The 144,179-nt window shown below is 37.7% G+C and overlaps 9 protein-coding genes and 1 pseudogene across 23 annotated transcripts in view; 2 read left to right on the forward strand and 8 right to left on the reverse strand.

Annotated features, from left to right (window-relative positions):
* Window positions 1–2,918: 2,918 nt before the first annotated feature.
* Window positions 2,919–4,911, reverse strand: dio3b (iodothyronine deiodinase 3b). 2 transcript variants are annotated; one of them, XM_058378550.1, is made up of 2 exons: window positions 4,691–4,897; window positions 2,919–4,524 (listed from the first exon to the last, which is right to left on the reverse strand). In XM_058378550.1, exon 2 carries the CDS (start codon window positions 4,375–4,377, stop codon window positions 3,535–3,537), a length of 843 nt encoding a protein of 280 aa, XP_058234533.1. In that variant the 5' UTR covers window positions 4,378–4,524; window positions 4,691–4,897; the 3' UTR covers window positions 2,919–3,534. The 2 variants fall into 2 exon arrangements, with proteins under 2 accessions (XP_058234533.1, XP_058234532.1); XM_058378549.1 differs by having other exon boundaries at window positions 2,919–4,911.
* A 33,631-nt stretch (window positions 4,912–38,542) lies between these two features.
* Window positions 38,543–52,672, forward strand: slc25a29 (solute carrier family 25 member 29). 2 transcript variants are annotated; one of them, XM_058379746.1, is made up of 5 exons: window positions 38,543–38,934; window positions 42,988–43,218; window positions 49,651–49,694; window positions 49,947–50,030; window positions 50,289–52,672. In XM_058379746.1, the coding sequence occupies exons 2-5, from the start codon at window positions 43,191–43,193 to the stop codon at window positions 51,054–51,056; spliced, it is 924 nt and encodes a 307-aa protein (XP_058235729.1). In that variant the 5' UTR covers window positions 38,543–38,934; window positions 42,988–43,190; the 3' UTR covers window positions 51,057–52,672. The 2 variants fall into 2 exon arrangements, with proteins under 2 accessions (XP_058235729.1, XP_058235728.1); XM_058379745.1 differs by lacking the exon at window positions 42,988–43,218.
* A 601-nt stretch (window positions 52,673–53,273) lies between these two features.
* Window positions 53,274–59,603, reverse strand: myh6 (myosin, heavy chain 6, cardiac muscle, alpha). The gene has a single exon (XM_058379733.1). It carries the CDS (start codon window positions 59,601–59,603, stop codon window positions 53,799–53,801), a length of 5,805 nt encoding a protein of 1,934 aa, XP_058235716.1. The 3' UTR covers window positions 53,274–53,798.
* Window positions 59,604–60,323: 720 nt separating this feature from the next.
* On the reverse strand, window positions 60,324–73,383 carry pak6b (p21 protein (Cdc42/Rac)-activated kinase 6b). Of its 8 annotated transcripts, none has more exons than XM_058379738.1 (11): window positions 73,227–73,383; window positions 72,373–72,474; window positions 68,753–68,843; window positions 67,189–67,404; window positions 64,850–65,482; window positions 64,244–64,711; window positions 63,919–64,052; window positions 62,896–63,022; window positions 62,603–62,728; window positions 62,001–62,135; window positions 60,324–61,639 (listed from the first exon to the last, which is right to left on the reverse strand). In XM_058379738.1, the coding sequence occupies exons 4-11, from the start codon at window positions 67,393–67,395 to the stop codon at window positions 61,472–61,474; spliced, it is 1,998 nt and encodes a 665-aa protein (XP_058235721.1). In that variant the 5' UTR covers window positions 67,396–67,404; window positions 68,753–68,843; window positions 72,373–72,474; window positions 73,227–73,383; the 3' UTR covers window positions 60,324–61,471. The 8 variants fall into 8 exon arrangements, with proteins under 8 accessions (XP_058235721.1, XP_058235720.1, XP_058235718.1 ...); XM_058379737.1 differs by having other exon boundaries at window positions 72,362–72,474; XM_058379735.1 differs by having other exon boundaries at window positions 72,308–72,474.
* A 715-nt stretch (window positions 73,384–74,098) lies between these two features.
* Window positions 74,099–84,451, reverse strand: bub1ba (BUB1 mitotic checkpoint serine/threonine kinase Ba). 2 transcript variants are annotated; one of them, XM_058379743.1, is made up of 16 exons: window positions 84,193–84,451; window positions 82,667–82,848; window positions 81,983–82,083; window positions 80,866–80,987; window positions 80,740–80,774; window positions 78,889–78,988; window positions 78,532–78,619; window positions 78,137–78,387; window positions 77,378–77,532; window positions 76,855–76,983; window positions 76,688–76,773; window positions 75,806–75,964; window positions 75,550–75,686; window positions 74,836–74,980; window positions 74,589–74,725; window positions 74,099–74,466 (listed from the first exon to the last, which is right to left on the reverse strand). In XM_058379743.1, exons 1-16 carry the CDS (start codon window positions 84,228–84,230, stop codon window positions 74,322–74,324), a joined length of 2,010 nt encoding a protein of 669 aa, XP_058235726.1. In that variant the 5' UTR covers window positions 84,231–84,451; the 3' UTR covers window positions 74,099–74,321. The 2 variants fall into 2 exon arrangements, with proteins under 2 accessions (XP_058235726.1, XP_058235725.1); XM_058379742.1 differs by having other exon boundaries at window positions 76,855–76,986.
* A 1,798-nt stretch (window positions 84,452–86,249) lies between these two features.
* LOC131345569 (apolipoprotein B-100-like) lies at window positions 86,250–95,234 on the reverse strand (annotated as a pseudogene).
* A 1,916-nt stretch (window positions 95,235–97,150) lies between these two features.
* apobb.1 (apolipoprotein Bb, tandem duplicate 1) lies at window positions 97,151–112,606 on the reverse strand. 2 transcript variants are annotated; one of them, XM_058379142.1, is made up of 28 exons: window positions 112,493–112,606; window positions 112,236–112,265; window positions 111,907–112,010; window positions 111,676–111,821; window positions 111,333–111,480; window positions 111,094–111,246; window positions 110,871–110,995; window positions 110,703–110,788; window positions 110,166–110,613; window positions 109,957–110,071; window positions 109,716–109,862; window positions 109,416–109,627; window positions 109,068–109,263; window positions 108,798–108,974; window positions 108,446–108,649; window positions 107,812–107,979; window positions 107,512–107,717; window positions 107,111–107,290; window positions 106,872–106,981; window positions 106,563–106,764; window positions 106,278–106,450; window positions 105,965–106,128; window positions 105,360–105,463; window positions 104,839–105,212; window positions 99,013–104,724; window positions 98,678–98,783; window positions 98,377–98,563; window positions 97,151–98,296 (listed from the first exon to the last, which is right to left on the reverse strand). In XM_058379142.1, exons 1-28 carry the CDS (start codon window positions 112,545–112,547, stop codon window positions 97,343–97,345), a joined length of 10,986 nt encoding a protein of 3,661 aa, XP_058235125.1. In that variant the 5' UTR covers window positions 112,548–112,606; the 3' UTR covers window positions 97,151–97,342. The 2 variants fall into 2 exon arrangements, with proteins under 2 accessions (XP_058235125.1, XP_058235124.1); XM_058379141.1 differs by having other exon boundaries at window positions 110,166–110,616.
* Window positions 112,607–123,085: 10,479 nt separating this feature from the next.
* On the forward strand, window positions 123,086–129,495 carry hpcal1 (hippocalcin-like 1). Its single transcript, XM_058379174.1, has 4 exons — window positions 123,086–123,359; window positions 126,581–127,029; window positions 127,592–127,697; window positions 128,574–129,495. Exons 2-4 carry the CDS (start codon window positions 126,652–126,654, stop codon window positions 128,663–128,665), a joined length of 576 nt encoding a protein of 191 aa, XP_058235157.1. The 5' UTR covers window positions 123,086–123,359; window positions 126,581–126,651; the 3' UTR covers window positions 128,666–129,495.
* A 153-nt stretch (window positions 129,496–129,648) lies between these two features.
* pdia6 (protein disulfide isomerase family A, member 6) lies at window positions 129,649–135,271 on the reverse strand. The gene is made up of 13 exons (XM_058379173.1): window positions 135,115–135,271; window positions 134,022–134,166; window positions 133,800–133,857; window positions 133,522–133,648; window positions 132,761–132,867; window positions 132,538–132,674; window positions 132,283–132,397; window positions 132,009–132,149; window positions 131,782–131,866; window positions 131,387–131,459; window positions 130,988–131,146; window positions 130,794–130,890; window positions 129,649–130,464 (listed from the first exon to the last, which is right to left on the reverse strand). Exons 1-13 carry the CDS (start codon window positions 135,128–135,130, stop codon window positions 130,396–130,398), a joined length of 1,329 nt encoding a protein of 442 aa, XP_058235156.1. The 5' UTR covers window positions 135,131–135,271; the 3' UTR covers window positions 129,649–130,395.
* Window positions 135,272–139,739: 4,468 nt separating this feature from the next.
* Window positions 139,740–144,179, reverse strand: part of otofa (otoferlin a) — a 57,724-nt gene continuing 53,284 nt past the window's right edge. For 2 of the 4 annotated variants that reach the window (XM_058378555.1, XM_058378554.1), the window contains exons 43-47: window positions 142,918–143,159; window positions 142,582–142,760; window positions 142,349–142,449; window positions 141,803–142,004; window positions 140,814–140,951 (exon numbers count right to left, since the gene is read on the reverse strand). In XM_058378555.1, the coding sequence (XP_058234538.1) occupies window positions 141,824–142,004; window positions 142,349–142,449; window positions 142,582–142,760; window positions 142,918–143,159 (703 nt within the window). In that variant the 3' untranslated portion in view covers window positions 140,814–140,951; window positions 141,803–141,823. Of the gene's footprint in view, window positions 140,952–141,802; window positions 142,005–142,348; window positions 142,450–142,581; window positions 142,761–142,917; window positions 143,160–144,179 lie in introns of all 4 variants that reach the window. The other 2 variants (XM_058378556.1, XM_058378553.1) reach the window with 1 other exon arrangement.

Below are 144,179 nucleotides of genomic sequence, written 5' to 3' on the forward strand. Positions count from 1 at the left end.
ACAGTGAAGGCCACAGAAGAACATTAAACTCATGTCATATTCATAAAACCAGATTAAGATGACTTTTTCTCTGTGACATGATGCAGTATCATTGCTTAAGGTTGGCATGAAAAGATGGGTACATTGTGACCAGAAAGGGGTGCACATTATCAGCAACAATACTCAAACAGGTTGTAGCAGTCAAGCGACAATTGATTGGTATGAACCAATCAAAGTGTGTCAAGAAAGCATTCCCTACACCATTACACCACCTCCACCAGCCTGGACTTTTAAAGGCAGGTTGGGTCCATAGACTCATGCTGTCAGTGCCAAATTCTGACCCTACCATCTGTGTGTCTCAGCAGAAATCAAGATTAATCAAACAAGGCTGCGTTTTTTTTTTCCAGTCTTCAGCTGTCCAGTTTTGGTGAGCCTGTGCCAACTGCAGCTTCCTGTTCTTGGCTGACAGAAGTGGAACCCAACTTGGTCTTCTGCTGTTGTACCCAATTCACCTCAAAGTCTGATATGGTATGCATTCTAAGATGCATTTCTGCTCACCACGAAGGTACAAAATGGTTATCTGAGTTACTGTAGCCTTTCTGAACCAGTCTGGTCATTCTCTGTTGACCTCTCTCATCAACAGAAGGTTTCCATCAGCAGAACTTCCACTCACTGGATGTATTTTCTTTATTGCATCATTCGAAGTGAACGTTCTGAGCAATGCACTGCTGCCACACCACTGGCTGGTTAGATGATTGTATGAATGAGGTGTACAGGTTTTCCTTATAAAGAGTTTTAAGAATCACATTTCTGCATGTGTCTACCTTTTTCATTCAACATTATTTGATATTATGTTAATTATGTGTGGAAAGCTAACTGTATACTGGTATGTTTATCCATAAGAAAAGCAGCTGGCTAAAGCTTGTTACAAATTTACAGTTTCTAAATTGTTCTAAAACTGTAGGTTTTAGGTCATTGTGAATTTGCTTTGTTGTAGAATTGCAAGAAGGTCCTGGGTTCGAGTCCCGGGTTCAAACAGGCAGGGGCCTTTCTGTTTGGAGTTTGCATGTTCTCCGCCCATGCCTGCGTGGGTTTACTCTGGGTACTCCAGTTTCCTCCCACGGTCCAAAAACATGTACATCAGGTTGACTGATAATTCTAAATTGCCCATAGGAGTGAGTGTGAGTGTGTGTGGTTGTCTGTCTATATGTGGCCCTGCGATGGACTGGCGACCTGTCCAGGGTGTACCCCTGCCTTTCACCCTATGTGCGCTGGGATAGGCTCCAGCAGACCCCCGTGACCCTAATTAGGTATAAGCGGGTATAGAAAATGGATGGATGGATGGATGGATGGATGTAGAATTTCACAATGCTTGGGCGAAATAGGAAAACATTTGATTTGTTGTAGGAAGGACAGAGAGAATCCCTTTTGTATTCAGAATATTGTGTCGCTTCACAAAACTTTAGACTTAGCTGTAGGTATGTGAAATTCAATGTAGCAACCTTGAATAATATAGAAATGACTTCTAAGAAGCTCAAAGAGCCATGGGCATTTCAACTTTTTGTTGGGCACACTGTAAAGTGAACAAAATCTTATATGGAATACAGAAGAGGGCCAGCAAATATGTTTTGTAATTCCTATGCCCTGTCATTTAGTGATCTGGGAAGAAGGTTCTTGAAGTGCATGAACAGTGACAGACCTAACAGAACTGTCCCACTCCCTGTGTAGTAGTGTGGCTTCAGCCTGTACACTGCAGCATCTTCACAGCAAGCAGCCAGGCTGATCACGCTGCTCCCTGAGAAAAGGCTGAAGGGAATACACATTGATAACACTGCACACAGATTAAAGGGCTACTCACCCAGCACTGAATACATTAAACCAAGCAGCACGGAAGGCTGCCACGTGGGACCCAATCACATTGCCTGCTGCTTGATTCACAGAGAGAGAGAGAGAGAGAGAGAGAGAGAGAGAGAGAGAGAGAGAAAGAAAGAGAGAGAGAGACTTTTCAATCAAAGGGCATTTCTTAGGTTTGATTATTGCACATGGATTAAAGCACACTGCATTTTAAAAATGTATCTGACAAATGAACAAAAGACAGGGAAGAATATGCAATGTTATCATATTTATAGCTATAAATACTAGACTATGTGTGTACATTCAAATGAGTTGCTTAAACTGTGCATTCTAGACAAAGTAATTTTTTAGGAAAACCAGCAGTGAGGACACTTTTTGTAATAAGCAGTATTTGTAAATATCTCAGTGTTTATAATCTGAAATAGTTCACAGTTCTTATGCTGGTTATATAAATTCCTCAAATGTAATTACATATTCTTGTGGATGACGTAGGTTTGGCATCTGACCTCCTCAAGCTAAAAAAAAAAAAAGCCCTGAAAGCAACAGTCATGTGGGAAATTAAGACATTGTGATTCACTGTCCTCTCTCAAATTACAAAACAAATACTGGACAAGACAAAAACTTACCAATAGAGCCATTCAGCTCAAACAGGTTGGGAAGTAAAATCTATGATACATTCTGAATTTTAAGTCAGTGAGTTTGTCTTTCTTGTTTATATGAGCCCAGTTTCCAACAAAGATGAATGGTGTGAAGAGATTATTCATTAGGGCTAGATTATTCATGTATTTATATGTGTATTTTATCATTTTTATATATTGTTTTATATATTGTGTTTTGATAGCTTAGTTGTAGTTCTTAAGTACAACGTGCATCTATTCATTTTTAAGATGGTTCAAAGCAGAAAACGGTTTCATTCATTTAACATGCCCCATGATTAAGCCTATGACCCCAAAACAACAACAAAAGATAAAGTACAGCAAACTTAGATGGCATCACATGTAATAGGCTAATATAAACATTAATAATAATAATAATAATAATAATAATAATAATAATAATAATAATAATAATAATAATAGCATCAGTCTGTGTTCTATTATTTATTTAAAAAATATTTGTTCAATAAAATATACACATTTTACAAAACAATGTTTGGCAATTACAGTAAAGGCCGTTCTTCTGTTGCCAAGTACTCAAGTGTCAGAATACATCAGAACTGGTTTTCTGGATCAAATCCTTTTAAAAACCGAACTTCATGACAACACCAGAATACAGTGAAACAGTCCGACGGCCACACACACACACACACACACACACACACACAAAGACGACATGCAAACAAACAAACAAACAAACATAAAAGAATAATTAATATCATTAAAAGTGAAAAGCGTAAAACACCGGCTTAACACAAAACGATTAAAGGGCAAAAACAGTTACAATTATCATGCGGTTTGCATCACTGAACAAAACACACACACACACACACACACACACACAACTCTTCCAAGATGCGCGTTGGAATACAGAAGTTAACGTGTGTAGTGTTGCTTCCAGTTCATAGCAGCTTCCAGGACACCCGTTTTCTTGGTTCTTCATGGCACACACAGTGACTGGCATCTAATTATTATTATAATTTTTTTATTTTTTTATTTTTAGATTTTTTTTTAATTATTATTATTATCATTATCATCTTATCATCTAGACCTGAACCACTACCGGTTTGGCGCCTTCGAGCTCTTGGCGATATTGCTCGAGCCAGTTCTTCAGTTCAGAAATGCGGTAGCCCTCGGGTCCCCTGCCTCCCTGATACACCACCTTCTCGTCCTTGAGTACGTAGAGGCGCTCGAAGTAGGCTCCGTACGCCCTGTTGGACGAGTTGTCCATGGTGTCCACCACCACGACGCTGCCGGGTACTATGGCGTTCATGAGACGCGCCGCTCGGATCCGGTCCTTTATACACCGGTGGCGCGGGATCTGGTACGGAGCGTCCGTGCTCACCCAGCCGTCGGAGGGATGCGCCTCCTCGATGTATACGAGCAACGAGTCGGCGATGTCGGCGTACTGGTCAGCGACGCGCCGGAACGCGGCCAAGCGCGTCATGAACGGCGGTCATGAGCAGCTGCCGAAGTTAAGGATGAGCGGTCTCGCGCCGCGGGCGTAGTCCAGTATACGCGCGCGTTTCCGTTCGCCGAGCGGCATAACCTCGCTGTTAGGCGCCGCCAGCCCCAGGTGCGCTGCCTTACAGAAGTCCAACTTCTGGCTGTACCACACAGCGCGCAGTGAGTCCAGCGTGAACATCCGGTTCGAGTCTGACACGGTCACCGGCGGGTCGTCGGGAGTCGAGCCCTCCTGTTCGCGCATCTTCACCAGCACCTTCCTCCGGATGCAGACAAAGTCAAGAAGCCAAAGCAACACCGCGGCCAACAGAAAGCGCGGCAGCAGCATCAGGGACACGAGCGCGTTTTTGAGTGCATTCACAAAGTCCTGCACGTCCGGCATCCTCCGAGCGGGTGCGCACACAGAACTGTCACCTCCCTCCATCTGTCTTCCTTCCTTGAGCCTCCTGTGCCGAGTTCGCCGCTTTTTATAGGACTTGTAAGGATTTGAATATGGAAAAAAGCCTCCACGCCTCCACGCCCGTGCCGCCTCCTCACATGGAGGGGGATTACCTCCCGGCACCTCGGCCGCCTGGATGTGAGAAAGAGAACGGTAGAGAAAGAGAAAGAAAAGGAGGGGGGGGGGATGCGTTTGGAGCATTTATTCAACCACATTATGCTGTCATATGGAATTCAGTGCACTATACTATAACAAATTAGTTGAAAAAAAAATTTCAGACGTGAATTTCATCCCTTACCCTTCCTTTGCGACGTCATATCCACATTTGCCTTCTAAATAAACGAGTCGATCCGAGGAGCAGTGGCGAAGCTCCACAGCGCACTGAAGAGTCTGCTAGTGACGGCTGAACACATCAGAGAGGGGCTTATTAAAGCAGAGCGCGTGGCGAAATGGGAAACGAATGAAGCTCCCAAGTGGGTCATTCAAGTTTGATCAGACTGGTGAAGTTCTTGGAAGACAAGCTTATGGCAAATTTATTATTTATTCATCAGACAGCCAAACAAGAGACACTGCACTGACCAGAAGAAGTTCTTACATCATGCTTTTCGCAAAAAAAACCGTACAGGTCTGTTTGGGGTTTATTCTGCTTTACTCCAACTCAAGCCTGGAAATGTGCCACCAGACGGCGCTCGCGCTCCCCAAATGATCTCTGCGGGAGTGAGAGAGACAATGAGTTTCATAAAGATCAGTCACGGTATCATCCTTTATTTTCGTTTTGACGTATTCGACTTCAGATATGACATAGTATTATACTCTTTATTAACGTTTTGACTAGCTATTCTCTGTATGATTCACTACATTCCCATATTAAATAAACTGCACTAGAAAAAAAAATGCAAAAATATATACAACACTATACTTTGAATTGACCTTTTTTGAATCTATAACATTTCTACTTGCAGTCACAGTGATTGTTAATGTATTGTGTTTTAGTTTTATTTGAATAACTCTTCCTATTTAATCTTATTTCCCCCCCCCCCCTTCTTCTATTTTTCTTGTGTAAGTTCTGGAATTTGATAATGTAGTTGTTAATTTGGTCCATGACAAAACACCTAATAACTATAAGAAATTAACAAAAAATAAATAAATAAATAATAACGTGTACTCATTGAATAGAATGAATTTCTTTATTTTTGCTGTAACATCAAGTCAGCCAAGGAAATTCGCTAACTAAAATACACTGGAAAATACACTCCTAACCCTGTTACCTCCAATAAACTCTGCTATGAGTTTGGCACGCAATCACAGGTCACACAAGGACAGCTGAGAATGGGAAAACAGCCCAGATTCAGCTTCAGCAACAGTTATCTAGCACGTAGAAATCGTGTCAATAGTGTTTTGAGCACACATGTTCTTCGTGGATCCTTTTGCTCCAGCCCACCTAAGCTTGAGTTATGTTTTTGGCTGTCATCTGCACGTACAAGCGTCTTATGGTCCAAAAATGCCCATACAGCTCTCACCTTCAGTTTACTAAGCTTGTAGTTACTAAGCAACCTTCATCTATGCCCACTTTGGATTATACTGTTATCAAGGCCAGCGTTTAGCACTGCAGGATTTTTCCTCTACAACTATGCACACTGTGTGTGCAGATGGTGTGTAGATAGATAGATTATTATAAATTAAATAACATTTATAGTATAGATCTGATGTTCCCATTCATTGTTTTATATCGTTTTTTCCATTAAAAGGTTTGTCTCTACTGAAGTAGAATTACTGTGTTATACCGAGACCACTGAATAGGCTGAGAATAAGGCCATTTCTGCTGTGACCTTACTACAAACATTATTTTGGGTGGAATGAATGAAGCGGTACCCCTGCAAAACCTTGGCACTGGTTCACTACTCACTACTAGCACAGTGGCATCTGCCAATAAAAGAGGAGTTCAACCTGCAACAAAAACTAAACACTAGTGAGCACTAAAACATCCTAATCTGAAATGCTCAAATTCCCTCTTATTCGCTGTTGAAAATATTTATGGAAAAGTCTATATTGCTTTCATTAACTCACATAGTCTTCTCACTTACAACTCTTTACCTTGAATTGCAGTGGTACTTACATAAGCACTTCACTACTTTATTTTACTAAATGAGAATGACACTAGCTTTTTTGCTTATATTCTACCTGTTTACATATATATATTTTATTTGACTATTATAAATAGGTTTAAATTGTGTCAAGCACTTCAAAGATATTAACTAATTGCACTGCAGGTTTTCTGTTGTTTGCAGGTTTTCTGTGTCACCTTGGATAAGAACAAATTCTGTTCTTTGTGTAAATGCTATACTGACAGGATGTGTAATATATTGGTCAGTGTTAATTTTGTGTAATGAAGAAATCCTCACAGTTGTGCAGAAGGGCCCTACATTAATTATGCATTTCATTTGCATAATCCTTTTTGATCCAGACATCCCAAAGCACCAGGAAGCACTAGCACAAAGCCATGCTCACTCACCTCAGCATGGTGTCACACTCACTGTAGCTGAATGGAATTTCAAAGTCATGTCATGGCAGTGGACAGAACTACAGCACAGTGCTGATTAATGAAATATGAGGGAGTTGGTGAGGAAAAAAAAAAGTGCTAGTATGAACTGCGGTCATCAGATCGTTTCACAAGATGAGAGTTTTTGTGTTCACTTTCAACTTGACGAAAAAAAGGGGAACACTGACCCGGAATGATACTGATGCAATCACAAAAAAAAGGAGCAAGAAAGATTTTTTTGGTTCCCATGAATATAAGGACATTATGAAAAGGTGTAGTCAGGTCCAAGCAAATCACGTTCTTTTGTTTTCATTTTGAAAAATGATTGTGTGTGTGTGTCTGTCTCAGCACAGTGACATCTTTGTAATAATGTACGATTTGATTCCACAGCAATGCTTTAGTGGTAGAAATGTAAGGTTAAATAACATTACTTATAGCAAATGGGTTCCTGTCTGCTTTTATGCTTTTTAAAAAAAATAAAAATAAATAACAGTACAATACATTTGGTAAGTTTGCTATTTAATCTGACAATATGATATATATTTTATTGCTTCTGTTTATTATATAATGGTCAATCATATGTGTTTATTATTTAATCTTTCATGGAAAGATCACTGATGAACATTCTTATTATTGCTGTGGTGTTTTATTTCCCATTTGATATCTCTGGAGATATATGTTTCTAATAATTTGACCGACTTAACCTTACTGTCTGCATGGTTGTTGGTTTCTATGGGGTGAAAAACACATAATTTTTTTTTTCTTAGGAAAATCAGTCATATTTTCTTTGTATTTTGAGCTCCAGGTTGTTCTCACTACACCATGAAGCCAGATGAGCCCCTTCTCTCTCCTGTAGGCAGACTGATTGCCGTTGCTAATGAGGCCTATAAAGATTGTTTTGTCTTAAAGTTCTATCAGCTTGATGGTAAGGGATGGTATTCCGGGAATACTATCAAAGCAAGGATACCCCATCCAGAACAGGGCATTACACACACAAGCTCCTTCATAGCTAAAGGCAATTTAGAGTAGTCAATCCACCTATCAAGGTGGGGGTAAGAAAGCTACTCAGGCATTTAGGGAGAACATATGAAACTGCACATAACACAAGTTTAGGAATAAACCTACACATAGGAAGAAAGCGCTGGAGCCTGAGGAAGCTCTGTTCTTAATTATTACAGATAAAATTATTCCGTAAGCTGTATTTAGATAATAGCTGGAAAAAAGTGGGCTAAAAATGAATAGTGTACGTCTATAAAACTCTACGTGTTCATATTTTCACCTTGACATTTTGTTTATGTTTATTTGTATTTGAATGGATATATTATTTATTATTAGATTAGATTAGATTATTTCTCTATTTCCTGCTATTGCAAGAAATATGCAGAGAAAAAATGTTATCTAAAATACACAGAAAATACACTGCTAACCCTGTTACCTCCAATAAACTCTGCTAAGAGTTTGGCACGGAGTCACAGGTCACATGAGGACAGCGAATTGTATGAAATGGGACAGCACTGTGCTTGAGCTCACAAAAAAATACCATTTATTACCACCTGCTTTTGTGCTAAGAAAGGACTCTTTGTGGTGGTAGTGTAATTTTGGCCCAAAGTGCGCTTGAAAATTTCACTGTGCCAGCTGAATTTGAATATCATACCCCCTATTGCGCCAAACACCAACATCAATGCAGGCAATTTCAGTTTTGACCAAGAATAACGCTTAAATCAATAAAGGAAAAAATTGTTTTGAGCCCAAAGAAGCAACATGCTTTATAGTACACAGCTGATCTTGAAAATAAAGTTGCTTATTCGCTTCAGCAAATAACCTTGGATTTATGTTTGGCTAGAATAAAGATAAAGAGTCACAACACACAAAGTGAGAAGTCAGGAGCTGTCAGAAAGCCCACATATTCATATGGTCAGAATTACACAGAGTTGGCAGTGTTACATACTCATTCTATTGCACTATGTATGATGTACCTTAAACAAAAGAACACTGTTATTCAAGTGTTAACTGGAAACTGAGCAGACCTAAAATACCCTATGAGAATATGTCCAGTCTGTGTGGTGTGTGTGCAATACATGTGCTCTGTGAGTCAGAAAGATTCCCGAACATAGGCTGCACTCTGTTTCCCCATGAGGCACTAAAGTGATTTTGCAACTTTCAACATCTAAAACGTACTTTGAGTCACAGCTAGCGATTAATACCTTACAGCAGTGTCACAGTGTGAATGTATGCCTTTGCGCAAGTGTCTTTAATTGTGACTGTGCTACATCTCTATTAGCCAGGCAAAAACCTGTAGTCAGCAGTGCTAAATTAACTTATTAGTACTTTCTTATGAATCATTGTTAATATGAACAGAATGTTCAAAGACACAGACAGGCAGGGTTTAACCGGGAATAATCATTTTAGCCTCATTTTGGTATCGTGCGTATATCATTTAGAAAAAGAAAGAAAAAAAAAAACAACCCAATATTTTGGACAGTATACAGAGTTTTATAGTATATTTTCTAGCTAACTGCAATTTAGACAAAAGGCTGCAGTAATTCTAATCAGTAAACTTGCATTAAGCATATTCAGCTGGAAATAATGCAGATATTGTGTAAATCAACACACTCAGTTGATCGAGTCAGAGAACACAACACAAGACTGAACAAATGGTGCAGGTATTCTAGCTAAATTTGTGCCTCGTGTTTCAATCTGTAACTGTTTGACTCTTACATTTGAAACCTTTCTCAGTGATGTATGCAAAATACACACATTCCTTTAGGCACTGAAATAAATCAGAATTAAATCCGGTCAGAACAGATTCTATACATTTATTCATTTGATTTCTCATTAACAATATTTGGAATGGCTTACAAAAGTGCTTTTATAGTGTCCGTATAATTATATATCAGCCATTCAACCATTATTGATCTTCATACAGTCTTTATTTCCATACATACATACATACATACATACAAAGATACATTTTAAATTCTGATAATTACCTTTTTAAGTAGCAAAAAAAATGCTATTTGATAGCATACATATACATATAGATATTAGCTGATGATTAGCTAATGATCACCTAATTTTAATTATTAGCTGTCAATCACCTAAATAATTTATTCATCTTTTCAGATGTGTTCACCTTTACCATGCTTAGTGTTCGGCAACAAGCTAGTAATGGACCCTCTGGGGCAAGACTCACACCGCCCCACGCACCAGGGAGGAGCAGAGAACAGGCTGATTGTGTGGTGCCTTGTAAGTGGTAATTTGCATGTTTTGCAAATTGCGAGTAATGATGTCATATAATGCCTCGGTATGCGTGTCATGCAAAGCGGAACTGAACATGCATGCCTTCATGAAAGCATGTCAGAATGTGGAATGCAATATTCTGTAAAGCAACAGCAGAAGAACCAAATAGACATAGCAACAGCTTGTTAATAATATGATAACTCAAATCAAATCAGTGATGAGTTTAATGAGTTCAGTCTAGATTTAACCGAGTAAAAGAATGTAAAAAAAAAAAAAAAATTGACCTAAAGCCAAAAGAATTGATCTAAACTGTAAAACGACTGATCTAATGCCAATACTGTGATAAACTTCTTTAGAAATAAACGTACTTTACACTGTTCACAGTGTGGGTGGCCAGGCTGATCTGATCACTCGCTAGAATGGGGAGATAAATGGTAGAAAGTGGGATACTGGAGTGGATCATTTCTGTACAGCAGAAAAGTATATTAAAATCAGTATATAAAACTTATTTCTTATTAACCTTATGGGGTTCATTTTCTAGAGTCTATAATATCAGTAAACTGTGATAGACTCATGACTTAATGGAGTGTGAGAGGAGATTGTTTTAGTACAGCAACAAAAGCAGTCCAGCAAGGTGTCTTCATTTTACATAAATGAAAACATTGTGCTGCTGTTGTAGAATTCCTGTTAACAATTACTTCTCGTTTCATCCTGAAATCCTCCTTGTTTTGCATCTTGAAGTCACAATCAGGGATCAAATGTTATCTGAAATTATGTTTGCTTTGATTCTTTCAAGGCTTTTTTTAAAAAAAAAAAAAACAAACCCCAAAAAAAACCCCAATCTGTCTTCATTCTTGTAGTTTTTACAAACACAGGACATGATCCAATGAAACTGAACATGACGGTAAGTGCAAAAAGATGTAAGCTGTAACGTATGGAAGGAATAACCTGCAAAAGTGCAGCATCTCAAATTCACTATCAACTATATTACCCCCCAAAAAATTCTTTTGAAGTTTCTCCATAATTCAAACGTCACCATGTTCATGGCTTGAATTTAAAGGAATAAATTTGTCTGATGCTCAGAATACAATAGCAAACATCAAACATTCTTTTTACATGTTTCAAATTAATGGTGACTTCAATGTAAATCTCTCCTGCAAAGCCAAAAGGGCATTTGAGGCCACAGTTTGATGTACATTCCTGGGAATGCTCCAGGCCTCTGCTAAACTGTTACAGCACAGTGCACTGCATCCTCTGAAAAATAGGGGCATTTGAGGCCACAGAGCATTTTCCTTTTTTTCCCCTTTCCTTTTTATCAGAAAGCAGGCGCTCCTAAATCTGTGTGGCTACACACAAACACACACATTTTGATAAACATGTTGATGCTTTTTTAGAGGCACAACATAGGCACAGGGCCAAAAGGGCAGATAATGGGAAATATGGACAATTAATGATCCTGGATAAAACATCGTCACACATACAAAGAACGGTCATAAAAACTCTGCACTAAAAACGATCAAAATTTAATGTAAAGTGTGAGAAGGAACCTGGGTATTCGATGATTTAATTAGTTTTTATTAAGCCAATAAAAATACACAACCCATCTTAGCTGGAATTCACTGGTGGAGTTGTTCTCTCCTGACAGATAGAATTAATCTCTGTTCAGTTTGTTATGACTGTGCATGTGGTGGGATTTTTTGTTGTTGTTGTTTTTTTAAGGAGAGTGACAAAGACATTGACTGTAACCCACATATTTCTCTACAGGAAATAGCTATCCTGAAGAAAGAGGGGAAAAAAACCCCCACACTTGAATCAAGTCCAGTCCTGTCCCATTACAGGAACGCCTTTGTTTTAATGCAAAGTCAATCATCATTATCTTTTCATTACACCACAACTTCTGTATGCCTGGAAATTTGACCCATTTGCCTAATTTCATGGAGTTCTATGAGCAAGGTAAAATCGATAAATAAAAAATATAAAGAACCTAAAATGATTTGACATAGACATAGAGCTTCTCCGGGAATTCACCTGAGCGTTCCAGTTAAATCATTAGCTAGGTAAAGAGTGTTGTAGTGCAGGTTAAACATGTCAATAAAATCTCTGAACAGGGATTCAGATAAGATTATTTCAAAATCAATGTAAATATCTAATATTTTAATATATAATGTAATATTTTACTTTTACTTTTTCTCTTTTTTTAATATTTATTTTAATTTTAAATTCAAAATGAATTTGCCTTCGCTTTCAGTTGTTTCACTTTCAACTTGAGCAGAGATATTGCAAGCTCCAAAAGGAAATTATTTTATTGATTTAGCTTTGTCACTTTATTGTCTTGGTATATATAGTACCTATGTATAAATCTGTATAGAGACGCTATTGAAACTTTACTTTATCATCAAAATTGATCTGAAATATCAAAAGACAGATGCCTATTCTCTGCTGTGTTTCTATTCTATTTCTATTTTAAAAACAGGTAAATCAAGGGTGAAAAATTATGCTGCTAGATTTTATTCATCTATAGCAAGGGAGTAGAATGGAAGAGAGATGCTTCCCTTTTCCCCCCAGTGTTATCAGCCGTGTAAACTCTCCAGTATGTACAGAATTATGGATCTGTTGAAAATGTTGAGATTTAAAACAAGTACATTGTGGTGCACTGAAAGCCACTCAGAAGAAGAAAGAAAGGTTAAGTGGGCCGTTATGATGCGGCTACACTTTATATTAGCATATTATAGTGCAATATGATTGAGATATTCTGCAATCAAAATTGACCCATAAACAAATTAAATTAGGCCCTGGGCTAACAAGCTAAGCCTAAGTCATGTGGTGTTAAAAGCTGCATTATAAAGCTGGTTAATAATCAATCATCAAATCATTTTTGCACCTAAGTAAATTTTGTAAACTTTGTGTCTATAAAATGTCTCTCAGAAAACCTGACACTAGGTTCAGCCAGCACTGAAGATCGCAATAAGGTGGTTCTAGTGTCGCATGATGTAAAATAATGGTCGAGCAAACAATTATTGCATATGTGGCTCTTCATGTTTCAGATGAGGATGGAGCATGTCATTTCAGACACTTCTGTACCTAGATCTATGCTGGAGATATTTTCTCTACGCTTAAAGGACTTAATTTGTCTCCCATTTGTAGAATGTTCCCACAATATAAAAAGATAACTACCGGCATTCTTCCTGATACAGACAAGAGTGAGACATTCTCAAAATGGAATTTGCTTTCACAGCGATAATGAAAAGAAAATTGTGTTTGTCTTTATTGGTAATTATTTTTATTTCAGTAACAACATATTGTTAGGGGGCAGTCTGTAACAGTGTTTATGAAAACACGCACACACACACACACACACACACACACACACACTACAAAACAACACATATTTAAAGTTTTACACTAGATATCCCAGTAGGGTATCTTTACCTTACTTTCACTATGAATATTGAATGTTCACACTTCACACTTCTCTGGAACAGCAGGGGAAGTCTACCAGAAAGCTTTCCTATCAGCAAGACTTCCTGTAAGTATTTTTTTTAAGAACTTTTAAAGATGCCTATAAACCGACTATACTCACTCACTTTATGGTTTATACCAATTCCCCACACATAACTCAGGACCATAATATACATCATCAAACACTACTACTGTGTATTATGTTTCTTGGATAGATTTAGTGTCTTCTGTAAAGTTTAATGTATAGCTTTCTACACTGTATTTGTTGTTTCTACTAAATTTGTGGCGCTCTGTCTCTCTGTTTCTTTTCCTCTTGTCTGTCCCTGTTTCATAATAACTGTGGCACCGAACTGTATTTCATTCTTAACACCATGTCTGTGAAAGATGTGAAGAATGACAATGGCTTGTCTGGACCAGGGTACTTTATATAACAACACTGTCCAAGAGTAATCAGGTTTTTATTATGGTGGGGTGTAAATATTTGCTCACCTCAACCTTGCCTAGATTTATAAAACAGGCTCGTTGTAATCCTTGTAAATTGAACTCTCTGCTACTTTGAGTAAAAAGTCTAGCATAAATGAAATGAAACCAAATAACAACGCAGTTTCTTCAGTGTTACCTTGTTTTTATCTGTGTTTTACCTTTTGTTACCAGCCAGTGAACATTGTCAGTTCCCTGTCTATTTTGTCTTTCAAATTTTTTCCTCTTTCTCTCTTTTTCTTGTGAAGGATGACACAATACTGAAATTCACAGTAAATTATTATAGCGCAGTACTCAAACACTCTGATTCTCTCTGTTCCAGATTCAGTTTTCCTGATGAACGATGGCACCCTTTACGTTCTAAATGCATAATTCCTTTTGTCGCTGATTAGTAGATATATTAAATATTTTAATATGACAAACTTCAAAGTCAAATCAGCAAAAAATACAGCATGAGTACTTGAATAAAGTATTACTTTCATTCACGTATTTAGAGGGAAGATAGAATGATGACGAAGGTAAAATAAGGCAAGCATACATTTTACGTGACTTTAGTCTGTGTTATTTATTTCAACGTTTCTGCATTATGTAATTCTGTGTATTGTTTTCTCAGTGCCACATCTCAGTCAAAGTTGAAGCTATGCTGATCAAGGTATTTATGTAAGAAATGTGGACCTGTGATGACTGGATGAAGATCTCCTTTCTAGGCCATGAAAAAACTGCCGATTCCTAAAACATTGGGCTATTTGAGAAAGATTGTGACCAGGAATTAGACATTTTCCCGATGAACTGACAGTTGTGTTTTATCTGTGGTGATTATCTCCCCTAAGAATCAACTGTGCAGGGCTAGCCTTTGCATTGGAAGTTGCATCTCTCTCTTTAGCCAGCTTCTGGTTGCTGTTTACTGCGGCTTCTGTGGCAATAAACACTGAAAAATGAAGTGTCTGAATGCTGCAAATTCATTTTCAACATGAACATCATACAAAACAAAAAGCTGTGATAGCTGTGATAGCCTAAAAGCATGAGTGCATGGAGGATTCCCCATGCACTTGGGAGTGTGTAGCTTCTTCTCAGCAAAAGCACAGGCTTCTCATGGCAGATAATCTGTGGAAGTGAGACAATCAAATCCAAAGCTCTCAAAGCTGCTATATTTGACCGTATAAATCACTCAAAGCAGAAAACATCCTGGAGTAGACCGTGATAAGATTGGGAAACAAAGCAGAGATAAATTAGGATAGCTCACAGAGAAAATAAAAACAGGCTCAGTAGCATCAGTAAATCACTACAGTAACATGTACTGAAAGCTTGTGTTATATATGGGACATGTGCCATTGTGGATAGGTGAGGTTGATTAGAATTCTGGTGCTGGTCATTTGAGGAGGGGTCATGTGACGCAGTTTGTCATTTATTGTTGCGTTTATTGTTGCACTGAGAATAATTAAAGTATTATTCTCAAAGCATACTCATCTATGTTTTAATTTATTGATTCCTTTATTATGAATTTAGTTCACTGTTGATTATTCGTTTTTTATGTGCTAAATCTAATTTTTAGCACCCTGTGAGTCTCTTCTGTTAAGATAGGGTGGATAAACTGTATTACAAAGGAAGCATGACAGGTTTCATCTAATGCAGCCATTCTGGCTACAACCCAATAAGTAGCAGCTCAAGCAGTAAGGATTGAGACTTGGGAAAAGAAGAGGTCAAACAAGGCCAGCCTGGTATTTAGAAGTCTGGCTTAGAAAGCTTTGGGGACAGTGTATTTACATGCTTAGATTTAGAGCAGCATAGTGAGTTAAGAACTATACAGTGAGTTAGTATGGTTTGTACATATAATTCACCTTTTGAGCAAATTTAAAAGCAGATGGTGACCTGATTTTCACTTTGCTTCAAAAATTCATCACACATGTTGGATAGCAGATGATAAATATTAGCCAGTGAACCCAGATCTTTTACTCCAGTTCTTTTTCTTGCTGTTGAACGTTGAATGTTTCCAACAATGTTAAATCATTTTGTCTTCAAGATGATCATATAACATGTGTTTTCAGAGGTTTTCGAAAGCACAAAAAGTATGAATGTGGCATCTTTATTTGTATAACGTATAAACTTTCTGTATAAAATCTGACATTTTAGGTAAACCTTTCAGAGTAGAAATATATTGAAAGGAATTGTCCAAGCTTCGGAATCCAATGGGAAAAATGAGATTGTAAAAAAAGAAGTCAGAGGGTGTGATGATGACTGATAGAGACAGAAGAATGCAAGTCTGCAATCCTGCACACTCTTAATTGGATGGCTAAAAAGAGACATTCCAAATACCTTTTACCACTTCTAAAAACTCCAATATAGGTAATGTGGCAGATTAGCAAATTCTTGGTAAGGAAGGTTAAGTCTAATAGTCTAATGGTGATTATTTTGAAAGGAACAGATTCCTGGAATACTATATCCCCTTTCTATGCATCTTGAGGATCTAAACAAGGCTAGCCCTAGTTTTGTATGGAAGGTTAGGTATCCTAAAATGAGATTAGACAGTTGTGACGCCAGAGCTCACACTAGCAGACTAAACATGCTCCTCACATGACTGCCGCCCAGGTGCTGAAAGGACAGCGCTATTTCAGTACCCCAAATGTTGTGGAAAGTGAGAAGGCACATGGCTATAAGGTGGGGAGACAGAAGTACCCACACCTGGCAGCCAATCAGAGTGGCAACAAGTATTCACCCTCCATCAGAAGCAGGGAGATTATAAAGGGTACAGCACACACTGCAAGGTGAGCAAGTTGCTTCAGCAGCAAAAAGTGACACATTCTTCCATATTTTTTCCAGAGCTAGCACTTTCTCCTGCATATCTATGTTCATCCTGCTGCAGCTGTGAAATGTTACAGTGGTGGAGAATGTGGGCATGAGCATGAAACCATCCCACAATTCCAAGATGGACCTCATATTATGAACAGTAGGCAGTGACCAAGGACTGGCACCGACCCTACACATTACAACAGAAACTCTTGGCCCTCAAGAAACTCTCCCTCTGCACTGCATTACTCCTCTCCCCAAACCCTGCCACAATGCCTAGCAACATCTCACAAAGCTGAGTAGCAAGGATGATATTGAGGTGTATATCCAGACCTTTGAGAGAGTAGCTCTCCAGGAAGAATGCAACAAAGTAGACTGGGCCCTCATACTTGGTCCCTTTCTCCTGGGGAGGCACTTATTAAGTGCTTGCCACAGAGGAGGCCCCTGACTATGAGATATTGTAGAGTGGGATCCTGGTGCTCTGTGGCAGACTTTCACCACTGGACCTACCACCCTGGATTCAACCCTATCTGAGGAGAGCTAGGAGGTGGCTCCAAGCCAAGAAGCACATGACCACAGAATTTGTTGAGAGACTGCTTCCTGTGAGCTCTGCCACTGGAGAAGTGTGAAGCCAGGACCCCCAGAGAGATGATGGAAGCCCTCAAATGTGCCCTGGTCACCTTGGAAATAGGAATGAGAGAACTGCAAGAAAAGCAGCCAGACTCATGCCACATTCAGCCTTTTCACCACCTAGAACTGGATAACCATAGGTAGAGAAACAACGTGAGCTGCCACACTTATGGACCAACACTGGGAGCAGCTCTCCCTGTTCTGCTTCATTATTGAATATGTCTAAGAAATGCAACAGTGGCTCGACCAATTGGCCCCAAAAGTTTAGCAGCATATATGGAAGTGGCAAAAGAGAACAATAATGAGTGTATAACCAACCAGCCCAGCCCAGAGAGTTCCAATCAGGTGATCAAGTGCTCCTCCTTGTGCCAAATGCTGCCTGCAAGTTTCTATCCTGCTGGCAGAGCCCATACATGGTCCTTGAGGCGGTTGGCCCTGTGGACTACCTCCAACAGCAGCCCAGTAAACATATGACACCCAACTCTATCATATTAATTTGCAAAATGGTTGAGCTAGTGCTAATGGTGTCTGCATTTGCTAGTACTTCCACAGATACCACTGAGCGTATCTTGCTCTGGTGACATCTCACACTCATGCAAAATAAAGAGCTGACAGAGCTGTTGGACCAGATTACAAATGTTTTCCCCTCCACCCCAGGACTGATGCATCTGGTCCACCATGAGGTCATAACCCCCCAAGGAGTAGTGGTCATACAGCAGCTCTACCTGGTCCTGTACACCCACCATCAGGCTACTGAGAAGGATATCATCCATGCTCCAGGACTGGATAATGGAGGAGTCGTCTAGCCTCTGGTTCAGCCCAATTGTGTGAAGCCTGAGGGCAGCCTGTGGCTCTGCAACTTCTGGAAGCTCAACCAGTTGTTGGAGTTTGACATCTACTCCCTGCCCCTAGTGGTGGACCTGGTGGAGCAGCTGGATAGAGCCTGGTTCATATCCAAAACTCAAAAAGGTTATTGGCATGTGGCCCTAGCACCAGAAGTGAAACTCTCCTTTTGCCTGCACATAGCTCCTGCAACATTCAAGCTGTCCAGCTGACTGGGGCACAGCACCTGGGGTACCACATCAGCCAGGGCCTGTTGAAACCACTGTAGAACAAGATCTGGGCAGTCATGGAGCACCCCTGTCCCACTGCCAAGAAACAGGTACGTTCCTTTCTAGGGTTGGCAGTGGACTACAGACGATTTGTCTCTAATTCTTCCTCTTTAGTCACCTTCCTCTCAGATCTTATCAATGAAGGACAGCTGGGTGCAGTGGATCAACACAGAGTAGGTGTTCCAGAACCTCAACCAGTGGCTCACCATTTCCATTATTCTCCAGAACCCTGACTTCAACCTTCCTTTCACAGTCCACGCTCACATCTTGGAGACAGGACTAGGTACCATCCTATCCCAGACCTTAATGAAACCTGAATGGGAGGATCACCCTGTTCTCTAAGTGAGCTGCAAGCTGAACTCTGTAAATAAAAGATCACTTTCCTCACTACGTCTGCCTCCTGTACCTGCTGCAGCTGTGAGTCACTACACAGTCTATGTAACAAATTTTTGGCTCCAAAAGTAATTTTTGATAAAAGAATTCTGGTATATTCGTACCACTGTCTGACTCAGCAGGGGTCTGTGTTACAGCAACCTTCACTGTGGAGAATTTCTTAGCCTTGCATTAGGCTGGTCAACAATATTATGATGTTGATTACATTGTGACAAATATCTATGACTATCATGTCAGAAGACATGCATTAAAATGATATACATAGTTTAGTAATAGTATGCTTAGCAATGCTGAGATGATGTAAACATTTATTTGTAATTTCTGCTCAGTGAGAAGGAAAAATCATTCTAGAATTTAAGGAAAGGGCTTTCAAAAGTTCCCTGGAATTAGAAAGGATATTTGGGGTGTCCCTTTCATTGACAGTGACCTTGACGTAGTGAAGGGACACATATGCTATGATGAAAATCAAGGATTTGTCTGTGGTGAGATTAATGCTCTGTGTACAGATACCCTTGATGAATGGATCTGAGAGGAGAGATCAAAGACCTGAAAACCTCCATAAAAACTAGTAAATAAATAAATGAATAAATCTTGCTTGGATTGGAGTACCTGGGACCTACCTGTGAAACAAGGCCTGGGAGTGGAGTCCGCCGCAGATCATACTCTGGTGAAAATGATTATCTGGATGGGTCCTTCCAGCGTTTCCAGAGGAGATAAGCCTCAGGGATACTTGGAGGGGCATGACTGCATAATTTCACTGCAGAAGATGGCAATAACAAACGTTCTTTGAACACATCCAGTTGAAGAAGGAGTAATGCTTACAGAAGGCTCTCCTTATTCAAATCATGAGGTATTAGAGAGCCAGAATGGCATGGGTGGACTTTTGAGAAACCTGAGAAAGAAGCTTGGAGGTAGCCTTAATGATGTTCTGGTAAAATGCCCAAGGAAGGGGAAATGAGATCATGTGCAAGCCATACTAAGAAAGTGCCTGGGAATATTGACCTCTACTGGATATAATGTTGAGGAACACTTCTCTCCCTTAGAAAACAGTGCTGTGGTGGTTTGCAGTCTATCCTTGAAATTACTATGGTGGTTAGAAACCTTCATAGTGGTAAGGCGGATGGATGGGTGGATGAGATATGGCTGAAGATATTAAAGGCACTAAACATAGTTTGGGATTGTGAAGTTAACACATCTCTTCAATGCTGCATGGAGATCTAGGGCAGTGACTTGGGACTGCCAAACTGGGATGATGGTGCCTGTTTATTTAAAAAATGGGGGGCCAGTAGGTGGTTGAATTATAGAGAAAATGCATTCCTTAATCTCCTCTGAAAATTTTATGCCAGTGTTTATGCCAGTGAGAATAATCTCTTTTTTATACATGAACCTAGGATCAAAAGTTCTGCCGGTCCCTTGTCTGTGGAATAATGGACCAGTCCCTTACTTTTCCACAGCATTCCAAGGGGTCATGGGATCATGCTAATCCAGTCTACATGTGTTTTGTGGATTTGGCGAAGGCTTATGATTGTGTGCCTCCCTTCAGAGACCTTGCCGAAGGAGTTTAAGTATCTTGGGATCTTATTCAGGAGTGCTGGAAAAAGAGAATGTGAGATTGACTAACACATCAGGCCAGTGGTAGTAGTATTTGTTACTGGACCAGTGGTTGTGGTTGTGAAACAGAAAAAAATCTTATGTTTACCCATCAATCTATGTCTGTATCCTCACCTATTTTCACAAACTCTGGCTATATGCACCATGATCTGGGAGATACCTGGAGTAGTGCTGTTGCTCCTAAGAATTTAGAGGAGACATCTGAGGTGATTTGGGCACTTTACAATGATCCCACTAGTGTTGGCACTAGCACCATGTACCACTGGACATAGACCCTGCAACAGATATACTAGAGAGATTTTATGTAACAGTGGGCTTGAGAGCAGAAATCTGTAGCTAGGGATAGAGGAAGAATCTACCCTGAACTTCTGAGCCTATTGACACTGCCAATCCCTCCAGGAAAAGCAGAGTTAAACAATGAATGAATGAATGAACAAATATGTGGGTGTGCCAAAATGATAGCATTATATGATCCTTCTTAAAATAATAGTGAGAATGTGACAAATGCGCATTCATGTTCTAGCTCATAAAATTTGCTCTCCTCTTTCCTAAGCCAATTCAGTGCCTCTCTCCAATGTTCAGAATGTCTTACATAGTGATTTTGTGGATTAGCCACCAACTAGAAATTTTACTGAATGACAGAAATATTCTGGAAGCACAAATATTCTGTCTTTTGCTTTCACAAGTAATAAGACGGTTATGCAACGCATACTGAGTTACTTGGCCACAGGCCAAATCAAGCTTCAGAAGAGATACTGTGAATGTCTAATTAGTATGCATATGTTTTAGCTAAAGAAGACTGGATAAAAGTGTTGCATATTTTTAAATGAACATTTAGCAATAATATCCTTTGGCTCATGATATTAAAACAAACACATGTGACCTAATATATAGGTGTATTTGGTGTTTTCAGTTATTCCATTTGAAGAGGTCATAGTAAAGATATAGTACATGTATAAAGTGGTTGCAACAGAGTAATCATGTCGTAAAATGTAACTTGCTTGATTTAGCTGTGTTTAACATATTGGTGAATATGAAATATAAATATAAAAAAGTGATCTACCACTTCGCTATCAGGTGCTGTGCTTCCGCTGCAGTGAAAGGGTTATGGTTTCCCATAAGGGCACAGTGCCCAAACATGCCACAGGAATTCCCTCTTGAAGCATAGCCAAAATGTCAAGTCTAATGGAGGAGTAATACCCTCCCCAGCCTCCCCCTTGTTTTCAATCCTGAGAGCATGTGAGGCCAGAAGTGGACTCAGGTCAAGCAAACTGTTTGTGTTTTGAATGTTAGGACATACCGGGTCACCAGTTTTGACCTTTTGTGCAGCATCTGCTTATGTGGAGGTAGTGAGTGTGTGTTCTTTAATATTATTGTAAGAATATAAATATGGCTGTATGTATAATTAAGCGTAATACAATTTGGCAGTACATGTTTTTGTTGCTCTTTCACAGTATATTTGGCAAGGATCTCTGTGCGCATTGACAAAGCTTGAATCCCTGCCATGTTTTTACCTTCTGAGAGCAAACTTAGAAGTGTTTAAACATTAAGCAATACATGAACAGAGTGAATGACATCTACTTGCATTACACTCTCACATTACGTCATGTCAAGTGAAAAAGAAAACATAATTAAGCCTAAATATAATACTGTGGTGTAGAACCAGCTTCACTTTAAAAACCTTTTAAAAATCTTTTTTCGTTACTTATCCTTTCATGAATAAATTTAACATTCAGAAAAGGTCTGTGTAAAAAGCACAGAAAAAAACCTGTTTGCTTAAGTAAGGCAAAGTCCATTAACACTTTAGTATCTATGGTGAAATATGGGTTCAGGGGGCAATCTAGGGCAATGAACAAGCCTGGGGTTCACACAGAACATTCACGCACATGTACAGGTTGAACAGATAACCTCATTTACTCTCTCAATGATTAAGCACTTGTTCACCCAACTCTGGTGTGTGCAATGTGTATAGCTTCCTGCTCCAAACAAGACACTTTATCTGAAGGTAGACTTTAAAACACATTATCAAGGTGTAAACTGATGGTGCCTAAAACTCATGACAGTGAAGTGCTTATCTTATATGCAATATTTAAAGGAGTTCAGAGATAAGAGTGCACTTATCAGACTGATGAACAGGACATATGTCGAGATTATACAAATTATTTAGTTATAGTTTATTATGACCTTTCATGAATTAATTAAGAAAAATCATTTCAGTTCAACATCCATGTTTGGTGACTTGGAAAAAAATTGATATTCATAATTGGGCTTCTGTAAGTCCTACCTACATATTATGAGGTCACACTGTGAACAAAATGGGTAACAATGTCAAGATAAAATGCAAATTGCTGTGTGTATATATATATATATATATATATATATATATATATATATATATACACAGCAATTTATATATATATTTACATATTTATATATATATGTATTATATATATCTATATATATAATTTTCTAATACAGTGGTAATATATATATAGATAGATATAGATATATATCTATCTATATATATATTACCACTGTATTAGAAAATTACATAACTGTAATGACCTCGTCATTGCATGTTTTTTTTTTTATTAGATGGTTTACACAGTGTGAGATGGCAGAGAGGCTTTGATTGCCCAAGTATTTGGAGCTGCTCTATAAACCCTTGTCTCTGACAGGCTCATTCCAGGTCTCCTGGGCAGAGCAGCAGTACAGTATCCTCCCCATTTAAGGATGGTTACATAATATCAAAGGATTTACACAGGCATTCATGCTGCGGTTGTAATACAGGACCTTGCTTCACCACAGCCAGCCACTACAGGTAGTTTAGAGCAGCACCCAAATGAGATGATCATTATTACACAGTTACAGAGCCATATTACCCCACAACATCAAGTTGTAATGCTCATCCTGTTTTAAAACTTTAGAATATGAAGTTAAATGAAGTCACACCATCTTACACTGTCAACCACTACATTTTACTACATCACAATACTACAACGGTTATTCTGCAGCTGTAATAACATGCGCTGGAACAGAATCCATAGATACTATAACATACTTACTTCCTTTGTAGTAACACATAAAAAGTCATTGTTCATTTGAATGTCAGAGACCCAAGAGGAAATAACTATGAAAATGATATATCAACAGTTGTGAAACTGATTTATCATCAAAATATACCCACCAACACAAGTTTCAGAGCCATGTAATGACTTGGGAGCAGAGGGAAAGATAAATTTAAATGTATGGTCTTAGAAGTTGTATGATGTATGTCTGGAATGTGGCCTTGTGCTCTTGAAAACTCATAAAGAGCAGAAAACTGAGAGCAGTCAACACCAGCACAATAAAATCAGTGGTAAACTGCTAGAAGATTTAATGTGGCATTTGTTTCACATAAACTATAGAAATTCAACACTGCTGATTTGACCTTATGTATATGAATGTCAGTCCATGAAAGCTAATGTCCTTCATTCCAATCCTAAAAGATCAAGCCAAGTAGAAAAGAAAAAGCAGGCGAAGGTTTTTATGTGTAGAAGCTAGAAAGCAAACCTCTTTTTTAATAGAAACTTGCTTAGTGTTAACAGGAGTGTAATCTCCAACACAGAAAATTAGAGGGCCATAAATTAAAGTTGAAAGCTCAGTGGAAAAATGTGGAGGTTGTTGGAAAGGCACAAATTAATTCGAGTGTTTACAAACAACACAAATTTTACGTGTTAACTTGATGTGCACAATAACACCTGCAGAAACAGAGTGGTCTGTTCAGGCACATGTGATTGTGAAATACATATGTTGTTCTGTACGGCACTTTGTTTTATCCAGTTAAATCTGGCTCTCTTAATACTCTCACAAAGTCTGCTGTGTGCGGCTGGACGCCAGGCAGCAGGATCCCAAATTGCATATTTCTTTTTTGACTGACTTCCCAGAGCTCCCTGTGGTTTTACTGCTTTTTGTTCTCTTTCTAGGAATCATATCCATGTACTGGAAATTCTCGGCAACACCATACGTTTATCAGTAAATTATTAAATACTCAAATAACGATTAAGTACTCAATTTTCTGTAGTTTTTTAGCTTATTCATTAATAAAAAACAGAGTAGTATATACGATGTATACAATATATAAATATATCAAAAATATAGGAAAAGCTGCTGAATGCTTTTGCACAGATGTTTATCTGCTAAATCCTTTTTTTAAATGAGTTCACAGTAACACATTAGTGGTTAATCAAAAACTATAAAAAGAGGCATTAATCACTGTGTATATAGGAAATGTAGGAAGCACAGAGCCAGGGGGGGGGGGGGGAAGACATATTACAACAGTTTAACATCTTGGTGTGGACACTTGTTGTAGCTTGTTAATGAAATAGTGTTATTATCCTACATTGTATAATATATGATTTGTTATTAGTTGTTAGTGTTGTGATCTGTATTTACTCAGTGACATTCATTTAATTAAAAGCATATGCAAATTGCCATTGTGGAAAACAAATCATCCATAAATTAGCCCCTTGGGTACTACTATGAGGCTTTGCAGATTTACAGCTGTCTGCTAAGGACATTAGATAGTAAGTCATTTCTAAGCAAAACATTCCATGTGGTGTGCTCTTGAATTTCACATGCATGTAACAGCTAATCCGTTGTTAGTTTAACACTATGTTATGCATTAAGAAAAAGGAATCAGTATGACAGCTATAGCAATGCTATTCAACTGTTGAAAACTTTTAACCTTGTATTATTTCATTATGAAATGTAAAATATTTGATTGATATCATCAAACCTGTGTGTGGTATAAATATACAGCAGGGATGTATATTTAATGAATACAAATGAATTATTGCGACTGAACAGTTAATGTGTTTTGAATAAGTACAAATACATATTATATATATACAAATATACAAATAAATATATATATATATATATATATATATATATATATATAGATAGATAGATAGATAGATAGATAGATAGATAGATAGATAGATAGATAGATAGATAGATAGATAGATAGATACACTACCAGTCAAAAGTTCTCAAAATCTTCTAATTCCATGGTCTTTCCTGAGGTTTATTTCTTTCTACATTGTAAAACAATGCTGAAGGCGGCCGAAATACACAATAATGTCCTTTGAACAGTTGATATTGAGATATGTCTGCTACTGATGCTCTGTAAAGCCTTCATAATGGCTCTAATCTGAGGTGTTGTTAATTGGTGATTTCTGAGGCTGGTAACTCTAAATGAACTTCTCCTCTGCAGCAGAGGTAAGTTTTGGTCTTGCTTTACTGGGATGGTCTTCATGTGAGCCAGTTTCATCATGGTGCTTGATGGGTTTTGTGAATGCACTTGACAATACTGTTCTTGCAAGAACTATTCCAGAACACCTGACCTTCGTGTCTTAAAATAACAACTGACTGTTTTTTGTTGTCATTACATATGGATTACTGAAGTCCATGTGTGTTATTTCATAGTTTTGAAATCTCCAGTATTGTTCAAGAATGTAGAAAATACATCCCTAAACAAAAAACATTGAATTAAAAGGTGTGTCCAAACTTTTGACTGGTAGTGTATATATATATATATATATATATATATATATATATATATATATATATATATATATATATATATATATATATATATATATATATATATATCCTGTATATATTTGTTTCATTTATCCAACCCACAAATGAGGGAATAGAACAGCATTTCTAGGACTTTGTGTGTTGTTAGTAAAATGCCTGTTCTCCTAAGAAAAAACAACAGAAAATCCAACTAAACACACAAAAGCTAAAACACTCTAATTACAACTGTCAAAATGCTTACAGGATAAATCTTCTTGCGTGCTACAGCAGGGCTGTTGACAGTGCTACCGTGACAGTGGTACCAGGTCAAATCAGGACAACACAGTTCCTCCTGGGGCAGTGGTCAGAAAGGACTAAGCATGCAAAGCATCCGGCACAAATGTTTTAAGTCAGTAACACTTTTTGTAGGGATTGCCCTCTATCTCGTCTTACCAGAGCAGTCAGGCGCTAATCTAAATAAAACCTCTTCTCAGTCACGTACATTGCACTGTGGAGATTGTAAAACACACAAGGTTTATTGAGCCCCTGAAACTCTATGGCTGACAATGGTTGCTCTTGGATCAAGCTAGAGTAACTGGAGCAGAGTGGCTTTTGAAGCATTCACTGTGTCGTTTTCAGCAACTATGAAGAGCACAACATTCCTGGAGGTAAATGAAATGAAGGGGTTCTGCTGTCATGGATCAGACCTCTCCATGGTAAAGCACCATGCTCACTGACCCCATTTCCTCAAAGCTGGGTTAATTTTTTGACACAGCTCCACTGAAGTCATTTGGACAGTGACCTGAAATGACTCAAAACCAAACTGTGTCAAAAAAAGGTGACAAAAATATCCATTAAATATGCTTTGGTTTGCTATGGTAAACAAGGGTAAACTAGGGTTAGGTATTATGAGCTTTGTCATTGCTAATAAGATTCAGGTCATCAAAATACGAGGTGCATTCTTAGAGGGATAACAACAGTAAAACAACAGCAAGTTAAGCTTAGTCCACCCACTGCCATTTGTACAAATGTTAACCATATTCTTATGAAGTCAGTTATAGCTGTAGCTGCTATTTATATACACTGTAGTGTATCATTACGTATGGCTTAGAATAGGTTGTTTAAATGAACATCTTCATGTAAGCTTGTGTGTACTATACGCTCTGAGGTCTAGGATCATATCAATGTATAATTAGTGTATAGAATTAACACTCCTTTCTAGGCCACTAGTGCAAAGTAAATGTAGTTAATAGGCAGAGCTTTAGATCATGTGTTTGTTGGGTATTACCCTAAGAGCACATACCTTACAGGTCTCATCCATAAAAGATGCTGAAATTAGGTTACACATGATCAAAGGTGGCCTCAATGAACTCTTAATACAAAGGAGCTCATGAGCACTATACATTCAGAGAAGATTAAAGGACGAAAAGCACATTTCAACCTTTTCACTTAAACTGTTTGGAATATATATGTGCTTTATGCATTGAGATGGTCAAGAGAAGATCAACTTTAACTGAAGCAAATTCTGTCATGTTTATTTGTACATATTTGGGCTTTTCTTAAAGTTCTCAAATAGGTCAAGCTCCTCACTGTGTCTTCTATGTCCTAAATAATTTTCTTTGCTTGTTTTTTGGTAAGTTATTAAAAAGTGATTCATAAATAAATGTATACATGGGTGTTAACTTTACTATTGTGATCTGTCTTAGTAATAAATTTATGACTGATTATTTTTGTGAATTTACACAGAATGTAATTACCTCTTCCAGACCAGTTCAGGACCGATGCTAGGCATGATTGCAGTCTAATTTTAGCTTGATGAGGCAAACAATAACAAGTTCACAATTCTGATTTCTTTAAACCCCATTTTTTTCCCATTCCCTTGCAAATTCTCAGCAGCTAGCTAGCTTATTATAATTATGACCAAAATAAGTGAAGTCTAGCATCCTCCGAAACTACCTAACTAACTGCTGCTCATCCTACATCATAGGAAACTGAACACACTTGGAGGCAGTGCCCTATTTCATATACACACGCTCACAGATGACTATGATTGGCTAGTGTTGATTTGATTGACAGAAGATTGGTTAATGCCATTCTTCCTATTGAGACAGCATGAACAATTAGCGTTTTCTGGATGCATGGCCATGGATGGCTGTGTTGTTATCAGTGATAAAATGAGTTAATGGGTTTCAGCTTATTAGTCTGGTTTCTTGCTCCAATGCTTAAATTGCTGGTGATCAATTTCAACATTGCCAACAGTCTATTATGAGATAATTGTTAACTGATGGGTATGAGTTTGGCATGGCACAAAAGGAGAAAATGGAACATCCACCCGTGGCTTGATTTGCATGTGACGTCATTCATCTAGGAACTAATAATTAACTGTTAAAGGCCTTTGACAAGCCCCCAGAGAAGAGCCATGGCATTTTGAAGCAGAAACATAAAAGCAGGTTTGAAGAAATAAGCCTGACAAAGAAATTCTTTGTTCTACAATATGTACATTTCTGTTTAGCAGTTAGCAGATGATGAACATATTTAAGTGAGGTTTTATTAAAGCCACAAATGCAGATAATATTGATCAGAGTACTCTGATGATGGCATATTTTTTGAAGCTAAGATACGATTGCAGTACTCAATAACAAGCTGTGGTTTAAACCCTGGAGCTATGTTGCACCAACACATCCTGATGCAACACTGTGCCACCTTATTGGAAATTAGTTAAAAATTAGGCACACGTATTGCCAAGCTCTACATTAAAACAGATTATGTGCTTTGTAGTAAACATAACAGACATTAGGTACTGTGATAAAATGTGGGGCATGATGGTACAGGTAGTGTTATCATTTCACAGCTGCAGTGTCTTTGGTTAGATTGTTCTTGTGTTTGCATTGGAATTTCATACAGGTTCTCTGGTTTTTACTCACCTCCCTAAAAATATTTCCATTAGGTCAATTGTACAACTCCAAGGTTGCCAAGTTGTTAATTTGTGAATTGTGAATGTAAAGAAAGAATTGTATCCTGGAAATCTCTTCTGCTCACTGAAAGGCCTGATAAAACAAAAAGACAAAAATGAAGAAGAAATAGAAACCACTATCCTAACCCCACATATTTTAAGTTAACATTTTTAAGAAATGTTTAAATTAATAATATGCTGTCTAGTTTTTCACATATTTGAGAAAAAAGCTATGGGACTCTATTGTAAACTGGCATCTTGTATTAAATTATTTGTTAGATTTTAAAGGTTGTCTCCTCATGGACCATATGAATTCTTTCTGTGTTTTTTTTTTTTTTCACTCAAATCCTTCACCAAATATTACTTACACCATAAAGCCACATCAACATATGTCTTAATCTTTATAGGGCTCTGTCCATGTTGGAGACCCTCTCTGTGTCCTTAGCCCTAACCTGCTGTTAAAGTGACGGAAGTGTTGACATTTTACCTTGACCCTATACATGTGACCCTGCACATAAACTCATGTTTACTTTTTCTGTGTGTGCCAAAGTTCTTTCATGTTAACAACGTGTGCACATTTGCTTTCCTGTTTTGCTGTCACCCCAGGTGACTATCATTTAACTCACATAGTGTTCTTGTGAGCCTTTATGGGGTTGTTGTCTTGGGGTAGGTGGAAATGGTGTAAGATGTGCTGTACCAAAATGTACTACGATTAAATCTGCATTTGTGTTTTTGTGCAATCAGGCACAGAGTTAATAATAGTACAGGGACTAAAATTAGGGGAGCTGAATGGAGTAACTTTGTTAGCTGGCCAGAACAACATAGAACAACACAGATAGGTTGCTCCATGTAATAGTCACAGTTCATACCTGACCTGATAACAGGCAACCTTCACTTGAAAACAACTTGACCTGATATAAGTATTGAAAGAACACTTTATCACAATATTTGGACTATACTGCTGTGGTGTGTTTTCAATAAGGCACTGACAAATCAACATGGTGAAGGGCAAAGGGGAGGAAACACACACAAAAACACACTGTTTCTTTGAAGAAAAAAACATTTGTTTCCAGTTTGATATCCTATGGCAATATCTTCATAAATATAAGCATAAATGATAAACGATATGTGGAATGCTAATTAGCTGAGAACAGGAAAGCAGACAGTGATATACTTTTCCTGTGTATAAAACAAATTTTTAGCAATCAATATTACTAGATTGCTAGCCAAGAAGCTATGAAAGTGTAACGCAGAATTGAAAACAACATGTCCTCTAAGTAACAAAGGCATAGCTGACACTCCAGTCTTCCAGTGGACCAAACTGAATTCACTGTACACCAACTGTACATCAGTTATCATATGTTAAGCAAATCCATGCTGTTACGTAGGCATAAAATGCAAATGAATTGAAATATAACAAGTTAGCTGTGAAGGACATATTAAAGGGTCAATTCATTTTTAGGAAGTTGGTTGTAGCTTTTATTTTTATTTTTAACTGTAGGAGGATGTTGCATTTTTAATTTTTGTTGTAAACATAATTTACAACGGATACCATTAACTCAAGGACAATTCTTTTGTGTTCGGCAAAGTTATTCAGAATGCAAGATGTCACTAGACTACCCAGCGCTTTGTATATTCGTCACATGGCATGTGCCGGATTGTTTTTTCCTTTCTTTGTCGCTTTTAATTCCGGAGAAGAAAAGTGGAGATGTAACAGTCCTTGGTTAAAAAATACAAACCTAGCCTTGAAGCTTCAAATTAGAATTGGTTACGGCCCCCCCCCCGTCTCTTTCCACATAGGCATGTGGGGTGAATGACTCACCAACCTTTAAAGCTCAGAGAACATCCATTTTCACATTTGCTTATTTATTTACATTTTTGTTAATGTTTCACACACTTTATTGGTTGCCCTTGGTGACACGTAAGACTAGAGATTGTGCAGATTGACATGTAAGTGCCTTATGGGGTTTGTCAATATCTTTAGCGTCACGTTTCCAGCATTCGATGACTAAACTACGATAAGTGGTGGGCAAAATAACATGAGAAATTTGAACTAAACCGTGGTTATAAAGACTGCTACCAAGGTATGTCATTAAGTTGACTTACAACTAAAGTGCGTCAATTAGCAGAGTCAGCACCTTTTTCAAAGCAATAATAATGTCATGAAAAGGCCAAAGAGTCAAAATAGAGAAACATAAAAGGAAAGGCAATATTTTTATCCAATGTTAAAGGGAAGAGGTGCAGTGATTACAAATTAAGCCTCACAAATGAGGACAGATGGCCACTTAACAGGATAGTGGCTAAATACCACTAAACCAAAGCCTTAAAAATGACAACTCTGTGTGATTCAGTCTCAGATGTTTGAATGACGTGAATGTCACAAAGCTAGAATTTAGGACAACTGCACCATTTGTGATTTTCTTGTATCCAGGTAACCTGAGCCCCTAAGCACTGCACCTAAAGTATGTCATCTTTCACATTTTTTCCCTACATCTTGACATATCTGCATTTGGTCATGGATAAATGACACCTTTATCTGTTGGAAGTGCTTCCAAGAAATTCATATTTTGGTGTCAGTGAAGCTGATGATCATTCCGCATGGTTGTGAAAGGGCCACAGGATGTGGAACACAATTTTTTACACGTCCAGTGGCACTCTGTGGTGTAAACGCTTTTCTCTTATTAAGTTGGACCACGAGTTCTGTCACGTTTCATACACATAAGATGAGGGTTGTTTTTTTTTTTTTTGTCCCAGACTGTTGGTGGTCTCAGGTGACAGAAGAACCAGAACTTTACGTTGGTAGTGTTTACATCCTTAATGGATTTAATGCATTTCTGCACAATTCCTTGAATAAGCAGAAGAAAATGAGCTGTTGACCCTGGTACAAATGTGGATCTGTGGACAGGTCAAGCCTCACAAAACAGAACTGATGGTTAGTGATAGTTTCTGACTCTCTGACGACGCTGACTGCAGAATGACTCATTCCACTCTGTTTCAACACTCACTTCTGTTTTTGTTTTCTGATGTTATCTCTCTCTTCAGCTGGCAAGGAATCATGCACACTCAATAAAATGATTGTTGTTTCACCTCAAGCTGAGGTCAACCTGAGCTGGACATTGTTGATTGGCATCTGGTAGGAAGTGGAGTATTGCACCATGTCCAGGACCACATCCAATGCATTCCTGCCATAGAAAGAGGAAAACAATATGTTCTTTTTAAGATGTATTGAAAGAACACATTCTGGAAGGGGTTGAGACTGAGGGAATACTAATTCAGCTGTGTTGTAATGTACATGGAAATTGAAAGACTCGTTCCCATGCTGTACCGAGCACTCTGATTCCATCTTATTCAGGTCTGTGGTTTGTGTCACAGCAACCCTAGTTGAACCCAGTCTGACAGTACAGGCTTGTCACATGGAGTCGTGGCTCAGGAGGTACAGGAGCAAGGAGGGCACAGAAGGACAAGCAGCATGTGCCTTGCTCAGCATGGTATCTCTCTGCTATGGGCAAAATGCCTGAGCTCTCCTGCTGAGTCCATGCTGCCCCCCACTGAGAGGATGGAGGCAGTGGAGAGACCAAAATTTAATAAATAAATAAATTAAATTAAATAAATAAATAAATAATGAATAGCATGAATAAAATGAATGAATAAATAAAAAAATAATTAAAGAATGAATGCTGGATCATGAGCTGTATTTATCTAATAAAAATGCTGACACCCTAAATTATTATGTGTCATTTAAATTATTTTGTGGTCCACGTTAAAATAGCCAAAATTAGTTGAGTTTTTGTTTAGAGACTTTCATACGTGGATAGACTACATAGGTAATTAATTTCTTGAATTAACTATTACTTATTTAATAACGTATCTTTCCATTACAACACTCTGAACATTAAAACGCAAAATTACGCATGGTTAAAATGTAGTGATTAAAGACATTAATAATCACATTTAACACTAGTTTGAGTTTAGATAAATTTGTGTAATCTATAGATCTATGAATCCTCACAGACACAGTGTGCATATTCCCCAATAAAGCATCTGCTTTCCATTTGTGTCTGTGTATATTCATATATTCGCTCAGTGAAATGAAAGATGCGCCATGCCATGGAATGGGTGCTTAAGCAGTCCGAACATTATTTATTTCTTATTTTTGCTCCTCTTCTGAGTCACTGCTTTGAGTGGCAGCTGAAAGATCAGGTAAGGCGACTGGAAATTACCATCTGCCACCAGCAGGGTGCATAAAAAAAAAGACCAAAATAGATCCACTCACAAGCTTCTGCTGAAGAGACAGAGAATTATTTCTGTCATAATGTATTTGTTTTGAGAAGTAGGCTAAGTCACATCCTTGATGTTTGAGCTGGTGTAGAAACCAGACCCTGTAAGGGGATTTTATATTCATATATATATATGTATTATGCTTTTTTTAAAAGTAGTGAGACACAGACATATAGACAATGGACTTGCAAGTCTTTAAAGCTTCCTTTAACATCTTTAGATAATTGCCCACTTTATAAAGGTGAAATACATTAAGGCTTGATTTATGGAAAATGAACAAAAAAAAAAAAATCAAGCCTGTTCGATGTGACTCTGTAATTCTACCCTTTTATAAAGACCCAGATGTCTCTTTGTGTTATAATTCTGATAATCTTGTTTGAAGTGAAAGCGTATTTTACATGACCCACTTGCCATATATTTTTGCTCAAATGGGTTTCCTTCAAAAGGAAACATCTCTGTGTATGGATGCACCAAGTTATTGCATTTAGAAGCAATACTATATTAAATTGCTTTGTAAAAACTGTAGACATGTATTGCATTTTACAGGGGTAGGATTTATTTACATGATATTATGGCATACTGCTGATGAAGTCTCTAATTCAATTAGTCAGAAGGTTTTGATTAATGCCATGTTCAGATGGCTCCCAACCTTCTACAGTATTCCCTTTAATATAAGCTGTGGCCTCAGTCAGATCATCATCATGTATCTTCTACCAAATTGCCCTATCATCTTTAGAAGATTAAGATCTGTATCCACATAACTCAACCTCAAATGTGCCTAAAACCTGATATTAATTCATGACAAAATATATCCTATTGCTTTCTTTTAAACAACAAACAAAAACAATGTCTAACCAATTAAATATTATGATACAGACCATAAGGCCATAAACTAGCCCTAAAGTGGTAACATTGACTAGATCCTGCAGAACACAAGAAAATGGTCAATAGTTAACAAGAGTCAGGTGAGCTCAACTCTTTTCTGTATTACAGGGTGCTATATTGCAGTATGCTTGTACCAAAATCTGAAAACTGAGGCTTTACTAAGTATTTATCCAGAATTTACCCCTAGAGAAACCTCTATGAAACCTATGTCTTTGTATTATATAAACATACAGGTCTGTAGACAGTGTCACTCAGATAAAACCGTTCAGGGGTCACAGATTAGCTGATGGAAACTGAATTCTGATGGAAATCCATGCACCATAATATTTTAGTTATTTTAGTAAATCATGGCCATTATCTCCTTAGGACTCTTCCAGCTGGCAAACTATTACTGCTCCCAGTTCCTCAATGCCAAAGGTTGTACCCTGCCATAGATTTTGTTTTGGGTCTGAACCCCAAGGCTTGACAACTACTCTATTGGTTGTGGACTGAATTTCTAAATCCCTGTGACTTATTCTTTTTCCTGCTTTGCTGACCCAGTTTCCACATCTCAATCCCCAAGCCCATAGTATCCAGCCAAATGGTCTAAGCACCTCCTAGTGTGACACCATCTCTTGACAGAGAATGCTTATGATGTCCTGCACTTATCAGAGATGTGCACACATGCTGTCCTGATCAACCAGCTCCATGACCCAAGGCTTGCCCAGGAGAATCTCATTCAGGTCCTGTAGTGAGCTCTTCAGGGATGAGTGAAGGGTGGGTGAGTTTACTCTCTGATTTCCTACTTGGTCTAGTTGGTTTGACATTTGCTTTATTCCTGATTACACACACTACCTGTCCTAGTTTATACTGTTTATGAATGGACAGACTTTCTGCTTGGCCCCTTTTTTTCAATAATAGTCCCTATGGCTTCTTAACTTGGATGGTTTTCATAAAAGCTTGCACCTGCCTGTCCACCAGTCATGAAATGAAGAGGGCATTGTTCTGCACCCAGCAGTATATAATACTATATAAAGTGCACATTCAAATATATGTTATCTTTCTGAGGCAAGTAATTCAATGGGACTTACAATGCAACCTCTCAAAAGTCTAACAATTAATGGATTATTAAAAAATTCTTATTTAACATAGAACAATGCAAATTTGTTGGTGTAGTTACCTTGTAGGTCAGGTATTTGTTTAGCATTTACTGCTATGTCAGGACTTTGAAGGTAATGTTTTTCACAATAGGAAAAGTCTTTAGAGCAGAGGACTTTGCACATTGCATTTTATCAGTAACATGTTAAACTGTATTTTTTGCCTAATCAGTGTTAAAATAGAGAAAAAAGAAACATTGGGGAATGACTGTTTATAGATTTTATAACATGGTAACATAGATTTACATTCCACAACATTAAATCTAACTATAAATGGTTAAAAACCCGGTTCTTTAATACATAACTAATTGTAATTATTGGCAAATTGCTGTGGCAAACTGTTGTCTCAGCTTCAGATGGTAGAATTGGATCATCACGCTGATGATCTTTTAAAATATTTTTTTAACTGTATCTTAGATTTGTTTTAGCAGAATCCTAGCAGCTCAGACAGGTGACTTGAATGGTCATGTGTCTGCCACAGGGGGGAGGCACAGCCTAAATGATCACACAGATTCTCACATCAGGATTTACCTTTCAACAACAATGAAAATGAAACCCTTAGAATTATATTTTTACATCCCAAATGTAAAAATATAGGAAGTATAATTCAAATATAATTAAAAAAAAACATAAGGAGTTTTGTAAACATATAATGTAGGCAAATAATAAACTTTTTTATTTTTTTTTAAACATGAGGATTTGTATTTTGGAACATGGGGACTTATATCTAGGATTGTAGACAGCAGGGGATTTAGCTGGTCAGGCAGCCAGGGCCCATTCATCCAAACACCCCCACCTGACCCCCACCTGGGATCTAGTATAGAATTATATTCCTTTAACAGTCTTGGGCTAAGCTGTATTTGTAGCTACAAGATAGTTTGTGGGATTTGCCTCTAGCCATCATGTAGGAGGGGGCTTGACCTTCTTTGTCTTTGCATGCATCAGGGGTTTAATTGTAATGTGGGCAGTTACAGGAAGTCAGCAGCATCTTGATAAGGCAGTCAGTCATAATAAATATATTACTCTCAACCAGGTGTAATCCGACTGTCCCACCAAATTCCTCAGCACATAATTATAATCATGCTTTCATGTACAGGAAGTGAAAATGATAGGAACGTGAATTAGGACACATGCTAGAAAAGTATATGCATCTGTCTGCCAAAAACCTCAACTGGGTAAGATGTTTGAGTTGGCCATTGATCTCCAGAGTGCTGCGACTGTGTTATCTCCAGTGCAGAAGATTTCTGCATGGCCCACATGCAGTAGGACTTTTAATCCTACTAAATCCATTCCCCCATCTTGTGACAGCAGCTTGAGCAATATTCAAGGAGGAGTAAATATCGCATTAATGTATAAGTAATGTCCATAAATATCTGATTGTCCATAAATATCTGATATTTAAAATTTATATATGCTGAATCATTTCAGAATTTCACACTTCTTCTTTTAAGAAGTGAAGGCGTCACAGATTTGGCCTTGAGGCTAGACTCTAACATTTTTGATGGTAATAATTCAACTTAATTTAAAAAACAAAAAAACAAAACAAAAAAACTTAGGCTAAAAGGTAAGGTTTTAGACTGTATATAGGCTTTCTATAAAAAAGCTTATATTAGTATCCTGGTATCTATGTTGAGGTCATGTTGAATACTGAAGTACACATAAGCATGCAACCGATAAATAAACTTCTTAGATAAATCATGTTAATTAAGCTGTCCCAACGACAGAAAAAAAACAGCAGTTATTTTTTGGGTAAAGTATACATGAACGCTATGGGCGTAGCATGGAGGAGGCTACTGAACACTGCTTTAAAGCTGTTGTTCCTATATGAGGAGAACAACAATAACATATTTCTTAGACAATAAAAGAAGTGCATTTAAACCATTCCTCCATTTCCTCTCACCTCCCAGAAACATTCTGTAAGTAGACTGGCTATTCTAACCAATCTATTTTTTATAAATAATAACAATAATAATAATAATAATAATAATAATAATAATAATAATAATAATAATAATAAAACTTTAAATCAATATTCTTTGTCGCAATAATCTTAATAAAAAAGAGTTGAACTGGATGAAAAAATATGGCAAATAGTTGAGAGGACTTTTCTCTTGACCCTGCTGCTAAAAAGGGCCTTGATGAAGAAACTTCCTGTTTGCCATGTGACTTTATGGGGGTTTCAGTAAAAGAGTTGCGCACACTGGGTATTATATGGCTTAAATGTATAATTATTATTACTTAAAATAAATTCATAATGATAAATAATAAATGTTTTCACCCTTAAATATCTAAAATATATAGTATAAAAATGAACCTGGATACTTTATATATTTTTTTATTACTGCATGTGCCATACAATAAAAACGTTATTGGTATTTTAATTTTTTTATTTTTTTTTTAATATTAATTACAAATTTTGTTCGTAATTTTATTTTGATTTTTTGGGACCACAACCATTAGAACCATTATTTTGTTTAATATTCTGTGCATTTACGATGGCACTCTCATTTGGCTGATGCATTTATCCAGAGCTATTTACAGTTGAGACAGTATAAAAAAAAGAAATAAATAATTCGTGGGATGTAGTAGCTCAGTGGTGGGCCCTTGAGCAAGGCCCTTAACACTCAATTGCTCTGTTGTATAAAAATTTGATAAAATGGAAGTTGCTCAGGGTAAGGGTGTCTGCCAAATGTAATATAATATAAAACTAAACATCTAGGCATAAATAAATAACCATTTCTCCAACACAGCATGGTTGTATTTGTCCTGTCTACTTACCTGTATATGTATTGTTCATTTTGCACTTTCTTTAATACTCTGTGTACCTTATTACTGTGTTGTTAATGCGTTGCCATTTCACTGCAGTGCATATTTGTAGAGGAATGTCGATGTGACTTGACTGTCATGACTCTATAGTTAGGTCGATTTGAAACACACCCGAAGAGACTGATGCAACCCAGGAAAGTCGAGGCACGACCACAAGAGGGGGCGTGTCCGGTGGGATTGTTTTTCAACCGGACGTCGCCATTGGCCGAACTGGGCTTTATCGCGCGTGACGTCATAGCACACCTCCCGGTCTGACAGCTAGGCTGAAACCCAAGTAGACAACCGGCAGGCAGGGAGAGACTGAGAGGCGGATTTTTCCACTACAACACAGGAGTCAGTCAAACACACAGTAGTTTGAAGTCTTTTAGCTTTCTTACTGATCATTTTATTACCCAGATCTTTCATATCACTTAGGAAAAAAAAATCTCTATTTAAATTCCGTGGTCTGAGACAGGGATCTACATTACAGCTAGAAAGATATACTTAGCGCGCTAACCTCCAGCTAGTTTCTATCCTCTGTAATTATTATTTTCTGGTAAATAACTTTAAAAATATATATATATATATTTAAAATTAAACACGTTCAGGCTGTCAACGTGTGAAGACTGGTTTGAGGAACAATGATGGACTTCGTTGCTGGTTGCCTGGGAGGTAGGTGGAAAGCTGGTGAACTAGCTCGCGCCATAAAATGACTTCCTTGTCACAATTCAGCGCGTGCTTAACTAGTGAGCACGCGAGCTCGTTTTCGAGGCTAATTAACAGGTTAGCTACAGTTAATCTCGTTAAAATCACACACACAGGCATGAACATAGTCATACCAGGGGAGTTTGGCTTATCTGTTCTATTTTAACTCGTTTATTTATGTCAGCCACGTGCTGTTTTATATCATCATCATCATAGTAATAAAACTCCAAGCAGCATTTTCGTGATGCCAAGAACCCAGACTCTCCCAGCTGCTATTATTAATATTATCGCCTAAGCAATTACAGGAAAGCAGAGCTATAACTTTAGGAAAAAGTTATTCAGTAGTAATTTGTACTTTCTCACATGATGTGTATGTTCTGACCACTGACAGTTCTGACCGTAGGAGAAAAGCTCTAGATGAGCAAATTGGCAGCAGGATGGCATTGCTGCTGCAGATGATTCTATAGCTGTGACATGTGGTGTAAGGTGCCAAGATGCTGTGAGCCAAATCCGGTGAAGCTTGGACACAATGCGAAGGAGCAGTGGCAATAATGGCAGATGTCAGCATTTGTAGTATTTATTGTAACTTTTGGGCAACATTGTTGCTGAGCTACAGCTTCACTTCCTGTTTGATGACTTTGCTGTCAGATTTGTTCACTGATAATGGCCAAACTATTAGTATTCGAAATCCTTTTCATAACTTTTATTGTGCAGGTTGGTCTGAAAATGATTGCTAGATTTAGTGTTAATTGGATATAATCTCTCGGAGAAGTAGTGGAAAAAATTTCTTTGTGACAAAATCCAAGATGGTCAACAGGAAGTACACGTGAATATCAGATGATGTTGGTGTGTTTTCACTTCAGCATACTCCAGGGAATTGTCAATTTATAAATATAACTAAGAGGTTGTTATAGTTCATCTACAGTTCATGTAACTTTATAGGATGAGTAGAAAGCGGATGATGTTGGTCAGATGATGTTGGTGTGTTTTCACTTCAGCATGCTCCAGAGAATTATAGGAAAATGTCAATTTATAAATATTACTAAGAGGTTGTTATAGTTCATCTACAGTTCATGTAACTTTATAGGATGAGTAGAAAGCATGGCACTTAGAGGTTTGGCATTTATTTGGTCCGGAAGAGGCATTCTTTCATTTTCTATTGCTGTGCGAAGGTATTGCATGAGTGTCTATATTGAACTAGTGCCACCCAAAGGAGGATGAGGTTCCCTTCTGAGCCTGGTTCCTCATAAGTTTTCTTCCTCATATTATCTCAGGGAGTTTTTCCTCATCACCGTTGCCTCAGGCTTGCTAATTAGGGATAAAACAGTAACTTAACTTTAAACTTTATCATTTTTTCTTCTCTGTTTCTATACGTCGGTAAAGCTGCTTTGAGACAATATCAGTTGTTAAAAGTGCTATACAAAAGAATTGAATTGAATTGAAGTCATTGTGTCCTGTTTAGTGGCTTTGCTGTCAGGCCCATTCGTGGCGAAAGGTTCAGAGTATTCAGAATTCTTTTGATAACTCTTGCGAGGATTATTCTGAAATGGACATGCCAGATGTCTACAACATTTGTAGGAGGATTATTGAAAAACTCCTCCAAGATGATGGAAATTCTAATTTAAGCATAAATTAACATGATAGGGGTGTTAAAAATGCTCTGAACTCTCTAGGATCCAAGGAATCCAGGGAGGTCTAGTTTTTACACATGATTCAAAGTTCTGATTATAAACATACTTCTAAATTATGCCCACATTTGACCTATATAGTGGTGCTAGATTGTTGGCCCCAAATTAGGTCAGGCTAGACAGACCGTCTCATTCAAATTTCACAATCTTTTACAAGACGGTTTAATGGGCTGGCATAGACAGAAGAAAAAGACAATGAAGAAGAGGTAGAATAACAATAGGTTATTTATTTTGGCCCTTAATAGTAGAATTGTAAGAGTCTTGTGTTACCCAAGAACACTGTATGCGGATACACGGAGTAACAGTCACAGTAAACCTAGCATATAGTAATACTGAAATCACATGCTGCTGATAAGGTTTTTTTTCCTTCCCATATTTGATTCTTTGACTGATCCAGTTTTGCGGTGTTTGCTGATTGGTGTAGAGACTGCTTGGGAGGTCAGTTTTGGAGAGCACGAGCAATCATAACAGCTTGTATGTGTATGTATAATACACCTGTTCCCATGAGGCCAGGTGTTTGAAAACTTGCACTCAAAATGTTTTGCCTTTTAATAGATTTTATACATTTTTACCTGATTATTTTGGTGCCATTCAAATAAACATATTTAACTATAACACATTGGCAGATCTGAGGTAGGCACAGGCTCCCTGTGACCTGAGTATAGATCGGATAAGCGGTACAGATATTGCCAGATTTTATTTAGGCCTTAATGAACTCAAGACGTTTACCTTCATTTGCCTTGACAGAGGATGTATTTTTAAGTGGGGAAAGTTAAGGCAAGCTGAAACATTACTAATGTGAGATTTTTGAAAGAGGAAGTGACTTCCAGTAATACAGTACACGTCAGAGGGTTCAAAACATTTGAGGAACTTTTTTTTTGTTGTCAGCGTAATCTCATGTTAAAATGTGGAGCTCCTGATGCAGTCATGTAAATGTTTAATTTTTGTATTTTTCCATCCCACACTTGACACATGCAATTGTGGACACAGTCCACAGTTTGAATACCTCTGACTTAAAGTGAAGCATAACTCACCTTTATCCTGTGATGAAACTTTTCTAGCCAGACAGCTCTCAGCTCAAGTGAAGATTCGTGGGAGTTGTGTTAGGTAGTCCACTCCACCACAATCATCAAAACATCAACTGATGGAATAAACATTTCAGAAAAATGCTATTTATCTCTCTGGTCATGGTGCGATTAAATTCTTCTTGTAGTGGCACCACACCTTACTAAAACAGTTTATGGAAATATCCTAGAAAGATAAACATACAGAATATTACAATTACTTGAGCTATATAATTAGTATGTATTTAAACAACAGAAAATTGTCCCAGAAACCTTTCTCCACAATTTCTTAGTAAATGCAATTTGGTTAGCACCCCAGGCTGTTCCCACAGTAATTTCCAAAAAAAAAAAAACCCCTCCTTTTTTGCATAAAGCCCTATGGGATTGAGCTTTAAGTTGATAAGATTCAAGTATTAAGTTAGGTTCAGTTTTCCATTTTGATTTTCTCTATATCAGTTGGTAACGTCAACTGGATAATTACTAGACAGCATACTCATAATATATTGTTAATATTTTATGTGATGTATTCTAGCACAATCTGTAGAAGCTTATAAAACAAATGCAGGCTTTCCTATCGTTAAAGTCCACCACATATTGCGTTGTTCATTAACAGGCTCTTGGTGAAATACTGTGTATCAAATAGTTCAATCACAGGTAACGTAGGCTATTCCTGACAAAATCCACCTTTATTATGTGACGATAGATTGAACACATGTTACTTCTCAGGCGGTTTTGCAAGCCAATATGCTAAGAGTCGTATACTAGTGTATTAGCTTGGGATAAGCAGAAAAGGCTATGCTCTGTCGATAGCAAGAACTGAAAGATTCTGCCAAATGTTTAAGGTCTGGTGAATGGAACCACTTTAGCTTCCTGGAAAGTTACACTGTTGACATGGATCGAAATGTTAAAGCATGCTGAGTCTGACAAGGATGTATGGCACACCAGTGTCCAACATCAGCCTGCTGTGTCATTCTGTAAAATTAAGACGCACAGATGTGTGCACACGCGCAGCAAACTGCTGCATTCAGACTGTCGTTTCATGCTGAGTCTGGGCAAAAGAAATCACTCACAGCCCCATATTCCTTAATGGAAAACTTATGAATTTGTTACTACTCTCACCACAGATGACAGTGTCCTTAAAACAGACACAAGGCCTGTTATTTGTGTTGGCTTGTAGCAGTGTGAGCACTGTGGAAGCAGAGTAACTAATTCAGTAATTTTGTGTATTCATAACGTCTTGTAAACTTTCCCAACCTCTTGTATTTCAGGGCAGGATGGCTTTGGATGATGGGCAATGATTAATGCCCAAATTGTTTGGGACCGGACCATCTTCAGAAAGCATGAACAGAGCCTTGCCCTAACTCCCCGTAGCGATGCGTAAAGTTCGCAGGCTATGGAAATACTGCTGACTAATAATTATCCTTGCTCTGACACTGCATGGTCACAGCAGGAAGTGAGGTGAACAGGTGACATGTCTGTGGAGCCCCTAGGAAGAAAAGGTAAGCTCCCATGCTGTTTTATCATGGCAGGAACAGGAATGGGCAAAAGGCTCTGCTGCTGAAATGCTGAAACCCTCAGAAATGGGAAGCATGAGCACCTTAAAAATGTTGAATGAATTCGGAGGTTAGTACAACTGCCTCACATACAAGATAGACCCTGATGTACTCTCAGTGGCTGCTTCTCATTATTTAACTACCATCACAGCATTCTGATGATCGGAAAGTAATGTAACAGTGCAGCTCAGTGGCAGCAAATGCATGCAGGCTGATATTAAAGCTGCCTTACTGAATGATTGCAGGATACACTTATTGCCCAACTTCCGTATACGTACACAATGTACTTACAAGTATAAATCAGCTTTTAGCTGACTCAAACCCAACAACTCAAGCATCACAGGCCTGAGAGGCACGGCTTCTGTTCATACCATGAACTGAACATTTTGTTGCAGCAACCTATCTTTGTTTTTTTGTCATTAAAGATGAAATTCCTAAGGCTTTTCAGTGACAACTGAGTCATTTCAGTTAAGTGATTTGCACAGTTGCCCCATGTACAGCCTGATTATGCAGCGCTAACATTGCTACTGCAAGGTAGCTGGAAAGTCAAGTTTGCTGCAGTAAGCCCTGTAAGCTCAGTGGGACAGTGAACTCCATGTATGGCAGTAACCAATGTTGAATTGTTCACCTTAATGATTTGCTCACAAAGACCAAGATGCTTGCAAACAAAACAGACCCAGCATCAAATTATTTGCAGAAACATTAAACATTAAACCTGAAACAACGTTAATGGCTCATTTAATATGGCACAGTTCACAGGAATTGCCCAGGCATCCTGGTACCGTGTCCACAACTGCTTCATCACTGACGACTACAAAACTTACACTTTAACACTCAAAATGACTGGTTGTGCTGATTGATGTGCTGTACGTGCTGAGGAAACAAGCAATATTGTACACAAGACAGAAATATTTTCTATATGTAAAAACCAAAAATTGTCCAGACAAATTAGATATAATGTGAATAAACACAATTGGTTGTGAATGTAAAGTTTGAAGATGTATTTCTACATTTCTGATGATGTGGAATATAGAGGACCGCTTTCATTGCAATGATGTTGGGAGCAAGAGAGAGGGATGTTGTTACATATACTATACAGTATAGTATAGTGAAATTACTTTCCCCAACTTTGTTAGCCAACTGGAGTCAGAGCGCAGGGCCAACTTCTAGAGCTGACAGACAGAGAGAGAGAGAGAGAGAGAGAGAGAGAGAGAGAGACAGAGACAGAGTAAGAGTGTGTGTACATTTCGAGAGTATGGTATTTTTCTTACATACCACGTTATACATTGCAACCAGAACTGTTTCTGTCTACTGGATTCTGAATGTGTGGTGAATCTAATGCTTTATTTCCTCGTTTTGCTGAAATGCCTTCAGTCATAACTAGGTGGTTATGTTTGCAGTCTGAATGCAGCAGTTTGGATTTAAATGAATGGAAAGAATAATGTTGAGGTGTTTGATTAAGGCTTAATCTTACAAACAGTATGTAACATAAACCAATCCTATTAGTAGTCAAAAAACTCAGTGGTGCTTTCCAGTATTTAAGACAGATTTTATACACTGATCAGGCATAACATTATGACCACTGACAGGTCAGGTTAATAACACTGATGATCTCCTCATCATGGCCCCTGTTAGTGGGTGGGATATATTAGGGAGCAAGTGAACATTTTGTCCTCAAAGTTGATGTTAGAAGCAGGAAAAATGGGCAAGTGTAAGGATTTGAGCGAATTTGACAAGGGCCAAATTGTGATGGCTAAAGACTGGATCAGAGCATCTCCAAAACTGCAGCTCTTGTGGGGTGTTCCCGGTCTGCAGTGGTCAGTATCCATCAAAAGTGGTCCAAGGAAGGAACAGTGATGAACCGGTGACAGGGTCATGAATGGCCAAGGTTCATTGATGCATGTGGGGAGTGAAGGCTGACCCGTGTGATCCAATACAACAGATGAGCTACTGCTGAAGAAGTTAATGCTAGTTCTGATAGAAAGGTGTCAGAATACACAGTGCATGACGGGTCAGGGCTGTTTTGGCAGCAAAAGGAGGACCAACACAATATTAGGCAGGTGGTAGAGAGAGAATTATGAGGTATATTTCATCAAACCGATTTTGACAGGTCTGACAGCCAATCAGAATCGTCCACGTCACAATGCCCCGCCCCTATCAACCAATCAGAATCGTCCACGTCACAATGCCCCGCCCCTTTTCAACCAATCAGAAAAACGTATCCGACACAATATCCCACCTCCCTTTCATCCGATGATTGATGGGGTGGGGTTACATATTCCCTTAGTCATCAGAATCTTAATCTCACACACACACACACACGTGCACAAACCGTCAGTACGTGACACACACACACGTGCACAAACCCCCTGTACGTGACACACCTACGCACATAAACATATATAAGTATGTTTCTACTGATAAAACATAGACGTTATAAGTTTATCTCCTGAAGGTTACGTATTCTATAGTCCTTAGTTACACGTGTGTAGTGTTGCTTATCATACGCTATACTAACTATTTTATTTTTTTCCCCGCGTTATTTGTACGCATCTCAGTAATGGGGCAAAGCTGTCACTGACTCTTTGATACTCTGTGATGTCACTATACACATACATGGTGTAAAAACCTGCACGAATATCAACAGGGTTGGGTGCTTCTGGAGCTTCAAACGTTAACATACCGTCTGGGGGTAGACCCAGCATATAGGCCAGGTTTCTATTAGCGCTGAATGTGTACGATAATTGGCATACCATACGTATTTTATTTTTTATGGGGTTATAGGATAACTCCATGTCGATATTATGGTTTCTCATTGTTTGGTTGATTTCACTAACCAGGTTTTCAGTACTTTCGTAATACGCTTTAGTGATGTGACAGACGTAGTATTTTATTTTCTTTGATCTGTTCAACAGAACCACATGAAATTGACATTCTTTCTGGGTTACTGAGTGCCAACTATGGACATATTGAACCTCCGTGAGTGAGACTTCCCAGTCTCCTTTCAGATCAATTGGTTTGGCTAGTTTAGTAGTGTAGTGTGAGATCTTATTAGCAGGGTAAATGTCCGTAGACGCATTGCTCGGAAGAGTCACAAAGAATCCGCACTCATCCATGACTTAATGAATATAGTTAGAAGTTGTGTTCGTGTCGTGATCTTTAAATTCTATCGTGCGATGTTCACTACTGCTTCAGCCGGAATCCAGGAATTGAATTTCCGGGGCCAATTAAGCCATTTCACCAGACATACCTTTTTCCGGTTTAGAGTCTTTTCTGACAGGATTTTCTCAATTTTGAATGTCTTGTCTTTTCCAATAATAATCTTTTGTATCTCAGGCTCATAAAATGTCCCATCAATTTTTCCCTGTCACAGTCTTGCAGTTTATATACCAGGGGATCTCTCGGTATCCGTTCAGAAACTGTAAAATATTCATCCGTAAAATTTTGTTCGTATCCTTTTTCAAACTGTCCTTTTGATCTGGAAATTCTAACTACGTCACCTATTTTATATTTGAATTTTATTTTCTCTATTTTCTTCATTTTCGATGAGCATAACCCGTAAAGAGTTTTAAATATCGTGAAAGAATTGGCTTCGTTGACCTCGGCTGGCTTCATTCTGATGCTGGAATGATAATTGTGGTTGTAACCATGAACCAGACCTTGTACAACGTCTGTGTATTTCCTCGTGTTAAATGTGGTAAAATATCTCCACATTTTGGTCTTTAGTGTTCTGTTGAACCTCTCACACACCGCTGCTTTTTGCCCTGTACCCGTGGCGAAATGAATAATGTCGTGTTTTTTCATTAAATTCTGAAACTTCTTGTTAAAAAACTGCTTCCCTTGATCAGTTTGTAGGTTCTTAGGGGTTCTACCTTCCTTTAGAATGGACTCAAAAGCTTTAGTTACTTCATCAGCGGTCTTGTTTCGTAACACACGCACCCAAGCATATTTGGATAAAATATCTATACACGTTATCAAACATTTCACATTGTCATTAATGTCTGACAGGTTACTCATATCTACTAAATCAGCTTGCCATTGTTCATCGATGTGTTTCACGAAAACAGTATTTCTTTTAAACTTTGTAGACACAGGTTTATGACGAGTGTAAGCATCCTGCTCGGCTAACCAATTTTTTATCTCTACATCATTAACTCTTTTACCCGTTTTCTCAACGATAGCTCTTTGCAAACTCTCAACACGGCCATATGATCCGGGATCGGATGGCGTATAATGGAGGGTTCATCTTTCCAGTCGCATATGGTAGCTTCTGCGATACCCTGAATTTTTTCTAAGGATGGAGTTTTTTTTGACACCGCACATTTTCAGTCCTTTAGCCACAGCCTATTTCAACCAAGGTTTAAACAGCTTTTTCATCAATCTGTGGGAGTTCATATGCAAGTAGTATTGTACAGGATCGAAAAGGCACGAGTGTTGGAGTTGGCTCGGGTGATCGATCGCGCAACCGTTACAGTTGTCTTTGAGATCTTGGTCGATGATCCTGTCCAGCAGTTCACCCACCACAGCGTGGATGATAGCCAGAACAGTGGTAGAAATACACCCGTCAGCTTCATCGTTCGTAGACAGATAGGTTAGATTTCTTTTTCCTAAGGAATCAGCGATGTTTCCATCAGCGTCTTTACAACCAGAACAGGACGCATCACCATCGGAAGCGAACGGGGTGTAGAAGAAGGGGTTGAATTCTTGAGACATTTCGTTCTCAGATGATCAGATGTTTTTACAACAGAAAATTTAGTCAGGGTCAGAGTCAGTAGAAGGTGTGGTTTCTGTTCAGTCTTGAAAGACTATTGAATCAGAAAAGTTCCTCTAGTTTTACACGTAATGCTTCCATTTCTTTGATTCTCGCCACTTTTTCGAATGATTTGCTGATTTGATTAAAGTACTGATCTAGATCATGCCAGCTGGCACGTTCAAACCTCATTTCACAGATCTCTCCGTCTTCAGATGTGTAGGCTTTGGCCTTAGCGGTGGTAGAAATATGTAGTGAGACTTGATTCTTGGAGAAATTTGTTGCTCTGATGCGGTATGTCAGATGCGGAGATGTATAGTTTTTCCATTTCCGTTTGTAGGCCATCGGTGAAAAGAAATCCATCCGAATGATGTAGTCAAAGTCTTTACACTGTTTACGAAACTTGACCCAGTCACTCAGGTCAAAAGTCACCATCTCCGTGGCATTGCTGCAGTGAATTCGCCCCGGTACCGATAGCTTGAAAAGCGTTACGTCTACTGAATCTACATTGAAATAAGAACAGACTGTGCAGTCTTCTGATAATGTCCAGTATTGAACATTTTCGCATTCTAAGATGTCTGAAAATCTACCCATAGTAGATTTCTGTTTTTTAGGTGCACCAGGACAAGTAGCCATAGTTGTGCTCAATGAATCTACGATATTCTGTACAACATAAAATATTTCAAGGGGAGAAAATTGGTGTGTCATGTACTGACGGTTTGTGCACGTGTGTGTGTGTGTGTGTGTGTGTGACATGTTCAGGAAAACCCAACGATGACTAAGGGAATATTCTGGACATTAACTTATTCAATATGCCATATCAGTAGAAAACATGCTTATGTACGTAGATGTGTCACATACTGACGGTTTGTGCGCGTAGGTGTGTGTGTGTGTGTCATGTTCAGGGAGACCCAACGATTTATAAAACATTTTTTTAAAATGCGTGTGTGTGTTTGTGTGATTAAGATTCTGATGACTAAGGGAATATGTAACCCCACCCCATCAATCAACCTCATCGGATGAAAGGGGGGCGGGATATTGTGTCGGATACGTTTTTCTGATTGGTTGAAAAGGAAGCGGGATAATGTGACGGATATGTTTTTCGGATTGGTTGAAAAGGGGCGGGACATTGTGACATGGACGATTCTGATTGGTTGAAAGGGGGCGGGACATTGTGACGTGGACGATTCTGATTGGCTGTCAGACCTGTCAAAATCGGTTTGATGAGATATACCCCATAATTCTCTCTGGTGGTGTATATGCACGAATCCTTAAATGTTTCTTGTTCATGGACGTGCCTAGGAATATTCAGAAAAACCATTTCCAACCCGATCCTACTCTACTCCTGTAAAATGGAAAACATCCACACTGTGTCCAGTGTAGCTGTATTTTTTCCTGGAGTGTTTTTATTATGTTCATTCAATATTAGCAAAAGGTTAATAATTATTAAGAATTGCACACGTTTTTGTCATTGCAATCCAAATGGTGGTCATACTTTAATAAATGTCCCTCAATCTTGTAAATTTGCCAGTATAACACACTTTAAAAACCCCACAAGTGTTAGACGTACTTTAACGATATTTCTGTAGATAGGCCTAATTATACCAGATTGCATTTCCACTCCTCAGGTGCTGCTGGGGTTCTAGTAGGACATCCTTTTGACACTGTAAAAGTAAGTACATTGGTTTATATACCATGTTCATTTTACTTTATATTTCATATTTCATGTTTGCTTTGTGGCCTGTAATGAACAAACATTGGCAACCCACAAGAAATCCTTCCTCATAGTAGTCATGAGCTATGGGCTTTGCATTTAATGGTGCCTTTGTGTTTACAGTTAGTTCCACTTTTCTAAAGTTGCTGTTAATATTTGTATGATAGTTTTACTTTAAGTTTCTGTAAAACCATGCTTTGTCTTTTATAGGTCAGGCTTCAAGTGCAAAATGTGCACAAGCCTTTGTACAAGGGAACATTTCACTGTTTCCAGTCCATCATACGGCAAGAATCAGTCAGTACCAGTTTCTTTGTGTTCCTTTGCTTATTTTTATTATTTTAATAGTATAAATTCAAATCAGTGAAAGAAATAGGATGGTAAATCATTTTACATTTAAATGAACCTGATTAACCAATTTGCTGGAGGAAAATGTATAAATAGTTGTTATTTTCAAAAAATATATTAGTTACATTAAATCTACCTATAACCTAGGTAGCCATGACAATGAAATGGGTGATGATGTTATACACTAACAGCTATGGTTCCCTACAGATATTTGGTCTGTACAAAGGCATTGGTTCTCCTATGATGGGCCTGACTTTCATCAACGCCATTGTCTTTGGTGTGCAAGGCAACACAATGCGTCTGCTGGGACGAGACACTCCCACAAACCAGTTCTTAGCAGGAGCAGCTGCTGGAACCATCCAGTGTGTTATTTGTTGCCCAATGGAACTGGCCAAGACACGCATGCAAATGCAAGGCACTGGTGAAAAGAAGAAGTCCACTCTCAAGGTGTACAAAAACTCATTGGACTGCCTGGCCCGTATATACCAGCGTGAGGGCGTGCGGGGCGTCAACAGGGGCATGGTGACCACCCTCATTCGAGAGACGCCTGCCTTCGGAGTGTACTTCCTAGTCTATGATGTATTAACACGTTCACTGGGCTGTGAGCCAGATGACTCGTACATGATCCCTAAACTGATGTTTGCTGGTGGTATGTCAGGCATTGCCTCATGGCTTTCTACATATCCTGTGGATGTGATTAAGTCTCGGCTCCAGGCAGATGGTGTTGGAGGAAAATTCCAGTACAGTGGCATCATGGATTGCACACGCAAGAGCTTAGAGAAAGAGGGCTGGCGTGTGTTTACAAGAGGCCTCACATCCACTCTGCTACGAGCTTTTCCTGTTAATGCAGCTACTTTCGCTACCGTAACACTCTTCCTCATGTATGTACGGCGAGAGGAAGCTCCCAAGGATTGTGAAGCTGACCCACAACACCATGCTGCATTACAGCAGCAAGCACAGCCTACCAGCATGTAAATGCCTCTGTTTTTAATGCGAAAGCCAGGGCTGAGATGCAGCTGCCCTCTGTTGGTGAATTGCCCACCAACCAATCTGTAGAAATTATATATATATATATATAATATATTCAAGATATTATAGCGTGAATTGGAAGGGTTCTTAACAAAGGGATTTTGATTGAATATTCCTATAAAAAAAAAGTTTCCTTGTATGAATATCTGATGGTAGAAATTTTAATAATACTGTCTAGAACCACTGTTGCATGAGTACTTCTGCTGATGCTGGTATTGCACAAAGCAATGAAAAGGCAGCAACTGCTGTAGTGAAAGAAAACCACAACATCCTATTATTCCATTATTCATTATCTGTTAAATTGTAATGAATTCAAATGTAAAAACTACTTCTTGAGGTAAAGTAGTTCATAAATGTGAAATACATATGGAAAAGTGCACTTTAGGGTTTTTTTAACTGACTGTAGAGCATGGGCTTGTAACAAAAACAAAACAATGTCTCTCCTTTCCATAATATAAAACTGCTAATGCACAGCTTAGTAATCTTTAGAGGCATAACCCCCCCCACACACAAAAAATAACAGCAAAAGCTGCACAGCCCCTTATTTTTATATAGAATGATCTAATGTAGATAAATACTGTATGTATAATCAAATAGATTGTCTCTTTGCACAAATTGGCCTCATTTATTAACAGTAGCAAGGGTTCCATTGGCATTATGTGTACTACTGTAAAATGTACAAATCATATTCTGGTGAGGGTGAAATGATGATTCTGTATCTGAATCCTTTTTAGTTTTGCACATGAAAGAACTGCTTTCCCCTGCTAGAGTCCAAATGGCTAAAAATGCCTGCCAAGTAGGCCAATTAACAAAGTCAGTCAAAATAGTCTGAATGTTCAAGTTTGGAAACAGAGAGTAATGTTTTCACAGTGTCACATAACTGGAAGAATCAGGTGAGCCTCATGAGAGCCATCAGACTTCCCATCTTCTCACAAAAATGGGAAAACAACCATACTTGTTAATGGACGCTGTGTAACGTGCATAGTATCAGTGTTTCATGAACAAGATCTCGTCTCTGTACTTACGAGTTTTCTTGTGACTTTGAGTCTCTAGTCGTAATGCAGTCAGGTCCATTTTGGAATAGGATAATAATTGGTGACTGACACTGATCATAAAGTAGCAATACAGTCTCACCTCACTATAGTGAAAAATAAAATTTTGATATATTCCAAACCAATATAACTGGGGGAAAATCAGAACAATATTGCTCTGAGAGTAAGTGTATTTTAATTATTTTAATTTAATATTTTAATTTGATTGAGTTAACTTAGGCCAAGGCTCTTCTGCAATACCTCTGTGGCTCACCAGGGGGGCGTGGAAGTAACTGTAGAAAAGTAGAAACTCATTATCAAACATGGTCTGTGATTTCTTGCAGGTTAAAGAGAAGGATTTCTGAAAAATTTATAAAATTTAAGAATCCATGTCTTTTACATGCAACAAATTGCACAGACTGTCTTTACCATTCAAAATGGATGCTTTTGGAGGTTTTTTTTTTGTATACTCTGTGTTATTTGTATGTAAGACTTCTTGGTCTCTGTACATAACCACAGTCACTGTGGTAACAGCATGTTTATTTTATTTTTATTTTTTCAATCAATACATCAGTACGAGTCTGTGTGTTACAAGCAAATGCTGTGTCTTGCCTAACTGATACGTCATTTGCCTCAGTACTACTGTATAAAGGTATTTTATTTCTTACAACGTGTGTACATTAAAAAGCTGATCCAAAGCCGTGGGAACCGTATGTAAAATTGGAGATTGTCAGAGGTAAACTTTCTACTGATTATGTTTGTATTTAAACTCTATGGCAGTTAGTGGAACCTGCACTAAAGTGGGTTATCAGCATAGTCTACTGTTAATTATAATAAACTCATTCATTAGGCCATTACCTGTATGCTGTTCTTATGTACAAATAATGTGTTCCATTAAAACCTGAGCTTTAAAAAGTAAAATATTTTTTTCAATGATTCATCAATTATTCAATCAAATAATAATGAAGTAATAATATATTTATCAATAATAATAAAACATAATCAATTGTATTACCTTTCAGACATTTTATGAGCATTTTAAAAGGAAATAAGGAAACCTTATAAATCTGCTAAGATATTTGGTCATATGGTTGTATTATTTGGTTATTGATTAAATATATGATTATAATTAACCTTTTCTCTGTATTAGTTGCTGTTATAAGAGATTTTGGAAGATGTTTTAAGGCGTCAGTCGCTTATCATATCTAGATTTGATTTATTTTATTGACTAATCAGGTGAAGTAATTTTTACTAAGCATTTTTTGCTGAATGGTAGAAAAGCTGACCCAGATAGTCTAGGTAAGTTATGCCGATTCATTAAGAAACTAGAAATAAATAAGTGACACAGAAGTGGAACAATGTAATGTTTACTTCTACAAAACTATTAAAGTATGTTGGTTGTATTTAATGACATGATTAATCAGTGATAAAATATCAATAATTCATTGGCTTTAATTAAAATGTTTAATGGTATTTAATCACAAAATGCATGCATGCAGTTTCTAAAAAGCAACAATTTTGAACAAATATTAAATTGTTAAATATATTGTTATTAAACATAATCAAAATGTTGAAAATCTAATTAATAATTTCAGATGATTGAGGTTAAACTAAACTAGCAACACACTGAGTAATATCCACGTTTTGGGTCTTGCTCTTACTCATCCTGGGATTTTTTACCAGTCACACCATCCCTAGTTTTTGCACGGAGCTTGTTCACTTGGGATTCGGCAATATCTGCACGCTCCTCTGCCTCTTCAAGCTCGTGCTGTAGTTTTCTTAACTTGGCCAAGTTGGTATTTGCTTGCTCTTCTGCTTCCTCAGCTGAGCGCTTGTAGGACTTCACTTTGAGCTGTAGCTTGTCAACCAAATCCTGGAGTCTTGCCATATTCTTCCGATCTTCTTCAGTCTGATAGGTGAGTTCCTTAATGCGGCGCTCATACTTGCGAATCCCCTTTACAGATTCTGTACCTCGCTTTTGTTCTGCTTCCAATTCATTCTCAAGTTCACGGATGCGAGCTTCCAGTTTCTGAAGCTGTTTCTTTCCCCCCTTCATAGCTATTTGTTCGGCTTCATCTAGCCGGTGCTGCAAGTCTTTGATCGTTTGCTCCATGTTTTTCTTCATTCTCTCAAGATGAGCGCTGGTGTCCTGCTCTTTCTTCAGCTCCTCTGCCATCATAGCCGCGTCAGTTATTGCCTTTTTTGCTTTCTCCTCAGCATTCCGGTTCTCTTGTACCAACTCTTCCATCTCACCCTGTAGCTGTAGCAAATCAGCCTCATGCTTCTTCTTTTGGTTGATCAGGCTGGTGTTTTGAGAATGCAGTAGCTGCATCCTCTCTGTTGCATCTGTAAGTTCTTGCTCAGCCAGCTTACGCCCCCTCTCAGCTTGTTCCAACATTGCCCTTAGCTCCTCAAGCTCTGCCTGAATGAGGTTATTTCTCCGTTCTAACAGGGCAGTGTTCTCTTTGAGATCTTCATTATTATGAACAGTATCATCCAGTTGAAGCTGAGTGTCCTTTAAATATGACTGGACCATCTTAAGTTGTTTTTGTGCATCAGCTGCCTGTCTGTTGGCTTGACTTAGCTGAATTTCCATCTCATTTAAATCTCCCTCCATCTTTTTCTTAATCCTTAGTGCTTCATTACGGCTTCTTGTTTCTGACTCAAGAGAACTCTGTAACGTTTCTACCATTCGTTGGTAGTTCCTCTTTGCCTGTTCCATCTCCTCGTCTTTCTCTGCCATCTTTCTTTCAATGTCTGCCTTTACCTGATTGAACTCAAGTTGGGCACGTAGGATCTTGCTTTCCTCGTGTTCTACCGCAGCCTCCGCTTCCTCCAGGGCAGACTGCAGCTCTGCCTTCTCTTGTTCTAATTGTTTCCTGAGTTTCTCCAGCTCATGAACACTCTTACCTCCTTCACCAAGCTGATCTGTCAGGTCTGATATTTCTTCTTGCAGATTCTTGTTCTCCCTTTTGAAGGTCTCAAGTTGATCAAGAGTTTCTTCATAAGCATTTTTAAGTTTGAAGAGTTCAGTGCTCAGATTTCGTGCTTCCTTCTGCGATGCTTCCAACTCACACTGTGACTCTTCATACTTTTGCTTCCATTCAGCTATGACCTTATCAAAGGCACGTTGTTTCTTGTCCAGAGCCGCAGATGCAGCATTTGACCGTTCAAGATCCAGCATGAGGTCTTCAATCTCATTTTGCAGACGATGTTTAGTTTTTTCAAGAGAGGAACACTTTGCATTAACTGCCTCTACTGCCTCCTCTGCCTCTTGTAGCCTTTGAACAAGTTTTTTCTTGGCCTCTTCCAGTTCCTCTGTTCTCTGAATGCCGTCTGTCTCATACTTAGCTCGCCATGTTGCAACTTCAGAGTTTGCCTTGGACAGTGCCCGCTGAAGCTCTGCTTTAGCCTCCTGCTCCTCCTCAATCTGCTCCCTCAGCAAATCACAGTCATGGCGAGACGACTGCACTGCATGAGCAAGTGCGTTCTTTGCTTTGACTTCTTCTTCATGTTGCCTTCTCAGGTCCTCTAATTGTTGGGTGTAGGAACTTTTTCCTCTTGTGAGTTGAGAGATAAGGCATTCTTTTTCCTCCAGCTGACGCCCAAGTTCCCCATTTTCTGTTAGCAGTTTGGCTCTTTGAGTGGAGAAATCGTTTAGAGCTTTCTGAGCCTCTTCAGCCTTGGACCTATGTTCATTCATCTGATCCTCCAAGGAGCGACACATCTTTTCAAGATTCACCTTTGCTTTCACAATGCTCTCCATGTTTGAGGCCAGGTCATCCATTTCCAACTTCAGCTCTGTCTTTTCTTTCTCTAACTTTTGTTTGACTCGTTGTAGATTGTCAATTTGTTCACCAAGTTCAGCCACACTATCTGCATGCTTTTTTCTCAGGGCAGCAGAAGTGGCTTCGTGCTGCAGTGTAGATTCCTCAAGATCCCTGCGTAACCTCTGAAACTCAGATTCTCTTTTCTTGTTGAGCTCCACTTGAGCAGATGTGGCTCCACCTGCCTCCTCGAGCCGTTCACTAATGTCTTCTAACTCACGAGAAAGATCACTTCGCTGTTTTTCCACCTTTGCTCTGGCTGCACGTTCAGCATCTAGCTCCTCCTCTAGTTCCTCTATACGAGCTTGGCTTTCTTTTAATTTTTTTTGCAGTTGCACTACAGCTAATTGCTCATTCTCAATCTTTCCATTCAGTTGATTTATTTCAAAATCTTTCTTCTTCAGTTTCTCCTCTTGCTGCTGCTTATCATTCTCTAAATCCATTACATTCTCTTGAATCAGCTTGAGGTCGCCTTCCAGTTTTCTCTTGGCACGTTCAAGATCCATCCTAACTTTTTTTTCTTGTTCTAGGGTGCCTTCAAGATCATCTACCTGCTGCTCAAGCTTAGCTTTAGCTTTTGCCAATGTGTTTGCTTTATCTTCTTCACTCTGCAGATCATCTAGTGCCTGCTGCTGAGCCTCCTGGAGAGCTTTTTTCTCTTTTGTGAGCTTCATTATGATCTCATCTTGGGAGGCCATTTCCTCAGTGAGGTTTTTCACTTTATTCTCAATAGCATGTTTTTCTTTCTCAACTTTGGCTAGAGTTAACTCAAGGTCATCAATGTCTTTCTTTAGCTCAGAGCATTCATCTTCCAGCTTACGCTTTTTGGCTGTGAGTTCAGCATTGATCTCTTCTTCATCTTCAATCCGCTCAGTCATCTCTTTAACTTTAGCTTCCAGCTGGATTTTGCTCTTTATCAGCTGTTCACAACGCTCTTCTGCATCTGTCAGTGTATCTTGCTCTGACTGCACCTGGAGAAGTAAATCATTCTTTTCTTGAAGAAGCGTGACCATTTTCTCCTCCAGCTCTTTTCTTCGGTTTTCAGATTTATCAAGAGCCTCTTTTATTTTGTTGAATTCATCTTTCATATTTGCCATCTCTTTCTCAGCCTCAGCACTCTTGAGAAGAGGCTTTATTTTAAAGAACAATTTCATCCAAGGCCAGTTTTTCACACTTAGGAAGGAGCGAAGGTTCCACTGAACAACCATTAGTGCATCTCTGCGTTCTACTAATTTTTGATATTCTGCTCTCATTAACAAAGCTCGAGCATTAGCTTGTATCCTGGTAATGATCCGGGCAAGTTGTTCATCCCTCATTTCTTCCAGTAAACCCAGCAGACCAGCTTTGAAGAAAACCTTTGTGTGACCAAACTTATACTGTGTATGGTCAATGTCGAGTGATCCCAGTAGCTTCTCGGCACTCTTTTTGTTTTCAATAAACTGGCCTTCTGGGATAGCAGATGCATTCAGAATTCTGTACCTCTGTTTGAAGTCACCATAGAGTACCCTGTTGGGAAATCCTTTCCTGCAAATTCGGATGCCTTCCAGTACACCGTTACAGCGAAGCTGGTGCATCACAAGGCAGTTATCCATAGCTCCAGGAGTCTTGGTCTCATTGGGAATCAAACACCGAACAAAATGTGGATGAGTGGTTTTGAGATTTGTCATCAGTTTGTTAAGGTTTTCTCTGTGGAGGGCTGATACAGTCTGAAAAGATGACCCCTTCTTCTTACCACCTTTTCCACCTGATTCAGCTGCTCCTGCATAGCTGGAAAAAAGATTGCTTAGAAGCTTGAGCGATGATTTTTGATACAGTCCAACCACTGTTTCATTTAGTGGATCTTTGTTTTTAACAAGCCAGCCAGCAATATTGTAATCAACAGTGCCAGCATAGTGAACCAGTGCAAAGTGTGCCTCTGCCTTGCCTTTGATAGCTCGGGGCTTCTGGAACATGCTCGATTTGCCCAAGTGATTATCATAAAGCTTTGCCTTGAAAGTCTGGTCGCTTGCTTTTGGAAACATGCACTCTTCCTCAAGAATAGACATGATTCCAAGAGGTTTCTCAATCAGATCAATACAGGCTTGCAAGTCCATCCCAAAGTCAATGAATTCCCACTCTATTCCTTCTTTTTTGTACTCTTCTTGCTCCAAGACAAACATGTGGTGATTAAAAAACTGTTGCAGTTTTTCATTTGTGAAATTGATGCAGAGCTGCTCGAATGTGTTAAAATCAAATATTTCAAATCCAGCAATATCTAACACACCAATGAAATATTGTCGATGCTGCTTGGTGTCTAAGGACTGGTTGATTCTGACCACCATCCAGCTGAACATCTTTTCATACACTGACTTTGCCAGTGCACCAATTGAGTAGTATACTTGATCAACACCTTGGCCTTTTGTGACATATTCATTGCCTACCTTAACCCTTGGATGACAGAGTCCTTTAAGGAGATCAGCAGAGTTCAGCCCCATTAAGTAGGCTGACTTATCAGCAGCTTCAGTGCCATCTGGTTCTGCCTGTTCTTCTCGCTGTTTCTGCTTAAATTTCATGTTGCCATAATGCATGATGGCTCCTGTGAGTTTGTAGACTCCCATCTTCTCATCTGGGGTGAAGCCAAGCACATCAAAGGCATTATCAGTGGCCATTAACTCTTCACTATCATTTATGGAGGGAACACTTACTTCTCCTTGGGAGATGTAAGAGTAATCATATGGATTATTTGTAATCAGCAGCATATCCAGCAGCTCAGGCTTTGCATTGGTCAATATCTGGTAAAAGATGTGATAGTTCCTTTCTGCCTTTAGCTGAAAGGTCACTCGTGATTTTTCCAGCAGGTATGTTTCAATGTCAGCTGAAGAAAGTTTACCACTTGTTCCAAAATGAATGCGAATGAACTTTCCAAAGCGGGATGAGTTGTCATTTCTCAATGTTTTGGCATTGCCAAAAGCCTCTAGTGCAGGGTTAGCCTGGATGATTTGATCTTCCAGTGTCCCTTTGTTAGAGTCCTTCTTTCCCCCACTTGCTCCACCAGCAGCTGCAATACTTGCAAAATATTGGATTACTCTCTTCGTGTTAACAGTCTTACCAGCACCAGATTCTCCGGTGATGAGGATGGACTGATTTTCCCTGTCCGTTAGCATGTATTGATAAGCATTATCTGAGATGGAAAAGATATGCGGAGGAGCTTCAGATCTTTTCTTACCTCGGTAGGCAGCAACTACTTCTGCATCATACACAGGCAACCATTTATAAGGGTTGACTGTCACACAAAACAGCCCTGAATAGGTATAAATCATCCATGCTGCATAGCGCTCTTTGAGGTTAAACAGCACTGCAGGCTCATGTAGGAACGTGAACATTGCCATATCTTCGATTTTATCAAATTTGGGTGGGTTCTGGGGATGAACATCTGTCTCTTTAACAGTTACTGTCCTTCCATCCTCTGTCTTCACAGTTGCTTTCCCATCTTCCTTGCTGATTATTTGTCCTTTCACATATTCCACTTTGTCATCCACTACAAAACATTCAGTTTTGATGTCAAAAGGTCTAGTTTGAGCTTCAAGCCGTTCTTTGTCCGACTTCCTCAGGAAAGGAGCTGCTTTACCAAATTCTGCCATGATAGCATCACCCATTGTGATCTCTTGAGTTCCACAGGTGCTGTGGGAATCAGTGGACAGTGTTGGTTGGGATCAGGAACTGCAGTACACTGGTGCCACACTCTCTTTATAAACGATGACTAAGTTCCAAATATGGATATGTCTGCAGGCATCTTGGACAAGCCTTAACAACAAAGGACATGTTTATCAAGACTTTAAGTGGCGTGGGGGTGGAGGGGCAGGAAAAAGACCTTTAGGTGGTACTGTCCTTATTAGGACAGCTCTCACCTATTCTATAGTCTCATCTGGTCCACCATTTGGCAGTTTCAACTGGTAATTCTATCACTATTAATTTTTGCACTGCAGTTTGAGTATCTTTTATAGTCCATATATACGTGTATGTACAAAATATTACATTTTAATCTACCATTTACATTGCAATAGCGATGACCTAATAAGGAGATCAGTTTCGGATTTTAATACAACTCGAGTACTATTATCTTGGCATGCTAGCAAACCACTTTCTTTATCAAAGGTTTCAGTGATAGATTCCACTGACACCTCTTCCTCTATCATGGAACAGACTGTCTTGCCCCATCCCTCTTTAACTCCAGCCCCAAAATAGCACTGATGGATAAATATCAGCTTATGCTCCTTAGTCTAATGTTCCTCTGGTGTGAAAATCATTGCTGTACACATGAGAATTTCCTGCTGATACTATATACAAGCTATGCAGAGAGGGTGGTGAGTTTTTGTGTTGTTTAATGTGTGAACAAGCATGCATTTAATAATATAGAACAGCTTTTTTTCACAGTTTCACATAAGCCTTTATGACAGCAAGATGGTAAATGAGATACAAACTTGTAACTTTTATTAAAACTTATTTTGGCAGTGTTGATTTTGTTCAAACAATGAAATTTTAAATTCAGATGAATGAAATGTCAACATCAATGTAGGAATGTATAGAATATGCCATGCTCTATTGTATTGCCCTTCCCTTTGTTCTTTTGTAGAAGCTTTATAGAGTTGAATTGTTTAATGAATAGCACACATACTAACTCCCAAAATATGCCTTCTAACAAAACTCTCAACTAAATATCCAGCCACTGGTTGCTGCTCATTATTGACTTATGCATGCACAGAACCATTATTTTTATGTTTTAATAGCATTTGAAGAATCAAGACTCTAGAGTAATGCTGTTACAAGAACCAAATACTGATTCAGAATGGAATTACATGGAACTAACACTGAATTAGTTCTTTAAATCTGATAAAAGCACGTAGAATACATTTCACTTGGAAATGCGGCTAATTTAATAATAAGCTCTGATGGCAGGAATAAGTGCTATAATATAAAATAGATTTGGGTGAGCAGGCTAACTTACATTCCCAATAAGACCATCACTTTGGAAAGACAGTTTATAATGGAAATTATGCACTCATTGTTCCAAGATGATTTGTGCCAATATTAAATAAATACATTCAATTATCATTTAATTTATCAAGGATACACTAGGTTATTTTAAATGATACACTGGCGTTTAGGGAAATACTAAATATTAATATAAAAGTGAAAAAAAATGTCGTTGTGGATAAGACTTTGTGAAGTCTTTTAATAAATTTCTGTTAGGTACTGAATAATACTGAGATGTACTTGGTCTAGTGATGTTTTTTATATTGTGACGTGAACTTGTTTTTTACTTCATGAGAGTCAATAGCTCTAGTGACCATTTATCCATGGTAGATGAAATAAAAATAAAAAAAAAAAAGTGAAAATTTTAAATGCATGTTCCTTTTGAAAATACTGACCATGGAGGTCAGGTCACAGATAAGCGGTTCACATTCACGAATTGCATTTTAAGAGTTTCTGTATTTTGCTTATGTGTACAATGCTGTAGTGGCGTTCAGCAGCGAGACATGCGTTTCCGGTACTGTTCCACAAGAGGCACCAGACAGCGAGGAGAACCACTTTGCAGCAGGAAAGGGTGCTTGAGTAGATCAGTAGCACTCGATCTCTCCAGAGGGTCCTTTGTCAACATGGATTCCAAAAAGTCCCTCAGCACTGGTGAGATCTGTTGAAGAAGGGAAAACATTCAGAATGATGAACTCCAGCAGTTGCACAAAAATAAAAGCTTCTAGTTGTGTGAATTGAATTGAAGTTAAGTATATCTCATGCTTATGTATTATATGAATGCTTTAGTAAGCATTTGAAAATATTTCATAGTTTATTTCAGCAAGAACCTCTTATGCTATAGATATTTTAATTAAAAAAAATGGTCACCACTGAAGTAAAACTCCAGTGATAGAGAGAAAATAAACAGTTTTCATTACTGTGCACACCAGGCCCAAGATTTGTGTAGCTGGTGATTATATTGCTGATTTCAACAATTTACCAATTTCATTTATATAGTTGCAGTTATTATATGTTCTTGCCTTGTGTGTATTTCTGGCAACAGGTGCTGCCTCATCTCTCAGTCTCTTCATAGCAGTTATTGGTGTCTCATTGAAATATGGAGGCTCTCCATCAACCATTTCCACCACCATAATGCCCAGAGACCACACATCCACCTACACAAACAAATGAAATCCCTCTTATCTGCAGGAATGAATAGTTTGCATTTCTCACAGGCCTAATCATCGTTCTAAATCTTACGGTTTTCCAAATCATATCATTGACATTTAAGCTGGAATGGCAAGGAGTGTATTATTGTGAAAGGGGGAGTGGTACTAGCAAATGCCACTGACCACAACTCCTCCATCCACACCCTCAAAACCACAGCACTTATTCCAAGAGTAGAAAATAACTCAGGAGATAAGAGATAGGTATTAGCTGTGTCAAAATTTAGATTCCAGATCGTGGTTTAATAATAGTCAGTGACAGAAATGTCGCTGATAACATGACATGATAAGACAAAAAGTAAAAACTTATTTTCTGTATATTCACTCAAAAAGCTGATCTGGAGCATTATACATCATCTAAAGAAACACTTTTCAATTGAAAAACATTTCACTTTTAGTTCACATCATTTCTTTACCTCTGTTCCATATGGGGTTTTGGAGATAACCTCCGGAGCCATCCAGTATGGTGTTCCAACTAATGACTTTCTCTTTGGAATGTCTTTGCTGATCTGAGCACAGAATCCAAAGTCTGACAGCTTTATCTTAGAAAAAAAAAGAGAGAACATATCCTTGATTGTTTATTCTCCTGTGCATTAAGCATATTATGTAAGAATTACTGGTAAATGGAATATTTATTGATGTAACTGAAACAGTGATATGTACAAACATATCAAAGTGACTTCCATTAAAAGGAAGTCACTGCACTTACTCTCCCATCCAGGGTTAGTAATATAGAGTCACTCTTGATGTCTCGGTGGATGACACCTTGTGCATGGAGATAGGCTAGAGCCTGTAGCACAGCGTCACACACTGTAGCTATCTGCTCCTCTGTCAACCTGATTGTGTATGCACACACACAAACACACACACACAGTATGTACTGTGACAAGCAGATATAATAACCACAACAGTTAAATCAACCATTATATACAAAGATTTCCCCTGACATTAGCCTTGAGAGAGTGGAAATCATGGCATGTGAAGATGAATGGGTGTGTGTAGCTGAGTTAATCTGTGCATTCAACTGTAAGCATAATCTTGTTTTTCTGCTTAGTCCAGTTTGAGAAGCGAAGGTTTCGATGCCTATCTTTGCGAAGCTAATAGAATATATTTATAAATACTTCACACAGCCTTTAATACAATTATGCTATTTCTTAAGCAATAATAGGATTTGATCTGAGCAAAATGTGAGTAACTTTGAAGTACACTGTAAGTAAAATGTGTTTCTTTCCATTCTCCACCAAGCTCCACCTTAGTATGGCTATTAAAACCCATCTATTATGTCAGCAAACCCACTGGAGATGATTTCTGCATATTTTATGAGGTAATCCTAGCATTCAGGTGACATTACTGACTGCATCCCATCTGCTACACTCCTGACCACATATTATTTCAATTCAATTCACAGCTCACATTTCTCCATAAAGAATTACGGTGCATGCAAAAAGTGTCAATTTATGCATAAGTGTCAGTTTTAGATTCATGGATGTTGCTAGATGGATATTTTTTGTTTGGTGGAAAAAAGTGCCATCAACTTTGATGGGTGAGATACAATTATACCAGAAACATACTATTACATCAGTTTTACTGTTGGGCCAGGAATGGTCCATGATCCAAATAAAATCTATGCTTCTATATGGTAGATTTATCTGGTAAAACCAGATAAAAGAATGTAGGTCTATGTGGGAACAATGGTCTTAAAGCATGATTTATTGTACAATTAAACTCTCACCTAGTTTCAGATACTATGTTGGTTAAAGCTCCACCCTGCAAATACTCCATTATGACCCAAAGCTCCTCCTCCACTAGAGCACTCTTGTACATCTCAACCACATTCTTGTGCCTGTAGTCTCTCATGATAACCACCTACAAAATAAGATTTTCAAACATGCTAAACACGAATTCACATTTATTATCTAAAATTCTCCACAAACACTTACATATTCTGAGGCAAAGGTGGTTAAGGCAGTATTTAAAATAAGACCACACCAAGAAGGCTTTTGCAACTGATAAATATTAACTACAGATTTGGCGTATATTAAATTGAGATGACATACTTCATTAAAGAGCAGCTCTCTCCTTTGCTGTTTCCTCAGATCCATCATCTTTACGGCTACCTGCTTCCCACTATGTTTCTCTCGAGCAATACAGACAACTCCTGTTGACCCTTCACCAATCTTCACAAAGTTCTCCAGGTAGGTGCGGGGGTCTCCTTTGTCCACCACCATTTGCAGAGCCGCCTTGAACTGTGCATGAGTGACTCCAGGCTGTTCACAAATGATGTTGGCTGGCTCAGCAGTCCTTAGACAGGGAGAGTAAGCCCCAGGAATGTAAGTGGCAGGGGAACCGGTAGGTGAGGGCCGAGGCTGAGTTGGACTGTCCTGTATAGGGGGCACCGAGGCATTACTAGGAGATCTGATTGTAGTATTGCTGGGGGACTGTGGGTGAGAGTGGGTGCTGAACTCTAGTTTTGGACTGCTGGTACCATTTGGTTTTGAGATGGCTGGGAACCCCCCTGAGTTTGTCTGTAATAGAACAAAAAATGAGTGACATATATAATGACTCTATAATAAAGGCTAAGTAAAAAATGTCTATAATCGTTTTTTTATAATCTTGTAATTCACATACTACTTTTAACATGTGACCTTAATGTTTGATCTTACCTTCAAGTCATAAGTGGAGTATGGCCTCCTTGGGGTCTCCAATGAAACCAAGGGAAGCTCTGAGCTGGGAGTCACCCTTGGTTTGACCTTTGACCCTTGATTTAATGTGGGAGTATTGTAGAGGCAGGACACAGGCCTTTGATTGGCCTTACTGCTTCTCAGAGCCATGCTTGGGTTATACAGTCCTAGTTTCTCACTGTGGGCATAGTTGCCTTCTTGACCTGCTCCTGGTAAACCTAAAATGTCCCTTGGCATGAGCCGCGGTGTTGCTGTAGATGTCGTACTGACTTCAATAATAGACTTGGCTCTTGGAGGCAGACCATTAGGTTGGAGAGTGGCACTCTTTTTGGCTCCTGGTCGTGGGCTTCCGCTCTCACTATATACTTGCCGTGTCCAATCAGGCCAACCTAACAAAGACTGGCCATTTTTCTGTTTCTTCTCATTCAGTTCCTGATACTGATATGTTTCCCCCTCAACAAGCTCACCCAGGCGTCCCAGGGACTGGGCTCGTTTTCGAAGAGTCACACTAGTCCTTCTGAGTGAGTTAGAGCTGGTAACAGAAAGCTTAGTCATTTCAGCAATTGCTGATGCTATGTAGTCTCCATGTCCTATAAAACTGCCCCGCACAATCTCCTGGGTTAAGAGAGCACAGTGGATATAAGTATTAATAATGTGAGAAATTGTAAGTATAATATTAAAGACACATTAAAAGATCTCCAAAAACAACTTAACAACAGTATGCATGTGGAAAACTCATGTCACTTTCTGTATGTATTGACTGTGCTAGTTATTATTAGTAGTAGTATTTCATTACTAGGGCAGATGGAACGTAACCTGAAACTGGGCTGTATATGTAGTGTGAACATTTACATTATAATACAACTTCCTTTATTTAAAATACTGAATATATTTAACATACTAGAATAATTTACAGTATCTTACTTAAGATCTTAAGGAGCTAATCCATTTAGGGCTTTACACGACATATCATAAGCAAGTGAATGCAGGACTTAACAGGTAGCCATTGCAACTAGGGTAATATGCTCAGACGTCTTTTATTGGTAAGGCTGCAGGCTGCTGCGTTCTGTATACCAAGCTGAAGCTTTCATGTACAGACAGAGATTATAAGAGACACCATTATCTAAGAAACACCATAATCACTAGTAAACTAGACATACATAAACATAGACGATACATCCACATTGATAGTCCACCTTGTCAACAGACTTAGTATCTAACAACAATATTTCTGCTTTATCAGAATTTAGGGAAAGGGAGTTTTTATTCAGTGAAGTTTTTATGTCTTGTACATGGTCTTCCATTTGGAATTTGCAAGCATTTTCATGTTGATCAGTGCTTCAGCCGTAGGCTATTCTCTAAGCACAAGTGCTGACACACAGGAGGATCAGTGATAAAGGTAATTGGGTGTCTTAAAATGTATTTTTACCTTCCATAAAAATGCTGATTGTGTATTTACTAATGAATACTAATAAGGATTTAATTTTGTATTTGAGTTGTATTACAAAAAATAAACTATAGTTTAGAAAACTGCTTAGGAGATTGTATACTACATTACAATAATATAGTTAAAAACGGCAAGAATTTACTATATTAAAACATTATAATTATCTTATTATTATTATATTTCTACTGTCTGCCAGTGAAGGGAGGGTGTGTGTGTTATATGCTTTTTTTGTGTGCTGTATATTTTCTGCTAAAAAAATGTATGCGTTGAAAAAGCACAAGTTTAAAAAGCACATTTTGTAACTTTAGAACAGTGTAACTAATACAACACCTGGAGGCAAGTGTATGTCATGTGTCAAAACAACAAAACTATATAATTTCCTCATAGACTTGCAGCCATGTTTGTGTAGTGTGTGTTCACATGAGATTTTCCTTAAGGATGGTGGCAAGAGAACTTGCTTATCAGGTTTGTCTCTCAATAAAGATAGTATTTTCCTTCTTTTTTCCATTTTTCAGTGGGTAAGTGAAATTATTTTGCTTGAAATGACCACTACTTACAAATGAATATCACATATAGACAATATAAGCTCAGTACATGCAGTGGGTGAGTTATATAAACTAGAATAGAGTCACACATTTTCCTCTAACCACGACTGTATTTTGGTATCAAACTTGTATATTTTCATGTAAAAAAAAATAAATGACCTAAGCCTATAATTATAAAAACTTTAACACTGACAGATATAGTACTGTACATTTCCTATAAACAAGCACAGAAAATGAATACTCACTTTACACACGACAACTGCTCATGCACACACACCCAGTCTTAGCTGCATACGTTCTTTATGATAAAAAGAGAACTAATTCTGTACCTTCTCCTTCTTAGTTCGCACAGATGTGATGTTGGCGGGATCCACCAGCGGCTTGGGCCTCTTCAGCGTTTCTATTATACTTTGCCATTGTGCTGGTAGTCCTACAAAACAGTCCCGAGCAGCATCATAAGAAGTGTGTACCCGGTGCTCAAAGTTCTTGGGTGCAGAGATCTCTATCTTCCTCTTCTTCTTTTTCCTCTGGAACATTTTAAAGACCTGGGGGAAATAAAAGTGAAGTCGTGTTTTTTTCATCTTCCCCAACACAGCAAGACTCTGGGAAACCAGATCAGCTTGACACCGACAACTGACAACACCTCACCACATCTACTTCAGTCAGAGTAAAAAAAAAAAAAAAAAATCAAAGCACAATACAAACAATGCCACATAGGTCAGCAATGAGTCCTTGAATTCTCTCAAGTGAGAAAGAGGTGGAGAGAAAATTACTACACACCCAGAAGAAAACACACCCCTCCATGCAAAGGTCTGTAGTCTATAAAATAAACAACACTGATGGGTTATGTTTCAGGCTGAACAACGCACATGCCGTCTGTTTGCAGTTCCCTTTCACCACACCACTGTTAACACTGATGGAGTAAAGCGCACCATGACCCTGAATAACTATGAAAATGGACACTGTCCTCAATTTTTCCACTGTGAAATCAATCACATGCCTGCAACAGGAGCAGGCTGAGTTACAGTGTCAATTCCTGACTGATTACATTCCTGATTTGTTACAACTGCTTGTGTGTATTGCCGCGGTGTTCTTATCCCAACCCAGAATAAAGGATAGGCACATTTAACAAGCTGACACTGTCACAAAGCAACTTTAGAGAAATCCAGGCGTAAACACTAATGAGGATAAAAAACAAATTAAACGTATGAATCTATGTGTATTATCATTAACTGATTATAGAATTGATTAATACGTTTGCCAGGTCTGTGTTAATAAGCTGTGGAAATGCTACACTGGAGTGCATCTTTGCTTAATAATATAGAGAAATCTTTCATGTTGGAAAGCCTATTTATATAATGCAATGTCATATGCTTTAGACGTTTCACAGTGGAGTATAATATGTTGATATACTATGTCCATACCTGAGTAATATCTACAGGCTATATCCTTGTCAATATTTACACACAAGTGAACATCAAACAGAGCAGAATGATCATGTAATAAAGCTACACAGAAACTAAGAGGTAATAGGACGAGTTTACAGAAGCCTGAACAGTAGAGCCGAATAGAGTTACTAGAGATATACTGTAGAGTTCTAAAGCCACTTCGTATACACAGTTTTAATATATGAAATCCCGTACATTTTGTGAACTCTTCATATGTTACATTTAATTCATAATCATTTATAATTTCATTTCAAGAAAGCTGAAATTCTAATCATCTCACATGGATCTAATGATCTCAAAGTCAAGCGTCTTCAGTGTGCATCAAAAATAAATAAATAAATAAATAAATAAAAATACAAAATAGAAAGAAATAATTTGCTGTTTGGAGGGGACTGTTTTAACTTGAGGAGACTTTAGGGTAAATAGGAATGTCTTGAAGCCTTACCTAAATGTTCCTGTCAGTTAAAGGTGATATTTAGTGATGGATGTCTCTCATTCTGTTCACATCAAGGCATTATTCTTCTCTTGCAAGACATCTATAAGGAAAAGGTGATTGTTGAAAGTTACAGAAAGAGCTTAATCTGATAATTAATGATAAATGTGTTTATCAGAATCAATATACATTTATTTAAATGACCGATTATTTGCAAGGACATTAATGTTTAATCCAAGATAATTTTCTACATTTGTTGTTGAAGACAGATGCATGCATCTTTTTTCTTTAGTTATCAGTTTTTCTTTTTATTTGATATACACTGATCAGGCATAACATTATGACCACTGACAGGTGAAGTGAATAACACCGATGATCTCCTCATCATGGCACCTGTTAGTGGGTGGGATATATTAGGCAGCAAGTGAACATTTTGTCCTCAAAGTTGATGTGTTAGAAGCAGGAAAAATGGGCAAGCGTAAGGATTTGAGCGAATTTGACAAGGACCAAATTGTGATGGATAGACCACTGGATCAGAGCATCTCCAAAACTGCAGCTCTTGTGGGATGTTCCCGGTCTGCAGTGGTCAGTATCTATCAAAAGTGGTCCAAGGAAGGAACAGTGGTAAACCGGTGACAGGCTCATGGGTGGTCAAAGCTCATTGATGGACGTGGGGAGCAAAGGCTGGTCCGTGTGGTCCGATCCAACAGACGAGCTACTGTTGCTCAAATTGCTGAAGAAGTTAATGCTGCTTCTAATAGAAAGCAGCAGGATACACAATGCATCACAGTTTGTTACATATGGGGCTGCATAGCTGCAGACCAGTCAGGGTGCCCATGCTGACCCCTGTGCACCACCAAAAGCTGCAACAATGGGCACGTGATCATCCAAACTGGACCATGGAACAATGGAAGAAGGTGAAACACATTCTGATGAATCATGTTTTCTCACATCGAACCAGGATGCACTATGGGAAGAATGTAAGCGCAGGCAGTGTCATGCTTTGGGCAGTGTTCTGCTAGGAAACCTTGGGTCCTGACATCCATGTGGATGTTACTTTGACACGTACCACCTACCTAAACATTGTTGCAGACCATCTGTAAGTGTAGATCTAGTGGAGTCCATGCCTCAGTGGGTCATTGCTGTTTTGGCGGGTGGTCATAATGTTATGACTGATCAGTGTACATTAGATTGTTGATGTGAAGCTGAGATAATGCCTCAATGCTCAATAAATGATAAAACCTTTGTGCAATTTTACTAATGTTTGTTTATTCATGTTAGATAGCATGAGGTCAAATGCAGTTAGGCAGATTTTTTAATATAATACCTTTAAAGCAAAAATAAATAAATTGACAGTTTAGCTGTAAGGAGTCCCTCTGGAATATATGTAATAATTATTTACAGTCAAATTTGGTGGGTGTTTTTGGACACATCACACACTTTTACTTTGAAAAGTAGTACAGCTTCACAAAGAGTTAATGAGAAATACACAGACTAAAATTGCGCAAGCGTGTGTGTTGTTCTTCAAATTGTCTTTTAGCAAGCTAGTTCTGGCTAGCTGGCTAGACTTCAGAATTGCCTGGAGTGAGTAAAATTACTCTACAGTACAGTCATGCACAAACAGAGCACTGAGAGGTCAGAGCAGTGAAACCCTTTCCCCTACAGCTGACTGGGGAAAGGCCAATCCTGGAAGCACCGGACATGAGACAGGAATAGAGGGCTTAAACAAGGTGCCAGTCTATCGTAGGGCACAATGTACAAATATTTATATACAGATTCACACCTAAGTTCAATTTATCCACAGAGCATGGTAGAATGTTTATAGCTTAATTCTCCCAAGCAGTACCTCTGTCTGCACTCATACATTCATTTATATATTTTTTTATCACTGGTTTTTGTATTTGCACTAAAAGGAAATAGACATCAACAGATAAGGCACAGGGGTTACAGATAATATCATGGCAATATCATGACTGCCCATGTGTTCCGACTTCAACTTCCTAACAAGCTGGGATATACTGTGCTGTAATGAATAAGTGACAACAACTTCTTCTTCTTCTTCTTCTAAATCACAACTATACAATAATATTAACACATGCCACTTTAAAGTACAATTATGCTTAACTTGTGAGTTACACCAGTTTACTAGGCAGGTTCCTCCTATGTTTTAGTGTTGGATATCTTGCAGCTGTGATCGGGTATAATGAGTCAATTTAAGCATTTAGACAGAAAACTAATATGGCGTATCAAACAGCTGGTGAGACTCCTGATAAATTTTACTGCAGCAGACAAGCTGGTTCAGCTTCACATTATCTACATAGAAATTGTAGATCAATCTCTCTCTCTCTCTCTCTCTCTCTCTCTATCTCTCTCTCTCTCTCTATCTATCTATCTATCTATCTATCTATCTATCTCTCTCTCTCTCTCTCTCTCTCTCTCTCTCTTGATGTGAACCCTACTGAAATCCTCTCGTCTGAATTGATGAGGGCAGCCCACATGCACAAAATACAGCATATAAACTTGAAACCCTCTATAAAGGAATGGTTAAAGACACATTTACTTTATTTACTTTAGTTTCCAAGCTTTTATACAATATAGGAAAAGGTTCAGTGCTGTTATTTTGCCCACAAGAGGCTTCAACAGCTAGTAATTGGTAGCAGAGGGTACCAATAATTTTAAAACCAGCTTTTTGGAGAAAAAACAATGTACACATGAAAGAATGTAATGAAAACATATATATAACATCCCGCATATGTTCAAAAATACTCCAAACACCATTAAATGAATTATGAATGATGCAAGTAACTGATGAGAGAACAAAAAAAATTACCCAAGGCATTGTAAGCTTGACCAGTGTTCGTTCTTAAAGCAGTCACTGATGTTGAATTACTGAAGACGTCCATCATGTCCTCATTTACAATCTAATCTGGTATTCAAAGTGCTCATTTTCTGCCCACTAATTACTGACTCAAAAATTCTACTCGAATGTAACTTAATAGAGACAAGATTACTGCACACTACTCGGCTAATTCAGTCCTGTAGAAGTCGGTTTATAGAGACAGCTTAACACTACCTGCTATTAAGAGTTACTTCTCCATTCAGACAGCCCAAGGCCACTTATGTGAACGCTCCTGGACATGACATTCCACTGGATCAGTTCAGGTCAAAACTTTCTGTCTCTGTCCCACCTAACCAAGTTCCAAAAGTGCCGTAAATATCTGCATCCTGCAGCCCATCCTGGTAAGTGAGACCAGAACGAATAAGAGCACAACAATCTCTGATATTAAATGCAAACCTTTTTTCTCAGGTTTAACCTGCATTTTAAATAGGAAAACTGAAAAAGCATAAATGAAAGTTGAACAAAGAAAAGATTGCCTTCTGAGTCTCTACCCTTCCCGCATCTCGTTCTTCCCATTAAGTTCAGTCACATGACCTACCCACTTGAATATTTTGCCTTACTACCTTTTGTTCAAGGCGTTTTTTGCCGCCCTTTTCCTCTCAAAACTACCTTCTTACTCTGTTCTTAGAATAATAGACCCGAGAGAGGAAAGAAGAGAAACGCCTTACCTTTCTGTCTAGAAGTGGAAAATGTGTTTCAAGATAACTCGACAAGACACTCACTCACACAATACCTCACAGACTGTCTGTCTCGAACACACACAACCGTGGTAGCTGCTCCTGTCAACATGCAGCACACAGGCCAGCACATGTTGAGATGAGTTGGGTGCGTTCCTCTGTGGAGGAGGTGTGAGGCTGGTTAAAACGGTCCCTGTTAGGGTTTATTTGTCACCATAACTGAACTTTCATATGCTTGTTGTAATTGCTTCTAGTGCAGTTAAAAGAAACAAGAAGTATTTAGAGTTACTATGATTACTGAGAATTATTAGGGGTTGCTAGAATGGGAGGACAAAGCCATTTTGGATGTCTGTTTAAAAGGGGAAAGCATTTGCTTGTTGAAGCAGGACATAGAATACACACATCAAAAATATGAAAAACGTTGGTTTATGTTCAAGTTAAAGGAGCACAACCAGATTGTTTTTTAATTCCTCAACCAACCTTGGGAATTTGTTCCACTTGCCAAATGCTATAATGTTCACAAATTGGTGATGATTGATGTGTCTCCTTAATCCACACATGATTACACCCATTCTGATTAGCTCCTTTCATCTCTTGATATTTAAAACAACCAGCAGTAATACACTGTATATTAAGAAAAAAATAAATTTGCTTGCCACACCCTGAAGGTACGTCACACTTGGTTAAGCCAACTATGTGTACAGACAAGTACACACATGATACAGTTAACACAGCCAGGCACAGTATTGGTGTTCAAGCTGCCTCGTTTTATATGCTCAAAGAAGAAAATAATATGTACAGAACATCAAAATAACTCAGACGCTCCACTAAACTCTAAGACAATTAACTTTCCCCTCAACAGTCCTATAGAGAAACTATCCAGGATTTAATAAATAGATCTTCCACTTACAGGTCTGAGCCCAAATCCATAAAAGAACCATTCCTATTCACAGGGCCCCTCAGTTCAGTCAGACATTCCAAATCTTTGAGGAAGAGTAAGAGGGAATGGCTATTTCCTCAGCCAGTGCCCATATCCCAGCAGGAGCTTCATTGCACAGCCATTTAAATAGCAAATGAGGAGTCACTCCTCCCAGCAAACAAACATCCAACACCTGCAGACTCAACTGCCTCAAGGCTCACATTAAATGAAAGACTTAGAGGAGAGATTATTATTTATGGTGGTTGGCGTCCTACTACGCTACAGAGTTATGTTCTCCCTATACCTAATGCAAATTAATCAGCTACTAAGAAAGCCCACTGGTCCTATAAAGGTAGTCGGGAAAATTCAAACTGTGTGGGTTTTGGGGTTTTTCTGTTGTAGAGAGGTACTCTGACAGCAAGTTTATTAATATTATCATATATCTAGTGGGAGATGCTCCAGAAAGCATGGGGTGAAATCTCATTAGATTATCTTGAACAATTGATAGCTAGAATGCCCAAGCTGTAATTGCTGCAAAGTTGGAAGAAAACATTCATCATTTCCATCAAAATCATTATTTCTAACTCTGACATGTCAGCATGTCCTGTTCTTTTGCTATATTTTCTATTCAGACTAATTTCATGCACGTTTCCTTGGAAAACAATAACATTTGAGTGATCCCAAAATTTTGAGCAGTAGTGTATAGGTTTGCTTTGATGGAATAACACAGAAAGCTCAAATGCAATCTCTTCTTAACAACAAGAACACTAATAATGGTAATAATAATAATAATGATATCTTTATCTTTGATAAGTAGGTTGTTTTTTCCATCCTAAATCACAAATTAGCAAGAAAACATCCTGAATGTTTATTCATGAACATATTTCATTTGTTTAATTGAGGATAAAAACCCTAGAACAGGATAAGATAGTTACAGGCAAAATTAACAATGTGGATGAAAACTTTATTTAATTATCTGATCTAAAAAATTAAAAGCCAATGACTTTAAGATCAGATGAGTGAAACGTGTAGAAAGACACAGAAAAGAGACAGACAGAATACATTACAGAGAAAACGGACAATGGATTATAAAGAAAACTGACACTCCAAGTCTTCATAGACAGTGTTCTTTAAGTTGTTGATAAGGTTGGTCAAAATAAACTCTGTTGAGTTGTCCCCCGGATTCAAAAGGTTGTGAAAAAAATCTTGCCACAAAGGATCGAGCAGGTTGCTGAAAACCAAAAAGAAAACCAAACACATTAAAAACTCATAATTGCTCAATCAGCAATCACAGTCCTATCATAAATTATTCAAATCAAAATGTTCTAAATATCTTCATATATATACCCTCACCTGGGGTCAAGGATCCTCTGCCAATCCAGAGGTCCACAGTCGTCTGCCAATGTCCAGCAAGATGCCTCCTTAATAATTTTCATGTTTTTTCCAAACAGTAGCAAGTGCACTATTTCTGCAATGCCACAGAGGTCTACCTGTCAAGAAGTAATGATGAGAAGTGCATCAAAACCAATTCTTTTGTTTTATGCTATACATTACATTGTAGAAAAGATGGCATTCTAGGAAATCTGGATGAGAGATTTACCTTGTAAGGAGAGGCAGAAGGCAACAATAAGCCTTGCTTTATATAGTCCTGAGCTGAAGGAAGAGACTGCACTGTCTTTACATCAGTCTGCAGCTCCAAGTCCAATGAATTTGAGAAATCCATACAGATAACACTGTCTTCACAGCTGGGAAAATAATCATTACACATCAACGTGAAGACAAACAAGCATGCAAGGCTTAACAGTTTAATATTAAATTATGAAATTCAAATAAATATTAAATTTTTAAAATTTGGCTAAATTTCTACCATGTGTTAAGTATATAACAATACCACACAAGAAAAGACTATATTTGTGCATCAGACTATAATACCAGGTTATAATACCATGATTCTCTACTGCATCATCTCACACAAGTAAAATTACAGCATTTTAAATTCTGCTTATTCCTAAAATTTTCTACTATTTAGCCTTTTAGCTAACCCTAACCCTATAGAAATTCAGAGTTATCTGAGTGGCCTTCACATACTGCCATACATATTATTCATTAACTACAAAGATCCTGCAGTGAAAAGTGTGTTAAAGAGTGAGAGATGTATGTCTTGACATGCAGACCGGCCCTTTTTAAACTCCAAAAGGGGAATTAACTACATTTAAGCTCCTTGAGTTCAGACGCTGCTTTGAGGCGTCCTTTCATTTTATAACAGCAAAGCAACCTGCCCTCATACTTTCAGTAAGATTCAGTGTCTTTATACCTGTGGCACACCATTAGTGTTTCAGGTCGTAAAGCCCCGTGAACGAGTCGACACGAGTGCATCTGTTTCACCATCTCCAATAAACGAATGGTCAAAAGTGGAACATGTAGCCTATCCACTTGGTCCTCTAATAAGTCCTATTCAGAAACAGAAAATATTTGTTGTTAATAAAAAACAAACAAACAAAAAAAAAAAAACACAGTAGTAGAAGATTTACTCAGCACCATTATTTCAATAAACAATGCACAAGCCGTACTTGAATAGTTTGCCCTTGAGGAACCTTCCACAAGGTGAAAGATCCATTTTCATAGAGGTAACAGGTGCTCTGAGCATGACCGTGCTTGTGATCAGCAGGCAGTCTGGCCTTCAGCTGAGAGCTAATATAAAAATCCCAAGGTACTGTGGATTCATCCACCTGCACAGAAAGATACAACACTAGACTGGTTTTTATCTTAGGTATTTCATATGAAAAACATTTTAGCACGTTAACGTTTCATGTAGGCAACAAAATCATATAATAAAATAAGATACAATTAGCACAATTTACTGAAGTGAGAAAAAAAAAATTAATTGTGACAATTTTGACAAGAAAAATCACACCATTTCTTTATTAAATGTCTTTCAACCAACAACGCAAACCCCAGGAACACCAATACGAGCGGTGTTCCTTTAGTAACTTTGGAGTTTCACTGTAAAACTATAAGGGATTCTCAGTGCTTTCTGTAGTTTAAAGAGGAAACAAAGAAAATCCTGTGAGACTTAAAGACTTACAGGACCTGCTGAAATAATAATGTATACGAATTTTTAAAAGAAATTATAATAATAATAAATTCATACATCATATCACATGTCTTATCTTGGGGTAAGAATGTAGATGATTTGATTTAAACGACTGAGAGCACCTGCTGAAATTTTCCTGCTCTCTGGGTAGTAAGGATTAGGAATGATATTCTATAATGCTGTGTAACATGCTGTAGTTGTGTTCTATATATTCTGTATGTCACCATCAATAGTCATAGTCATATATATATAAATCTAAATAATGGGAACAAGATGGCACCAACAATATTCAAAAACATTCTTCAGTCCAATATTCCCTTGTATTATGTGCAGCATAATATTCAGGATTAAGACATACCTTAACCAGCACACTACCACCACTGGAAAAATATAAGCGCATTCCCTGATCACCCATCTTTTTAAGGAAGAACAGTGTTTTACCATCTGGAATGATAAACAATATTCAGTCAGAAGTCAATTTAATTAAATAAGTGTAATGGTCATAGAAGAAATGTAATAGCGTACCGAGCTGCAGGTCATCAGGGTCAGGCAGAGGTCCAACTTTCCTGCTGAAGTTTGCAGTAGAACGCAGATCCACGTTATTAAGCAGTGCTTTTCTGACGTCCAGACTGCAGGGATTCTCTGTCTTTGTCTCTGCTAAAGCAAACATTTACAGCTCAACATCTCATTAATGTCTGAGCTAGAGAAAAATGCCAAAGCAGTTTAACTATCTAACAATTATTATATTACTAACTGGCCCTTTGTACACGGTTTCTGTATGAAGAATAGCTCTGTTAGATCATACCACTGAGCAGTATGCAAGAAATTGGTTTAGAAAATGCTAGAGTAAGGGGCCACCTAATGGTGTAAGATTGCAATAACAAGCCCACAATCCCTACTGAACAGAAATTGATTGAACAGGACAAAAACAAAATAGAAAGTGAAAAAGTCAGTGTGACGACATTTGCATCTCCAATGTTTTAGCTGTAGCAAATAGCTATAGAACTGCGGATTTTGGTTACACCCGTTTCGCACAGAATTGGCTCACCGAGTGCAGGAGCAGACACTGTTTGTCTCGTGAGAGGCTGAATGACCTCTGGAATTCCTGACAGAGCTGTGGCCTTTCCTTTTGATTCTGGCTGCAGAGGATGGGTGGAAGCTAAGGAGTTATAACCCCACTCATGACTAATCTCCTGGATTGGGCTGTGTAAGAAAATAAATGTGTGTGTGAAGAAGCATATTTAATCAAGTGATTTAAAAGAACAAATGAACACAATATTCACTTATACATCACTTTCCAATGCAACACAACTTCAAGTAGAGTACCGTACTCTGATATTTGAAGAAATTAATACATAATACTTTATTTCTTACATATAGTTTGGTATGACATTACACAAGCAAGAGTCTCAGGTAGGAGATATAGCTTTCAAGTCCCCAATGCTGGAAGGCAAAAGTTCATTTGATTCTGATTGAAGTACTTTTGTCAAATAAGGTTTTTTGAAGTTAGTACAGTATGTAATGATACAGGCTGTAACTTCCATTATTTATTATTCGCATTAACCTCAAAACAGAAGCAGATTTCAGACACCAAACATGTCTTGTCTGATTAATTGCTTGAGTATTTTATTTTTTATCTTGAAACATTATTTTCTGTTATGGAATCAATATATGTTTACAAAATCAGGTTTAGATATGATGCTTCATTGTGGATTAATCCCCAGTCATGTAAAATAGCAAATGCCATGTTAATTATTGCTCTAATCCTCAACACATTCAGGAATAAAAACATGATTAATGCAAGTACCTTAGTTTATTTGTCCCTGCTCTGGGCTCAGAGTTTGGCTCTTTGAAACTAAAAGAATCTGTTTTGTTGAGGGATTCATGCGCTCCCATCTGCTCTCTTTGGGAGGGGTTTTGCCTCCCTGGTCCTCCGAATGGTGTGGAGGCCAGCTGAGCGGCACGGACAAAATCAAACGTGTCTTCTGGGCTTCGGCAGAGAGTTTTATTACAGTGGCCATTGATGATGGCCTCTTCAGGGCGTGAAAGGGAGGCATCCTAAAGGAAGGAAAAAAAATTAAAAACTGAAACCACTTTAAACAGCAAAGAGACAAATGAAGACCATTTCACTGTGAGATAAAATAATAATAATAATAATATTGTGAGATAAAATAATAATAATAATAATAAAAAATAAATTACTTTTTCATTAGAACACGCCGGCGCAGACTGTCTGCATTTCAAGATGGACGTGGGTAGCTTCAAAGATTTAAGACTCATAGTGGATGATCTTAAAAAACAAACAAACAAACAAAAAAAAACATTTAAAAAAAGAAAAAAAGAAAGGTAGAATCATATATAATTTACCAATGTTTTTAGAAGTAGATTAAAATGTTTTAAAAAAACGTTTTTACTAAAATTAAAACAAACAGAACAGAAAAAACCCAAATAGATATCATTTACAAAAAACACACAAAATAATAGCAAGGAGAAATGAACCTAATTTCAACTGATAAAATACATAAATATATACACACCGAGATGCACACAGATACCAACCTTGTATTTGGTTTCTCAATATGCTTCTCAGACCCAACATTCTCACCATATGTAGAGAAAGATTTTGATGCCTGTGAACTCTGTTTTACACCGGTTGTGCCTGCACATTGAATAAAATAAATAAAATAAAATAAAAAATTAAGTAAAGGCATCGGGGCTACATAATTAATCAATGCGAAACAAAAAGCTACAACAGGACTGCACAATTAATCGATTTTCTAATCGCGATTACGATTACAGATGCCATGATTACGTAATTGTGCAACGCTACAATTAAAAAAAAAAAAATCTACTTACATTATTCTGCGTGCTTAAGGGGTGTTTATTGCATGTTATGTTATGAGGGGCGAATAAAGACTTTTAATAGGCTTAATAGTCTGTAGGCATGTCCTTATCAACACCCTGATTATCCACTTGTGCATGTCTATCTTGTCATGTTAATTTCGCAAGCATGTGCACTGATAAAGAAACATCAGATAGTGTTGTTGAGAAGAATCAAGAATAAGAACCGAAAAGAAATGCTTTATCTGTGGTGTGGAATTATTTTGGTTTCTCTAGTGATGATGTCGAGCGGCATGTTATGGTGTGTTTCTGCACCATCAGGCAACACCACAAATTAATTCAATCATTTAAAACTCAGCCACAGAGTGCGATACCACCAGGGTTTCAAAAAAAATCAACAAGCCATGGGAGAACTGCAACACACACTCTCATCATGAAAACATCGTTTTGTGCTTCTCCGTATCCGGCAGCTTCTCCAAGACAAATGGAGATAACTGAAGCGATTAAGCATTTCATTGCAAAAGGCAAGACGCAGATTAATACAGTTTCCAGGGCGGGTTTAATATGTCATCCCCTCCCGCAATTACTATTGCCTAGATTCATAAATTAATTTTAATTTTAGTATAATATTATTTATACCATGCATATTTTTCCTTTTTAATTTTTAATTTTATTTTAAGAAACCAAAGCAATGCAAAGCAATGTATAGTAGACAATCGAGTCTTAAGTAACAGAAGTTTTTCAGGAAGAATGTTTTCAGCTTTTTTGAATTTTTATATAAAATGTGTCATGCAGTTGCTTCAAACAATGGTATAAAGCTATTCAAAACACCATTTAATGTAAATTGTGATAATCGTAATTAATAATCGCAATTACAATTTCAAGGGAATAATCACCAATTATGATTTTTGTTATAATCGTGCAGCCCTAAGCTACAAGATAGATAGAAGATATCTGCTGAAATGCCAGAGGAACTTTCATGCTCTAAATTTTTATTTGCCATTTTATATATTATATATTAAATTTATTACATATATATATATATATATATATATATATATATATATATATATATATATATATATATATATATATATATATATATATATATAAATAAATAAATAAAAAAAATGACAGCTTAGTCTAGCCATTCTCATCTGACCTCTCTGAACTGCTACTCACTGGATCACTTATTTTTATTCTTTTTTTTGCACCATTCTATGTAAACTCTAGAGATTGAGTTTGAGTCCTTTTCGAGTGTGAAAAGGATATCACAGGATCCTTCTTCACAATTATTATCTCTCCTTTTGCTGTATTACAACATCAAGTTGCAAATGACATTTTTACTGCTCCCTTTAAAGTGTCTCTCTATTAAATGAAATAAAATATTCAGATATTAGAATTATAAATATAAAATGCAAAACAAACTGATAAATATTGATCCCATACTCTTTTAGCAATCTAAATAATATTTAATGTCTATGTTTTCTTTCTGACTACTTATGTATGGTGTCCAGTCTCTCAGTAATGTTCAGAATGCAAGTGCAAACAAACAAAAAAGTAACTTACCTTGTCCCATATTTTCACGGTTTATGATGCTGTTTCTGTTTATGGAATATATAAAGCAATCTTAATATCAAATTTAAAAAAGAAAGAAAGAAAGGAATTATTGAAATTGTTGGTATAAAGTGTTACCTCATGTAAGAGCTATTAGATGCTTCTGGCTCACAATAAATTTTAAATGGAGCGGCCTCAGTGGGAACAGGAGCAGAGCTGACCACAGTGGTCTGGTGGGAATGCTGTGGTACATCAGGTTGCTGTAAATCATAAAGATCACACTGAATGGCAAAGGAAAATGATAGAAAGAAAGCACGACAAATTAAGACACTTAAAGATAGTTCTGTTCTCACTCTTATTTTGCTGAAGAATCGACTTTCTCCTTAGAATTGACACATGGGTTATTTCTTTCTGAATGGATGAAGAGAAACTAAATGTTGAATTTTCCCAAATTCTTGCCAACTCTGTCTTATGCCAGGCCCTGATTGTTCAACATGATCGCCCTATCTGCAACTTAATAAAAAATAGTGATATAAAAAGAACACCTCACATGTAGAACTGCTTCATTATCCTCCTCCGATATTGTATTGCCACAGCTCAAAGTGTAGCAAACAGCACAAATATCAGTGATATACTGTATACCATTCTTGTGTAGTCAAGCAGAAAAGGGCAGAAAGTTTAGCTGCAAGAAACCCAGGAATGTACGCCAAAGGTATTTGTGCCACTGCACACTGAAAGCAGTAGTCAAACAGTAGTAGTCTGGTCGATGCAGAAATCATCTCTAATAGTTATGAAGGAAGAGCCTCAGTGAGCTGCCTTGTCCACATCAACATAAGCTTGTTTAAAAGTAGAACTTACAATCTGATTCACCTTTCAGTCAGATTAAAACCAGCAGTTCATTTTATAGTCTAAACAAAAGAGCCTTTCTTAAATGTTGCAAATGACCATCATGCCATCTGCACAACTCCAAGCTGACAAAATCCACTGTAATGCTGTTTTCTATATTAGGTATTTTTTATGTAATTCTTTGTATATTAATAAATGAATCTGTGGTGTGCACAGGTCTATGTTCACGGTCAATGCCAGATCCAATGCCATTATCTCTAGCTATTCACACTGCACATGTTGGAAACACATTGGAAAATGGTGAAAAAGTAAATAACGTAAGTAAATTAAGGATATTATATATGTAGGTCACCAAGTGTGCATGCCCAGCATAACACGGGTACATTTAGATTAGGTCAGAATCACTTACCTGATGTTGGATGGCATTAGTCCTTCCTTTAATAAGTTCCTTTTTCTGCTCAATCTGCAACTGCAGCTCTTCTTTGACTTTGTTTAAGTTTTGGAACTTTTCTGACAAAACAAAAATTTACATATTTTAAGAGCACTAACATTAAACTGCCCTAATGTTACTTTATATTCTAATATATCATTGAGAGATGTTACATGCTGATAGAGTTTTAACTTGAAAGTGATGTCATTATAATCCTTGCTAATGGTAACTCTAGTTAGCACGCTAACACAAACGTGGGGCTCAGGGAGTAAATAAAATCATTCAAAACTCATTAGAGATCTTTTTTTCACAAATCTTACCTCATGCTCAAGCTCCCCTTTTTGTTCAGTTCAGTGGAACAATACAGACTCTCAAGTCAACATTGGTATTATAAAGAATGTTTAAAAGATAAGCAAGTCTATGATATATTTATTATATATTTGTTATTATATTTTATATTGTTTCTTGCCAATATATCATTGTGTCATATTAGCTCTTGGCCTCTTTACTTGCACACTTGTTGTCATTTGCAACTGAAAAACTCATTAGACATTAACTATGTGAATATTATTGCATTTTTTTTATACATGGGTAAATTACCAGCTCAGAATGCTGCCCTAAAATTACAGAGTATAGTATAGACTAAGTGTTTATGAAACATACCATTAATCTTTTTATAATAGTGCTGGGCACGCAGCTCTTCGAATGTAAACTCTCCGTCACTTCCATACACCAGCTCCTTACAGTACATGACCTGTACTCCATCAGGCTGCATTGTATTCTGACCAACACGGTCTTCCTGGGTTCCACTCTGTGATGATAGAATCCCACCCTCTGTGACACTCCTGGGACATAACATAACAAAACGATCTTTAAATTGACAAATATGAACAGTACGTCATCAGTCAAAAGTCCAGTACTTTGTTAGTGGACAGTGATAATAGTTAGTAGAAAAATAGTTTGTCCCAATCTGACTGTGTGTCTACACTCAATTCTTCTGGCATGTCAGTATCAAGTATTTCTTCTAATAACACATACACAAACAGATTAGTGGCATTACAATACAAAGATGAAACATATTTACCACATATCATGAATGAGCAAAATAAAATAAAAAAAAAAAATAAAGTGCAGCCACACAATTGTCTGTAATTACAGGCCAGTTTCCTCAAATGACTAACTCAAATCTTGCAGTGGTAGCTCAAGTGGTTATAGCTCAGAGTTGTTGATCGGAAGGTCAGGGTTAAAGCCCCAACACCGCAGGGGCCAATGCTGGGCCCCTGCACAAGGCCCTTAAACCTCATTTCACAATCAGTGCTATATACTGTCCTCAACCCATTAGAACACCTTTGCAATGAATTAGAGTGGAGACTGCGAGTCAGACCTTCTCGTCCAACATCAGTGCCTGACCTCACAAATGCGCTTCTAGAGGAATGGTCAAAAAATTCCCATAAACACACTCCTAAACCTTGTGGAAAGCCTTCGCAGAAGAGTTGAAGCTGTTATAGCTGCAAAGGGCGGGCCAACTCCATATTACATTCATGTGCATGTAAAGGCAGATGTGCCAGTTTTGTCCTGGCTCACAGTCTCCGCTGTAACTGATCTCAGAGATGTACCATCAGGCTGAGGTCAGGACTCAACCATGTCTTTATGGACCTTGCTTTGTGCACTGGTACACAGTCATGTTGGAACAGGAAGGGGTCATCCCCAAACTCTTCCTACAAAGTTGGGAGCATGAAATTGTCCAAAATGTCTTGGTATACTGAAGCATTAAGAGTTCAGTTCTCTGGAACTAAGGGGCCGAGCCCAACCCCTGAACTGAATGATATGGAGGGGTGTCCCAAAACTTTTGGCAATATAGTGCATCAGTCCTACCAGTTTCTCTCATTCACTGTTTATTAGCTAAAAGAAGGCATATTTTTTGACAGTTTGATGAAGAGAAAAGTGTATTTATTATCTTTAGCTTGTTTACACATAAAGCAAGTACTGTGAGATGTGACAGCTCATTAGATACTAATAATAACAACAACAACAACAACAACAACTTCCCAGACGCTGCCTGTTATGTATTTACTTCGCATTACGAGCAAAATTGATATCATATCAAACAAAATACAGTCGTAATTCACACCACGGCTTACTTTACACGGATATTTTATTTTTTAGTCAGAATCAGACCCTGTACTCACGTGCTAGTCTGTCCTGCAGTGAACACCGACTTGTCCATTGTCCGTTGTTTTCGTTTGTTAAAAACTCTATCCTGTTATCTTACTTTAAGAGATCGGGCTATCTTATCTAAATAAAAATAATCAGAGATGCAACAAACAGCTACATCTGTTGACTCTAACTCCCAGTAAAACTCTTGGAGTCTATGTGTAATGACAGCTCCACTAACTGAAACGGTTCAACTGTCCAGAATTCAAAAGCGCTTCCACCCGGACTGAGTTTAAACTGTGTCACGTGCCAATGACGTAGCAGACATGCGCATATTGTTTTAGGTATTTTTTTTTTTAAATACCGGATATATTTAGGTACGCGTAAAACACACACCAGTGATCTATTAATACGATAGATAAGTTAATTGCGTATTAAATGGTTATTTTAAAACCGGTGGTTTCTGCAACTTCCGGTTTCCCAACGGTCTTATCCGGAGAAAATATATTCATGAGGTAAGCACTGAGTTTCGCGAAGCTACACGCCCCTTGCTATGACTGGGCGTGGCAGAGTGGGTAAAGAAAACAAAGAAACAAAAGTTGCTACTACTATTTTGATGAGCAACTATATATAATATACATAAATGTATATTTTTATATTTCTATATATTCCTAATTAGGGTCACAGGGATTGGCTGGAGTCTATCCCAGCGCACATTGGGCAAAAGGCAGGGGTAACATGCAAACTCCACACAGAAAGGCCGCTGCCTGTTCAAACCCAGGACCTTCTTGCTATGAGGCAACAGTGCTAACCACCAAGCCACCATGCTGCCCTTATTTATTTATTTATTTATTTATTTATTTATGATTCAGGATGTTATTATTTGTCCGGAAAAAAAGGTTTGATAGGTTAACATTGATACACCTGTGCATCAAAGCGGTCAATACAGCATGGTGCCTGTAGTGCTGAGTTTCTCCCGTTTAACAGACTTAACTTTTATTAGTCAGATATGTTAAGGCTCTTATTTTCTTGTTTTACAAATTATGTGTTTTTGTTTACACACTTTTTTTTTCATTCGTTTGGCTCATCTATGAATGGGGACCTTGCTTTGTGCACTGGTGTGCAGTCATGTTGGAACAGGAAGGGACCATCCCAAAAACTGTTCCCACAAAGATGGGAGCAGAAAATTGTCCAAAATGTCTTGGTATGCTGAAGCATTAAGAGTTCCTTTCACTGGAACTAATGGGCCAAGTCCAACCCCTGAAAAACAACACCGGAATTCAATGATTTGGAGGGGTGTCCCAAAACCTTTGGCTATATAGTGTATGTGTTGTATTGTGTCTACATGTCTTTATAGCTGAAGAAATTTGTTAAGGTTGTAATATTCAAAACACTGCACAATTCATGTATTATTGAGCTTGGTTTATTATATATTAGTCCTTGTTTGTACAATGAGGACCAGGTAATTTGATGTTAAAAAACTGTACAAGATATTAGCTACACTAAATAAATGCGTAGATGCCAGGTGCCTGGTGCCCTTTCATCACTTTGAACAGTGTCTCAACAATTGTTGTTTTTTTTTGTTTTTTTTTATTGTGATTGTCTTACATATTGACGGCAAAAAATGTCAGTTTCCAGTGTTCCATCATGTGCATTAACCAGGGCCCTGCACCTGAAGACCAGTTTATTTAAAGTAGATTAGATCAAGTCCATGCACTCTGTATATTTTTTTTTATCTCCATTTGCAGCAACACTCAGACATTCAGAACATCAGTATCATTTTCAGGTGCAGCCTCTAAAAGACTTAAATCACTGTTCACTGTCAGAGTGCTGTTATGGGTTCCTTCAATGTAAGCATTCTTCAGAGATAAAGCATTTGCCATTTTCAGTCCTCTCTTAAAGGTGAGGCTGCATGTACCCTCAAGTTTGGCCTTTAGTTCTGCAAACACAGAGGTAGAAGTAGCAGCGATGCGGACAACAAGGTCATTATCTCCATATAATCCAGCATTGGTAATTAGGTTGAAAACTTGAAGACTTGAAAGACATCTCAGATATTAAGTTGCCTACAGCAGGAACACTCATGAAACCAAGATCAATGATTGGTGCTAAACTGTACAGGTAACTCAGCCTCCTGAAGTTGCTGCAAACTGAATTTCCTGGAGGGAAGAACCAGGTCAGTCAGTGGGACAGTGAAGGAGGGTATCTCAATTTCAGATGTCTTCAGGACTTTGACAGCATTATCAATGATTTGCTTCAGCTCAGTGACAAACTGCTGATCACCAAGGACTTTTGTTACCACCTCGACATAGTCATTAAATGCATTAGTGAGGACAGACAAAACCTTGCTGTAGATATCCCTCACTTGCTGCAAAGCCTGTAGCAGTTCTCCTCTGATGTCCATATTATTGAGATTCTGCTTGAAATTCTCAGCAATTGTCTTAATGTCATTCAGGACAAGAGTGTCAATGAAATTTGTCACGATTTTTATGACATCTGAAACACTTGAGGATCTTAGCTGTTCCAAGGAAGCAGACATAGATGACAGGGCATAGTTAATGAATTCTCTAGTTGCCTCAAGTTTCTTGGGAAGCTCAAGTGACACGATAAGTTTGTTAAGATCTGCTGTAAACTTGGTTAGTTTTTGATTAACCTCTTCTACAAATGTATTGTATTCAAACGACTTCACTGATTGAACAAAAGCCTCAATTAATATATTCAAATCATCAATAATCTGCTTTATGTCAGTTGACTTCAGGTAGGTGAGGGCATCATCCAGCATACGTGGGAAAGGAATCTGAATTGATTTCAGAGTTTTATCAAGGACTTGAATTGTTTTATCAATTTTGAACTGTTTGATGAGTTCCACAAGCTTGTCCAGAAATTCTTCAGTCCTCTTGTGAAGCTCATATTTTATGATAACTTCTCTAAAGTTGTTGTAGATAACTTTACACTTGCCAAAGATGTCCAGTTCGTTGATTATCTGCAGTAGTGTATCAGCAATCTTCATTATATCTTCTGTGGGTAATTTGGCAAGCAGACGCTCTGTGTACATCTCAGTTGATGTTTTGCATCATCATTAATGATGACCACAGACTTCAGGTCTGTCATATACTGCTGTAGATGCACTTTAATGACGTTCAGTTCTTCAACATCATAGAATACAGGAATGCTGCTGTCTTTCAGTTTAGTCATATCAATCTGTTTAATCACATTTTCAATGGCTTTAATGGCAGCAGGAAGCATGCCCTTGATGTCATACTCTTCATTGAGTAAAGTTATCTTCTGCATAACTGTGTCAGCTAGGGCACCTCTCAGAATTTGTTCCTGTACTTCACAGACACGATTAACTAAATCAGCCAGGTTCAGGTTACTCACAGCAGCCTCCAGGTCCACTGCAGTAAATGGACAACTTACTGCAAATGTAACCAGGCTCTGTTTAAGCTGAACAAATCTTTCCTCTAGATGCAAGTCAGTTACAAAATCAGTCAAGTACTCTAGAAGGGTCTGAAACTGGACAATAAACTCCTCTCTGTTTATGTAATTCTGCAATGCCCCAGCAAGAGTCACAGATGTGATTTTGAGGTTCTCTAGACTTTCAATAAATGGCACAATGATGACATGTCTCTCTGAGTTTTTATCATACTTTAGAAAAGCAGACAAGGAGAAATCTTCACTTTCTCTGTAGATGACTCCTCCAGACACTTCCAGTCCAGTCCTCTCATTGTTGTTATAAGCTCTAACTTCTTGGTTCATTACACTGTTATTAATCTTTGATGTCACTGTTACTGACACTGACTGCTCAGAAGGTGACAGCTTCAAGTCAATCTTTTTATAAATGTTGGTTTCAAATATGGCATCATTGATCAACTCATGTGTAGTTGAGATTCTACATTCATGGGAATGGGCAAGAGCAAGTGGCTCTGCTTTGAGAAGGACTTTGGTGTACACCTGTGCACTGTGTTTTCCAAAAAGATACAATTCCCCATGACCATTAGCAAGGGCATGCACATTAAAGGTGAATGGAGCAGAAGTGGCCTGAAGGTTAGAGGAGAAGCGAACATGTTGGGATGTAAAGCGGGCATCGTTGCTAATTTTAACAAAAAGTCCAACAATCTCCATTTCAGTGTCATGGCTCATGTGAGCTCCCATGAGTTTTCCAGCTGTAATGCATTTTGCAGTTAGGGTATCTGCAAACCTAAGATTATATGTATATTTTAGGTCTGTATCAGAGGCAAGCTTCAAATGACTTGTCACCCCAGCATTCAGAGTATAAGGTTCTTCCTGTAATGACATATCAAGTATGCACCATATATCCTGTGTAACTTCAACTTGAGACTTAGAAGATAAAGCTACAGAAGACATTGAGGCAGATATGGAGTTGCTATTGTCAATAGACATGTCTTTATATGTTCCTTTTGTCTCAGCTGATAGAGAAAATTGAGAAGATTGCAAGATACCACTGAAAGTATTCTGAAGAGTAAACAGGCTGTTCACTGAGGTGGTGCCACTGGTTGTTAGGCCATTTTTGTCCAGGGTCACACTGGCTTTGTGAGTAGCTGTGTGTTTAGCTAGCTTCACAGAAGCATCACTGTTAACAACCAGTCCATTACTATTGAGAGCTGCAACCATCAGGGAGTTAATATGGTCTTCAGAATGACTGCTTTTCGTTTCAATCCTTATGCTGATGGCTTCAATCCCAATGTTTGCTTCAGAAATATTATGGATATTCAGCCCCAGAGCCAATGCCTTAGTGTCTGATTTAAGAGCACACTTCGATCTTATGAGAGTAACTTCAGCATTGTGTGTCAAATGCAGCTGAGTTTGATACAACTGATAGCTCTCCATTAGCAAAACTTGCTAGAATTTTGTTCTGAGCCTGGAAAGGAGTTGAACTAACTTCGAATGTTGACTCAATTCTTGCCTCTGGCTTGAATGGGAAGATAGCAAGTGACTGTGTGAGGGAGACATCACCGTCAATAGGACCAGTCACAAAGGATCCTTTTAAGTGATTATCTCCAGAGATCTCTTCTATATTGACTCCCATTTGACCTGTATGTTCCAGAGAAAACTTTACATTGAAGGGACTGGTGGCTTCTAACTTGCTGCTTGATTTTATACTGATTTTCTCCATCAGTTGTACTTCTTCAGCAATGCTGATTTTGGCATCAATGAGCTTGTGATTGAGAACAGTGTTCAACTCTGCCCTTAGAGTATCAGTCATTAATCCATTAATTAAGGCTGATCCTGTACAGAGGACAAATTATTAAATTAATCATGTTCTGTTTTTTAGACCATTTCTTATAAACATTTCTAGCTCATTAAGTGTCCATAGTGCTATCTAGTTAAGCAATTATACAGTAGTACCTACCTTCAATTCTAAGGGGAAGGAGATCTACAGGGCCAGATCCAGTTACACCAACTTTAGCAGAGTAGCCTTGATTTTCATCAGAATCTCTGCCAGCAGACACAGTTGCCTCCAGATCATAGAGGTTGCTGCTAAGCTTACTGGTCAGTTCAGCCTTTCCAAGGGTGGACAGTGACAGGGTAAGGGTCTTGGGAATGAAAACCTCAGGAAGAAGGACTTTAATAGAGGCAATATTCAGACCAAGTTGAGGTACAGCTAAATTTGGTCTACCTCACTGTTAAAAGAAATCCATGTAAATATCACAAAATATCCTCACAAATAATATAGAGTTATTAGTTTTGTAGGACATAAAAGATACTGTAAAGTATCTTAGTTTAATTGTACACTCACATGTTTAAAAACAGCTTCTCAGGCATCTTAGGCATCTTAAAATCAGGAAGAGTGGGAACCCTGATTTTTTCCAGATATGGGATCTTGGAAGCTTCGAGATAAGAATTTGTGGCCTGCAAAATAACACAAGGTCCTTATGGTTCCATTTATAATAAAAGCATTTTGCAGAACTTTTAGAAACAGAAGTTCACTAGAGTATTTGAACGGGACTTAAAGTCTTCCTGAAAGTTTACTTTTCTAATGTTTGCTATTAACTATAAGTTGAGACTGTGGGTTAGGTTGACTCACCAATGTGTAAAGCCATTTAAGAACATACACATTTACTACAACAATACGACAAGGATAATGTATTTGGGGAAGAATAAATGAAAATACAAATTTAATTTCCAAATTTTATTTTGTTCATTGTAGGCTTTTTTGGATATGAAAATACTTATTTAATTGCAATTGTTTTTATTGACTAAATTGAAAAAAATATTCCATGCACATATGTAGAATTTTACTAAAAAACACTGTGAAAACATATATGTAATACAAAAATAACATTACAATTAAAAGTAAGATATATATATATATATATATATATATATATATATATATATATATATATATATATATATATAATTATATGTATTATGTATTAATCTTACCTCAGCTGACAAGACTAAAACATCACAGACTTTCATTTCCATCTGACCAATTTGCTGATCCAGGAGGCCTGTGATGTGTGCCTTGATGGTATTAAGTTTGGGAATGATGTCCTGGGTTTCAGAGCTGACATCTGACTTAATCTCAACTTCTATGTCATCATCATCTAAAAAGAACAACAGAAGTAGTTTGCAATAAAATATAATTATTTGATGTAATATTCCTTTGGAACTAATAACATTATCCATATATGATGAATTAGTTTAAAAAGCTACTGGACCAGACCACTGTGCATTCTCAGCTACTATCCCCTCCAGACTAAATGTAAATAAAAATCAATAAAAAAAAAAAGAATAGAAATATTCTATTTATAAAAAATAGTAAGAAAATTCTAATAGTCTTAGTAATAGCAGTTAAACGCACACATACAGCATTTTTTTTGTTCCACAATGTATCACTCAAGAAACAGTATATAATGGTGATGGTGAGTAATGATGTAATGATGCTTCATTCATCTACTTTGTATTTATTATTATTATTATTATTGTTGTTGTTGTTATTATTATTATTATTATCATCATTATTATTATTATTATTATCATCATTATTATTATTATTATTATCCTACAGAGAGTTGTCAGAAGTCTATTCCAAGAGACTCAGTGTACAAGGTGGGGGATACACTGGATAGGTATGTGTGTCATTGTGACCCATGCAGGGCAAATTCATACACACACTCCCACACCACAGACAATTTATAATTCCAGCAGCATACAATGTATGTCTGAGGAGGAAACCCCTGAGGCACAAGGATAACATGCAAACTCCACACACATGGCAGAGATGTGAGGAAAATGTGCTAACAAATAAATGTGCCATCTGCTAGTATGTTTACCCAAATAATACTTATACATGTTTGCAGAAATGTACCATATTTTAGGATGAGTTTTTGAACAGAAGACATGTCAAATAACTTGAGGTCACTTTCAAGCTCAACTTCCAATTCCTCTTCACACTTTAGCCTGGCAATTACTTTTGCATCAGCCTCAAAATCTGGGACAAGCAACTGAACCTGCAGCAGGGCATCTTTCATCGCCTCAATCCTAGAAGACAGGATATTAGCTTGAGATGATTTGAGTGTTCCACAGTGTAAATATATTTTAAGCATGACATAATGTAAGTTGAATACACATATATAGCTGTATAAATACATACTTGGCCAGACCAATCAGAGATGCCTGAGGGATGTTCTTGTTGATGAGGTCAATCTGGATGGAATGTGTGCCCTTCGTGCTTGGGTCAGCAGAGCCAATTCGAATTCCAGCCTCGATGTCATAGTCAGGGATTTGGAGTTCAGCAGAAACAGTATATTCCTTTCTATTGAACATGAACTTGGATGTGGCCTCAAAGGTTGTTCCTGTGAATAGTGGAGGCAGACGTTCATTGTTTTGTTTAGAGATTTAGCCTTATATTCAGGTGCATGTAGGTATATTCTGCGTCTTTAAAATTTATATTGTATCATACCTTCAGCTTTTACATCAAATGTGACTTTGTCAGTGTTCTTCTCATGTGCATAGTTAATAGTGGCTGTGTACTCAGAGACATCAGCTGTGGGGTGCAGCTCAATAGCAAATCTAAATACAGGTAGAATTAGATTAGGATTTACATATTTACACACACTCATGGAGAGAGAGAGAGAGAGACAGAGACAGAGAGAGAGTGAGTGGGTGAGTGAGTTGCTTACTGGCTGTCACCAGAAAGGGGGAAGTATGGGGAGGCATCATTGAACATGGCATCAGAGTACTGAAGGGCACTGCAATATTTCACACCAGGGAAGAGAGGTGTGCATTTGTTCACATCAACACGGTCCATCATAGGAGGGATGGCTGTAGTTTTATCACCAGTGACAGACACCATGGACTTGCTGTATAGATTACAAAATAATATAGTACTGTTAATTATTGTATTGTTGTATACACTATACAAATGTTATTTGTATAGAGCTTAAATAGAAATCACAAAATAGCCTCACAGATATCCAGGTGGAGATCCAAGAAATGTTTTACCTCACACTGAGAACCTTTACTGGGCTTTCAGGAGCAGGGATGGTCAGCTTGATCTGATTACGAGTCATTGCAACTTTAGCTCTCATCCCACTCTCATGGTAGATGTTGGTGTGCATCTCCAGACCAGAGTGAACATAGTCTGGGAGGTGTGCACCAATTTCAGTCACAAACTCAACACCAGCAGATGGCATGAAAGAAATCTCACGCTGTGGATTAGAAAATATAAAAGGCAAAATTTACATCCTTGATTTTTATATGACTCTCAAAATGTAATAGATACCATATCTGGACTAATTCTGAGTCCTCCTTTAAAACCAGGTGTAAAGGTACCAGACAAAGCCACCCTCAGTGGAAGCCCAGGACCAGTCGGCAGGTAGAACTCATTGTCCATGAAGATGTAATGAAGGAAAAGCTCATTGTCTGTACTTGAGAACAAACTCTTGACAAACTGGAAGTGTTAAAAAGTAAAGCTATAATTACAATCATTCATTATCTAAATTATGATTGGCTATACATTTTAGCACAAGTATAATTGCAGTTTTTAACCAGTAACTACTTTGCAAGCATATATTTTGAAAACTGAATACACCATATTTGCATATTGATCCCATTTATTAATGATTTGGAGATGTTTCATTATAAAGTGTTTTTGTGCATTTTGGGTTTCAACTGATTGTAATTCTTGTCTGTACTGTATATTGGGCAGTAGATGGACATACTGTACTTCTTTTGTACTTATTATTGCACTTTACTCATGGTGATTTTTGTAAAGAAATAACTCATGCATGCTTTTTTACTCATGTTTTACACAACATTTGGTAAACAGTACTCACACTAGTAGGGAACATCTTCAGGAGACTTTCAGCCATCTTTGTCACAGTTTTACCCATCTCTTCCATATCACTGGTTTTAAGATAGCCAAGTTCAGCACCTAGCAACCTCAGGTAGACCATGGCTTCAGGGGCATCTTGGGCCTTCAGGTTCTGTATTAGCTTGTCAACATTTTTGCTGATTTCTCTGATTAGACTGTTGGGTATCTTTAAAGGTAAAGGTTGATATATGGTTCATTATTGAACTGCCTCTGAACAAACAAAAGATATAAAATAGAAGGGAAAAACCTAATTACATCTACTGTATATCTATGGGACCTTACCATGCCTGTAATTATAGCCAGAGGGCTGGTGTGGTCCTTGATTGGCCTGAACTGGTCACATCTGGATAAGTCCCTGTTGAGGGTCACATCAGTGGCAATATCTTCCCTGGTGTTCACAGTGTAATCAGTCTCACACAGACCATGGATGGTAGGCTGGTTTGGGAACAAATTAAAAATCATGGCAGGTTTATAGTAAAAGTATTTTGTTTTATGCCAGCAGGTAGCCATAAGCATTTATGTATATTTTTTTATCTGAACTAACCATTTGCTTATTCTTTTCTTCTTGGAGCACAGGCACAGCCAGGGCAGAGATGATACCTCTCTTGATATTTAGGATGTTGATTAGCTCACCATCCTCAGGGAAGAGCTTGATGTCATTCTCACCTTCTACAATGACCTTTAATGGGTTCCTGTGAAAGAAAGCATTAAAAAGTTTTATGGCAAAAGTAGCTTTTACATTTACAACATTTTGAATTGCAGATATCTATTTGCCTAAATGCCAATGAATCAAAATGGTGTTATTATTATCTTGTTATTAAATTGATTTAAAATCATGACTGAGAAAGTTTCTGAAGAAATAATCTACTGTTGTTGATTCAGATTGTTGATTCAGAGAGATTGCATACTTCTTCATTTCAGCCTTGAAGGTCTCACCACCAGCAGTAGGTACAAAGACTAGGTTTCCATCTGCATCAACATTGGCAACCTCACTCAGTGTGCACTCCATGGTGTGGACAATGAAGTGGCATGTTCCAGGAACCTCAATCCTGACCTGTAAAACATTAGAAGAGTCAGGAAAGATTTTTTTGTGAATTTTGGATGAATCTGGTGTGAAATTGAGGTCCTTTGTACCTTGCAGCTGACTTTGGGTCCATTGATAGCTCCATTCACTGTGTTCAGAGACTCGGATTCATAGAGGTACTCATACTTGTGAAAGCTCTTGTATCTTGTAGCCACTAGGGGGAGATAAGCAACATTGTTGAAGCTATTTTATGGAATGTACTATATGTCACAGACATAAGACACAATCAAATGTGCAATTAATAGTTTGATTGTTCATCATAATTGTTTATCAAGAAAATGAAATCAAGTTCTATTTATACTTATGTTACTTCATTATGTTACACAACTTATACTGATGATTTACACTTTTCTAATCACAGTGACATGCGGTACTTACAAAGACATACTGCTTCATCGTCCTGAGAATCTGCAAGCAGATTTATTTTCTTTAAATAAAAGCTGTAGTTTTGGTCAAAAGCAAATCAAAACAAAAAAAAATTGTGCCTCTTTGGGAGCAGACAAAGGTCCCCACAAGATCAAAACAGTGAGATATTCCTATCCTTGCAGGGACACTTGGTCCCCAACAAGGTATAAACATGCCCACAGGTGCTACTTACATGCAAAGACGATGGTGCACAAAAGCAGCAAAAGAAAGAGCTTCAAATCCCCCATAATGGATTAAATAAAGCTCTTCTCTCACAATGGTAATTGGGTACTTTACACTTGTGTCTGTCTTTGTTGGTCTTTTATACCCCCAGAAGAGTGGAAGATGTGACCTTGCTCCAAAGTTCAGACTGTCCAGCTCTGTGGCAGGACATAGGACATAGGACATAGTTTCATAAAATGGACTGGTTTCATGTTGGCCAACTGCTGGGAAGATAGCAGAAGGGCTTTTTTTCTTGCTCTTTTTCTCTCATCTAGCTTTAATGGTAGCATTCCTATATCCACTGTACCTTGCAGATAGCCCATGGATATGTCTGTTTTATTTATGTTCTTTTTTTTTATGGTCAAATCAAAAAAGTAGAGTGAAAATCCAATTACATTATTTCTTTTTCAGTAAATTCAGGTATTAGTGTATGCTATTGCATGCTATACAGCTAATATTGCTATGAAGACTATTATGGAAAGATTACTATTTGATTACATTATTACCCTAAGGTAAACCCCTACGGTTTAAATACATGTGCCTTTATAAAACTGAAAACAAAAAATTATCTATAATAAATAATATATATATATATTAAAGATGGATTTCAGTCATTTGAACTTATTACATATTTGAAAAAACTATATGCCTTTTTATTACCAAAAATATAAATGGACGCAGTAGCCAGTTTAAAACTTGTCAGCTCAGCAAAAGGATCATTTCTGGTACTGGTTACTGGTTGTACTGCTGTATATATACATACATACATCATACATATACATACATACATATACATACATACATTATATATATATATATATATATATATATATATATATATATATATATATATATATATATATATATATATATATATATATATACATTATATGTGTATGGCCTGTCTCTTCCTCATTCTCTCTGCAAATGCCCTTTTTAGCTGATCGTACCACCATCTAGAGAGTTCGCATGTACTATTCCCTAATAACAGATTTGAAGTGCTTAGGTGGTGTGTCTGAGATTGATAAAGCTGCAAAGTGGCCATCATAAATAGAGTACATTGCCCTATCATACATCATGAAATTTATTAATCATTTGCAAATAGAATACAGTTTTAGCTTGTCTATAGCAGTATTATATATCTGTAGAGCTGTCTCTGATGTAGACAAATGTGAGCAAACACAGGAAAACCTAAGCTATTTTTTTCTCACAGGTCTTCTGTTTTATAAAGTAAATGAAGCAGATAATTATATCATCAGTGTTAAAAAATATTCTGCCCACATTCTAGACTGCATACAACTATTCAGACTAGTTTGTCGATAAATCTTTGGTTTTATTATTGTTAAGACTTACTAAATTGTATTATTATTGTGTATGGTGTAGCTTGGGACACATTCCTTAATGGCAATTGTAGCCTAAACTGTTCAGCGGAGAACAACACGCATTACAAAATATTTTTCATAAGTAGCTTGCAATAACATTTTCTGACAGAAAGGGCAACAGTGCAGATAAAAAACTTGGGATGCATTTTACTTTCTGTCTTTAAATATTAACAGATTTATTGAATGTGTAATATGTAATACCTTCCTATTTTACAGACCTTTATGAAGCCATGCATTAGACCTTTTCAAGGTATGCACAATTTTATAACCATATAGGTTCACTAACTTCACTGCTGGTGAATAACTAGTCATAATATTTCAAATTAACTATATACGGTATTTTTATATAGCATGGAAATCTGACGGAAATTGAAATGTGATGGTAGCATACTTATTTCTCACAGGTCACAAAGTCACAGTTGTGTGGCTCTCATGTTTAGTTGGTCCTAGATGGCTTCTTATATAGAGTATCAGTAAGTTCCATAATTGTAATTTTGTTTTTGTTAAATTCTCATAAATTTTATAGTATTTTAAAAACAACTAAAGAACAACACATTGCATAGTTTTACTGATTTCAGTTTATTTTATAGAATTTCTTGTTCACACAAAAAGAATAATGCAAAGAAATAATAATAATGTGTGCAGGAGAGTTCTGGCTGCTAGACATACATGCTGAAATGATGCTTGCTTTAATTCAGTCTTAACAGCAGTTGGTAGTATTTCATATGTTTTAAAGGTTCAGTTGTGTCTGTTTACTGATACAAGGGAAAAGAAATGTCCATTTTTAGCCTTCCATTATGAACATTAACAAAGCGCTCTGAATCTGTCGGAAAAACTGTAGAAACATTCTTTCTGAACTCCTCCACGATGAATAAGGCCAACTCCATGAATACATTAAGAAAAGAATTCAATTTATCGATGGTGAAATTATTAAGGGTCTCAATCTGGATTTTGACTAACCTAATATTTTCAGTATAGAATGTGTTGATTTCTGCAGCAATATTATCAAGAAAATCTGATTGGATGAAGTCAATGTACATCTGGGCCATATCTACAATCACTTGTAAGGCTTGACCCAGCTTCTCAAAAATTACATCAAGACTATCTAGCTGACTTATCATATCCACACTTTGGGTCAGGGCATGTTCCATATAACCAAGGATTTCATCTCCAGTTAAGATCTCACCATCAGGCAGAACTATCCTGATGGTCTTAACAGTAGATAAGTGGGCTTTTAGGTTGACAGTGATAGCATCAATAACTTTTTCATACACTGCAGCAATGCTGCTTTTGATTTGCTGGAAGATCTCAGGCAGTGTAGTTTCCTCCATACCTGGCAGCTTAATTTGGGTCTCCCTCAGGAAGGTAACGGCAGCATCAAGTAGTTGCTGAATGGCCTTACTGTACTGAACAATAACATTTCTGAACAAAATAGATAGCTGGCCGAGATCGGGAGAATGATTGTATGAAATAGTGAAGGCTTCATTTAGAGCACTGAAAAGAGTTGTCTTCAGACCGTTGATGGCATCAAGAATACCATACTTTTCTGCAAATTTGGAAATAGCAGAAGTGATGGCAGGCAATCTTGATTTCAGCCCCAGGATCATTTCTTTGGGAGCTTGCAGGTTGCAGTCAGCCTGGAAATGTATTTTTTCGTTTCTATCTGCAGCAATATTTACTTTCAGGATGTCATTTTCAGGTGCAGACTGTAAAAGAAATCAACAATTAATAAAAAGAAAATACACATGTATTAACAAATAAACTGGGACTTAAAAAAGTTACTAACCGCATATTGGCTATAGACACGTGAAGTCAACTGAGATGGGGCCTTGCCCAAGAGCTGAAAACCAAGTAAGCTGGTCGATGGTGAGGAAATTGAAGCAGTCACTCCCTCTCTATGAGCAGCATAACGAAGGTTCACATCCGTAAAAGTTTGGCTGGTAATGTCAACATTCATGGTATGGCTGGGAGCACTGAAATCACACATCATAATTGCACAATTAGCACAATCATAATGTGAGGTAAAATTGTTTATAAATGTTACTTATAAGGTACCTATCAAAAAATTCAGTTAAACACTACTTTACCTTGGTGTAAAAATACTGTTGAAGTCTATGGTGAAATCACTATGTTCAAGGAAAGCCTTAGCTCTTGCATTCAGGACTTCATTTTCCACAACAGTCGACAGATAACCTATTGCAGATCGAAGAAGAACAATTACAGATTTATTTCTAAAATTTCTTTCAACTGTATTTTTTCAACACATCTCAAAAATGAATTTTGTAATTGTAATGTAATTCGAAACCTCAGATAACACTATAATTGTGGAAATGATTTGTAATTAAGTGTTAAAAGTAAGAGATCATTTTAGCATGCTGCATCAAAAGTACGTTTTTATCATTAATAGATAGTAAGTACTTACTGTCAAGATCATAGTCCAGGAGTACAAATGGAGATTTGGCTGAGGACTTGAAAACAACTTTGAAGATTGGGGCATCAGCTTCCATCTCAACCACAATATTTGTGTTATATACTGGGGAAACCATTTTTGTGTAATAGGAAATCTTCTGCTTGAAGAGAGTCAAGTCAACAGCTGTCTTCTCATAGATGGTGAAATCACCGAGATTGGTTGGCTGAGACAAGTCAAATTCTACATTGGTAACAAGGGATCTCATTGGAACCAAATCAACAGTGGCTTTGGCAACATGCTTACCCTTGGTGTTGAAAGTGGCAATGTTGACTTCATTATTAGAAACAATATTCATGACAGTGTACACATGATTAAGTGCTGACTCCATGTCAAAGTTTTCATTGACATCAAACTCTACTTTGATATCCCCATAATTAACATTTACATTACCAGTAGTGCTCAGCTTGGAACGTACTACTTCACCAGTCATGTGCATGGTTGCTTCATTATCCAAAGCTCCTTTAACAATGCCAGTTTCCAGGAAAGATCCATCAATCATACCCTTTGTGGTGGAGTCCATAGAAATATAGGAAGCAGCTGCATCTACCTTCAAAATGTGTTCAGCTTCACCACTCCCAACAGCCATGATAATGGGAAGGTCACATTTTTGTTTGATTGTTAGTGTAGATACTGCATTTGGATGGGTTTTGGTGTCTGCAAGGAGCTTGTGGTTTACTTCAATGCTAAGGATGGGCAGATTCATGTTTGCAACTGTAGTCACAGCTACTGCAGCTTCCAAAAGTTCAGTGTTCACTGTCACAGTGCTGTTATGGGTTCCTTCAATGTAAGCATTCTTCAGAGATAAAGCATTAGCCAGTTTCAGTCCTCTCTTAAAGGTGAGGCTGCTTGTACCCTCAAGTTTGGCCTTCAGTTCTTCAAACACAGAGGTAGAAGTAGCAGCGATGCGGACGACAAGATCATTATCTCCATATAATCCAGCATTGGTAATTAGGTTGAAAATAGAGGACTTGAAAGATATCTCAGAGATTAAGTTGCCTACACCAGGAAAGCTCATGAAACCAAGATCAATGATTGATGCTAACCTGCTCTTTTGGTAGACAATTTTCGCATTTACATCAACAGTTGGCTTGGTTGTAAGGTACTTCAGGCCAATAATCTCATACAAGTTGACATCAGTGATGGCTGGGATTGTTAATTCAATGACTGGTATAGCAATTTCTGGAATGCTAATAGGAACAGTTAGAAAATCCAGATCAGTCTCACCATTTACAGAAGTATAAATTCCTGTCTCAAAATTGTTGTTCTCAAGTGTGAAGTTATAGCTGTATTTGTTCTGGCTGAAGCGCAAAAGTGCTGCATTGTTAATATGCTGTTTCAAGCGGTTGAGAATTAAGGCATGTTCATTCTGAATTTCAAATTTGGTGGAAAGTGACTCTTGAAGACTAACTTTGCCATTGCCCTTGTTCTTGATATCAACAGTGATTTCAGTAGGATGGACAATGATGTTTACAGCGTTGGTTAGAGTACCACTTATAGCTCCCTTAAGATTTGTGTCACCAGTAAAAGTCAATTTAACAGTTGTTGGAGCAATAGTGCAGAGCAGGTCACTTTTGTGGGTTCCCTCATTAGAGTATCCAGAAAGAGCAAACTTGCCCTTGCCTGTATTGCCAACTGTCAATTGAATGGCGCCGTCCTTCTGCAAAACAAATGCTGACTCGGTCAGTGTAGCCTCACTGGTCAGTGATAGGAAAGGAATGTTCACCTGGTGCTTGTAAGTTGTATCAGAAGATGCTGACATTCCATCTTCCACTGCAAAGAATGCTGTGTTTCTGAAGTCTGCTGTGTAAGGTGTGGTCATTACCTTCACATTTGTATGGGCAGTGGCCTGGGCAGAGAGGCCGTATAATGTTACTGAGGCCTGATGTTCAACAGTAAGGGCACTATGTATGAACTTTAAAGTATCTGCAATAATCATACGGCTCATTTTTGGGAGACCAATACGTACACTGGCATTTAAATTATAGTCTAGAATCTTAAAGCTTGAAGATTCCCCTACAGAATTAATAAGTGCAATAAAGTGCTGCCTTTGTTCAGTGTCTGTGGAATTTTTAAATTCAACAAAGGTGCTCAGGGTGTAAATGGGGCTGTTGACCCTGATCTTGCCATGGAGCTTTCCAAGTGCAGGCAAAATCAGTGAATTAGGGATTTTTGGCAGTTTGATCTCAGGAATCTGAAGAGGAATGTCAAGAATGTGATTACTATTTAATTTAGGAATGGCAGGAAAGGAAATATATGGTAAAGTAACCACTGGCAGTGTGAAGGTAGAGAGTTCAGGCAAGTTCACTCTGAGTTTTTCAATGTAAACATTATTAGCAAATGCCTCAGCATTAAAATTGATTATGAAGTCAGCAAGGTCTATGAGTAATTGCTTGATATCGTCGTATGTGATGGTGATTGCTGGGACAGTATAGGATCCCAGAATGGTGAATTGTGGAAGGCTAAACTGTACAGGTAACTCAGCCTCCTGAAGTTGCTGCAAACTGAATTTCCTGGAGGGAAGAACCAGGTCAGTCAGTGGGACAGTGAAGGAGGGTATCTCAATTTCAGATGTCTTCAGGACTTTGACAACATTATCAATGATTTGCTTCAGCTCAGTGACAAACTGCTGATCACCAAGGACTTTTGTTGCCACCTCGACATAGTCATTAAATGCATTAGTGAGGACAGACAAAACCTTGCTGTAGATATCACTCACTTGCTGCAAAGCCTGTAGCAGTTCTCCTCTGATGTCCATATTATTGAGATTCTGCTTGAAATTCTCAGCAATTGTCTTAATGTCATTCAGGACAAGAGTGTCAATGAAATTTGTCACGATTTTTATGACATCTGAAACACTTGAGGATCTTAGCTGTTCCAAGGAAGCAGACATAGATGACAGGGCATAGTTAATGAATTCTCTAGTTGCCTCAAGTTTCTTGGGAAGCTCAAGTGACACGATAAGTTTGTTAAGATCTGCTGTAAACTTGGTTAGTTTTTGATTAACCTCTTCTACAAATGTATTGTATTCAAACGACTTCACTGATTGAACATAAGCCTCAATTAATATATTCAAATCATCAATAATCTGCTTTATGTCAGTTGACTTCAGGTAGGTGAGGGCATCATCCAGCATACGTGGGAAAGGAATCTGAATTGATTTCAGAGTTTTATCAAGGACTTGAATTGTTTTATCAATTTTGAACTGTTTGATGAGTTCCACAAGCTTGTCCAGAAATTCTTCAGTCCTCTTGTGAAGCTCATATTTTATGATAACTTCTCTAAAGTTGTTGTAGATAACTTTACACTTGCCAAAGATGTCCAGTTCGTTGATTATCTCCAGTAGTGTATCAGCAATCTCTATTATATCTTCTGTGGGTAATTTGGCAAGCAGACGCTCTGTGTACATCTCAGTTGATTTAATGATGTTTTGCATTTGGTCCACGAGCTGAGCCTTATCAAAATCCGTGACCACAGACTTCAGGTCTGTCATATACTGCTGTAGATGCACTTTAATGACGTTCAGTTCTTCAACATCATAGAATACAGGAATGCTGCTGTCTTTCAGTTTAGTCATATCAATCTGTTTAATCACATTTTCAATGGCTTCAATGACAGCAAGAAGCATGCCCTTGATGTCATACTCTTCATTGAATAAAGTTATCTTCTGCATAACTGTGTCAGCTCGACTCAAAATTTGTTCCTGTACTTCTTGGGCACGATTAACTAAATCAGCCATCACAAACACTGTGGCAATCTTCAGGTTACTCACAGCAGCCTCCAGGTCCATTGTACTGATTGGAAAGTTCTTCAAAATTGTAACCAGGTTCTTTTTAAACTGCTCAACTTTTTCTATAAGATTAAACTCAGTTACAGTATCTATCAAGTACTGTAGAAGGGCCTGAATCTGAGCATTAAATTCTTCTCTTTTTATGTAATCCTGTAATGCCTCAGCAAGATTCACAGTTGTGAGTTTGAGGTTCTCCAGGATTGCAGGTAGACTTTCCAAAAGTGGCAGGTTGATAACGTGACTATCTGTGTTCTTATCATACTGGATTAAAGCGGAGATAGAGAAATCTTGGCTTTCTCTAAATGTGGCTCCTCCAGACACTTCCAGTCCAGTCCTCTCATGGCTGTTATAAACACGAAGTTCTTGGTTAAAAACATTGTTGTTTATTTTAGACTTTACTGTTACTGTTGCGGATTGCTCAGAAAATGACAGAAGGGTGTCAACCTTCTTATCAAAGTTGGCCTCAAAAATGACTTGATTGTTTAACTCATGTGTAGTTGAGATTCTACATTCATGGGAATGGGCAAGAGCAAGTGGCTCTGCTTTGAGAAGGAATTTGGTGTACACCTGTGCACTGTGTTTTCCAAAAAGATACAGTTCCCCATCGCCATTGGCAAGGGCATGCACATTAAAAGTGAAAGGAGCAGCAGTGGCCTGAAGTTTAGTGGAGAAGCGAACAAATTGGGATGTATAGCGGGCATCATTGTTTATTCTTACACCAAGTCCAACAATCTCCATTTCAGCTTCATGGATCAGATGAGCTCCTATGAGTTTTCCAGCAGTACTGCACTTAACATTTCCAGTCAGATCTTCAAGCTTGATTTCACAGGTGTTTTTCAGCTCTGTATCAGAGGCAAGCTTCAAATGACTTGTCACACTAGCAGTTGCAGTATAAGGTTCTGCCTTAACCAAGATGTCATATATGTACCATATATCCCGGGCAACTTCAACTTGAGACTTAGAAGATAAAGCTACAGAAGACATTGAGGCAGATATGGAGTTGCTATTGTCAATAGACATGCCAATATAGGTTCCTTTTGTCTCAGCTGATAGAGAAAATTGAGAAGATTGCAAGATACCACTGAAAGTATTCTGAAGAGTAAACAGGCTGTTCACTGAGGTGGTGCCACTGGTTGTTAGGCCATTTTTGTCCAGGGTCACACTGGCTTTGTGAGTAGCTGTGTGTTTAGCTAGCTTCACAGAAGCATCACTGTTAACAACCAGTCCATTACTATTGAGAGCTGCAACCATCAGGGAGTTAATATGGTCTTCAGAATGACTGCTTTTCGTTTCAATCCTTATGCTGATGGCTTCAATCCCAATGTTTGCTTCAGCAATATTATGGATATTCAGCCCCAGAGCCAATGCCTTAGTGTCTGATTTAAGAGCACACTTCGATCTCATGAGAGTAACTTCAGCATTGTGTGTCAGCATATCCTCAAATGCAGCTGAGTTTGATACAACTGATAGCTCTCCATTAGCAAAACTTGCTAGAATTTTGTTCTGAGCCTGGAAAGGAGTTGAACTAACTTCGAATGTTGACTCAATTCTTGCCTCTGGCTTGAATGGGAAGATAGCAAGTGACTGTGTGAGGGAGACATCACCGTCAATAGGACCAGTCACAAAGGATCCTTTTAAGTGATTATCTCCAGAGATCTCTTCTATATTGACTCCCATTTGACCTGTATGTTCCAGAGAAAACTTTACATTGAAGGGACTGGTGGCTTCTAACTTGCTGCTTGATTTTATACTGATTTTCTCCATCAGTTGTACTTCTTCAGCAATGCTGATTTTGGCATCAATGAGCTTGTGATTGAGAACAGTGTTCAACTCTGCCCTTAGAGTATCAGTCATTAATCCATTAATTAAGGCTGATCCTGTACAGAGGACAAATTATTTAATTAGTTATGTTCTGTTTTTTTCTTATAAATTTTTCTCATTAAGTGTCCATAGTGCAATCTAGTTAGGAACAATTATACAGTAGTACCTACCTTCAATTCTAAGGGAAAGGAGATCTACAGGGCCAGATCCAGTTACACCAACTTTAGCAGAGTAGCCTTGATTTTCATCAGAATCTCTGCCAGCAGACACAGTTGCCTCCAGATCATAGAGGTTGCTGCTAAGCTTACTGGTCAGTTCAGCCTTTCCAAGGGTGGGCAGAGACAGAGTAAGGGTCTTGGGAACAAAAATCTCAGGAAGAAGGACTTTAATAGAGGCAATATTCAGACCAAGTTGAGGTACATCCAGATTTGGTGTGGTTAGAGCAGGAGGAAAGTTCAGGTCCTTGGATGATTTGCCACCAAGAGGCATTGGCAGGATGATGGTGTAGTAATGCTTCCCAAAGTGGTACTTTGCACCTGTCTCACTGTTAAAAGAAAATCCATATTACTAGTACAATAGGCCTTCACAAAAATAAGCGTGTAATACTTTTTTTGGATTGTTATTTTGATGTTAATTACTATAGCTATTTGAGTAGTTTTGTAGGACAAGGTTTAACATTGGGATCACTCACATATTTAAAAACAGCATCTCAGGCACCTCAAACTCATGGAGGGAAGGAACCCTTAGGTTTTCCACATATGGGATCTTGGAAGCTGCAATATAGGAATTTGTGGCCTGCAAAATAATAGAAAGATATTGGGTTGTACTACTTATATTTTACACAGAACTAATTTTCTCAATTTCTGAATTATTTTCTTAAAATTTTTAAAAAGTTACTTCATCTTGGAACATAATTAGTACATAATTAACACTTCACAAACACAATTAGTTCAACTTAAATGGTCCTACTAACTTTTTGCTTATTTAATAAATAAGAAAGAACTATAATAAGAAGAAATTAAATATAAATGGTAACACCTGACAAATTGGGACACAATTTTGTCTTGTTAGTTCTTTGATACCTGAATCCATAATCCATGACATTTATTTATTTATTTAAGAAATGCCTTGTTCCTTTTCTTCAGATTATAATAAAAGCTTGGTATTATATAATTATATTATATTGGGATTATATAAAAGCATATGTTCTGTAGGAGTATTTAATATTGCTAGCACAAATTGACTCTTTATCTCTATTTTTATTAAAGAAAAGTAATGTTTTTGTTCTTATCTTACCTCAATTGATGAGGCTAAAATATCACAGACCTTTGTCCTAGTCTGTCCAAAATTCTCATCCAAGATGTCATTGATGTGCGCCTTGATGGTGTGAAGATTGGAAACAATTTTCTGGGTTTTAGAGTTGACATCTGACTTAATCTGAGCTTCAACTTTCTCGTGGTCTGAAATGACAATGATTTTTCTTTGTTAATATATATATACATAACATCATAACATAATATTATAATAATTCTAATTTGGCATAGTATTGATTGATCTATTATTATTGTTATTGTTATTATTGTTGTTATATTTGTTTGCAGAAATGTACCATATTTTAGGATGATTTTCTGCACAGAGGACATGTCAAATAACTTGAGGTCATTTTCAAGCTCAACTTCCAATTCCTCTTCACGCTTTAGCCTGGCAATTACTTTTGCATCAGCCTCAAAATCTGGGACAAGCAACTGAACCTGCAGCAGGGCATCTTTCATCGCCTCAATCCTAGAAGACAGGATATTAGCTTGAGATGATTTGAGTGTTCCACAGTGTAAATATATTTTAAGCATGACATAATGTAAGTTGAATACACATATATAGCTGTATAAATACATACTTGGCCAGACCAATCAGAGATGCCTGAGGGATGTTCTTGTTGATGAGGTCAATCTGGATGGAATGTGTGCCCTTCGTGCTTGGGTCAGCAGAGCCAATTCGAATTCCAGCCTCGATGTCATAGTCAGGGATTTGGAGTTCAGCAGAAACAGTATATTCCTTTCTATTGAACATGAACTTGGATGTGGCCTCAAAGGTTGTTCCTGTGAATAGTGGAGGCAGACATTCATTGTTTTGTTTAGAGATTTAGCCTTATATTCAGGTGCATGTAGGTATATTCTGCGTCTTTAAAATTTATATTGTATCATACCTTCAGCTTTTACATCAAATGTGACTTTGTCAGTGTTCTCCTCATGTGCATAGTTAATAGTGGCTGTGTACTCAGAGACATCAGCTGTGGGGTGCAGCTCAATAGCAAATCTAAATACAGGTAGAATTAGTTCTGGATTAATATATACAAATGGAGAGGCTCAATAGGAAATGTAAATACAGGCAGAGCTATTTGAGGATTTACACATGTACATGGAGAGAAGTGAGTGAGTGACTTACTTGCTGTCACCAGAAAGGGGGAAGTATGGGGAGGCATCATTGAACATGGCATCAGAGTACTGAAGGGCACTGCAATATTTCACACCAGGGAAGAGAGGTGTGCATTTGTTCACATCAACACGGTCCATCATAGGAGGGATGGCTGTAGTTTTATCACCAGTGACAGACACCATGGAGTTGCTGTATAGATAACACAAGACAAAATACATTATGTATAATATAGTAATAATATAATTCTGTATATGTAATACTGAACTTATAATACCATAATTACACCTCTATTCATGTTTTATTTTATGCTTATGATTAATTCCTATATTTAATTTATTTGTATAGATCTTAAATAGACATCACAAAATAGCCTCACAGATATCCAGGTGGAGATCTAAGAAATGTTTTACCTCACACTGAGAACCTTCACTGGGCTTTCAGGAGCAGGGATGGTCAGCTTGATCTGATTACGAGTCATTGCAACTTTAGCTCTCATCCCACTCTCATGGTAGATGTTGGTGTGCATCTCCAGACCAGAGTGAACATAGTCTGGGAGGTGTGCACCAATTTCAGTCACAAACTCAACACCAGCAGATGGCATGAAAGAAATCTCACTCTGTGGATCAGAAAATATAAAAGGCAAAATTTATATTAAATGTTACATCCTTGATAGAACATTATTTATATGACTCTCAAAATGTAATAGATACCATATCTGGTCTAATTCTGAGTCCTCCTTTAACACCAGGTGTAAAGGTACCAGACAAAGCCACCCTCAGTGGAAGCCCAGGACCAGTCGGCAGGTAGAACTCATTGTCCATGAAGATGTAATGAAGGAAAAGCTCATTGTCTGTACTTGAGAACAAACTCTTGACAAACTAGATCACAAGGAAAAGATTAACAACAGTTAAAAAATAATTAATTCTGTTTCATATAGATATTTGTCGATAAAAAAATAGCATTTATCAAGTTGCATATTTATATTATTTAAAGTATACATTGTTTAACATTCTAGTGTTTATATTTAAAATGCCGTTGTTGTCTATCTCTTAGCTACTGTGATTTTTTGTTGCACCTAAACCATTACACACTTGATCACAGGTTAATCTTGTGTTGCAGTGTAAAAAGTGTATATAAGATAGGTAGATAAAAATTAATTGGATATCGATATATTGAATGGGAGTTACATAGCAATTCTGTTTGTGATTTGCAATTAATTAGCAAGTGAGTTGCTGGATTTCTTTTTAACGATTACTTTTCTTGCTGACTGGAGGGATAATTGCATTTATATTTATTTATAGTTGCTTCACCCATTTACAAAATCAAGATCTGAAAGCTACTCACATCAGTAGGGAACATCTTCAGGAGATTTTCAGCCACCTTTGTCACAGAGGAGGCCATTTCCTCCAAATCGTTGGTTTTAAGATAGCCAAGTTCAGCACCCAACAACCTTAGGTAGAGCATGGCTTCAGGGCTATCTTGGGACTTCAGTTTCTTGAGTAGTTTGTCAACATTTTTACCAATTTCTCTGATAATATTTTTTGGTACCTAAAAAAATGTATACTAACATTGAAATCATCCATATCACATCAGCATATATAAAGTAGAAGTAGGAGGTGTAGGAGGATTACAAGGATTCAGTCTTTCCCTAGAGCACTTTCTAAACAGATCCTCAAACTTGTTAATTAGAGCATACCTGTCTCTTTTTTCTGTCATTCAAGGCTGGGATCATGGTCTTGAGGATCTCATTAACTTGGGAAGGCATCTTATCAGTAGCATAGTAGACAGCCTTCATCACTGTATCAGGAAAGAAACCATTTGGACCAAACAAGGCCTCAACAGTTGGCTCAAGTCCCTTACCCTCCATACCAACCTGAATGTGGGAAGAGAAAATAGTAAAAAATAAAGAAGCTACATATGATGGAGCTAGGTGTTTGAGCTACTGAAATGTATTTTTTCTCTCTACCTCAACCATGTCTATGTCAAATCCGAAAGCATTCAGGGTCATTTCAAGCATGGCTTCTGTTGGCAGTTCATTTTCTTTGTCAAAGATCATATTTCCCTCCAGAAAGCCAAATTTGTAGTTACGAGAAAACTGAGTGGCGTCCATGAGATTTCCAACCTCATTGCCTTGAAGGCTGTCAAAGATTTTCTGCCTGAGCCTAAGAAAAAAAATGGAAAAATTACGTTTGTTGCATATTACTAGGCTAGTCCAGATTTAATTCAAAGTGATTAAGAGCTCTAATACAGTAAATGATCTCAATGTTCATTAATACAAAATCAGGCTACAAAATCTTGGATTTTTTTTACTCACTCTTTGGTCTCTTGTGCAGTAGAGCTCAGAATGTTGGTGAGGTGAGATATTACAAAGCTCTTGACTTGAAGATTTCCTTCACTGGGTAGAGCTGCAGCCAAACGCAGAAGTTCATCAGGCTGGGGATTCTTCATGAGAATGAGGTAAGCAGCAATACGTTTCTGCACAGGAGCTGCTCCATCCAGGAGAACCTGCATTAGCACTGTTCTGCCCTGTAAGAAGAATACAGTAGTGTGAGATTAATCAGAGGGAATAAAGCTGTGATGAGTTTTGCTTTGCAGCTAGTAGGATAATGTATACCTCTTCAGGGATTGTGGTCAGTCTGAAGACCTGGATGGCTGCTTGCTGAACCTTGGCGGAGGCAGCTGCTTGGTTAATACACTGAATCACAGCTGACTTCAGGGCAGGACTGGCAGCACCTACAGCTTCAGCCATGTTTCCAATAACCTTTGCAAAATAGTATTATAGCATATTATTAAGTGTCTCCACAGGAATATTAGGAACTCCACACAGAGACTGAATGGAAATGAAATGAACTTACTCTTAGAGTCAGATAGATGTGTTCCTGGTCACCTGTGCAGTCCCCAATATTTTCAAAGGCATAATCTGCCACTGCCTGGATTTCAGGGGTGACTCTTCCTTCAGCCTTATAGAGCCTGGTTTTAGTACATAAAAAAGTAATATGTAAGGTTACTATTCAGTGTATTCAAGTTGATATTAATGATGATTTATGTGTGTTTAATGCTCCACCTTCTAACAGCATTGCTGGTAGCATAGTAAATGAGTTTGCTTGGCTTAAACTTGGCCATCTCCAGCATTTCCTTGACAAGCACACGAGAGGGGTTGGGTACCATTCCCATGGCATAGACTGCAGCATCAATTTCAGTGGATGAGCTTTTGAAGGTCCTGAGGACTTGCATCATGGTACTGCTGCACTCTGGTGTGCCACACTGGAACAGAGCCTGATAGGTCAGGGATGGAGAGATTTCCAGAGCCTCTGGCAAAGCAGCAGACAGTGTATCAGCATTCATCTTTCGCATCACAGCTACAAGCTTGTAAGCAAGGTGAGCTCTCTTTTGTCCATTGTTGGTGTGGGAAAGGCCAGAGAGCTCCCTCAGAACAGCAAGGATGGCATTTTTATCTTGACTGGGGCTCATATCAACACTCTCATCCAGGTGCAGTGTCTTCATGTTGGCCTCTTCTAACAGAGATCAAAGTTTACAGTCAGTACATCTATTCTTTTTTTTGTCTTAACAAATACTCAATGCTCTTACAGATGGGACTTACTGTGATCAAACACTCTTTCATTGTACTCAGTCACTCCTAACAGAGACAGTGTCTGTTTGCTAACACTGGTAACACCGTACTTCTCCCTGGTAATAATTTAGTGTAAGAGTGATTAAAATGGCTACAAATCAGAGCAACCTTACTTAATCTCTAGTTTAGATTACTTACTTATATGAAAAGGGCACAAGGAGGTGGTCCTCAGTGCAAACCCCAGAGGTCATGTGTTTCTTTGTATTGTCAAATTTGTAGCTGCAAGTCTGTTTGCTTCTGATAAACTGAGCAAGTGGGTAGTGCTGTAGGAGACAAATAGGAAGGTTTTTAAACAGGGAACTTGACCTTAACACGCAGCTTGAGTTATTCACTTTCAAAAGGGAGCTCACAATAAACTTACCATGCCTGTAATTATAGCCAGAGGGCTGGTGTGGTCCTTGATTGGCCTGAACTGGTCACATCTGGATAAGTCCCTGTTGAGGGTCACATCAGTGGCAATATCTTCCCTGGTGTTCACAGTGTAATCAGTCTCACACAGACCATGGATGGTAGGCTGGTTTGGGAACAAATTAAAAGTATTTTGTTTTATGCCAGCAGGTAGCCATAAGCATTTATGTATATTTTTTTATCTGAACTAACCATTTGCTTATTCTTTTCTTCTTGGAGCACAGGCACAGCCAGGGCAGAGATGATACCTCTCTTGATATTTAGGATGTTGATTAGCTCACCATCCTCAGGGAAGAGCTTGATGTCATTCTCACCTTCTACAATGACCTTTAATGGGTTCCTGTGAAAGAAAGCAGATATAAATGTTTTTCGCTCCCTTATGAATAATTCACAATTAAATTAGTATACAATTTTGCTATCACTTTTTTAAGCTCATGTCTAGGCAGAAGTCAAGCTCTTCATTGTCATTGTTTGGTGTACAACAAATCTTTACCTATATATACATATATATATATATATATATATTCCAACATACTTCTCCATTTGATCCTTGAAGGTCTCAGCACCAGCAGTAGATCCAAAGATTGGGTTTCCATCTGCATCGACACTGACAACTTCGCTCAGTGTGCACTCCTTGGTGAGCACAATGAAGTGACATGTGCCAGGGACCTCAATCTCAACCTGTAATACATAAGAAAAGTCTGAAACCATTTTTTCCAGAGAGGATTTTAGATGAATCTGGTCTGAACATTGAGGTCCTTTGTACCTTGCAGCTGACTTTGGGTCCATTGATAGCTCCATTCAGAGTGTTCAGAGACTCGGATTCATAGAGGTACTCATACTTGTGAAAGCTCTTGTACCTTTTGGCCACTAGGGGGAGATAAGCAACATTTATTTGCACCTGTTTGACAGAGCTCCTATGTCACAGAAGTAAAACAAACACATTGGGTACATTTTTCCTTGTTTAATAATTCCCTGCATTATTCATCTTAACGTTATATATAAAATATTTAATTTTTATATTTAAAATTTATTTACTGATCATGCAGAATCATATACAGTATTCTTCTATTGGCAGTAATACAAGGTACTTACAAAGGCACACTGCTCTATCATCTTGAGCATCTACAAGCAAAAATGAAAAAGCAATTTTTAAAGAAATTGTTCAATATTTGAGAAAAATAAATCACAAAAAGAACAAATTCACTCAATTGTTGCATTCAAATTTCTCTTTTGGTATTTTACACACCTTCAAATAAAATGAAAATAAACGTTATGATTTCTTATTCATTCTAAATTCTGGAAGATTTTCTATTTTTAAAGTCCAGCAGAATAAAATCCCCAAAACTTACCAGTAACGACAATGGTATATAAAAGCAGCAAAACAAAGAGCTTAGTATCCCCCATGATGGGTTCAATAAACTCTTGTCTTGCAGTGGAAGTTGAGTACGCTGGATGGACTGATTGTTTGTGTGTTATTCCTGGTCTTTTATACCCCAGCTGAAGTGGGAGGTTACATTGGAGGAACAGGCAGCTCAGCCCTGCTCCAAAGTTCAGACCATCCACCTCTCTGGCACGACAAAGGAGAGTAGTTTCAAGAAATGAACTAGTATAACACTGGCCAACTGATGGATTGCAGATGGATTGCAGTTTGTTATCTACATTAGCTTAAATAATTAAATTTGAATATGTCAGATTGAACTAGCATTATTACTTCTGATCTCGTGATTTTTCAGTAAATCAGTATTCATAAGTACTCCTTTATTGTATGTTAAGACACTCAAACAGACTATGGCATTCAAGTGATTATTGTATTAATCGGCCCAAAGTATACCAAGAAAACATTACCTTCCCACACCATTACACCACGTAGCACGAGGCAGGTTCGGTCCATGGATGTAGCATATCCACGTCATGTAGCATAACCATGTGTTGTGATGCTTTTCTGCTCACCACAGTTCTTCAGATTGAAACTGTTTGGCCATTCCCCATTGACCTCTCTCATCAACAAGAAGTTTCTCTCTGCAGAACAGTAAATGTTTTTTTCTTTATTGCACCATTCTTCGTAAACTCTTGAGATTGTTGTGTGTGAAAATCCCAGGACATCAGCAGAAGTAATCAAACAGCTTATCTGGCACCAACAGACAAATTCACTGACACTACAAAATTCTAAATTTTGATGGTTGATGTGAACATTACATGTTGCTGCTGCCCTGTATCTGCATGCTTTTATGCACTGTACTGCTGGTACATGAATGGAAAATTAGATAATTGCATGAATTTGTAATTGTATGGATGTTCCTAGTAATGTGTTTGGTGAATGTAAGATAGAAACCATAACACATTTCAAATGGGAATTATTGAACAGGTCACCACAACCTTTCATTGACCTTTTAACAACCCGATTAGCTCAGCAAAAGGAAGAAAGGTTCTCTTCTGGGCTTGTACTCCAGACGGTATGTTCAGTACATTGTTTACTGATAGGCAAGCTACCATTCATTTAATCTGTTCACTGCTGTTGGACAAGGTACACAAAGTGATCAATGCATGGTCACATGAGGGTCATTGATCCTTTAATTCAGAAACCTTTGGTTTATTAAGCTTTTTTTTTTTTTTTTTTTGCAAAAAAATGGTATTTTAAAGGTCTATCTAGCAGAGGGAGCATTGTATTTACATAGGGTATTTCCTATGTAGGTAGGAATTACCCAATGAAAACATTTACACTGTACTGCCTGAAACTGACTTGAAATCCCTGTTTTAGCACATATTCTAACAGCATGCTGTATATAGGCATATAGGTGTTGGTGTGTGAGAGAAAGTGTGTTGGAAAAAGTGGTGTAGTAATAGAAAGCCAAAATTAGACATAGTGAAAACAATTGTTTTTCTTCACATTTAAAAGTCAGCTTTTCACTCTTCATTCTAATATTCTAATAGGGACCTAATATTCTTCCATTAATAAACTTACATCCAAAGAGTGAGTACATACTAACATTAGGTACAGGAATAAATAAATAAACACATACATACATACATACTTACAAATAAGAATCCTATGCCTAGCAGGTCTGAGTAACTAGGACAGCTTTAAAATATTAGGACATTATAATAGCAGAATGAATGGCATATAGTTTTCCTAATGTGCTGTAATATTTTGTCACTATAAAATAACTAAAGCCTATTGGTATGAAACATGGCCCTCAGGTTCATAGACAACAACAGTACAGGAGATCTTCTTAATCACTACATGTTCACATGTGCGTGCACTCACAGTACAGGCCAAAGAATTTTGTGCCAGTATTCAAGTCTTATCTGAAAAGTGTGTAAAAGTCTGCCACAATATCAAAACTCAGATAAAGCCACGGGGATGGTAACTGGCTTCAAACACTTTCATTTCACATGAATCTCTGTAAAGGACACACACACACACACACACACACACACACACACACACAGACACACACATACACACACACATACATACATATATATCTACTGTATATCTAGAGAGAGGGAGAAAGAGAGAGAGAGAGAGAGAGAGAGAGAGAGCAGTAAGGGTAGAACATTTATAGGGGGAACATATTGTAGAAGTGCATGCAGAGGGGAAACGGATGTATTTACTCAAACCTTCATTCTTTACTCAAATCTTCATTCTACTGTTTGATGTGAATAGTTTCTGAGGCATTTGACCTATTTCTGCCTGATATTATGCACTGAGCTGCTGCTGCAACATGATTTTATTTAAGATGTTATATGACTATTTAAGTTTTCAGACAATGCTACCCTAAATTATGCTTACAATAATAAATGATACAATATTGCTTAGACCCTATCCATTTTAAAAAACCCAAGCACTAATTAGAATTGATCAAATGACCTGTCATTAACCCATTATATCTGATTTACTACTCTGACATTTGATTCAAAGTCCTATTGCTCAGCATTTCTCACTTATGCAATATGATATAACCCTAATGTCTACCATCTATTAGTTATCCCTGAGTTATTTAGGGATCCCTGAGTTATCTAGTTTTACAGAGCAAAGTCATTTATGATTTGCAAAATATTGTTTATGTAGCTTTCGTCACCGGAGTAAAAATAATTAACAGTTATAGCTTCTGAGTCCTGTGCTTGAGCTTAAGGTCTGATAAGATTGTATATTTTGCATATTGTCCAGTTCAAAACATGCTGGTAAGTGAAATGGTGCCTCTGTGTTGCCCCTTGGTGTGAATGAATGTGTGAGATTGTGTGGACTATGGGGATCCTATGTATAAACCCAAATATAAATAAATTATTCAGATTTGCTCTGGTAGCCCAACCTACACAAAGCCTTACAGTGCTCCAAAATTCAAGATGTGAATTTTACAATACATATTCAAAGGTAACAAAGTAAAACATTATTATACTTTGTTAATTGCCATGTTATATAATACCTTACTATTAGATAACTAACTTTTGAATATAATGTATTTTTTTGGTTTAATAAAGCAGGAATCTCACTGAATAAGTGACAGTGTACTGTTAATATAGTAATGGGGCCTTAAGGTAAAATGTAAAATGACTGTATTTGCAATGCATAAATAAATAAAAAAATGAATGTCCATTCATGAGACAAATGAAAGGATTCTGCCTTCCATAGGAACTTTATGCTTTTCCTAAGGACTAAGTTACATAATAATAAGTAGGACTTACAGTAGTATAAGAATATATTACATTATAAGACAAACAGTCTGCACAAAAATATTATAGATGGACATTGACCCATACAGCTGAGTTGGACTCAACCTTTGTACCAGCACTGATGAGCTCATCTATTTCAAATCAGGCCTGTAACATCTAAGACAGAAAACAAGCTGCTGAATAGCCGTTAATAAAGAAAAGCAAATCTTCTACGACAAAAGTATGGCTTTAAATGTATTGTGTAAAAACAGTTTGTCTTGTTTTACATGAAAGAAGACTTGGTGGAGACTTGGTATTTTGTTTGTTTGTTTGACTTCTGTTCCATTTACTAGGTTCATTGTTAGTTCATGTGATATGTATGAACGTAAATCAGACAATTAACCCATTTACTATTTAATCCATGCTCTGTTGACTTGGTCCTGTCCCATTTCCATTGGTGAATCCACCAGTACTAATCATTTATTGCTGGGTGGTTCAATTAAATCTCAAGGAGTGACTACAATAAATGACATATGGCTGTTCTGTCATCTGTAGCTTTCAGTCCAGTAGAGCTGAAGGAAGTTCCAGTGAAGGAAGTGCCTCTAGAAGAAACTTGTAGCTTCTACAAGAATCTAAAATTCCTTTAGAGATTCAGAGTAGGGACTTGATGACTGGTAAATAAGTGGAAATTAATACACAGATATACAAAGTACCCTTAAAAGATATATCCAAGAGGGATAGCCTCATTTACACTAGGCACCCATTTGGGCTTGTCCAAGTTTCTGTTATGATAAATTATGATAAATCCCTGATCAGTTATAGTTTCATTTACAGGCTGTAGATGTAATATTTTACTAGAACAAACTTTGTCCTGTATATTTATTTTATTTGGGAGATTTGACAGTCTGAATATTGAGAATCCTGAATGACACCTCAAGACAGCTAGCAGATGGTGTGTTCAGCCGTTTTTGTTCACTACATTGCCTTGGCTCTTGATTATCAATAATAGCATTTGTATTCTATGTTTGAACTCTTCCTTCTGTAATCATCTGGTGTTAGCCAGAAAAGGATGGGTTCCACTTTTGAATCTCTGTGTTTTTCATTGGGAACGTTTTCCTCGTGATGCTTTGTGACAAAGTTACAACGGCCATATAAGGGCTATTAAATAAAGTGAAATTTTATTATAACAGTGCTAAAGAGCTCTCATGCAGTGAAGCTTTAAAGCACAAGAATAAATATGAATACTTCTAAACCTCTGAGCTTTATGGCTTAAAACACTTTAGAGCTACTGCAGTAATACAGTATACCTCAATCTATTCCAGTGCCTCATCTTCTAAATGTGAATATTTTTTTGAGTTATTAACTCATGGGTCCAGAGTTGCATTTATTTAGCCAGGTCTAAAAAGAGAAATAGACATTAACCTACAAAAGCAGAAGGAAACAATCAGTAACAAATTCTTCATTATCATACTTTCAACTTTATCTGTAATAAATAAATAAATAAATAAATAAATAAATAAATAAATAAATAAATAAATAATATTTATAATAATAATAATAATAATAATAATTATTATTATTATTATTATTATTATTATTATTATTATTATTAAAATGAGTAATACATTACCATGCACATTGCTGTTCCATCATTAACGACTAAAGAAGACAATAACATTTTTATGTGCTTCATTTACAATACTGTTCCATTTCTTCATTAAGAACAGCACAACTTTAGTCACTGCTAATGAGTTTTACTTTATTTTTAAAACTAATTCCTGATCAGATGCAATGATGTAAGTCTGGGAAATAATAAAATGTTATGTTATATTTATAGCTCTCCTATCAATCAGTTGCAGGTACATATGACCTATAAAAACTAGGTGTTTAGAATTGTGGAAACAATTATAAAATACCTCACATTAGGCCAAACTATGGTTCTAAATGATTTTTTCCTACATAAAAGTGGAATATAAATGTTTTGTGTGTGCGTGTGTGTATGGTGTAGTCCAGGTTTTGCATGTATGCAGAACATCATAAAGATATAGAAAAGAGAGCAGTGGTCAGAGTTCCACTCTAATCACTTACCTGCCATCTAAATTATTATTATCATGAAATAAGCTTGTGTTAGTCAGACAGCTAACTAAATGACTTGGGTACATGGTACAAACTGTACCCTGTAATCAGTCTGTTATTGTCTAGAACACCTGAGTTCATCATGAAATGCACATTCATATATCCTATAAGCACAATAAACTTTCTGAAATGTCTCCATTTTTTTCTATCATCATGGACACTATTTCAACATTTATGTGTGTGTGTACTGCTTCATATAATCTCTTTTAACATTTTTTTGTCTGACCTCTCCCTCATTCTGCAACAATTTCTTGAAAATGAAGTTTTTTGTATTGGTTTTCTTTATACATAATATACCAGTACAAAAATCCAATAGTTAAGTAAATGTACTCTGTACTAACTAACTAACTAACTAACTAACTAACTAACTAACTAACTAACTAACTAAATAAATAAATAAATAAATAAATAAATAAAAATATTGGAGGAATAAGAATATAATAAGAAGAATAACAATAGTGATCACTGAGTAATAAAGTAATAAATAACCAAACAAAGATAACACTGTAATGAAAACAGGGTTAGCAAGACACAATCTAAACATGGATCTAGTATCAGTCATCCTTCGAAGCCACAATCTGAATAAAATTCTCCCATATGTCCACATCTCTATGATATCCATTCAGATTGTCTAACATTTTTTCATATGATACATTCTCAATCATAAATTCAATCTACATTTTAATTGTAGGACATTGAATATCTTTCCAAAATCTAAGTATCAGACCTATTGCCATGACTATACACCCACCATAATAAGAGAGAACTCATTGTTTTTGATCTGTAGAATATCTGATTTATCTCCCAACAGACATATCCTGAGTGAAGGTGGAACGTCAAACCCTAAACATCTTCCTAGATATTTTAACACATCTTTTCAAAAAGGTTGAATCTTTAAACATTGACAAAGTGCATTAATATATGTACCAGTTTCTTCTTTACATTTCCAGCACTGATTATCCTTCATACAACCCATTCCAAAAAGTCAAACTGGTGTGAAATAATATCTACGTAATACCTTATATTAAATAAATTTGCCTCTTGCTTCTTATATATATACATTCAACTACAGGCCAAATTCTGTTCCAAGCGTCTTTATCTGTCTATAAATGTCTCTCTGCCAAATCAGTCTTCACAGTTATTGTCATCAATCCTGAAACAGATTTGAAAAAAATTCAGATATTCTGCAACAATTTCATATTTTAACCCAAGATTTACAAACTCTTATAATAACCTTGATTTTAAATGGACTCAACCACAATAAGCAAATAATTCTAAACTTTGCCCTGGTTCCCTATTGGAGGTAGCAAAGAGACTGTTTTTGTAATCTGATTGCCAATGCTGACCCAGTCACTTGGTTTTGAAAACAAATTCAGAAACCAAAATCAATACCGACAAACTCCTGAACCTACTGATGACATCCTTCCTCAATTTACGTACTTTTCTATTCATTAAATAAAGTAGCATTTTAAAATATTTTTTAATAGTACCCTCTTAATATGGAGCCATATTATTTACATGAACCTTGCAATTTTGGGATCTTTCCAAATTAAAAAACAAAACAAATGGAGATCAATAACATAGCATAGACACATAACCTTTAGCCTAACCTTTCTGTTTTCTTACAGAATTTTGTATTTTTAGGGGGTTGAGTTTTCTCAGCTGTAGTTCGATGTGCTTATGTAACTGATAGAAAGGAGCTTTTTTGTTGCAGCCTGTTCCTTTCAACTTTTAATATTACTGTGGATGAACAAAACTTGCAATAGAATACACATGATAATGCATAGCTTGAGCCACTTGTATGGGCAAATCTAGCTTAGATCTACACTAAAGGAGGAGGGTGATTGTCAAAAGGTTGGAAATTACTACTGTATAATACACATCAGTGACACTGATGCATGGCTGAAACCCTGCAAACATGCCCTCAGAATTCACAAATTATGAAAGGTATTTGAAAAAATGTGTATAGTGCTCTTTTTGACCACTTTTGTCAACCTCTAGCTATTCATGTTTCTTACTCATAACCTGTACCTATATGTGTTGGCCATTTACTCATAATCTATAACCTGTACTTATATTTCTTGGCTGTTTTCTTTACCCTGGTACAGATGACTGATTATATGGTATATAGGTTAAAATGACCTTTTTTTCTCAGTGTAGTTAATAGACCTGGTGGAGTTTGTAGAGGGAGGACAGTGGTACAGCAGGTAACATTGCTGCCTCACAGTTCCTGGCGCCGGGGTTTGATCCTGTGCTTGGCTTACTGTGTAAACAAAGCAAAATATGTTGCAAAGAATTAGCAAATATTGTCGGTATACAGCGTTGTGTAAGAGTGGATAAGAGTTTATTGTGTAAGACAGAATAACATGTTACATGTCTTGTTATATATGTGTGTGTGTCTTTCCTGTTATCCTCAATAGCGTTTACAGTGCTGCATGAGACCTGTTGCTTCAGTCAGCTCCAACAAATCCAGCATCTGAGAAAAACATGTAAACACGCCCTCTAGTGGATATTTCATGACTGATCAATATGTGTCCCAGATCCCAGTTGTGGAATAATAAAGGCCCTAGTTCCATATTTAATGTGTTAGATTTTCATATGACCTAGCTTTTTCAAATCCAATCTCACACTTCAGTTAACCAAAAATGCCACTAAAAGATAATCTCTCCCATGTGCATTTTCTCCATGAACAGGTTTTAATTAAAGTAATATAAAAGTAGAATAAACAAAGCTATTTCATTTTGCTGAATTCGGATTAAACTCTTAGGGCTAGGCTCTAAAGACAAGCTCCTATGACTGTCATAACTTGTAGCACTCCTTTCCTGTTTATATAACAGGAACAGAACTTATATTCAGCACCTTTTATTGTGTGTGGATATTTCCTTCTCTCTCTGCTACTATTACTACTACTACTAAACTACTGCTACTCCTTTTGAAACTAAAAATAGTAGTAATAGTAGTCGTAGTAACAATAAATATAGCGTCAAGTAACAATTAAGAGGCTGTGCACTTTCTGGCCCCACCCTTTAGCAACAGAGGAATACAAGAAGACACTGCAACTATCAGTACTTGTTGCCAAGGATATAAACAAGTTTTGTTTGGGTCGGTCTCACTGCTGTGATCCAAATGAAATGTCATGTAGCTTGGACATAATCTGTAGGAGAAGCAGGAAAAAAAACTTAAATTAAAAATCCAAATGACAGAAAATGCAATAAAGCATGAATTATCATGGTATATGTTGAACTTGGCATGACCCAAATCAGAGGACCACCAGATTTGCTGTGGAGCTGATACTGCCCTATATCACTGTCCTGAATTTCAGAGAATGTATACAATGCCATCTATGGGCTGTCATATGTCTGTATATGTCTCTGGGGTTATTAGTCTATGTCAAAGTTTCCATTACTGTAAAGTTTCAGTGAAAATGCCTGGGGTCATTAAACAATGTGTGTTTTGTCTATATTCTTTTCATATTCTCTCTCTCTCTCTCTCTCTCTCTCTCTCTCTCTCTCTCTATCTATCTAAGCAGCCCTCCAAACAGATCATGACTGTTCAAACCAAGGTTTTTGAGTTATTTTTTTAAAAATATATATTCTAATGCTCTCTCTCTCTCTCTCTCTCTCTCTATCTATCTATCTATCTATGTAAGCAGCCCTCCAAACAGATCAAACCAAGGTTTTTGAATTTTATATATGTATGTATATATATTTATCTATCTATCTATCTATCTATCTATCTATCTAAGCAGCCATCCAAACAGGTCATGACTGTTCAAACCAAGGTTTTTGAGTTAATTTTTTGATATATATATTCTATTGCACTCTCTCTCTCTCTCTCTCTCTCTCTCTATCTATCTAAGCAGCCATCCAAACAGGTCATGACTGTTCAAACCAAGGTTTTTGAGTTAATTTTTTGATATATATATATATATATATAAATATACACACACACATATATATATATATGTGTGTAATATATATATATATATATATATATATATATATATATATATATATATATATATATATATATATATATATATATATATATATATATATTCTATTGCTCTCTCTCTCTATCTATCTAAGCAGCCATCCAAACATCACTGTTCAAACCAAGGTTTTTGAGTTAATTTTTTTATATATATATTCTATTGCACTCTCTCTCTCTCTCTCTCTCTCTCTCTATCTATATACACACACACACACACACACACATATATATATATATATATATATATATATATATATATATATAAATATACACACACACATATATATATATATGTGTGTAATATATATATATATATATATATATATATATATATATATATATATTCTATTGCTCTCTCTCTCTATCTATCTAAGCAGCCATCCAAACATCACTGTTCAAACCAAGGTTTTTGAGTTAATTTTATATAAATATACACACACACACACACATATATATATATATGTTAATTTTTTTATATATATATTCTATTGCACTCTCTCTCTCTCTCTCTCTATCTATCTAAGCAGCCATCCAAACAGGTCATCACTGTTCAAACCAAGGTTTTTGAGTTAATTTTTTGATATATATATTCTATTGCACTCTCTCTCTCTCTCTCTCTCTCTCTCTCTCTCTCTCTATCTATCTAAGCAGCCATCTAAACAGGTCATCACTGTTCAAACCAAGGTTTTTGAGTTAATTTCTTTCGTGTATAAAAATAAGCTATTTGCTCAACATCCAATACAATATAAAATTGTTATTACGTCTATAACAACTGAAAATAAACCGTGTGTCTAATTTTACTTGTTTGAAGACAATTTAGTAATTCGAAGAAACCTCTTTTTTTTCTATCGTTGAGTCAGAAAGGTTCTTTCCATAACGTGTGTTGCCACAGCTGCCTTTTCCGACGCGGAGCGTATTTGGACTAAACCACACCGTAACATGGGATGTTATCTTAAAAACGCTGCGGATGACTTGCTTTGGAGACGTTAATGTTGGGAAAGTGTTTTAGTATTCTGATAAAACAAAAGAGTAAATGTTTTTATTGAAGAAAAATGCAATTTATGAATCGGGAGTCGGGAAAATAATCAACTAGTTTTAAGTGTTTCCCCCCTACAAATAGTTTTGGTCTCGTCCAGAGCAGGCAGGTCCAGGGTATCGGATCTCCCGGTAGCAGAAATGATGAGGAGGAGGTTTCAAGTGTTCTGTTAGTCTAATGAACGATGGAGCCTGTTTTTTCAGGGTAAAAGATCAGTTACTTATGTGCTATGAAATAATGTATTCCGCATGCTGTGCGACAATGGATACGTTTGGGAATATACTTTAAAAAAGTCGTGTAGCTGTAAGCAGACTTCATATAATATTTTTCTCCGTTACCAAGGACACTGTTCTCCAACACTACCGGAGACCTCTTAATAATCTTTAGGCTACTTGAAGGTAAGTTCCTGAAAATAATCTGGGTCTTTTACACGTTTACATTCGACCACCTGTTAGTTAAACATTGCTTTCTGTTATGCACACCAAAGACGGATTGTAAATAACGTTTTAAAGTAAGAGGCGAAGTCCCTTTTTGTGTTTATTCACATCTGTAAACAGTTTACAGGAGCGATGGGTGACGGTAGGTGTGGCCGCCTTTATCCTTTAAATATCCGGTACATTTAACATGGAGGTTATATATATGCAGTATAAAGTCACATGAAGTTACAGTGTAATGGAGAAAAGGAATGCAGTTTAAAGTGTTTTAGTAAGTGTGAAAGGGGAAAAAAAACGGAATGCGTCTGGTGTAAATGTCACTGAGTCACGATCACTTTCAGGTCTGTGTGACAGAAGTGCTGCTGAAGATGAATAACATGAATAACAAAGCACTCAAACGTTACTGGAGAGATTATTTGTCATTTGTGTGAGTAATTGCTCATGCTGAGGTCAGAATTTATAAATACTACAACTGGAGTTTTTATTTTTAATTTTTATCCCCATTGGGAGCTAAAGACAATACATCATGCCTGCGTGATCTTCTGCTTTCTTTGCGACAGATCAGCACACAACCAGTTTCTGTGGAGCGGTCAGCAAGAAAGCATTGACCTTTCGATGACGGGTTCAGTAAACAAGTTGAGAGAGAGAGAGGAAAAAAAACCTACTCGGACGTATCTGATGATCTAGCACATGAGGTGTTAGTTTAGGCTCAGCTTCTGGTCCAGTGAAGCAGGAGAAAGCCATCAGATTTATGTTCTGCTGATCACCAGTCAGGATAGATTTCGGTTAGCCAGCTTTCAAGCACAGGGATTTAATGAGGCTTACACAAACACAGAGAGGTTAATGGGGATGATTATTTATGCATGATGGACCAGAGTTGACTCCTTACTACTCTACAACCACCAGGAGAATTGTACCAAGACAGCTGATGTCAACAAATCCGCACAAGGGTCCTGCGTGGAAATCTATATATATTATAGAATGAGATATGAACTAGGTTTATAAGTTAGTGCGGAGCTTTGTCTGTTTCTCAGCCTTGATTTTTGCACAGACGTCCTGCTGGGAATTTCAGCATGGGTGAGACTGAGGTGGTGTAATGTGTACTGCTGAAAGAAGACACAGAGCGACAAGCAGTCATGGCCTGGAGAGAACCAATCTTACATAAACATCTTCACACAATGTACATTCAGGTCCTGACCAGCAGCCCAAATGTATGCCGGACCATTTTAACACCTCTGATAATGCTAAACACACGAGTTTGCTGAAAGACAGTGCTTTAATATTGTAAATATTTACCCATATTATATTTTGAGTGAATGAGATTAAACGTGCATGACCAAGCAGTCATGACTAAAGAAACACAGATCCTGATATGATGAGACAGTTATTTCTTTAATGGTGATCTGTTTGCTCTGAATTCCACCTTGTTATTTGCTGCTTGATAAATCTTGTTGCTTCCCCCATGTCGTTGTTATTTGAACTAAAAAAGGGCCGGTGGGACAAGTCTTCTTGCATGCAGTGTATCTTTTTTCCATACCACTGCATTTCATTCTGCAGACTGGAAAGTTCTGGGTTTTATTGTGGCTTGGCAAGTCTTTGAAGGAAAGTGGGAGTGAGTAAAACTCAACTACGCCCATGCTTATGTCTGCAAGAAGCGGAGCAGCAGTGACCAGTGACTCAGATTGCAGGACAGACTGAGTGAAACCACTTCCTACTGGAGAGGTGGACACTGAAAAATATCTAAAATATAAAGTCTGTGCAAAAACTCATCATCTTAATGCATAAGATTATAAAGGCAAGCTCCTCATCATATATAAGAAAGTGCAAGAAGGGTCATTTGACCTGAACCAGAAATTTCCTTTTAAACTTAACAATGTAATAAAAGTATAATATGACGTAAAAATCTAGCATGCTGATTGCGCCGAGTTTATCTTCTCTAATCATGAGCTTATTTCCTGCCAGTGAAATTTTGGCCTAGTCTGTTAATATCACAACACATTTGTTCAGACTGCAAGAGCCTTAGTGGTAGTGGCTATGCACCATGATTGATTTAAAAGGAATTATTCTTTTAAAAAAGTAAATAGGCAAGAAAAGTAAGTACTAGACACTAACCTGGGAGCATGTGAGGGAAAATAACAAGTGGCCACACACGGCCATTTCTTTTTCAGTATCTTTAACATTAAGCTATTATAGGTTAAAGTGGAAGGTGTAGCTGAATTGTGTAGCCTAACATTCAATCTAGTCATTTCACCTATATAGTCTCAAAATATGTTTGTATGCAGGTATGCTATTTGAGTATTTCCATCCCACTTTCTATGAAACGGATCATTTTGTTTTATTGTTAAAATTAAAGCGTGCAAAAAATCGTGCAGATCATATTGATTGTTTTCACAGCCGCAGGTTCAGAGCTGCATGATAGACTATAAAAAAAAAATCTGGTGGGTTCAGATTGCACCTATTCAACAGTCAACAGCCCTTTAAAGTGACACATAGCACATTGATGCTGATGCTGCTAAAGGATCAATGACGCATCAGGTTAAGCAGAGAATTTAATTTTGCACACCCTGAACTTTGGAGAAAACAGCTCATCGTGTTTTAAAGCTATCTGAAAGTATGTGGAGAATTTAGGATGGAGATGGTGAATGTGGAGAAAGCAGAAGGTGTAAAACTGTGACTTGGTGTCGTTTGACACGCACGCAAATACACACACACACACACACACACACACACACACACATACATATTCACAGAAATAGTTCTGGCTATGAATGTATTATTGTAATTCGCTGCTGTAACACACTCCCCTGCACTCCCCATGAACATTTATTCGTACAGACAGGGCTGTAACCTCCTTTGTATTATGTGCCTTGTAACTTACACCATCTTGACAGTTTCCTAGGTTATCTAGTGCCAGTCATGACCTTTCGTAAGCATCTCACAGATGGCCATTAGCTTCCCACCCCCACCACACCAGCTTCGAGAAATCAATACATTTTCACCTTAATAGGCCATTAAATGGTATCCATGGATACTAGACTCCTTTCTCTCATCTCACTAGATGTAATATCTTTCTCAATCTGGCCAAATCCTCATCTGACTAAAGAGAGTGTAATGGAAATACCAAAAATGAGAATGTTGAAAATACTTTTTTAAAAATATTTTTATGCATCCTGTGGTGTTTTTAGGGTGGGTGTGAAACACCCAGACACAAGAGTGATCCAGCAGAGGGGTCCAGGAGTAGGAGTGCATTACCATCATGGGTAAACAGAACAGCAAACTGCGCCCTGAGGTCCTGAATGATCTGCGGGAAAACACAGAATTCACAGACCATGAGTTGCAGGAGTGGTACCGTGGCTTCCTTAAAGATTGCCCTACTGGCCACTTAACTGTGGATGAGTTTAAGAAAATCTATGCCAATTTCTTTCCATATGGGGATGCCTCAAAATTTGCAGAACATGTATTTCGTACCTTCGACACCAACGGTGATGCGACTATCGATTTCCGGGAGTTCATCATCGCACTGAGTGTGACATCTCGTGGAAGTCTGGAGCAGAAGCTTCGCTGGGCCTTCAGCATGTACGACCTGGATGGAAACGGATACATCAGCCGAGCCGAGATGCTGGAAATAGTGCAGGTGAGAGAAGAACACAAGCTGTGAAGACACTGCTTGATTAAATAGAAATTTTTTTTTCTCTGGTGATTTTACCAAGAGACACTTGACCTACACAGGACCTAAAGAGGTCTATATGTCATAAAGAAATCATCTAAATTAAATTCAGTTCGATTTAGTGCAGAAAAATCCATGATTTCTGGAAACCCTTCTTAAATCTACTTCTTTATTTTTGTATTTGCAGTTCCGTATTTGCACTCTACTGTATGCCCCTGTTGCTAGAGCCGTTTGTTCCATATCAGTATTGGTTCAGTTGAACGTTTGGTGATATAGTCTCCTGAATAAACAGAACACATCAAGCTGCTGTTCCACAGGCCATATGGTTATGGCAAAAAAAAAAAAAAGGCAATTAAGTATAAGGGCTCTGTGTGCATTTAACAAAAAAATAATGTTCACTGTTATTGTTCATATTACAAGTATATTTCTTGGAACTAAGTGATTAAAACAGCAGAGGGTGGTGTTAACAGAATGAGCGAGCGAATTAATTGTTGCGTAATCAATTGGGATTTTTTTTCCATAAACACAGGCAATCTACAAAATGGTGTCCTCGGTAATGAAGATGCCAGAGGATGAGTCGACCCCAGAAAAACGCACTGACAAGATCTTTAGACAAATGGACACAGACAATGACGGTAAAAAAACAACCTATCCTAAGCTAAGTTGTATTTTCTTTATTAGGTAATTATTGCACTGTTAGTAACATGATGAAGAAACATTAAGGGGTAGCAGAAGTGGATTATTGAAAAGCTTGTATTTTGTTTTGCACATTTACACTTCAGCAAGCATTAAGTATCCCAGCAGTGCCACTGACATCTGGGATTCAGCTTGGAGTTTCAGGAGCCCTCAAGGACACAGCTGGCTGTATTCTCATTGGGAGGAGTAAATAAGGCCCTGAAATATTATGTAACCTCTGTGGCATCTGTAAATCCAGTGCTTAGTGCCTTCTAGCTGGAAAATAAATGACTGTGTGCTTTTCTAATCATACTGAAGTAATTGAGCATGCAAAAATATGTGCAAAAAAATGTGCAAAAATAAATTAAAAATACTTTAAAAACAATTAAAAGACCAGTGAAGACTAATGGGGTAGCACGATGGCACAGTGAGAAAACACTGCCACCTCACAGCTCCAGAGATGAATGAATGAATAAATGAACACTACTACTATAGATCTAGTTTCAGTAACTGCATCTATTGCTTTATTGGCAAAATCAATACAAATTCAAACCTATATTGGCCGAGAGCTGCATAAGACCACAACATAAAACAATATCCAGACAATCCTTTTAACACAAATGAGTTGCATCAACAGTAGAAGCAGGGCTATTAACTTCTCTATTCACTACGAAGAAGCAGTTCTGTCAACCTTTCCCCAAATTTTGTGTTGCCTGCTTGTTTTGTGTATGTATTGTGAAATAACATTCCAGTAGATTTTGCCTTAGTGCCTACATAATTATGGAAATATAAGCTGTGTTACGGTATTACTGACCTTTTCCTCTTTAATATTGCAGGAAGGCTTTCCCTGGAGGAATTCATCAAAGGTGCCAAGAGCGATCCGTCCATCGTCCGACTGCTTCAGTCTGATCAGAGCACTCCTCGCTAGTTGTGAAAGCAGCAACACCCACAGAAAAGCATCTCACATATTCACACTTAGACAGGAGGGATCAGCGAGTTGCTCTCCAAGGCACGGACTGCATCTGAGTAACAAATCGGCTTCATGTATGTGATATGTTAATCACAAAATCTGCTCAGTTTTTTCACTCAGATGCGCTCACAGGTTTAACCCAACCTTTGCTAAAGTTATGGGTAAGTGAGGATCATTTTATTCGGTTGGTGTCAAATAATTTCTATTCAATGTGCTGAATATCCAGTCAAGACAACCAGTTAATTAATATATTACCATAAAGGGACCTCATCTTGTGGTAAAAGCATCGGCTATTTTTGATGCCATTCAAACAGACTTTAGATGAATTAATCTAGATATGCCACTGCTGTGAGAATAAGCCACACATGTTTTCTTCATTTAAACCCAATATGCAAGACACAGATAAGTAGCACTTAGTTGAGGTAGTAAGTTAAAGCTCAGTCCAAAAATCCTATCGCAAGTGTGCAGTTAATTTGATTCTCCAGACATGATTATGTGCATTTATAGACATGGTAAAGTAAATCCTTCAGTGTTTATTCTTGTATTGAATTTGTTTGAAACCTCAGTTTTTGTCTTCGGACTGTTAACATTTGCCAGCCTACGCAGTTTTATAGTTTAGAGTTCTGCCACTAAGCTGTGCTTCATCAAGAGCGATTTGCCAAAACTAGTATTTACGTTGATTGTACCAGTTTTCTTTGTTCATTACATAGTTGTCTGCATAGTAAAGAAGGCTTGTGCACTTGAGCAAAAAAGCTGTATTGCTTTATCTCAGTGTAGTCAACTATAGATATATGTGAGCTGCTTTCCAGTTGAATGCTGTATTTGTATGAATTATGTATCGAGAAGTCATGCACCCAGCCCTTATTTAAGACAGTAAATAAACTTAGAAATACATAAATGAAACTTTTAGTAGGATTTACATCCATAATAAAATGCAGTCATTTTATCAGTGTTCCTTTTTTTATTTTCATAACAAAAACATTAAACACACTCGTGTAAGAAAAATCTACACAGTTCCAACTTTACTCCCTGCCCAGCACAAATACAGTGGAAAGCGGATGTACTGACTCACTTCCTTCTCATAAAGAAAAAAAAAAGGAAAGAAAGAAAAGAATATCACATTAAAGGGGAAAATGAATAGGATGTTCAACAGGGGAAACAGCAGGTTAAAATCAGGATAAAGTATATACAGCACTCATGACTCCATCCGGTAGCCTAGAATAGTTTCCTCTCCTCAGTGAATGTCCTGTGTCAGCTACCTGCTCCATTAATTACTAAGACTATCCTGTTTTTAGTCATTGTTCACTGAGAAACGGACGTCACTGTATAACCACGGGACGGGGGTAGGAATTTGCTGGAACAGAGTAAACAAATCTTATTCTGAAGTTATGTGTAGGGGACGTTCAACCAGACAGGGAAAAGTGAAGTGACCATCGTGTTCAACATTGTTATCGGCACATCCAAACACTCAAACAAATAGGAGGCCTGTAAGGCAAAGCTAAAGCAACCACGATTTTAAATCCCGATCCCACCGCATTTCAAACAATTGGAGAGAAGTTAAAAGTGAGACATGTCTGTTTCGAGAGTGTTCAGTAACTTAATGTCCCAGTTTTCCCCTCATCCATGGGAGAGGAGAGGCAGTTCACAGACAGGCTCAAACTGGATAAGCCCTTGCACAGCCTATGAACTCATAATTCGTCCTTCTCCAAGTCATCCAGATCCACATCACTCAAGTCGATGTCATCCTCCACAGGAAGCTGAGGGAATGGAAAAGACAGGAGGATATCTTGTGAGGACAAGTTGGACATGTTTTATGCTAAATGTGACAAGAAAAAAAAAGCTCCGTAACATAATATTGTTAGCTTCGATAACAATGGCTATTATACTGCAGATATAATTTGCATGATAAAAAAAACAATGTTTCAATCTTTGCTTATAGAAATGTGTTTCTGAAAATATTCTTCAGAGTTATAGGTATAACAAAAGACATAAGGAAATTGCTTTCCCACCTAATTCACATTCTTACTGTAAAGTGATGAAAAAAAATAAAAAAATTTAACTTAAAATTAAAAAAAAAAATACTTACGACTCCATCCTTCCCATCCCAGGCTTCTACAGTGTGGATCTTGGGTAAAGCCCCACCTGTGATTGTGGCAGTGGAGCCACGCCCAACAGAGAGATCCCTATGGTGAAGAAGAAAACAGAAAATATACAAGTGCTGCAATAACACTCAGTGAAATACATGTTTAGATGTGACAACAGAAGGGAAAAAACCATTACCTTAAGAACTCATGGATTCCTGTCTCACTGAATGAGCCTTTAAGAAGAGCAAACTTCATCTTGCGAGAATTAATAGCTGCCAGAGCTGGGTAGCCGAAACCACCAATCCCCAAAGCGGCCTCAAGTTCCATCTGAGCTCCAGATTCGGCCCACAGCCAGCTATAGAAGAGGAAGAGAAAGAAATTTAATTCAACTAACATTTTTATAGTGTGTTTAACAAATAGGTATTATTATAAAGCGGTTATACAAAAATATGCCATTAAAACTTTGATCTGGCCCATCAGTGGAAAGAAAACCTCCCAAAATTGGCTGAATTAAAAACATAAGTGGATCTAGGATACATATGGAAATAGACTGTAAGCACAAAATATATATGGGATTATCAGACTAAGCACTGACCCCCACATCTTCTTCTTGTATTTCTCAGCCATCTTCATCATGACTTCCAGATAAGCATTTCGGCCGGCTGCACCTAAACACCACAATGATCAAGTTAGAATTAAATAAATAGCAGGAACAAGTAAAATCAACAAAGACTGAAATTATTAGATACATAGACAGACAATTTTAATACATGATTTATAACAAATGTGTTTTGTTTATTTTTTATCATCATGACACCTGAATCAAAATGTTTTACTTTAAACAGGTAGTATTTACTAAAATTGAAATTTCCCCAAATAAGCAGTTTTCCTTTAGACTATACACACACACACACACACACACACACAGCTAATATACATCATCTTTGGTTTAACAGCAGGTGAATACATGTTCTCATTCAGTACTCATACCTGTATCCAAAATGTGAGGCAAAACAGCAATAAGACAAAGCTGATGATCCTCACAAGTCTTCTTCAAAACGTCTTCATTCAGAATCTAAAAAGGACAAAGCGCAATTACATTAAACAACCACAATTTAGTCTGAAAACATAAACAAAAGCACAGTTCAAGAAAGAAGTGCTAAATGACCAGCTAGCTTAGCTTCAGGAAACTAGAAAAATAAAATGAATAAACAGACCTCTAGCAGTTCTGGGGCAGGGGCGTTGTCTGAGAAAAGGTCCAAGGCACGGGCAATGATGTCTGAGCGTGTGCGTCCGCCCTGGTAGTCCTCTGGCTCCTCTCCTTTTTTAAAGATCTTAATGGTAGGGAATCCTCTGATCTACAAATGATAAATTAAGCCCATCAGTAACCAAGGCAAAACAACAATCTTACATAACAGTTTTCGAACCCTCAAACCCAATATCTAGTCAGATATGAAGGTGATCGATGCATGATTTAAGCATCAGACTCACTCCATAGCGGCTTGCCAGACCCTGATGAACAGTAGCGTCTACAGCACCCAGCTTCACTCTACCATTGGTCTGCTCTTTGACCTGAGTAGCTGCAGCCGTCCATTCAGGCTCAAGGCTGAAATAAACAAATTACAAATAAATAACCACAAACAACTAAAGATGGAATTTTTTTTGCAACAATATAATTTGTGTACATGTGTTTCAGGGCCTTAAAAGCATCATTTAGGAACATCTTATAAATTTATGCAAGCTTACTTTTTACAGTGTCCACACCATGGGGCAAAGAATTCCACCAACCACACATCACTACTGTCCAAAACCATGCGGTCAAAGTTGTCATCAGTCAGCTCTACAACATCTTTCTTATTGCCACTACCGCTGCCACCAGAACTCTGAAATCAGACAAAAGAGAAAAATAAATAAAATTATACAAGACAAGGGAGAGAGGGAACAAAAAAAGATTTGTGCACTTCAGTACCTGTCTGCTGTAGTCAGAACCTCCAGACTTTCCACTCAGTCTGTCTTTCACTAGAGATCGAGCTGCATTCAGAGCGGCCTCAACAATCGCCTGACTGCTGCGTCCACCTACATACAGGACACACCACAGAGAGAGTTCAAATACACAGCGCCTTCTAATACCTGGTGCACACATAAAAAGGCCTGGGTAATAAATACAAAGTTTGTTCTTAGGTAATTATAAGGTGATAATTATCTCTTTATGGTTTTGTACACACAAAAAATATTTTCCTTATTAGAATATTAGAGAAAATACTGTATAACATGACGAGTAAAATCAGACTGGACAAGTTTTACATCAGGGCGCAGGAAAAAAGAATTATTAATCCTGATGAAACCAAAATAAAAGCAAGTTCTGGCTCTTTTCATAAAACAGAACAATTAAATATAGATTAATATTCTTTTAAATACAAAGTCCTCATAAATATTCTCAACACCCCTACTCCCATCTCCATGATTTATATAGAGATTGCTTATCCTGTGTGGTCATAGTAATTACAGACATTCCCAGCAACATCTCATACCGGACATGTCAGAAAATGTAACTGAGAGAGCGGGGAAAAGGAAGCACTGATGTTACAGGTTTTACAATGTCTCCTTTACGTTAATATTTCAAAATATTGATCCAAACATGTTCTGAAAATAACATATTATGAAACATCATAATAAAAACTGAGAATAGAAAACAAAACCAGAACAATAATATACCATTATATACTGTACCTTGATAATCCTCAGGCTTATGCTTGTTAGCACCAAAGACCTTGATGGTGGGGAAACCACGAACTCCATATTGGCCTCCCAGTGACTTGTGTTGGTCTGCATCAACAGCACCCACTTTAACAACGCCCTGTTGGATTACAGCAAAGACTTTAAAAATTGCAAAAAAAAACATGCAAATGAGAAATCTTTTCGTGGTTGTGCTTTACAGAACAGAAAGCCAGGAAAAAAAAATAAGCAGTGGTAAAACATGTGCATCTAGATATACATTTAAACTTTACCTTCAAAGCTGTGGCTGCTTTCTTCCATTCTGGGACCAGGCTCTGGCAGTGTCCACACCTTTTTCAACAAATCATCAGACTTAATACAGCCCAAATCAGACCCTAAACATCCTTCTTCAAAGATTATTAAAAGTGCACCATTTAAATGAATTCAACATTGTGATCTATACTCATAAAAGGAGAGATTGCATAACTAGTTAAGCATTGTCCTTGTTAACTCACCAGGGGGCGTAAAACTCCACCAGCCACACACCGTCACTCTGCACAACTTCCCTGTTGAAGTTTGAAGGATTGAGCTCAATCACATCATCACTGGCAGAGTAGAGTCCATGGACAGAGAGGACCGCCAAAGAGCACGCCAACACACCTGAAAACATAAGCAGCCACTTAGTTTCACAAGCTACAGATGGAAGGGTGTGTGTTTGTGCTGAGAAGGGTGTGCGTTTGTGTTGAGCATCTTCCAAATGAAGTAAAGTATATACAAACTCAAGAAAGAGAAACTTTAATGCAGTTCAAGAGCCACTTGTAGGACTCTAGGTAGATGTGCTGATCTCAGGCATGTTGTAGCTGGATTGTAAGAGTTCACATCTGTGTTAATTGTACACAACACAGAAATCAGACATGATTAGCTAAATTAGATGCCGATTACTGTGTTGTGTACAATATGCAAATTAGCTCAAACAACTTCCAGTGTTGCTTTATTTTTTTCCCATGCAAAAGGGCATGCAAAATATTGTGCCAGTATTCAAATATCACAATTGTTTCCTGCAAGGACCCACACTTTTCACACACAACATCTAAAAAAAAAAAAGATCCCTCAGGTCTTCTGAAATGGTTAAAAATGATCAGATTCAAATCTGTCTCAAGTGAATATTTAATCAGGTGCATTTACACCTCCATTTCATGTTCATGATCACTGATCAGATCATTCTGATCATCACCACCCAAACCCTGAGCATGTTTAGGAGACCTGTAGCTGTCTTGCACCAAATCTAAAATGAACTTAATTCATTACCAGGACACTTATTCACAAAAGCAACACGGTTTCACCCCCATTCTGCTTTCATGACTAATATGAAAGATACACATACAAAACCCTTGAGTCAAAATGGCTATGGGCAAATGCTCCATGAATGAAAACGAACATTTTCTGCCATTTTTACAGCAACATGAATACTTCACCCAGTTCCACATCAGCTCCCTGGACACTGATCTCCATTACACGGAGATCTGGATCATTATTTACATTCACCAGACATACAGAAACAAGATCGGACATGTTTTACATTTAAAGAATGAGCTGAAAGAACCTTACCTAAGAAATCTCGCATGGTTATTCCCAGGCCGCAGCACTGACACAGTAAACCAGTTCAGTAAACCAGTTCAGTAAACCAGTATGATCGCCGCACCGCTAACCCTGCAGCCAGGACATAAAGCACACGCACTATCTTACCGTGGCCCGCGCTGATTGGCTCTCCCAAACCCAGGACCAATCACGTCCAATCACCTCCCGCCGTGTAGTTTTGAAAGGCGGAGAAGTACGGCGAACCAGAGGGGACACGCCGGAATAACTGTTTCGCCCTTGTTGCTATGCAATAATTAGCAATAATGATTGACGTCACGCGTTTTAAGACACGTCTCATACACGACGCTAATGCAGGACACGTGTTGTTTACAGTCACAGAGTGTTCACACTTTATGAAACAAGCCATGCAAACGTCACTATTACAGAAGAAATAAAGACATAGCTGACACATGTTCCTTATCTCAGATGCTTAATCTATATTTACATTTAAGGGCTTGGTATACAATGCCGGAAATATTACCTACAGGAGATAATAGTGTTTGTGTTACACGTGAGCATTAAAGTGGAAGGCGACGACATTCAGTTAAATAGCAGTGATTCAGGTGTGTAAGCATTTCACAGTGTAAGCACTGTGTATTCTGACACCTTTCTATCAGAACCAGCATTAACTTCTTCAGCAATTTTGGGCCAGCCTTCACTCCCCCCATGCATCAAAAAGCCTTGGCCACACATGACCCTGTTTCCAGTTCAACACTGTTCCTTCTCTGGACCACTTATACTGACCACTGCAGACCGGGAACACCCCACAAGAGCTGCAGTTTTGGAGAAGCTCTGATCCAGTTGCTTGCCCATTTTTCCTGCTTCTAACACATCAACTTTGAGGACAAAATGTTTACTTGCTGCCTAATATATCCCACCCACTAACAGGTGCCATGATGAGGAGATCATCAGTGTTTTTCACTTCACCTCTCACTGCTCAAAATGTTATGGCTGATCGGTGTATAACATATTATACAGAATGTGTACTGGTCAGTGCTATTTTGTGTATCTGTCCTGTACTGTTTTGTTTTGTATTGTCTTTTTCATCTTGCACTGTTTGCACTAGGTTGCACACGATGCACTTTATGTAGCTAAGACAACTTACTTTCAGTCCTTAGCTCTGTGTTGTTTTGTAGCTCTGTGTTGTTTTATGTAGCGCCATGGTCCTGTAGCAACACTGTTTCATTTCACTGTGTGTACTGAGTCAGATATATACAGTTGAAATGACAATAAAAGCTTCTTGACCTCTTGCTGCTACACTCTTCATGGTCCGCTATGTTTGTATAATGTTAAACAATGCTGCTGAAGGGTTTGAAGAGGTTTTCAAGTCCTGTTACTGAAAGTTTATTCATTAATGCCATGAATAAGTATTCTGCAATTAAATAATGTTTTAACGTATAATGAAGGAAACTAAGGACGGTAGAAAAAGCCTAATCAGTGCATGTTTATCAGTGTATTACGCATGCTACTTTAGAATATGGTGTATATATATATATATATATATATATATATATATATATATATATATATATATTTTTTTTTTTTTTTTTTTCTATTCCCATGTAGATAACACCTTAAAGATTTCAGAAATGTATAATACATAAGGGTAGTTCATTTCCATGTGTTATTTCAAACCTGCACTCATTTGTGAAATGAGCAGGCCTGGAGCTAGCTTGCCTGCTATCTCCACATTGGCCACCAGAGGGAGACCTGTGCAGTCTGCCAGCTATTTACCCTCAATCAGCCTCACCTGAGTCTGGCTCTATTTAAAGGAAGCTTTCAGTGCACATGGTGCTCAGTCTGGTGGCACTTTTTGAAGGATAGACTGGCCTGGTGTTGATCATTTTGAAGCTTTCTTTAGCCTCTCTTCTGAACCTGGATGACTTGGTCAACCTACAGTCCCTCTTGATGATTTTTTTCTGTTCATTCTTCACTCTTTCTTTTCAACCTCTCTTAGAAAAGAAGACATTCATTCTCTTTCTTTTTCAGTTTCACCAAGTGTCTGCTGTGTCCTTTGCTTGCAGTAGGTAGCAAATCAGGTTGTGAATACAAAAGGTCCTTTAGGCAGGTGGAAATAGGAAGCCATAAAATATTACATTACATGGTTATAAATCACAACAAATTCCAGCAAGTAAATACCATACAGGTACAAAACAAAGCAAAGCTTCTCATATTACCAGTACTCTCTGTTTTCTGTGTGGGTTTCCTTGCACATGGTTTGGCTTTTGCCCCTACCCTCCTCATGCCCAAGAAAAGCTCTGGATATCATGACCTGGAAAAAGTGTATAAAGATGAATAAATAAACAACACAATTGAAAAGAATGGGGAAAGCGATTGCAGAAAATAAACATGATGTGCAATAATGTAAAGTTTCCATTTTAAAACTGAATAAACTACTTAACTTTTAAAACTTTTTAAAAGCAATATTTTTCTATCTTGAGTAATTTCTCATCATCTTTCCTCTCACTATTTCTGATTCAGATCTGTTCTGTTGAATTTGTGGCATTTAATGACAGATGATACAAAACTCCATGCTTGATTTCCTTTGCCTACCCTCGAGTATCCCAGTTATTAAACTAGTTTTATTTATTTATTTTGTATTGAATTTTGCAACCTGATAAAGCTAACTTCGATACCTTTGTTTTAATATTTTAATAATGAAATATCTGAATTTGTAAAAACTGGAAAAACTTGAATATAGTTTTTTTTTTTTTTGAAAACTTAATCTATGAAACACTGATTTTTCAAATTATTAATTAAAACAAAATCAATAAATGCAGTGATTTCAACCGAATACAGAATATTTCAGTATTATTAATTATTCAGTTGTCTTTAACTTCCATTATAGAGAATTCAAAAGTTTTTCATAAGTAAAAGATCAGAACTTTTCAAACATAGCTTTTTTTCTTCCACAGTTAATGTTGCCAGAATGTTGCTAAAAATCTTCACTATTGCCTCACTGTTGGTTCTCCCACAAGACATTTTGGTAGCAATGATTGAGTCAATACTTTTGCACTGAATGTGATTCCACAGTCCATGGACAAATAACTGATACTGTGCTGCACAATGTGATAAAGAGATGTTACTTCAGCAACTGCAATTCAGTCATCTTCTGTCAAACCATTTTAACCATAATTGATGAGGTTGCTTTTATTTTAGTTGCATTATATTCTGGTGGGGTTTTTTTCTGTCTTAGAGATGTCCTCTAGTGCTCCTCTGCTTTGACAGGTTTAGTATATAGACGAATATGAATTAACCTCGGTCAGTTTTAGCATACTGATGTTTTTTTTTTCTTCCATCCCTTGAATGTTAGAAGCAGTACCATGTTCCATTGTCCTGTCAGAAGACATTCCTTCATACTTCATAAAGTTTTACCTCCCATCCAGAAAATAAGAGAAATCTGCAGACTTGCTAGTTAGGGTTAGGTTTAGGCTCAGGGTTAGGTTTAGTTTATGGCTCAGGCTCAGGGTTAGGGTTAGGTTCAGTTTGCGGGTTAGGTTTAGGCTCAGGGTTAGAGCTAGGATCAGGGTTAGGTTTAGTTTGAGACTCAGGGTTAGGTTTAGGCTCAGGGTTAGGGTTAGGTTTAGTTTGAATCTCAGGATTAGGTTTAGGCTAAGGGTTAGGGTTCGAATCTGAAGAGAAGCTGCTTGTGTGACTTCAAGAGTTTGCACTTGTGTCTCTGTCTACTCAATGAGCAGTTCCAGTGGTGTAAAATCAAAAATCAAGATTTCCTGAGACAGACTATCAGAAACTGGTACGATCCTGGAAAAATACAATGGGTGAGAATCCTACATCCATATGTGCTTGTTGAACATCCCCTTATAGGTTTACTCCCCCTTTGCTGTTAATGTGCACTCATCTGGGAAGAATTTCCACTAGTTTTTTGAGCATGGCTGACAGGCTCTGGTTGTTGGGCACAGTTCCTCAAAACCTACCTTGGCAAGCCATGTATTTATGGACCTCTTGCTGTTACTTATACTTATGGACCGCTGTTACAAGTTTTAATCTCTTAGTTCACTTGAACTGAAAAGTATGAGTGTGGTTTGGGTATATAATGTAGTGATAAGAAAAATACAATGTTTAAAATTAAAATATAACAGTGACATTCATTGTGCAATGTATGTTCATTTTTGCATCTTTTTGTAAACACTGGAAATAACTGTTTAGTTGACTTAAATTTTCTAAATAACTCTAATAAAGCAACTCCAGGGTAAATGCAACAAGGCCAAATTTTGACAAATTTAGTTTCTGAGTGATTTATATTAGTAAATAAATCTGGATATTTTGTATTGTATACATTCAAAATCAGGCTTATCCATTCCAATGGAACAAAGCTACGCAGAATATCCTCTAATGTTTATCATTTTATAACTCAGTGCGAAAGGAACAGAGAAGATTAGCAGGCTGAGGAATAGGAGACACAGCACACTAAGAAGCACCACAACAAAAGCCATCCTATAATGTCTCCAAGCCAGGATTCACAACCAGGAAACAACCATGAGAAGCTTGGAGTGGGAAGACTGCAGGACAAAAAAAAGGACATAAGATTACACACACACAATCATGAACAGAAATAAAAGCCAAACACTGAAGTCTGTATTTCAATAGGTTCATTTTATTCAATCTTCGTACAGACAAAAAATAAATTAATCAATAGTTCACCGTTTCACACTGTTAAACATGAACTATACACCCTTTATAATATAAATAAGTTAGATTCAGTGCAATCAAGTCAGTTATCAAATTTGTTGATCAGTACACACAATCACAAGAAACAGTAAAAGAGCAAGCAAATACAAAAGCGACGTTCACTGCACACAATGTAATCAACAGCTGGATAGTAGGAGGAATGAGAACACAGTTGTTTCAAAGATCTGTCCTCAAAAAGAAGGAATTTTTTCACATATAGCAAGATCTCGAAATTCTATTTTAGCATGTCCTATTTATCTTCTTTTTTTTTTTATTTCCTAAGAATTTGTCGCATGCTAATAAGTGTGACATCAGCTGCAAGTTTTGACATTTTAGAACAATTTTACACAAACTCAAGCAAGGCATTCAATATCCTTAAAGTATTTATGATCAGACATACATCCACCATTCATTTTATTAGGAACACCTGTATATTCATGCATTCAGCCAATCATGTGGCAGGAGAGTAATGCATAAAAGTATACAGCTAAATGTAAAGAACATCAGTTAATGGTCACGTCAAACATCAGAATGGGAAAGAAATTATGAGCACAACTTCAGCTGTCCAGATTTTGTCACTGCACTGCTTCTATATGGTTGGCTGATTGAATTGCATGAGGTACAAATAGGTGTTCTACTAAGTGCTCCTAATAAAGTGGCCAGTGAATGTACACCTTAATTTCTTGCTGAAATAAATAGCACAAATCAGGAAAAAAAAGAAAGTCAGTTGATTGGCAGGAAGATAAACGATGGTGGAAATCAATAAAACATGAATAAGAAATGCTTGGTGTGCATCAATGTGAGTTAATGAATCATCTGGAAGGAGATTTGTTTAAGAAAGGCATAAAGCAGCATCATTGTGGATGAATGAATATGAAACGCTGCAGACTATGAGAAGGAGAGTTGGAATTAAACACTCTGTTTCTCTCTGGCTTCCTCATGCACCCAGCATCTTCTTGACCATGTAGCCAGGCATACTGTAGATGAAGAGGGCCACCATGATCACCAGAAGTATGGCCAGGATAATTTTGATGATTAGCCATTTGTAGCGGGTGCACACCAGGTAGCGCACAGCCTTCAGCGGACTCATGAACCAGAGGAAGGTGGTGTCGGGCCGGCTGTTTCAGGACAAAGTTACAGTGGGGAGGTGAGCGGGAGGCAAATGGAGGAGAGAAATAAAGCATGTATTAGTGGTTAGTAGTAGATAGTTAGTAGTAGACACTCAATATTGAAGATTTTTCATTGATTTTTGATTTCTAGTGAGGTATCTTTAGTGAGAACACCAAAACATGGAATACAAAGATCACATCCTGGATATGGATGAAAATGCATATACAGTTACAGTGACCTACAGATGCTATGTGACAGACAGGATGAGACAGGATGTCTTAATGTTCCGTGTGAAACTCGGATTTACTTTACAGATACAAAGCAGCATCTACTGTGTCTCCTAGACCACTTTAAATTAAAAAACAACCCCAAATTTTACACAGTTCTTTTGTTCTGTTTTGGTCAACATTAGTTCTTTTTCTCCCCAGCAAAAAGTATGGCAAAAGCTACAACTTCTATGTACATTAAAAATATTTGTTCAGTTCATTAACTTAAACATACAGAAGTTACATAAAGATGACCAGTCTTCATATATATATATATATTTAAAAATTCTAAATATAAATGACATAAAATGATTCTATTTTTCCTCTAACAAATCTTGACACTATATCCCTCAGGAAGATACCCAAACATGTGAACAGGTATTGTGACAGTTTCAATATATAATTTCTCATAACCGATATGAAGATATGATATTTTTGGGAAGTACTTTTACAATTAACGTCAAATGATGAGTTCAATGAGACATTCATCAAAAAATGAACAGAACATGTGGGTTAAGGTTGTGCTATATTAATGGTTGCAAGTTTGAGAAAAGAAAGAGAGAATAGAAAGGGGGAAAATGTAAGAGGGCTACCAGCAATTTTCCCCTCTCCCATCACGCCCCCAACAGCTTCTTGACCACGTATCCAGGGATGGAGTAGAGAAAGAGACCGAGGAGCAGGAGGAGCAGCAGTAGTGCCAGTGTCTTCAGGATCAGCCAGCGGTAGTGGTGCCATATGAAGTATCGTATGGACTTCAGGGGGTTCAAGAACCACACTAGACTGGTGTCCGGACGACTATTTCCAGAATGGGTTTTTAAAAAATGAAGGTGATGATCGGGTAAGGGTGAAGGAAAGAATGGAATGATGATGGACAGTGGAAATGATAGAAAGAAGAAATGTTAACAGGATACAGAGAAGGGTGTCTGTTTTCTATATCGAAGAAGGAACCTTTTTTGCATGTATAAATGGCTTGGCAGTCTGATATATTACCAGTGAATGACACTAGTGCTAATTTCATATGATAAAGTCAGGATTTTTATTGTCCTTAAATGACACAGATATGGATAAACACATAAATTATACCGGTGTCAGATATTTAGATTTGTCAGAAGAGTGTGTATGTGTGTGTAACGTCTTACTTTGGTTTTTCCAGTGGTTCTGGCTCATTCCTTCCCAGGCCAACAGGATTTTTTTCTGCCTCCTCTGCCGTCAGTAGATGGAGCTCTGCTTCCACTTTACCCTATGAAGAGAATTATTAATGATGGCTATGGCTCAGTTGAATAGCTGGAGATTATAATAAGCACCATTAGAAATTTTCTTATTGTAGTATTATATTTGTAAAAGCATACAGGGTTTGACACTCATGTCTCACCGTCAGCTCAGGCTCATCGTTCTCATTTTGTGCCATAAAAGGCCACCAGCCCTTCACTCTTTTCTGTTTGAAGATTGAGATGGTCGGCAGATCCTGCTCATTAATAATCATGTCAAGGGAGCACAGCTTTGATGATTTGGCTCCTCTAGGAAACCGGTTCAAATCTAGCTCAATTGCACCTGAAAAAAAAAATGTGTGAACGTTTTTTCAGCCTTCCCTGGGTGAAAGACATATTACACTGCAGGTAGCATCTAAGCCTAATGAGGAGATCAAAAACAGCTTCATATTACACAACCTAAAAAAATGTGTTTTTACTTGAACACTCATTTCTCATACCCAAAAAGTCATCTGCAGAGAAGTGGTCAGCGTCCCACACTTGCAGGGTGAGACGGGCAGGAATCTTGTATTCTGTCTCATCCCAGGAGAACAACGACTCTTTCTTGGAGACCACGATTTTCTCCTCAGCCTCGAGATAGTCAAATGGATACACAAAGCGCCAGTTAAAGTTTCCTTCTCCAGTCAGAGAGTGGTAGTGCACATCTGTGTCCTGCTTGTCTTCTGTTTGGCCTTTCAGCCAGCTGGTGCAAAAAGGCCAATTTTAATAATTAGACATTTTTATTCAAGCTATTTCCAACGATACACATATAAAGCAAACTGTAAAGCATTTAGATTTTTAGTGAAACAAACTGTGCAGACATTTAAAGAGTTCACCTCCTGGAAGAAATAAATTTGCTTTCTTTTTAAAAATAAATGCCGTCATTTGTGATTCAATTAATTAAACATGATTTTACATACGATTACCTAATTTATTTAAACAGGCACTACTGTTCCAATTAGTCTAGAAGATTTTCTAATGAATTAACAGATTTGCTAAACATTGCCTATTAAAAAGGAACCAATATTGTGCAAACTTTTCTAATAGCATCTAATGTGTTTTACATAACCAAAATAAAGAATAACAATGAACAGAACATATACACCGATCAGGCATAACATTATGAGCACTGAGAGGTATGAATAACACTGATTATCTCCTCATCATGGCACCTGTTAGTGGGTGGGATATATTAAGCAGCAAGTGAACATTTTGATCTCAAAGTTGATGTGTTAGAAGCAGGAAAAATGGACAAGCGTAAGGATTTGAGCGAATTTGATGAAGGGCCAAATTGTGATGGATAGACCACTGGATCAGAGCATCTCCAAAACTGCAGCTCTTGTGGGGTGTTCCCAGTCTGCAGTGGTCAGTATCTATCAAAAGTGGTCCAAAGAAGGAACAGCGGCAAACCAGCGAAAGAGACATGGGCGGTCAAGGCTCATTGATGCATGTGGGGAGTGAAGGCTGGCCCGTGTGATCCGATCCAACAGACGAGCTACTGTTGCTCAAATTGCTGAAGAAGTTAATGCTGGTTCTGATAGAAAGGTGTCAGAATACACAGTGCATGATGGGTCAGGGCTGTTTCGGCAGCATAAGGGGGACCAACACAATATTAGGCAGGTGGTCATAATGTTATGCTTGACCGGTGTATTGATTTATTTTGTGTTTATATCATATTTTTAAATCAGATTATTATCATGTTTTGCAGCGTAACTCACTATTA

Source organism: Hemibagrus wyckioides, linkage group LG25, assembly GCF_019097595.1.
Source record: "Hemibagrus wyckioides isolate EC202008001 linkage group LG25, SWU_Hwy_1.0, whole genome shotgun sequence".
NCBI lineage: Eukaryota > Metazoa > Chordata > Actinopteri > Siluriformes > Bagridae > Hemibagrus > Hemibagrus wyckioides.

What these genes read in the sequence shown, in the direction of transcription:
- pak6b (XM_058379734.1), bottom strand. Translation starts at nt 67,440, where the DNA reads ATGAAAAAAACACGACTTCACTTTTATTTCCCCCAGGTCTTTAAAATG. An exon ending in GAGAGCTGCTCTTTAATGAA is followed by an intron (nt 64,053 to 64,243) that starts GTATGTCATCTC and finishes CTTATTTTGTAG; the next exon opens with GTGGTTATCATGAGAGACTA. An exon ending in AAACCCCATATGGAACAGAG is followed by an intron (nt 62,136 to 62,602) that starts GTAAAGAAATGA and finishes TTGTTTGTGTAG; the next exon opens with GTGGATGTGTGGTCTCTGGG.
- hpcal1 (XM_058379174.1), top strand. Translation starts at nt 126,652, where the DNA reads ATGGGTAAACAGAACAGCAAACTGCGCCCTGAGGTCCTGAATGATCTG. An exon ending in AGATGCTGGAAATAGTGCAG is followed by an intron (nt 127,030 to 127,591) that starts GTGAGAGAAGAA and finishes CCATAAACACAG; the next exon opens with GCAATCTACAAAATGGTGTC. An exon ending in AATGGACACAGACAATGACG is followed by an intron (nt 127,698 to 128,573) that starts GTAAAAAAACAA and finishes TTAATATTGCAG; the next exon opens with GAAGGCTTTCCCTGGAGGAA.
- bub1ba (XM_058379742.1), bottom strand. Translation starts at nt 84,230, where the DNA reads ATGGACAAGTCGGTGTTCACTGCAGGACAGACTAGCAC. An exon ending in CGGCGTGTTCTAATGAAAAA is followed by an intron (nt 78,388 to 78,531) that starts GTAATTTATTTT and finishes TCCTTCCTTTAG; the next exon opens with GATGCCTCCCTTTCACGCCC. An exon ending in AGTGTCTGCTCCTGCACTCG is followed by an intron (nt 76,987 to 77,377) that starts GTGAGCCAATTC and finishes TGTTTGCTTTAG; the next exon opens with CAGAGACAAAGACAGAGAAT.
- apobb.1 (XM_058379141.1), bottom strand. Translation starts at nt 112,547, where the DNA reads ATGGGGGATACTAAGCTCTTTGTTTTGCTGCTTTTATATACCATTGTC. An exon ending in ACCAGCAATGCTGTTAGAAG is followed by an intron (nt 110,072 to 110,165) that starts GTGGAGCATTAA and finishes TACTAAAACCAG; the next exon opens with GCTCTATAAGGCTGAAGGAA. An exon ending in TGAAGATGTTCCCTACTGAT is followed by an intron (nt 107,980 to 108,445) that starts GTGAGTAGCTTT and finishes CTTGTGATCTAG; the next exon opens with TTTGTCAAGAGTTTGTTCTC.
- slc25a29 (XM_058379745.1), top strand. Translation starts at nt 38,904, where the DNA reads ATGATGGACTTCGTTGCTGGTTGCCTGGGAG. An exon ending in ATCCTTTTGACACTGTAAAA is followed by an intron (nt 49,695 to 49,946) that starts GTAAGTACATTG and finishes TGTCTTTTATAG; the next exon opens with GTCAGGCTTCAAGTGCAAAA. An exon ending in CCATCATACGGCAAGAATCA is followed by an intron (nt 50,031 to 50,288) that starts GTCAGTACCAGT and finishes GGTTCCCTACAG; the next exon opens with ATATTTGGTCTGTACAAAGG.
- myh6 (XM_058379733.1), bottom strand. Translation starts at nt 59,603, where the DNA reads ATGGGTGATGCTATCATGGCAGAATTTGGTAAAGCAGCTCCTTTCCTG.
- pdia6 (XM_058379173.1), bottom strand. An exon ending in AAGCAGCCACAGCTTTGAAG is followed by an intron (nt 133,649 to 133,799) that starts GTAAAGTTTAAA and finishes GTAATCCAACAG; the next exon opens with GGCGTTGTTAAAGTGGGTGC. An exon ending in GTCTGGCAAGCCGCTATGGA is followed by an intron (nt 132,150 to 132,282) that starts GTGAGTCTGATG and finishes TATCATTTGTAG; the next exon opens with ATCAGAGGATTCCCTACCAT.